General features: G+C 37.0%; 6 protein-coding genes and 2 pseudogenes across 7 annotated transcripts in view; 3 read left to right on the top strand and 5 right to left on the bottom strand.

The window, feature by feature from the left end:
- Positions 1-7,593: 7,593 nt before the first annotated feature.
- Positions 7,594-23,594, bottom strand: LOC146145133 (choline O-acetyltransferase-like). Of its 2 annotated transcripts, none has more exons than XM_083390789.1 (16): positions 23,455-23,594; positions 23,014-23,226; positions 22,443-22,561; positions 21,256-21,309; positions 20,215-20,395; positions 18,466-18,643; positions 16,881-17,025; positions 15,815-15,937; positions 15,433-15,531; positions 14,542-14,697; positions 11,901-12,051; positions 11,365-11,475; positions 10,758-10,847; positions 10,426-10,648; positions 10,098-10,295; positions 7,594-8,412 (listed from the first exon to the last, which is right to left on the bottom strand). In XM_083390789.1, exons 1-16 carry the CDS (start codon positions 23,545-23,547, stop codon positions 8,207-8,209), a joined length of 2,340 nt encoding a protein of 779 aa, XP_083246915.1. In that variant the 5' UTR covers positions 23,548-23,594; the 3' UTR covers positions 7,594-8,206. The 2 variants fall into 2 exon arrangements, with proteins under 2 accessions (XP_083246915.1, XP_083246916.1); XM_083390790.1 differs by having other exon boundaries at positions 8,292-8,412; positions 10,068-10,295.
- A 4,856-nt stretch (positions 23,595-28,450) lies between these two features.
- LOC146145132 (putative vesicular acetylcholine transporter-B) lies at positions 28,451-30,343 on the bottom strand. Its single transcript, XM_083390487.1, has 2 exons — positions 30,099-30,343; positions 28,451-30,002 (listed from the first exon to the last, which is right to left on the bottom strand). The coding sequence occupies exons 1-2, from the start codon at positions 30,335-30,337 to the stop codon at positions 28,451-28,453; spliced, it is 1,791 nt and encodes a 596-aa protein (XP_083246613.1). The 5' UTR covers positions 30,338-30,343.
- Positions 30,344-44,460: 14,117 nt separating this feature from the next.
- On the bottom strand, positions 44,461-76,245 carry LOC146145130 (splicing factor 3B subunit 1-like). The gene is made up of 22 exons (XM_083390386.1): positions 75,930-76,245; positions 70,299-70,400; positions 69,255-69,434; positions 66,350-66,465; positions 63,471-64,128; positions 61,851-62,061; positions 60,149-60,339; positions 57,954-58,061; positions 56,529-56,731; positions 56,312-56,423; positions 55,380-55,502; positions 55,081-55,196; positions 54,657-54,810; positions 53,226-53,384; positions 52,988-53,080; positions 52,559-52,729; positions 50,599-50,818; positions 49,335-49,522; positions 47,359-47,604; positions 46,387-46,623; positions 46,000-46,095; positions 44,461-45,263 (listed from the first exon to the last, which is right to left on the bottom strand). The coding sequence occupies exons 1-22, from the start codon at positions 76,158-76,160 to the stop codon at positions 45,129-45,131; spliced, it is 4,050 nt and encodes a 1,349-aa protein (XP_083246512.1). The 5' UTR covers positions 76,161-76,245; the 3' UTR covers positions 44,461-45,128.
- On the top strand, positions 55,910-56,022 carry LOC146145131 (U2 spliceosomal RNA; annotated as a pseudogene).
- A 6,156-nt stretch (positions 76,246-82,401) lies between the features above and the next one.
- LOC146145129 (zinc finger BED domain-containing protein 5-like) lies at positions 82,402-83,148 on the bottom strand. The gene has a single exon (XM_083390196.1). It carries the CDS (start codon positions 82,891-82,893, stop codon positions 82,402-82,404), a length of 492 nt encoding a protein of 163 aa, XP_083246322.1. The 5' UTR covers positions 82,894-83,148.
- A 13,051-nt stretch (positions 83,149-96,199) lies between these two features.
- LOC146145128 (chymotrypsinogen 2-like) lies at positions 96,200-108,341 on the top strand. The gene is made up of 10 exons (XM_083389564.1): positions 96,200-96,309; positions 100,217-100,377; positions 102,024-102,184; positions 102,561-102,661; positions 104,297-104,436; positions 104,723-104,844; positions 105,039-105,233; positions 105,595-105,695; positions 105,960-106,078; positions 107,855-108,341. The coding sequence occupies exons 1-10, from the start codon at positions 96,234-96,236 to the stop codon at positions 108,104-108,106; spliced, it is 1,428 nt and encodes a 475-aa protein (XP_083245690.1). The 5' UTR covers positions 96,200-96,233; the 3' UTR covers positions 108,107-108,341.
- A 9,770-nt stretch (positions 108,342-118,111) lies between these two features.
- The window catches only part of LOC146145126 (urokinase-type plasminogen activator-like), a 29,800-nt gene continuing 3,732 nt past the window's right edge, over positions 118,112-144,179 (top strand). The window contains exons 1-8 of the mRNA XM_083390035.1: positions 118,112-118,207; positions 120,244-120,422; positions 125,099-125,265; positions 125,750-125,850; positions 126,213-126,352; positions 126,511-126,626; positions 128,240-128,431; positions 139,456-139,556. Coding sequence (XP_083246161.1) covers positions 118,129-118,207; positions 120,244-120,422; positions 125,099-125,265; positions 125,750-125,850; positions 126,213-126,352; positions 126,511-126,626; positions 128,240-128,431; positions 139,456-139,556 — 1,075 coding nt within the window. The 5' untranslated portion in view covers positions 118,112-118,128. The remainder of the gene's footprint in view (positions 118,208-120,243; positions 120,423-125,098; positions 125,266-125,749; positions 125,851-126,212; positions 126,353-126,510; positions 126,627-128,239; positions 128,432-139,455; positions 139,557-144,179) is intronic.
- On the bottom strand, positions 140,304-143,670 carry LOC146145127 (uncharacterized; annotated as a pseudogene).

The following is a 144,179-nucleotide window of genomic DNA, read 5'->3' as shown; positions in this document are numbered from 1 at the left end:
ATATTTAAGCTGTTTACAAGATGTCACCTACTTCTATACATTGGCTTTGCTATTCATTCAGCTACAACCTCCAGCAGTTAGCTCCAAACTTTTGCTATCAGCTATTAGGGAGAAAAAAAAAATACTTTTCGCAAACTTACATTGAAAATGACAAAAATATCTATTTCAAACAGGGCTGCGGAGTCGGTTAAAAATAACCCTAGTCTGACTCCGGTTAAATGTGGCATTTCTTCGAGTCCTGAGTCCACCCCTGACTAAACAGCCTGTATTCTGCCAATTTGCGTAACCAAAATAACATGGATATTCAGCTATCCACTTATAGGGGTGTCGTATAATTCATTCACTCATAATACATGGTTGGAAAATATTCCACCACATGCTATTGCACCTTTACAATTTTCAGTTGGCGGTCATATTAGTTTACTGCGCATGTCAGACTCGGGACTCGGTCTGTCGAGTCCCGAGTCTGACTCCAGCAAAACAAACCAACTCCGCAGTCCTGATTTTAAACCTGTACAATATGCTACCTAGTTTTGTGTGGATTTTTTTATTTACTCTAAATTAAGCCACTAAACTTATAATTCTATAATTTATTTCCTGAATTTTATTCACAATAAGTAATAACTCAACAACTCTTTTGACGACAAAGTAAAAATTTATAAATATTTTATTCATATAAAACAAAACGTTTACTTTGAAATATAATAAATCAGTGCAAAGAGATAATTTAATAAAAGTATAAAAAAACATTTGTAATATATTGGTCGATAAATTGTGTTCTTACAGACGTTGTTGACCGGGTACTACACAAAAGAATACAATAATGAAGTGGCCTCTGGAATCTGGTGTCAAAATTTGAAGGAATTTATTGTGTTTTACTCTTTAAATAATCTGCTCATTCTGTGACCAGAACTTTTTAAGTGGAGGTTCCCAATCAGTTTTCCAACCTGTATAATACAAAAATAGTGTAACATACTAAATTAAAAAAAAGATTTTAAATAAATAAATACTTAAAATCTGCCAGCAAGTCACAAACAAAACATTGGTAAAATTACTCGGAAGTTTTGTATAACTAGACCAGGGCTTCCCAAACTGGGGGTTGCTCATGGAGTTAAATTTTATACAAAGTGCTACATTCATAAAATTGTTATTTTTTCTGTTTGGTATGTTAATAGAAAATTATGTAATGCACAGTACTTAATTTCAATAAATGCATGCCAAAGTAGACAGACCTCGAGAAATGTTATGCTTTAAACTGTTAAACCTAGTGGGTAAAAAAGTTTAATATAATAAAAGCGGTCACAGCCTGAAAACTTTGGGTAGCCCTAAACTAGATAAACTTCACCCATGGACAGATAGCAGTTTAAAGTTTTGAAGTAAAATAAATACTCCAAACTGGTTTGCATTACACTATGATCTCATTGTCGCAATAATCTTACCAGAGTTTTATTGTATCTTTGAGGAATCACTGACTATTTTTTTGTACTGTTGATATGTCTTTAAGCAATGTCCAACATAATCCCAGAATGGCTGAATCACAGTTATGGACGAATATGTGTTGTTATTATAGTTTTACTAGTAAATATGAGCAAGTTCTAAAAAAATAAACCAAGTGGATAAGTTTAACATTATAATAACTTACTCCAATGCTGAGCAATCAAATATAATAGCACTTTTTTATATGGAAGTGCACAAGCAAAAAAAATCAAATTAAAGTTTTTTTACTAAAATTTGACCTCCAGCCGTCTCCTGAAGCCCACATTATCACTAGCACAAACACTAGCAATATGCTTGTTTACCAATAATTAACCATTTGACAACGATTTTAGAAACACAGTTCAAATCATACATAATTAATCAGGCTGATTGTAACTGACATTCGGAAACCTAATATTTTGAATGATGAAGGTTCAAACGGTTATTTGCAGAAGCAGAAGCAAAATACAAAAAATAATAAATTGTCATCAACCTTAAACAAAATAATGCCTTGCCTTTAGTCAAGGAATAATAAATAAGAGTTGCATACTTAAAAAAACGGTATCAATAACATCAATACAAAAAGTGCATTTCTGTATTGGTAAAAAATAATACTGGGTGATCTCTAGTGGTAATGTTGTGTTTTTGCTGCCTATAATTATTTACTGAATTCAGCGACATCTGGTAACTACTGATTTCAAATGTAACTACCTTACAAATACTAATTCCTTGCTTCACCCGCTCAAACAGCACACCACCAATAATATTTGCTAGTTAAATATTACACACAGCAAACTGAGGTGCAAAAACTTTTCGTTTGAACGATGTTTTCTAAGAATTTGGTATTAATTTTCAGTTTGTGGTATCAATTTTAGTGTGTCTTAATTTGTAACCATGGAACAAGTATATAGAAGACTATTTAGAGCAGCAGTACAGCATAAATTTAATTTGCGCACTGAACACTGGCATACTAAAGAAAAATTACCGTATGGAAAGTATTCTTTGGGATAAGGATATATTTGCGTAATGAACATTTCCTAATGAGCAATGGCTATTACCATTTACCAAGCACAGCAAATTTGTTGATTTAAATTAAATTGGTATACAACCAAATATTATTCCAACTTACTTAATGTAAGAAAAGCTGGCAAATTACTAATGTTTAAGCTTAATTACCACCAAGGGGCAGACAAAATTTGCACTTTAAAAAATTGTTCGCAAGCTGCATAGCACTACTGCGCCCCACCGCTAAATTTGGGATCTTAAACAGTAGTATAGGAATAGATACATTTGTATTCCAATAGTAATGTAAGGCAGTGGTTCGCAAACTTTTTTGCTACGCCTTCGAAAAAGAATTTTGAATTGCGGCACACTCATCAAATTTGGAATTCTACAATTTTTTACTAAAATTTGTGCACTAAAGCCAATTCATTTATGGGTTTGGTTTACCAAAAGTTGCTTTTTCTGTAATAGGCTCTGTACAGTGTACAATGCAAAATACCTATATCATTTACATTAAGAAGCTAACAATTAACACCGCCATACAGTTAAGTTTGATGAGTTCGACACCTTGAGATTTACAACAAACTAAGTGGTATTAATTTAATTTATAAGGCAATTCCTCACATAAATCTTAACACCTAGAAGTGGAAACCAAGGCGCTCCATCGATTTGGTACGTAGAAAGTAATGCAAAAAACGGTCGACAAATACCGCATACCGCAAAGCACATTATTTGGGTTACGGTGCTGGTTTGAGTTTGGGTTGGATAAGCATTATTATTAATAATAAAATAATGATGTGGGTTGCGTTATGCGGCATTTGTACACCGTTTTTTGCGTTACTTTCTACGTACCAAATGTAAAGAGACATAGCTCAAATCGCGTACATTTTAACAGTGTAGCGTTTGCGCTCCATATTGTTACCGGCTTGAAACCCCGGCCAACCAAATGAAGCAGGCTGGCCGGTTGTGACGTCGTCACACCAGCCTCTGTGAATTCATCAAATTGACAGTTTATTGCCTGATCGTGTTTTCGTCGTTTGTCCTCTTTTTCGATGCGTCGCCGAACCGCATTGTCACGATATTTAATTACCGCCAGCTGGAATGCTGTATAAAAGGGATTTCATTTTATACCAAAAATAACAGTCTTGCATACTGTTCATTGTGGAGTCCAGATCGCGTGCGTTACACGGAGGTAATTATTGTATGTATGTATCGTAAGTATCTGTGTAAGTACTGATGGTCGTTTGTTTAATTGCAATAAATATTCTATCATTGTGCTTAAACCCACAACAGTAATAAACCTTTGAAAAATGTACAGTAGGGTCCTTAGAAAGTGTCACGCAAGTTGTGATAACCTTGCCTGTCCTACCAAATCAATTCTAGGGGTCATTAAACAACAAATTACGCCGAAAGCGTACATTTTTATAACAGGCTTAAATGGAAAAGATGATGTTTTTCTTATTGTGAATCAGACCGTGACAGCTGTCGAAAGTAGAATGCATTGCTTAAAGGCAAAAGAAAAAAGGCAAAAGTGAGAGTTTGTCCTCATGGTTATAATCTCTTTGGCCCCGCCAATGTAATTCATTCGGCCCGCCTCCTCTTTGACAAACTAGATACGAGTCCATTTCAAATACTTTTTCACTATTTTAACTACGTAAGTGCAAAAAATTTTCCCGCTTCGCGCGAATTATCTTTCTGCGTCTGGCTTGTTTACGTTTTGATGCGGTCTTTTGAACTAGATCAGCGCTTCGTTAATGGGAAACTTATTCAAAAACATTGGACATATATTTTTTTAACATTTTGTATTTTCGGCAATGTAATAAAAACTTGCAGGAAATTTATAAGAAATGCCGTTATATATCTAAAAAAAATCGCGCTCGCTTCGCTCGCCACCTGTGCCCTCAATTAACCTCTAACTATTCAAATTATCGCGTTTACATAAACAAGCACAATTAAAATTAAAGCGTGTCCAATATGTTCAAACCGTAACTTTAGCTTGTTATACATAGCACATTTTAGCCAAATTTTGATACCATTCTAGACCAGGGTTTCCCAAGCTTTTTTGAACCACGGACCACTATTTGTGAATCTGTTTTTTCGCGGACCGCAATACAAACAAAAATTATATAACACCAAATTTTATTTATTTACAAAACTGGCAACATCAATGGGACGGTTGCGATTGCTTTTTTTGCATAAATCATCAGTACTCGGAGTTATATGTGAAAGGCAAACTCGTAAGTCAGAATCCACGGAAAGTCTGGACCTGTATTTTGTCTTCATGTTGAAAAAAAAGAGCTGAAAAATGCTGTCTCACACATAAAGGTCGTGGCAAAAGGCAATACAATTTTAGTTGCCTTTTGCGATAGCAATGGGTATTCCTCGACAACACCCAACCAGAAGGATACAATAGCTATCTGATTGAAACTAAGCAATAAAGTTCGATCAGGTGATAATTCGGTTTCTTCTTTTTCACGTCCTAACAGATCAGTCATTGTAACAACAAAGGGTTTAAAATCCAGTCAAAATTCTCATATGTCTCTTTTAAAAAGTACTTCTTGAAATGTGCAGAAAGCAATTCCAAATGTTGTGTAACGTCAGAGAAAATGAACTCTTTATTAATGTAGGGGTTTATTGGTAATGTTGTCACACAGAACAGGAAACATATTCCACGACATTATCATTTATCCTTGTTTTCCATATGTTGAGTTTCTTTATGAATGCCGTTATTTGTTTTGAGTCTTCCCTGAAGTGACAAGTTCAATGGTTAAAAACGTCTGCCGTTTCCCAAGCCAAGTTAGCATTGCGCTTGAAGGAAACTAAAAGCTCCTCTCGCAGTTAAAATACGCGTTCTAAATTTTTCCTCTGGACAGCCATCGAACCTCTGTATGGAGCAAAAGGCTTGAGTTTTCTGAATCTAGTTCATGGCAAAGTTTCGAAAACATTCGACACTGCAGTGGGCGGGCTTTGATGGAGTTTACAACTTTGACACATAAAGACAATATTTCAGACAATGATTGTCCCAAATGTTTCGCAACAAGCGCTTCACGATGAATCGCACAGTGAGTTTGTATAATGTTTGGTAAAGTTAAGTTACTGAACTTAACAACTAATTTAATGGCAGAGTAATTACCTACACAATTGAATTATCCTATAACTTCACTTCGTTTGTTATCTCTGCCTTACAACAAACTTTTTACTTCACTAACTTGGTCCGCGGACCACAGTTTGGGAAACCCTGTTCTAGACTATATTTTTTTCGTTATTTTAATTGTGCCAATTTTAAAATGTGTTTTTCATTTACTCCGGTTTATGTATCATACACTATAATTGGGGGGTCGCGAAAGTTACCGAAAACTTAAAAGGGTCTTATTTAAATTGGGTCGCTTATTTCAAAGATTGGAGACCACTGGATTAAGGTAACGTGTCTGCAAGCAGTTTTGAAAGTCCTGATACACTTTTTGAAATTTCAGTGCTGGCTATACATGTGATTGCCTAATTTTGTCACTGGGTACGGCTTAACTGGCCAAGTTAGTTTATTGTTGATCTTTTTGTACAATGGTTAAGGCTTTAAACTGATTATTATAGTCTGTAAAAGTAACAAAAAATGTAATCTTAAAAATGGCATGTCCCAAAAGAAGGGAAGTACCAGAAAAAATATTTTAATTTTAGATTTACATATTTTATTGAGAATGGTCTTTAAGTTCTTCAGGGTGTCTCGAGCGTCGAAACATTTTTAAACAGTACCATGAAACAGGCTCCTTTAAAAACTGGCGTTTTTTAGTCAAAACTGTCCAGTCTAAAATGAAAAAAATAGACCAACCTGGAATGTTTTGACAACAACTCGTTGCCAAAAGCAAGGGAACCCGTCGCATTGATTAAACCTGATGTAACTTGTTACTTTCCTTTTTCTAATAGATGAGAACTATTTTATATAATGGGGGTAAATCTGATATTCATCTTTGTTAAAGGGGTAAAGCATACAAAAAAAGGTTAAGAACCCCTGGACTAGACGGTGCAAACTTACTATCCGGTTACATTGTCTGGTTTCAGCACATTTTCGGTTTACAGATTTAGCTGGTTACAGGTCCTGTTGGACAAAAAAAGATTTATTGCCATCGTTTTTTTGCAACAAATTTAAACTACTGACGTTAAATAAAATACAATCTCTTAAACCAATTTTAAATATTACCCATAAAACTGCAAATTTCCATCCTATGGGGGAATTTACCAGGCTCTAGAACATCTGGTCATACACAGTTAAACTATACAAAAACACCATAAACTGTTAATAGAACAGTTTCTCATGCATACCAAATGCTTATCAGAATAGATTTTTGTATCAAAACTTCTAAATTGTTATTAAAATAGAACAGATAATTAGATTTGTAACCCTCTTTGCTGTAGATATAGAGGGAGTTATCTCTATATCTCTCTTTGCTGTAGATATAGAGGGAGTATCCCAATGCATACCTACAGTATATTCTTGCATTTTTTTTGTTTGTTTTCCGTTTATTATACGAGCGTTCGGCGTCATTCATCCGGATGAAGGCGACTTGCAAAGATTGTCGAAGCGTTGGTCAAGAATTACAATTACTAGGGGTGATGTTTTTTGATTTATATTACTATGCCTCGTAGCAACAGTTAAAACTAAAGAAATATAATTACACATCTGGGACAAATCCAGGTGGGAAGGGGTCATGTACATTCGCATTTTTTATATTTTACTTACATATACGAAGAAAACTTTTGCGCATTTCGTGAATCTTATATGCCTTTGTAATATGTTCTATAATTAGGGGTGAATGGACTGCACAGTTGTGGTAAGGGCGAAACTGAAAAAATTTAGGAAACACCGATTTGCAACCAATAAACGTCCTAATGAGTTTAGTTTATTTGTTCACTTTGACCAGTTGCCAGGAGCGCCGACTTGGAAAGCCCAACCGCGACCAGTCAACTTTTGGGGTAATTATTTGTTTAACTTTTTTGGACAGATATCAATAGTCATGTGAATATCTTAAGTTTAACTTTCTTTCTGTATGTGTTGTTAATAGAATTCCTTCAATTAAAAAGAAAAACGGTTTTGCATTTGATTTGACTGTTAAAAATCCCGGTATAGTCCGTGTTTTATTGTTTGCCATTCGAACTGCACGACATGTTTCATACAAGACCAGACGTTCAGCATGCACATTGCACACTAATACATATTAAAGGAATACAAAAATAGGTAAATGAAATAGCGATATAAACAAATATATAGATATATGCACATGTCACTCTTATGGTAAACAGTTCCCATTGCACTTTGATATACGTAAAATTTATGAATTATAAGTTGACTTAAACAAATATGCCTTGTTTTACGTAATAAACACTTCAGAGAAGAACAGAAACATCGACAAAAATAAAACTGAGGTATCGACAGCATAATAAAGTAAAACTATATCACAGTTCGCAAGCAACAGCAGGGACGGCATTTTAAAAGCAAATATATGTCACCAAGCACGAAAACAAAAAAAATATTGACATTAACAGGTGGAGAAACAGAAGCATCCTTGTAACAAAATACTTACAGTTTACCTTGACGAAACCGGTATCACACATGACGAGCTTTCTTGATAACAAAAATTTACTTTACAGAATCTTAGTTGTTTTTACGTAGCTGTCAAACGAAGTTAATTCAGTGCAGCAGTTATTTTCATTTAATAATAACATAACACCGATGAAATTACAATAACACTACCTGTCTTTGTTGCGTGAGCATTTCTATTAACTCCGCAGAAACCTGAGGTTCGCCTATCGCAACTTGATGTCCATGTTCACCCGGGTATCGAACCAGCGACCTGTTGATAGCCAAGTCGCTGAAACGCCGGTTCAGCTTAAATCGATTGGTCCTCGGCAGTCGGTTGCAGAACGGGCCAGGAATGCGATCGACTAAACAGAATTGTCATTTACTTGATTGCGACTTCCGCAAACATTTTAGGCTTATTTCAAGGGTTTAAATCAGGTTGAGACTGTAACACCCTTTTTTATTGAATCTATTATGCTTAACGTGCGTAACAGGATATTTAGCATTTAGAAAAGTCTACGCCAGAAGGCTTTTTGTCACTTGCGCTTCAGCAAAAGGTTTAAATTCTCTGCGGTGCACCTGCAAAAATATATATTCCTAAAAGTGCGGTAAACCCCAGGCACCGTTTATGGATATATGGACCAAAACGGCAAAATTGTCAAGTTTAGAAAATGTCATAATTTGACGTTTTACCTCCCCCTGAAAAGTCTCAAATCGATCAAATGCGCGGGACTTGCTTACCCCTCGCAATTCATGACCAGGTATAATAAAAGCTATACTAAATGGCATTTTTAAATTAAATTCGAAAATGCATTCTGCACCTTACCGCTTAAAAAAATGTCGTTGTAAGACCTAAAATGCCTATCATTTTACACAGACGTTTTATAGATTTTAAGCGTGTGGATACCCGATAGTCAGAAAGTTATCTTAAGAGGACCACACCAGGTACCGTATCTTGGTAAATGTTAGAACAAGCAGTGGCCTATCTTAGATAAACTGAGATAGCTTATCTTAAAGAAATTTAGTATAAAATGTTGTTTAGTAGATTTTTTGGCTCACAAATATAAGTTTGTTGTTGCAAATGCAAAAATTGTGGAGATATTTAAACACCCTGTTTCTATGCTATTATATATATATAATAACCCACGGGTAGGTCGATGATAGGCCAATGGTATTTCCTGCATTGTTTTTAAGCTCATGTCAGTCAATTTAAACAAAACAGTAAGACGTTAACGACATAAGAAGGATTTTATTTTGTTGTACCGTAACGGTGAAAATGACCGAGATTTGTGTATACTGTTTCTATGATAACCGATAGAAAGTCGAACAAATGATATTTCCTGCATTTTTTTTTTAAGCTGGTATCAATGACTTAAACAAATTGAATAGTTATTAGGTCTGTTACTTGTTCCACACGCAATTTCCATTTGTGAGCTTTGATTTAAAAATATTCGTTACATAGTTTTACCAATTACGATGCGCTCATGTATTTTTTACCAGATCCCCAAATAGTTGGTAAGCATGATATTCGAAATTGTACCACGAGTTAATTGTATTTGACACATTTCCTTTTGTGTAGAAACCATCTCCTTCGTATACTGTTAGTTTCCCATATTAAAGGTGAGTTTTAGACAGCATTTTTGGGAAAAAAAGCAAGTGAAACGTTCAGATGTCGCTGGGGACACCTCTGGCATTGTTTCGGGGCACACCAGATGCCATATATTGTTCCAGAAAACTAATCTTTTTAGTGATGAAAAATTCAATCCTGTTTTCTTGGCAAAGCGATCAGAAGACAAAGTTTCTTCTGGTCATTTATTTTCTGACAACACTTGAAATCACTAAATATAGTAATCTGTTAAAAAAATTTAACCGTTCATAAATCCAATTCTAAAAACGCTCCTGAAATATTAGGCTATACTAGTAAACCGTGTAGAGTCGCGCTATAGTTTTCATAGCAGCCCCATATTAATTCTGGGTAGATCAATTAAAAAATCAACAAAATATATTCCTTTACACAAACCTTCTGGTAAGCGCGAGAACTAAATCTCACTTGTTATTTTGCGAGGCAGGAGTTGAGAGGAAGTGACGCTACGTTGTTCAGCAAAGTACTTCCGGAGAGTCGAGGACCGAACGACGTCATCATTTTGTTCCGTGACAGATTTTTCCCGCATGTGGTCGCCCTCGATCGAAAACGAACGTATGTTGATTGACTGATGAAGCGAGAGTTTGCGCGGCATGGATAAGTGCTCTAGGCGAAGGAATTTAGACTTTGATTGGTGCTCGCTACTCACAGTTTGTTTATGGTCGCAATTGCCATTTAGGAAATGTATTTAGTACATCAAAATAGAAAACATTTGTTTGATTAAGAAATCTCTTACCCAAACTCGAAGACCTCCGTCGGTTCCAGCGCTGACAAATATCTTTCATCACCTGCAAGGATTCGCGCAAAGTTGTCGCAAACTTTTCCGAGGAGGTGCTCGAACAACTTCGGAAGGACGACAAACAGAATGTGATGGAGTCGTCATGCGGATTGTAAGACACCCCGTATCCGTCGGGGACTACGGCGCCGTAGCACATAAACGAATCTGTCTTGGTCGGAATCTAATTTGGAAAACGGTTAGCACTTTATTCTGTTTAGTCAAGAGCACTTTTTAAAACAACCGACCAATATCATAAAGTGTTATGTCAAACTAGTTTAGGTTTAGCCTACCTGGCTTGTTGACATTTGGAAGTAATTACAAAGTGCATAGGACGGGTCTTTAAAGATGTCTGGCTCTTGTAACTTCATGTCTTCCGCCATCTGTTTCAAAATACACTGTGTTTTAACTTGTTAACAGAGACTGTTTGCTGATAAATTAATGCCAAAAACGACGTTTGAAAGAATTTCTTAAAAAGTACCTCTTGTGCAGGAAAACAAAGTTTTATTTAGAATTGGCTTATGATAAACAACTATTAAAATGACTTTTGAGTCTAAACCATTAAGCTATACTGTTAAAAACTTAAACTTTACTTTAATTTAGGTAAAAGTACGATACCATACAGAATGGTTCGTAATAAAAATAATGCCATATTTGGGGACCTATTGTATATTTTATTTGTTAATTTTTTCTATGACTCGTTCACAATTACGTCCAAATAAAGTAGGATTAAGTTAATTAAAATCACCCAAGGTATATCATCTTAACCTTCATTTAAACTATATACTATACATTCAAACGGTGGCGGAGAACGCAATAAGAATATACATTGTGACTTAAACTAAAGTAAACGAAAAGTGAATTCAGAAATTAAACATTTAAGAATGTGAAAAGAAATACCTTTTTAAGGCCAAGCAAATGACAATCGATCCCATGTCCAGTAATGGCTGCGATCGTGATGTCGGTTTGCGCCTTTACCGCCCGACGTAACAAGAGCATCTTTTTTGCATCCTGCAAATCAAAGCGAACCCTAAAATGTCACGTAGAAAACATAAGGCCTCATGGCGACTATGTGAAATTATATATCATATAAGTAACATTAAAAACTCCTAATAATTACTGTGGCATGGTTATGTTATGCACTTGTTAAAGTATGGTTTAATTCTTCAACTAACTTGGTGGAGTACGAACTTCTAATGTCCATGAAAATATGTATCTATTGTTGAATAAATAGGCTGAAGTGTTATGTCGGTACATTTAGGATATTGTTATATTATGTTTGTCAAAAGTACGAATTACTAAACCACAACCGACAAATTTGGATCGCTTCATACCGGGTTTAGATCACCCTTCTACGGCCTTTAAATGATTACGTCAAACATTTTTTAATAAGGTCTTCTATCTTAAATAAAAATGCAATATACAGACGGACTTACAACTTTTATTTTTCCTCCCTCGTCTGGTTCAGTTAGACTTTTAGCGAAATCCAGTGCTTGCAATGTGGCTGCACGAATGTTGTCCACCCTACCTTTGCGAAATCGTCGAGTGGAAGCGCTCTCGTATGTTGACACCAAGCGTTGGTAAAGCCTAAAAAGAAAATATTTTGAACAAACCATATTTTCGACTCAAAAGATGCTTGCTATATCAGCAGTTAAAAGAAGACTTTCCGTGGGAATGTTATACGTTATTAACCCAGGGTTTCTCAACCGTGCTCCCCCCAAAGTTAAATTTGTGTTTTTTTTAATTCGAATCCAAATTGCTATTGAATTCAAATCTGCCGTTTATTTAGGGTAAGGGGAACCGATAAAGTTTGTTCATTTTATTGCGGAAAGTTATGCCTTGTCGTACATACGCGATTGGCAAGACGGCGAAACAGTTATATTGTGCAGCTTCGTGTAGCCTTATTAACGTGGCGTTAGTGTTTTTTCGGGAGAAATAACTTTTCGATAACTGTCGCCTGATTATTAAGTGTCCATCAAATGTTGTTGGGCGAGCAAATGTGCAATGCCATGTGCGGAGATTTCGCCTTTTTTAAAGGGCGTTAGATTCGTTACTCTAGATTTGAAACTTAATTGTTTTAGAATACCTTTTGATTCTACTTTGCCTACTCGCCATTCAAATCTTTTTTGTTATAAATAGTTTAATTTATTTCGCGGCAAAGTGCAAACCTTCGTTATGACGAATCTCACTTGCTTGTTAAGTTTAAAAAAATATTTCTCTTTTACGACTGCAATGAAGCTGACGTTTCATAACAAAAGTTATGGCTCCATTTTCAGAAAAAGTTTTGCAATGACGAACTAACTTATTTAAAGTAAAAGACTCCTAATTTAAAGTAAAATGACTCCATGATTTGTTGAATTAATAAAAAGTAAGTGTTTTAATTCGTTAGACTTCGTCTAACTCAAATGGCTGTATTGGTTATTAACGTGGAGTAGTAAAACAAGTGAAAACACACTAAAAGGTTGAGAACCACTGCGTTAACCTATAGGCAAAAAAATCTTGGCCAACCCTGTTAATTACTAACAAATGTTAACATAGCCTATGTAAGTTTTAGCAAGTAGGACTAGGGCTGTGTTCAAGTACAAAAATTCAAGTAAAGCATAAATTACAAGTAATTCAAGTAAATGTTGTAAACTACTATAAGATTTAAAGCTTCTCATCACTTTGAATGAAAATAGTCTTCCTTTCTAAGCTTTTTTAAAAGTGATTTATTCAAAAATAGTAAGTTATACGAAGATTACTCCAGTAAGTAACACGTACGTACGTACGTACGTGATGTTTTTTAACGTACAGTAATAAATTACTTACTTAGTGGAACCCACCACTAAATGACACTACGTATGAAACAATCAAAATGGAAAAAAAAAAGAAAAAGTTGATGACATAACCTTTAGGTTTTTAAATTGTTAGAAAAGCAAAAAAGTTTTTTTTCGTTATAATGACTGATGTTGTAAACCGTCAAACCCAGCAGTTTCCAAACTTTTCTAAAAATTTTGCCTTGTGGACCCTTTGGAATTATTTGAATATTTCGCGGCCCTATACAAATTCAAGGGTCAGTTGACCCATGTTTCTTAGTACACTAGTGCAGTCACGATTTTTTCTAATGTAACAACTTTCTAACTATTGCGAACGATTCGCTGATAGCAGGTAGTACAGCATAGTTCTTTATGATATCACGAGAAACATCAAAACACGCTATATAATCGAAAAATAAAGCATAACTAAGACTAATAATGATGACAGATAATGTTTAAAAACATTCGCTAAAGCCTATGTGGAAAAACCTAAAAAATAATTCTCTTGCGGACCCTCCGAAACTGCCGTACGGACCCCATTTGGTCCGTAGACCCCAGTTTGGGAACCGCTGGTCTAACCTAACTCTATTAGGTCCATATTCGTCTATTGTTTCTTCACAAGACAGCCACTTATGAAGTGAAGACATAGCTTCTGCTACATGTCTGCCACAAAACCTTGCTAGGTGTGCCGCAAGTTTATCTGATTATTTTACCCTTGCACTTTCAGAAGTTACTATAAATAGTCAGTAACCGGAATTTAGACCATATGCACAAAATAAATGTCTTAAATTATACAATCGAAATTTCTAAATTAAAATAAAATGTTTTTAAACGAACTCGCGCAAATTATAGAAAAAGGCTTTGCCAGAACAAAAACGTTGAGAACCACTGTCGTAGATTATCTGCGATAAGAAGTGTTAACCGAGGCAAATCGCCAAGTATTTCAAGAGGCTTCAGATGTTTACGGAAGATCGTAAAACTGCAAAAACTTCGTTTGGTCGTCTGTTTTACTGTAGGGTGTCAGCAGGCAACTGAAAAATGAACTAAAAAAATGTGGACCACTTTGTGTGTTTTGTTAGTGGGGAATGGACAGGGTTTGAGTTTGTAACGTACGGAGCAAAAAGAAAAAACAAACTTGTAGAGAACCACTGGGCTAGTTCATTAGCCAGTAAGTTCAAAAACATATAAGAAATTAATTTCAACCGTTTATCCTATTGCAGGACGTCCAGGCCAGTATAGCATGGCCTGATAAATAAATATATTTATAAATGATTTTTCTTACTTGTAGTATGTGAGTTGCAGTGCCACCTGGACGAAAGCGTCTGGGCTTATGTTTTGCCGTTTGATAAAGCTTTTTCCATAATCACTGAAGCGCAATATTTCAAGGTCTAGGTTGTCGGCAGTGTCCTGCATTCGAGATTGCGCAACACTTATGTACCTGAAACGTTTTTACGTAGTTCAATGTGTGAAAAATTGCATAACGCAACATACCGGTACTTATAACGTTTTTCTTTTGAGTAACTTTTAAATGATAGCCTATTTTAATTATAATAATAATTATTTGTAGACCTAACAAAAGCACAATTTTGTAAAAATATATCCCAATTGTTTAATTTTCTTTAAATATTAATTAAATTTATTGAATAATTTATTGTTATTTAACAATATAATATTTACGTTTCATAAAGTTTCGTCAATTTACGTAGAAATGACGCAATATTCTCTATTTTCTAAAAGTGCAGGGATGTCCAAAACTATTGGTTCCGAGCCGATACCCGATGCCAAGTGATAGTGTCGGCATACTTTTCTAATACGATGGAATCGGTGCCGAACCAATAAAAAATTAATGTAAATATTTCAGCCTCGATTTGAAATCAAAGGTAGCTTTTACACCTTGAAGGTAAATTTATCAAGTCAAATTAGGTTAACATATAAAGATAACTAAATTTCGTAACCCTTAAGATAGTTTTAGCCAAATAAACTGGAAAGTGACGACCTTTTAACATTACAATTTTTACTTTTTTGCTTGTTTGAGTAAAGTAATGAGGTCAGTTGGCATCGCATCGGATTGCGACACTTTTTGTCCAAAATATGTGTATCAGAATGAAATGTCAAGTACGGACATCCCTAAGTTTAACTATTTTTTAAACAAAGGAGCGCAACTGTATCTAACTTTTTAATGGAGTCGCAGAGTTTCCACTTGAGATGTCTCGGCGTAGACAGCTTCTTAATTGAATTTGATCTGTACAGGCCCTTACTATCTTGTATAGACCTTAAACAAAAAATTGTATGGTTAAACGAGGAATTTCTTAATGCGCATTTATATGTTTTGCACTCATGGTCGAAATGAAGTTTTTAGGAAGACACCTGTAAACTGAAAGTTCTTACGAAACGAAACAGTATTTAAACATAATAGAAAACTTTTGCCATTAAGTAATTTAGCAGCGCCACAGAAACATTTAAATAAGGGATTTGTAAAGGCCACACACAAGTTTTAGCTGTTTTGCCATTTAAACAACTCATTTTTTCAGAAAGGTTTTTCATACGTAACTTACACGTATTTGATAAGATGTTCTATCAGAGCAGTCACAGCAATTCCTTCTGATGCAGAATGCTCATATGACAAACCGATGTTGCCGTCCGCGCTTATTATTATCTGAATGGTTTTGTCGTACCACCTTTTGAGAAATTTAATTTAATTATTTCAAAATTGTTGTCCATACCACTAAAAATACAAATGACCTTCTATTTTCTGAAAATAGTTTGATAATCTTGATGTAAAGTCACTGAATGGTTATAAATGTTTGACACCACAGCTTTTTCTTCGTAATACTATAACACAATTAGTGGCGTTAATGAGTGGTGGTTGTCATACAATATCATACACAATAACAAGAGCGTATTTTAGTTGTTAGAAGCAAGGTTCCAAGACTCTAATCAGTGATTCTTGAAGTTTGTGTGGCATAATATTAGTGTGGCTCAAGAGATTTTTTAAGTGCGCGGCCACACTTTCTTGTAACTTTATAACGTAACCTTACTAATTCACAAAGGACACGGCATGCAAATAACCATGAAAGACTTACAACCGAAATATCAGTTAGTTAACTATAAATACTAAAGTTTTACTTTTTATTGTTTTTCCGTGTAATAAGAAGTTAAAAATGGATTGCAGTGTAGGCTTTGTAATTATGTGTTTTGAAACCAGTGTTCTGCGATTTTTTTTTTGTTGTGCTATACAAACCAAATGTTGAATAACCACGGTCTAAACTTCAGACTCTAGAGCAGTGGGTCTTAAACTTTTTTGAGACACGCCCCCCTTTTACAGTTTTAACAAAACTCGCGCCCACCTTGTTTCAAAATTAAAAAACATAACAGCAAATTTATTTCCAGGTTAGTTGCATTAAGGCGAAGGATGTAACTGTTTTTTGGATACCAAATGTTTAATTTGAATATAAGTAGTAGGGAAATATCACTTCGCCTTAATGTTTAGTCAGTATCATACAGAGTTTGTCAATTTCGCGCCCCCTTGTGAACCTCACACGCCCCCAAGGGGGGCGCGCCACCCAGTTTAAGAACCACTGCTCTAGAGACTCTTTGAGGTATACACTATTTAGAATCGACCTGTTACAACTGTTCCACTTTGACCCACTACCGTAGAGCATCTGTTTAGCCATTGTGACGTCATTTTTTGCGTTCACTGATCGGTCAAGACAGAGCACGAAAACACATCTTTCCACTGCATCCAATGAAAGGCGATTCACGTGATCTACAAAAATATAAAAGGAAATCCAGTCCATAAAATAAAATTAAACTCGCAGCATTAGGCCTACCACCAAACTTAACTCTAGCTCGACGAAGTAACCACCACGAAAAGTAAGACATAAGCTTGTCAGAATAGGACCTAACCCTGTGTGAATAAATCGTGAACCTGTCAGAATAAAATACAAGCGTCCTGAATAAAATCTACAGCAGTAAAAAGAGGGAGAGACTACAGGGCACAACCGTTCTAGCATCGTTGCTCTTGTTTGGGTAACGAAAAGCTTTTCTACTTTTGCAACTTCAGTTCACTTTGCGGGCGATATTTTACGCCAAGTGACGTCGCTGCGTGGTGCAAAAGATCCCTTTTGCATCACAATATCCGATTTCCTGTGTGGCAAAATGTAGACAACTATAAGAATCAATTTAGAGCAGGGGTGAAATAAGAAAGATTTTCTTACCGAAACGATAGTTTTTTTTTACTAAAACGCATGTCATTTTCAGAGGTGACGTCACAAAGTATACGTCATAACCGACACTGTTTTAACAGGTAACCTTAAGAAACCCGAGGATGTCTTTCGATGTACTGCACAAATATGCAACTGAAAACCTAGTTTAAATACATTAAAAGGAAACGGTGGATTGGCTTCGTGAAAAAAGGAAATTACTTGGTAAATAAAGAAGATATTTTACATGTGCTATGTACCAAATACAGATTTTACCGGAACTTTTAATTTTGCATCATTAAGATATTTCTTAAGAGCGCCGTTGAGAACAAACTTCTGTATTTTACATAAATCAGGATTGTGCAACATTTTATACTGATGGGCCAAATATCCGCATGAAGTTGTGATCTGGATCAGGTCATTTGCATTTTCAGCGACTATCAAATCGCATTTTCAGCGACTAATGATCAGTACTGATAGATGAGGAGACCTTGTTTGATAAAAATGCTCATCCATGTGGCTAACAAATGCCGCTGGAGCAATTTTAACTGAGAGACAACTTATCAAGCATTATTAGTGCTGTTATTCGTAGTGATTTACAAATAAAAATTGGGGAACTAAATTGGTGTTTAACATATTTTATTTTTGTGGACCATAAAATTACTCGAGTATTAAGGTCGCTCGCGGGGCACCCATTTTTTCTCTTCGAGCCACATTTTGCCCGTGGGATACAATACCCCTGTTATAAATTTTTGAGATATTTATTAGTTTTTTTCTATAACAGCATTTATTTACTTTTTAAAATATTTCTTCAATTATGTTTACTTATATTTGTTATTTAAACTCCCAGTGTTATTTATAATCCTGCATAGTTCAAGAAGCGTTATGCCATTGTTATAGTTGAAATACATGAGACACTTGTCCCAAGGTTTGAACAAAATACGTGAATCGTTTAGCCGGGAACCCTATACTACGTTATAAGTGATATAACTCCTATCGCTTACCCTTAATAAGTTCCTCCCTCGCCTCTGCCCAGTCATCCCTATTAAGCGAGGTCAGCACTCCCACTGGTGAATCATGCGACTGGCAGTTGTTCGCGTCGTGCAAAATCTTACCTAGTTGGACTTGGAAGTCTGCCTCGCTCAATCGAACGCCGTCTTCACTAATTGGAAGTACGAAAAGCTGCAGAAAACCAAATAGTCGTGTGACGCCAGTGTGTTAGGTTATAGGCTACGTCAATCTTGAAAAAACAAAAACGTGATGGCTGCTCGCAAGATAAACAAAATACAGTTTTCGGTGTTGAGATTTTATATTATTTTGTAAAGGTTAATTGTTATGTCTAAAGATCTACAAAAAAACGCCGCATTAACTTTTGTCAGTGGACGCCCACGCCGTCCACTTAGTAGCGGCAAAAACGAATTACGATCGATCGAAGGCAATTAAATATTCAATGTGGTATCTACGTGAGTCAAACTTGAAATGCTGGTTCTACGTGGCGCAACCAGTTTTGCTCACTCCCGTCAACCGAAATTGCGTCACCACTTGAAACAGCAATTGGTTTAGGATCGAACACAATTATTTTGTGGCGGAAAAGCGCAAAGTATAATTTTCGTATACCTTAAGCTTGCATAAAGTTAACAACTTTATTACTCTTAAAACTTTTTGTCTTTAAACCATTTATTTTTTTATATTTTGTGCAATGAAAAGGTTTATTTTTCATTTACCGTTAAGTATTTTGTTCCGGTCATATAACACGACATGCATGCAGCCAATATCTTGGTAAGATTTAATCTCAACTAACACAACAATATATTTGTAAAACGTGAATAAAACGTTTAAGTTTCAACAACGAGAACTGTTTAAAATAAATAAAATCTACTTGGGTCGGCATGCGATCCCCACGACAGTTTCGTGAGGCGCGCGAAATCTTTGTAAAGCAAAAATAGTTTTAGTCATGAAGTTTCACGACACAAATTTACAAATTTTGTGTTTTATAACAATTTAGCCATGTTCTATTGCGAATTAACTGCCATAATTTTCAAGCACAGCAGCTCGTTAACAGTTCTAAACGGAAAACTTTCTTTTAAAAATTTAACAACATTTAGTTTCAAAATGTCCATCCAGCTTAGAGAAAAAAGAAGTTGGACGAATGTTGCAAAGTTCAAAAATGTGCAAACCTTTTGAACATGCTGTTTTTTTGTCCAGCCACTTTAAAACGACGGACTTTTTCCCGTATTGAAAAGAAAATTTTAGTAATATTTCCATTTTTGCACCTGCGGCTCATACTACGCTCGGTTGTTTAAAATACTGTTTCAAGTGGGCCTGCTTTTGAACAACATTAGCTGCTTTTGAAACGGCGCAAATTAAAGTCCTTGTATTTTCAATGTTTTTTGAAGTTATTTTCTGTGTTAAAAACGTTCGCCACTCTATTATACTTTGTTTTTATGCATGCGGATAAAACCTATGTATGCAACAACTACACTGTAAATTAAGCCTAGTGCAGATATAAAAAATATAATTCATTACAAAACAATTTTAGTTTTGTTAGTTTTTCTTGTGCGACCCGCTCAACTATTCAAATTATTTCACGTTTCTTTCAGTAAAACTTGAATTTGACACATCTAATCTAAACGAATTTCGACGCCTTTGTCGCAAATTTATTTCGTTCTATTGCAACGTTTTCTTTTATCAAGTCATTTCCCGGAAACATTATTTTTTTGCGCGCGTCCATCCTTTATAGTCCTTGTCATCACCTGGTTGTTGCACATCACTAGTACGTGCTCGCTGTCGTCCATCGGGTCCGCTTTTACTGAGACCAACTTGTCACTTCCAACCCCTGGGAGGCGGTATGAGGAGAGAAGGCGGTAATACTGTTCCATGCAGAGGCACTGGCCCGCTAGCTGACCTCTGGCGACATCTACTGGAAGTGCTCTTCTGCGACACGGCAAATAAAATGTTTAATCGCAACCGGAAATGGTTATTTTACTAAATTAGTGTATGTGGCAATTAAAGGTGTAAAGCAAATGTTACAGGTTGTTTTCTGGTTTTCCACTAAGTGCGTAACGCAATTTGCCTCAGGCAATTATAATAGGCCTGTAACTTATAAATTTGGATGGAAGTAAAACTCAAATATATTACCCCTGTGTCAAAAACTTAGTGATTGGAGGTTAGACTTATTTATATTTAAGCGATTTGCAACACACGGATTTGGAGGCTTGTCTGGGGTGCACCATGTATATAAAACTATATTGGCAAGAAAATGTGATATTGTATCATTTGTTTTACATTCAGAGTTTAAAAATATCATCTCATATCGTGGGGGGAGTTGCAATTTCCCACAGGTTAGGTATATTTTCGCACAGGTTAACTATATTTCCATACTAACTAATCAAGAACTATTTTTAAATGCCCCATTGCTATGAAGTCGAAGTTGTAATATTTAAAACCTTATCGAAAAACACAATTTGTTTTAGCAAAACTAAAGGTGCAATTTTTGCGAAACTGTGGTATTCTGTATTAAACAAGAATATAAAACTGGCCTGTTTATTTTAAATTGAAAAGGTGAAAAATTAAATATTAATGAAATATTATGTTTATTATCCATTTAAAAAAAGTTTATCCCTGCGAAATAAAAAGCGAAACTAATTCCAAGACTCTTTACAAAATTCCGGAAATCTTATTTTTGTGTACCAATTTCTTATCTCTCAGTATAGCCCTTAAAGAGCGACTGACTTGGTCGAGTTTCAGTTTATTTTTTTGTAAATTAACATCCTACTATGTAAAACTGAACTTACGCGTCCAAGATGACTTTGAAATCAAGAATACCGGAAACCAGTTTCGACGCATATCTGAACAAATAAATATATATATATATATATATCAGTTGCAGAGACTAAAATATCTCAAAATCAGCATTAAAATGACAGCAAGGCATGGTTAAATTACACTACCCCAGGGTTCTTCAACCGATAGATTAAACCTAAGTTATAAAACTCACAAAAGGTATACAGATTAGGGAAGTATTAGTTAGTGTTGTTATGACTTAAGTCAATGACTTGCAAAAAAACTTATAAAAATTGTCATTTTAAACTTTGATTTAAATGTCATTACCAAGCTGAAATTTACTTACTTAGAATGCATAACCACTAGCCTACAACGCCGTTGGCTGCGATGAACAATTTGGATAGAACAATCAATATATTGTAATTACGTGAGAATACAACATTGTTTCTTAAAAATTATTACGATAAATGAATGAATGGAAACGTTTTTACTCCCTGGTCATAAGGCTCAAACTGATAAGAAAAGTCCTAAGAAATAAACTTGGACATAGTAAGCACACAAAAATAAGCACGTTCCTTTCAAATAAGCACATTGTTTTTTTTTTCTACGACACCGTAGTTGAAATAAGCTCAAATCGTAGAAATAAGAACGAAATACTTGTCCTCATAAAATATTTAGAAAAACTAGTTTTTGCCCCATTAATACGAACACTGACGATGAAAACAAATTAAAATTAATAATCTCACACAAGTTTTTTTTTTATAATTTCACCTTAACTTAAAAATTAAAAGTTTGTATTTACATGGTTAAACTTGACTAAGAGTATAATTTGGGGTAGGGGAAGATGGCCGATGGCCTGGTGGTCACCTGTGAAAGATCAATGAGCCAAAATTAAAAAGGTTAGCCACACCATCCTTTAAAATATAGTACTACGTATACGGCTATTAATCGGTCGACAACCACATGATAAAACCCAATAAAATAAAAATGGCTCGCGGCTTACTAAAAATTTATTAAAACACATTTGGGCCGCGACACACATTTTGTCCGCCACTGCGCTAACCCCTTAAGCTTGTGAATTGTCATGTCGAAGCTGAAGAAGCATAACCCTATTGATTACTACATATATGTGCGAAATGTCATACAATTTTAGAAATCCAAAAAATAAACCTTCAAACTTTGTACGAGGATGGCTCACCTTAACATGTTTTCTTGATCTTTAAAAGACTGTTTGGGCAGTACCATGCCTGGGTTCGAGTTGATCGGCAAGGGAACTCTTGCGTCCAAGTACATGTCATTTAGCCACCATTCGTAAGCCTGAGATACAATAATTTCGGTCAATATGGTTTTACAATTAAATAAACGCTGCCATTTATACACGCAGATTGTGTTGAGTGGTGTTGACATTTAGGCTACAGGACGCTTTACATTTACTATCGAAATCTGATGTGGTTATGTACAAACCACTGGTAAATTGCGGCCCACGATAGATTTGACTTGATCTACTTTTCTACCCCAAATTATCTATATAAGCTGGGAGTCGAGAGATGAGTGTTAGGGGTTGCGAGAAGTTGCCTCAATTTCACACAAAGTGTTAAATTTCTATAAAAAACGTTATGTTTTTAACTTTTAAATACAAATGCCAAAAGTGCAAAACGCACCTCATTTTATCAAACGTTGGGCTGCTAGAAAAGTCTAAAGCAATAAATCAAAGTGTCATATATTTGTAAAGGCTTAATATTATAATTTGATAAAGAACTGTAGGCTACCCAGTTTTCTCGTGTCTGTGCGACTTCTTGCAACCTAATCTGTATCTTTTCGCCTTCTCCGCTGTGGATAAATTTCTCGGCAACTTTTTTGGTTTGCTCGAACTGGGTCTCAGTAACGAGCGGTTTAACGCAAAGAAGGTATTTGTCTATCGTTTCTTGTAGGCTCGGTACTGGCAGTTTAGGCAAGGTCACCTCGTCCGGGGTGGGTGGTAGCTGAAACAAACAGTAAAAAGATGAAAAATCGTTTAAAGGTGAGACCCTTAAGATAACCATTTATTACAAGAACGTAACTTTAATGAAAAAATTGATGGAAATTAAGCCGGTAAATTAAATTTATTGGCGGGACGTAGTTTTCCTGGGTCTACATTTTTTCAAATCTCACATCGACAAACAAAACATTTTTTTTTCAATACATTGTAAACTATAACTTTATAATCTCACCGGATACTGCAGTTTGCTAACATTATTTTCCAAGATCCTACTGTTCTTTCGTCGCAGATTTGATACGTGCTGTTTCTTTATTGTAGCAGGCATTTTGTCGTCTTAACTGAGTTTTACTTTAGGTTTCCAAATCACCAGGCTCTGGAAAAATATTCGTGAGGTTTGATTTTTTTTATCATATGAAGGGTATAAGGCCATCTTTAACAGCGAATCATAAATTTATATATTTTTTTCATGTTTTTAGTGGCATTTGCTAACTTTATAAAACTCAAGTAATTTAGATCTCATCTGTGAATTGTAAAAATGTAAAATCAATGTCTGAATAGGACTTTTTTAAAACTTAGACCGACGAAAAAAGATTTGACCTCTATAAAGGACAGTATATACTAGCCTATATGACAATATTATTTACATTCACTGTTGTTTGTAAATATTTATTACAAAACTCCTTTACCTTTAAATGGCCTAGCCTACACTTAATCGTAGTAAAAAAGTTAAAATTATTAGTTTTTTACTTGAGTCAGGTAACAATCTACGTAAAATGTAAGCATACCAAAGCAGTGGCTAAGCTGAATAAAATCACTGTCTTAGACGAATTTTTAACTAAGCGTAAAAAGAAGCTAACAAACTCAACTGGACAATTGAAGTTTTTCGGGCTGATAATAGTGTATCTAAGCGTAATAACACATACAAGACAGTGTAAATTTAAACAAAATATTTAATCTGTTCGTTCTATCAGGCCTATTAATATAGGTTGTCTACAAACCCCTACAACTTTTCTTTACTTTCTACTATCATCAACCGTCCTAAAAATGCATAAACAGGTCACCACGCAAAAATTAAAGAAAAAAGCCAAGAACGAAAGACAAAAAGGGAGACACGAGAGGGAGATCAATTAAATTATCCGGGCTTGGAACTATTGATCGCCGAAGCAGTCGCACTGCTGCAGTAAGTCAGCGAAAATCAATTGCAAACAAGACATTTTGATTGATTAGTGACGTCATGGGATGCGTAACTTCTGCTGTCTTTACCATTAGCGAAGGTTAACCTGAAAAACTTGTTAGGAAATTAGGGCGATCGACCGAGGAATCGCTTTGCCTTACGCAATATATGACATCACAATTACGAAGAGGTTCTTTTAAGTGGTGCCAAATGTATGCCTCTGTACAGAAGCAACGTATCAAATAGTAGTTTCAATCCGTTTGGCTTGCGGTACCCGACAGAAAAGATAAATTTGTGCTACACTTACTTTTCGACAAGCGACTTAAATGTCACTTTAAAATAAATTAAAACAACAAATATTAACTGTGCACAACGTAAAGCCACAATCCTGAATTCATCGCATTCTATATCATAAACAAACCATTGCCTTTTAAACAGCAGTCGCCAAACTTTTTAAAATTAACTTCGAAACGTTTCCTTGTTATTATTTGCTATCTGCGGCCCAAGTTTAAAATGATACTAATCACATAAATCACATGTAGAAAGGGCTTCCATTCGTAGGTTGAAACAAATACCAAAGTCAACGCTGTGCGACCAGTGTGCCGCGAAACAATGCAAAGTATATGTTTTTGCATTTTTTCACGGTACATTTTATTAATCGGTATAGAATTACAACAAAAAATGTACATGGCGAGTATTTTGACGGTATGCAAGGCGAGTATTTTGACGGTATGCGATAATCCAGGCAGAACTCACGAACCTGTTCCTATAGTACTTGGTTTTCAACTTTTTAAAAACGTGTTACGTTAAACTACTGAAAGCTATCTTTTAACACAAGGTTTATCAACCTAATGGGTCGCAACCAAAATAGGGCCGCCGTTCGATTAGGTTGGGTTGTCGACCATAATAGCTCCATAGTTAGATTTATTCATATTGGTTTTTAGCAAGATTTTTTTCTAAATTTACAAAAATTGCGAAAGCAATAGGAGGATGACACATGTTTATTAAAATTGAATTTATTAATGCTGCTCTAATATTCCTGCTTGGTTCACTTTAATCTTGCAAAACGTATAGTGAAGATGATTGGGTCGCCAAAGGTTCACTGTTTTATTTACACTTAAAATCTCGGTCGCCGGAAAAAAATTGAGAAACACTGTTTAACATAATAATAAAAAGGTATAACCTAGAACAAAGCCTGCATAGTTATATACCATGAAATCCTGCTTTTAAGTATAATTCAATTACTTTAACCCTTGAACCACTTAGAAAAATAATTTGGAAGCAGTTATAACAAAGGATGTATAAAAATTAAGTTTTGTTGAATGCCTTTATTGTACCCTAAATAAATTCTTTGCGGACCGATGACATAAAAATGCCATGAACAGATGTATGGAAATACGATAAATAAAATAATTCTTCAAGGTATTGAGCCAAAGCAGTTATGTAAGATTTGCGTCGACCTAATTTTCAACATCAATACTGCCTAACCAATGATTGAAGTGCAGAAAATAAATTAAACAATCCATTCTTGCTTTACCGGACTGTTATTAATGCTCGAAAAACGAAGCTATTTAACTAATTTTGCTGAGTCACCAGTTAGCTTGGCGTTGCGGGTAATTGAATTTGTCGCTATGCAGAAAATATATAAACATAAAAACGAATTAAACCTTTGTTATCAAAACTTTTTTGTGGTGAATAAATAAATAAAACTGTAAGTGTAAAGCATAGTCTTCCGTCGCCTTCTATCGTGTAAGGTGGGCAAATGATTTGCTCAGGCACCACCTCAAATAGCAAATCGAAATCGCAGTATAGATTTCGCAACCCAATATGTTCTATTTTGCAAAAAACACATTTTTGTCTTGGTTTTAGGTAAATATTAGCTTTAAAGTAGAATTAATTGTTTGCTAGTGCTGGCTATAGTTGAGAAAGTCATTGTATTTTACCTTGAACGGCGTATCGCCGATGGGGTAATATTCAGGAGGGTAATATTTATATATTTTTGGATAATATTTATATTTAAATATTTAACACCATGAAAACGGTAATAAAAGAGCAAAGCTAGAAACTAATCTATTTTCCTGCAATAATACCGTAATAGTCAATTATATAATCTTAAAAATCAGGAGATAAGTTTGTCCTGGAAGTTTCCTAAAAGTTATTTATAGTTGATATAAGTAGCTTTTGGAGGCATAATCTTTGTGATGTAAAGGTGTGCTTCGTTTACAACTTGTAGTATAAAAAAGAAGTATTTACGTTTACATAATCGCACTAAATGTCGACATTTCCATGATCTACATCTGATGCTTGTACAAAATACTTGGTGCTATTAAATGTACTTGCCGACATAAAATTTGATCAACTACATTGTGACCTAACCGGCCAAGGGCTGAGCCGCTGAGCGACTAAACCTAAGCGATTGTCGCGTTTTGAATTTCGCAATACGTATAGAAGTGTATGACAAAAGACATACAGGTCGAGTTAAGTCAACGATGAAAAACAGGTATAGCTAAGAACGGTGTGGCCTACACGCGGCTCGCGAGCCACATGCGGCTCTTCAACCAGTTTCATGTGGCTCTTACGTTCAGGTTGTATTTGAGTTTCTATATTAGTTAGAAAAACTTTACGCGCTTTGCGCTAAACTTGTTTAACTTTTCAATATATTCTTAGTAAGTTTTGAGAAATCCTGGTAGACTAAATGCTGTATTGATCGTTGCATATTTCCGAAGGAGACCTAATTTATCACGACACGTTTTTACTATTTTCCCTAAATAAAATAACGGTTTCCACAATCACACAAATCCTATTGGAATTTTAAAAATTTCTATTCTACGCACGATTTTTTTAAAGGATTGTTAAGGGTTAAAACATAATAAAAGGCAAAAAGAGATTCGCGCGGGGAAAAACAACCTTTCTTGTAAAACTGTGAATTATTTGGGGGACTTGGTCTCGTTAAAAATACGCCTTTCAGGACGCTTCACTTTACTTTAACCAAGTCGAGTCGAAGAACTGATCAACATACTTAGTGTTGTCATCTTATGTTTATTGCATAAATCACTAGACTTAGCAACCACTTTGCATGATCATCAACGATAGCATTTGTATTGTACGGCACCGCACATCGTCTCATCCCCTGATCCCGTCCACTTAATCCGATTTTAAAGTCGCCCTTTTGCGGACACGCCAACATACGCCAAAGCCGAAAGCCACGCGTGACATTTTACCTTAATAATTAATGCACAGATATCGCTTTCGGATCGATTTAGGTATCACTTCTGTGTTGCGTGTAAGTTACGTCAATGGTCCTGTGACCCTTTGCGTTGGGCTCAAACACGCTGGCTACGATAAGTAAAATAAAGATAAGTAATTATATTTTGAGCTAGAGCTAGACCCTTCGACAAATGACGTCACTAATAGGGTCTTAAACAAGTTCCGAAGCCTGAGAGCGTTTTGGGAAAAGGGATAAGTTTGACTATGAAATGTATTATCTGTTAACTGCTTATTAAACACAATTATTCTGTCTATAACTTTTTTCATTTCTTATCTGTTTTTCATTCCAATATTGACCTTTAGTCGGACTTTTAATGCTACAATGCATTTAATGACGATATTCGGTCATAGTAAAAAAACAACAACATAATAATAAATTTACCGTTGAACAAACACTTATTTGAATTCACTTTTTTGTATATGTTGTATTTTAGCAAATTTCAATATAACTATATGTTTTCACTTACGTTATAGATAGCACGGTATATATATACACAACTTTTGTTTTTAGGCCATTTTAGCACACACATATTGGGCGTCCAAATGTTAGGAAACCATATACTTGAATAGTTAGAGACGATATGAGTTACACACTTGTTAAGCGAGCAACAAAAGCATTGGCTAACACTGTTTATAAGAATGCAAAACGTATAAGGATTCACATTAATTGTAAATTGTTACGAAAAAATGGACTATGATGGAAGCATTATCTTTAGCAGCAGATAAGACATTAATAATAAACTATGCAAACAAAAATAGCAAACCATCAGCCATCAAATTAAAGTGTTTACTCCTTTCCCACATTAAATTTTTTATCATTTTCAAATATCGGGTTTCGGACTTCGATTCCTGACTTGGCCAGGTCTTGAAAATCGCCTTTAGACAAGGACGTCTGTGACGTAGGGCGAAATGACGTCAGATCACCGTTGGCTGCAATTCCGTCTGTGTTCCCGGAAAGTACAGTTGTGCTGTAGGTCCCGTTTGTCACTACTTCGGCCACAACTTTGCTGTGTTTGCGAGGCCGAGGACGGGGTCTAGCCGTGCCTATATTTCTTGCCATTTCATCAATATCTCGTGACGTTGCACGACTTGCGTTGCTTTTAGGTACTGGAGTAAACTCCTGGTCCTCGTCACTGGTCGAGTAAGTTTTAGATATAGGCCGTTGTACGACGTAGGTAGGGTCGTTTATAGGGTCGACTGGGGCGTTATCTGGATCCAGGAGATTCACGCGCTCTCCTCTATCCGGTTTCCAGTCGTACACCTCCCGAAGGAAGAGCAGGAGAGGAGCGAACATCATGTTGACAATTCCTATTCCGACGTTCATCTTTAAGTAACCAAGAACGTGAACAGCCTGTCCGGCCAAAACCGGGCCCAGGGCATACGCTATAGAATAAGACATGTCGGCAATTGCGTATACACTACCATAAACGCTAGTGTGACGGACGTCCACTAGAAATGCTAGAGTCGGAAGCAGTGCAGTATCGATAAGCGCGATACCAAAACACAATATAGCAAGGGGAAGTATTAGAATTCCATACGTATGACAGGTTGGTACTGCGGCCGTGGCTACGCCAATGCACACCAAACCAATAGCTCCATAAAGCCACTGGTATCTAAAGTATTTGGTAGAAAGGCGAACAGTTATAAAAACTCCCAATACATGAGGAAAGAAGGCTGGGAGCCAAACGAGTCCGACTTGCCATTTATTGGCTCCCATTGTAACCTCCATCCACTTGGCGATAGTAGGCTCTAGGAAGGCTAGAGGAAAATTGGCCACCATCAATGACACAGCAATCACCGCTATGTACGGATCAATAAGCAGTTTCCACATCGGAGTTCCAACAGGAAGGTTACCATCCTTTGCTTTTTCCTCGTCCTCCGCCGGAATCTGGACCAAAAGGAGTAGCATGGCGTCGATAAGACAAACAAATGCCAGGATGAGAAACGGCCACTCTCTTCCGGCAAATTCACAGAGAACTCCCCCAAATGGAGGAGCTACCAAACTCCCGAAGGATATAAAAGCAAGAGCAATTCCAAGGGCTTTTGATCTTTCTACTTCGTCTTGAAATCTATCAGCGATTAAGCCAAAGCAAGCTGTGTCCGCCAAAGCTGAGCCGACGCCCTGCAGGCTCCTCGCGAAAAATAGGAGCCCGAAAGTAGTAGCGCACGCAAATAGAGCTGTTGAAATAAACATTACAGTAAGGCCCATGGTTAATGGGGTGACGTATCCCACCCTATCGATAAAGCTCCCCGTAAAGATGTTCGCCATTAGTTGTACTATTGCCTTGGACGCAAACAGGATCCCAATGAGGACATCTTCGTTAGATTCCTCGTGAGGTGGAGGTGCCAATGTGAAGGAACGCCGAATTCGGACCAATAAAGTTCCATTGTCCGAAAGATCGTGTTTCGCAGCGTCAAAGTTCTCGGCCTCGATGCCGGACCCCGACTGCGTGGAAAAGGACGCAAGCGTTGGCGTCATGTTCATAAAATTATTTTTCGTGATTGTAGTTGTTGCTGCGGGTTCTTTTTTGAAGTATTCGGTTATAATTGGCACAATCACCATGTACAGCATGTTATCGAGCAGCAGTGCAACGCACACAATAACCATAATCAGTTTTCTCTGAGACTTGCTGTCGCTTATTTTGTTCCTCAGTGGGGCACAAAGGTCGCGCATTTTATTCACGCACATGTACGTGATTCCATGTAATGCAGGAAAAACGCTGTTCCGCATCGTGTCCATATTTTAGCCGCTACTTCGGCGTGTCTGTTCTCCAGTTGACGAAAACGAATTCTTTTTGAGGAATGCTTGCTTCCGCGAATATCGGCGTACCAACCGGTTTACCTGCAAAAGGCAAAAACACAAGAGTTCTACTATACCATTTCGATGAAAGTTTTATATTACTCTAAAATTATAATAAAAAATAACTGTTGTGTTAATGCCTTTTGCAGTAAATATAGAATTTACCCTCAGTCGCGTAAAAACAGCTTAACGCGCAAATCAAAGCGAGACTACGTATTTTGAACAACAACCGCGTTCAGGGTACATCTAACAGAATCAACTTATAAAAAAGTCACGACAAAGTTTATGCTATTTGTCGTTTTTTTTATTTCATCCAATGCCGTAAAAGTAAAGGGTATACCTGACCCCGTGTGTTTTCAAAATAGGTAACATAAATGTAATGTAAAGACGATACCAAGTGTTTTTTTAGACTATTTATAAATCAAGTCAACAAGGAAAATGGGTAAGTATTCTAGTTGGGTTTTACTGTCACTAAAAAACGATTAATCTCTAAAATAAATCTTTTTTTAAATCCTAACAAATTCGAATGATTTGATAAAGTCCGGCTGTAAGAAGCAGTTTATAACGAATATTGCCTCATTTGTCCCATTTACTTGCACTTGAAACCTTTAGATATGAGTAACACTGATTCAAAATTAAACCCTTTTTCAATTTGTTTTTAAACACATGGCCCTAATCGAAATTTTAAACATTTTTTTCAATATTTCGTCCAATGTAAAACACATCTTGCACAAAACATTCTTTTGCCAAAATAATTGGATTTAGAGGCATATATCGAAGGACGTTTATTCCAGAATAATATAATCTTTACCTAATACACAAACTACTTACAGGGTAGAGCAAACAAGAAATTAATTCAAATTAATAAAATGTTGAACTTCAGTTAAAAACGTTTGGCCTAAATCAGTGCCGGGGTTGAGCTCTACTACGATTTAATATTATAATTTCAAAGAGTTTAATTATTTGATGTGGTTTGTGTTGTTCAGTGGTTTAGATGAAAGCTCCGCATGATAAATTAAGTAATGTCATGTCACAACATTTATTGTGTTACTAATAAGAGAGTTACTAATTATTAATTTAGTACAAATTTAATATTTGGAAGGCCAGCCAAATGCGCGTGGCCATTGAAAAAGTAAGGAATGATAAGCAAAGGTCAAGGACAACTGTTCAGATTTAGAGCAAAGTTTAACGTAAAAACGTTAAAAATGCCCTATATAATCGTTAACTTTATGTTTTGCTGTTACTTGATTTAAATCCACATAGATTACAAATGATAGGAAATGTGAAAACATTTTAAGGTGGCTGTTCAATGCCCTTTGAGGTCAGCAATGGTAAACGTAAAACAAAACACCTAACTTATAATGTTTAAAATACGTTTTAGACCTAACAATATAGCCTATGATTTTCTTAACGAATAGGTAATGTTTCGTAGCATAGTGCCTCGTTACCTGCACACTGAACGAAAATGAGTATGGGGTTTTAAGATGCAATAAATGTGGTAAAATATGTTGCTTAAGACCTTAGTGACTAAATATTACAAGTTTGAAAAATACAAGTTTATGATGAGTGCTGGTAACATTTTAAGTAAAGTTATCACTTACACACAACAACCTGACTTTATACATTTCTCTTACATGTAAGAAAAATCGATTCGCGTTGATTTTCCAACCACCGGAGCAGATGCTTTCGGTTTCCTTTGTTATCTTGCAACTGTCCAACGACGCTGTTTTCGAGATTTTTTGGGGCACTTCAGTTGTGCAATATGCTTTACAACAATTTAATCCTGACTGCTGCCGTTGGGACGTTTTCTGTAACAAACATTAAAACATTGTTGGGTGTTCTATATCAACAAATGTTAAAATTATTTTCCTTAGTCCACAGTATCGTAATACTTTACTAACTATTCATATTGTCAACTGTGAACTATTTTTATATAAGGCCTAAAACGTGCGCTACTTTTGTAAATTGTGAGGTTCACCAACTTTCGCAGTCGGTCATATATAACTTATAAATTATGACGAACGGTGATGTAAAATTATTATTTATTTTAAAGTGATGAGAATGAAATCTCGGATGTTTCGTTAATGACAAACAAAAGGCAAAAACTTTAATGGACGGAAATTATTAAGTAAACTAATTTTGTCATCAGTTGTACGATCGCTTAAAACAAAATTAGAAAAATGTAATTTGCGGAAGTATGTGTACCCTTTAAATCTTAATTTTTGTTTTATATTCCAGGAGTTCTTTATATGAACGTTTTAACCAATGGCCGTAAATTTACAATTGTGCAGAACATCGTGATTTCTTTTCATTTAGTCCTACATGTTTTTGGCGCTTTACCGAAATATTTTTAGCTATATTAAAAACGTCGAGATTGCTATACTAATTATTTTTACTATCAACGCCATTTATTATATCGTCAAGCAATCATACAGTTCCAGTGTCTGACAAATAACTCAGTTGTTTATGTGAAACACTCGTAGTAACTTGACAAGGAAGCCCTTCGCAATCTTTCGATTAAGCGCGTCAACGATAATGTTGTGACATCTAGAAGAGACCACTTATTAATTTTTTAATACGACGACTACAGGATTTGTTTGGTTTCGGCTGATGCTAATACGAGATACAAGAATTGAATGGACGCTTTGGTGAAAGCAGCCTAATCAGTAAAACATTTTTGATGCGTTTTTTTATTTTGGAAAGACGTGAATTATTCTTGCGAAGTTTAGATAATTTGAAAATTTCCTATTTATTAAAACTTCATGTAAACTGAGATTTAAGCAGGAAAACTGCTTTCAGTAAAACCCATTAACACAAATATAGTTAAACTAGGCAAATATAACTTGCGACGCAGACACTGCCAGCAAAGCATTAAGCAAAAATGCTATAACCGTCATGTACACCATATGATAAACAATCAAGAAATGACAGAAAAAAACTGTCAAAATGTCAACAACGTAATCGCTTACATATTTCAAATAGATGGCTGCATCAGAGTATTTAGCGTCAAACAATTTAATTTCAAAATAAAAACAAAGTCAAAAGTCAAAATTAAATTTAAAAAACATATAACAGGTGCAAAATAAAAAACATAGCCCCTAGAATCTTCCTGTTGGATAAGATTTTTCTTTTTCCAAATTAACATACACCCAATTAACTCTTTACCGAACATTGGCATAAGTTGCCTTGTAGAAAATAGCTCAAAGGAACTTCAAGCTCCTTTTTAGACGGTGTCGATTCTGCCACTGGAATGCCCTAGCCTATAAAGCAACCGTAAAGAAGTGGGTGATCGAAGCAAACCGAATCCCACGGCGATGCGGCGAGAAAAAAACGTGCGCCATTTTTTTCTTTTTTAACCAACTGCTTGTTGGAGGACAACCCTGTCGGGTAGAACCGAAAATGGACATTATACTGGCGGATCGTGGGTCATCGGTCTACGTTTATACGACAGGTCTGGTGCGCTGACAAGGCTACATTTGGTGTAATGCACATTGCCCTTTTATTGAGTATGTAGCGACTAACCAGCTTACATTGACGATAAACGCGTAAAGAAAAGCAGCGTCACAATCAAATGATATAAATCCAATACTTGCCGTATATCGTTTTGTACTTCGCCTTGTTTCCAAACAAAGATTGCTCAATGGTAACAAAATAATATTCAATATGCAAACAGCACCAAAGATCAACTAACCTTTTAAAAATACGTCCTCATTGTTAATTCGTTGCTATGTTTTATTGCTAATGTGCTTTTTATTGTATGTTACCTGTTCCATTACTTATCGTCGGTTACAATGGGTGATATTTATAATACAGCAGCCTACTGGTAAGTGTCACTAACTTTATATGTTATTAAACCGACAGGCCAGGGTTGTTATGTCATACCGAACATGTCATTCAGCAAAAAATAGTGGCATTGTTAACATTTTTTTAGGTATTTTGTAAATTAAAAACAAGGTAAATAAATATTTTTATCTTTGTGACGCTGGTATCACAAATCAACAATTAAGATTTAGGACGGGTGCATAATAGTGCACAACCAATAAATAATGTTGTACTGTATTTTGACGGCAGCGTGTTGGATTAAATTGGTTGAATGGTAAAAATAGTATAAAAAGAACTTGTTGATTATGAAGCTGTTTTATTGTTCCCCCAAATTGAAATTTTTTGCCAATTTTTACTACGTAAATCCAAACTTTTTGCTTTCCCCGCGAATCTCAACTGTGTTTCTAGTATGCCTATTTTTTAAAATGATTTTACCCCAAAGGCGTCCTGCGTTCTATTGCACCCTCGAAACTATAAGTTTTGGCCCTTAAACGTTAAAAGGTGCTTTGCGCGAATCAATAAGATCTATATAATGTATAGCTTCTGTATTAAAAGCAACACCACCACAACCTTAAATTTAACTAACTAAACTAATTGTGTGGTTTCCTTAAGGTTACTTCTTTATGACGTCATGTTAAGATCTAACTTTATGACGTCACTATTTTACGTTACTTGTGAGGTCACGTTTTGACGTAACTTTTGTGCGTTTTGACGTAACTTATTCTGTCGCTTCACGTGTAAAAAAACATCAAACAAAAAAATTGATCGCCTGCGTATACTGTATTTCATTTAAAAAAACTCTTAACTATAGGAGACGTGACAAATTCAATACACCGTAAACAATTGCAAATTTGTCAGTAAGAAAGTAATCGGGAAACACAGGAATTCCAGTGTAAGCTAAAAAGATGCACAATAAATTTAATTTATTTGATCGTTATTTAGGTGTCGGGTAAGCCAAAAACTAAAGTTTGTAAATACAGTCTAAATTAATCTGTCTTAAGAAACGCTGTCATCATGAAGTGGGAGTCATTTACATAAAGACTATTTCATTCTCGATGCTCAATTTAGTTAAAACATCACGCGCAAGTGTAGTGCTACAAGCCAAACGGCCCCAAATGCAAAATATCCTAATTGGACAGGCGCTAAATCTATTTTCCAATAATTAAAAGCAAGCTGCCTACGAGGAGACAAGGGCAGCAAAACTTTCGATCGAGCACCAATAAAAATGACAATCCAGGCAAGCCGTATGGGTGAAGCGCTGATTGACGGCCAACGGTGAATCCCCGATATTTGGACGGAAACTTCGATCTGCGTGAAGTGCGGCGCGTAATTGAATTGGGCAGCAGCATTTCTGTCAGTCTAATTGGTCTTATCGAACTGCTGCAGGGTCAACGCATTTAGTTCAAAACGCTACGAGGTGTGCAAGCAGCCCAGACACTTGCGCCGCTCATTTTCCTAATTGCCACCGCGATTAATTTAATTAGGAAAATTGTATCGTGATGTTACAGAGAAAAACTCGTTTGGTTTGTGGAAAAATCGTTTGGGGGTTTCGAGTTTTCCAAAACATTGCTCGTGCACAAGATCTATAAGAGACAATTGAAATAATATTATGTGAATGCTTTCGACATAATAACAAAGAATCCATCCTGGTGATGCCGGTATCATCATTATCACTTAGTTTGGACTTATTTTATTGCATCTAAATAAAAATAACTTTACGACAATTCGTCTTTTCAAAGTATTCACAGCAACCTCCAAGTGCCACAAAACAAAAACTATCGGACCTACTCTGGTCTATTAAATATTGATGAAATTAATAACAACAACGATGCGCGAGTAAAGCCAACACCAGATGAAACAGGAAAAAATCGGCCATACAAAAAGTTAGGAATCAACAAGGTTCATATGCAGCGTATAATCCGCGCCAAATTAAAACAGGATTTGCGAGTCGATTGGCGACGTACCTGCAGGGCATCTGGTGTCGGCTCCTCCCTGCTCCCAACTAGTTGATACATAATTAAATTTTGAGCCCCTGTGGACTTGGTACATCGTTTCCCGATGTTCGTGTTATCGCCACGCTGCCGTTGGGATTGAGTAGGTGCCGCCACAATTTATGGGTTTCTTGAACTAAAATCTGGATCCGCCTCTGCTGACCAGTAAGGTGTTTTAGGCAACCAAAAAAATATATCGTTAAACAAAGAAAAATTAAAAATATTTATTGCACAAAACAAAACTGCTGAGATTCATTAAGTTGCAATTCAGTTTAAATTTGATCAAATTTAATTAATTTTTATCAAAGTTTTCAACTGACGACAAATTTGGTATGGGTTTTCGTGTGATGTTTTATACGTATTTTATCTTCGTTAAGACAACATGCCGCGCACCAGAAAAAATAATTCTGTGAGATGGCCCCTAAGTTAAATTCCTTATCCTTTTTTATTTTTTATTTATTTTAGGGCACGGAGAAGGTTTTTAATAGCCAACTAAAAATAACTTTATACCAAGTTTAGTTATAAACCGATTTTAACTTTTATATCTTTACCTGTCACTGGGCCAAGCGTAATGAAGCATGCAATGTCATGGAAAGCAATAGCAACCAAATCAATACGAGAAACTGTTTTTCTTATTTAGTTCTCTTCAATTTGCAGAAAAAGTTAATAATAAACTGAAATTTAAAGGTTGTCATGGTGCACCCAACAACCTACACTATAGTCAAATAGATTAAAAGCCTCAGCTTTGGTTGTTAAAACCAGGTCTATTTCAGTCTCGCGAGGAATTGTGGCTTAAAGTTTTTTTTTAACTTTTGTGGTAAGCCAATAAGTTTCGTGCACCTGTTTTTCAGTCAGGACCGCAGTTGTTGGTTTAGTCATATTTTCGAGCAAAGAAATAGGGAAAATTATACAAATATCCCAAAATGCCTCCTTTTTAAAAGTCCGTGAAATCATTTTTGTGTAAGTTCATAATTTCCGCTCCCAAACCTCGTGAACGCTAAGTGGCTCTAAAGTTCAGAAAAATGTTTGTTGCAATCGTCGACAAACGTCAATCAGTAGTATTGAGGCTCCATTTTGTTTCCCGTTAGTCAAACTCGGAGATTTTTATTTCGATCGACTTCTCGTTTCATTTTTACCACAGTTAAAAAAAAACTTCCGAAGGACGTCTAACTAAACAGCCGAACTACTGGCACTAAATTAACTTTAAAATACAGCAGTGGGGTCGTCGTATAATTGGATTTCTATCCCCTGCGGACCGCTGTACAGTGTCATGTCGACGCCTAGTAATAAAACACGTTCTATTCAAATGCCTTCATACTTACCAAATCCGAAGCAAATTTTTGACAAATGACTTTTATAAGGAATGATTGTACTAGAATTTTGAAACACTCGTATAAAGCGATCATCTTAGCCGGTGGTTCTCAACCTTTTCATGGGAACACGCAGAAGACCCACAATACAATAATATTTATAGAGCGAATACGTGTGTTTTTGGTCAAATACCAAATTTCCCTATGATTTCCCCACCTACAAATTCCCCTGTTTAGAACCAATGCCCCAAACGCATTAAAAATTAAAGCAGTAACAGAAAAGGAAAAATTTAACAGTTTGTTTTGTTGTGTGCTACATTTTACGGTGATGGCAATTTGTACAAAACATACTTCTTATTGTATCATTTGGTTAATGCGTAATCATTTATTGAAGCGTGTTTTGGTTTACCAATTCTTTTAAAATGGCGCATTTAAACATCGATTGGGCGTTTATTCTTTAAACAGTCCATAAATAATAATCCAACAAAAACCATTTGCTGGGTGCTTAAGGTTGCGAGAAATAAATCGCAACACGTCGGCGGTGCTTTCGAAATCGTAAAAGCTGCAACAGATGCGAGACGTGGTGCTAACGAAATGCTTCCCCTATCCGCTTTTTGACAAAATCGATTGCACCAGAGGCGCCACGACATGATTCCGGCATTAAGCTGTCTTGTTACGTCACAAAAGCTCGTGACGTATTGCTCACTAGAGAAGGTCGAGGTCTCGCTTTGGAGAGTTCAAACTTTAATCGGTAAACTGCAGGACGACGTGTACCGAAAATCTGCGAAGATCAGTTAGACCTATTTCAAACTCAAAAAAAGTTGATAAAACTGTTGTTATAAAAAATTCGTGCATAAATATAAAACTTAAGTTAAATCCGAAGACGCCATTTTGAAAAACAATAACATTTAGTTGTATTTTTTAAATTAGCTTCATTTAAAAAAAGGACTTAAAGCGTTAACACATAATGGATACTCGCATATTACTCGATATTATTGAATAGAATAATATTTCCTAAATTGTCATTCTATCTAGGCGCAACAGGCATAAAAGAAACAGAAAAAACTGAAAAGAATTATTAAAAACAGTAGATAACAAGTTTAGGCGTTTATGTATAGATACTAGAACAGGGTTTCTACCTTACATTTTACCCTTTTAACAAAGATGAATATCAGATTTACCCCCAATATATAAAATGGTTCTATTTTTTTAAAAAAACGAGTAGCAAATTATATCAGTATAGCGCTAACGCATACGGTCTCCATACTGTATTACGCCCTTAAAGTTGCACGACATGGCGATACACATTCGGTAAATGGAATTTTAACATAATACTAGAATAAGTTTGCCAAAGCCACGTATTATAAGCCAATACACAACATTTAAGAGTGAAGAAAATATGAATTCCTCTGTAAAAGCCGCCACTAACAAACTAATCCGCAAATTTACCGATTAGGCCAGTGGTTCTCAACCGCCGGTCCGCGTCAACTTTCCTGCCGGCCGCCAAATATATTACAATCTTAAATCTTAACTACAAAATGCAAGATGCTGAAGGCTTGTCCATCAAATTTAGAACTTCGCCAGCTTCGTAATTTGCAACATTGTGACGTAACATAGAGTTAATGGTCTACTTTGGACTTTATCGTACGACACAATGCAACTGTTGTGCCGAATTGTTTAAAAGTAGGCTACAGATCGTTTAAGTCTTAAATTTTAGGACCAGTTGAATGTAAATAACTTTAATAGAACCACGTATAACACGTATGATATCAAAGAGACAACAGCAAATTGCTCATTGAATTTAAGTTTCCTTTCTTTGCTTTTAAGTTAATTTGTTTTAAAATTTTACCGGTCCGTAAGATAAAAAAGGTTGAGAACCACTGGATTAGGCTACGTCTTATATATCACACTGTATTTTTTTTACGGTCACGCAAAAGATGCGTCAGTGTCAGGCAAACCCCTAACATGTTTAAAATAAAAAAATGTGTTAAAAAACACGTAAAAATCCATTATTTAGGCTTTTGCTTAAATCACAATCAAATTGTTCTCGGGATTTGTTGTACGATATCCGTGTACGTTTCCTGGTGGCTAATCAAAGTATGTTTAGGATAGCCTACGACCTGTGTGGTACCATGTGTCGACTTGCGTGATATCTAGGGCCATTTTTATTTTAACCTAAAAAAAAAAATTTTTAACTTTCTTATTATCAAATTTTAACTTTATTTTAACCTAACGAAATTGCTTGTTTGTAGAGGCCACAGTTCTTCCTTGAATTGATACCAGTTACCCAAACATAATATTACGTCGATTTCAGACCCAAGCGTAATATTATGTCGAAAAGTCAAGGGATTTTATGGATTATAAAAAGTGCGTCGTGTTTTTTGGGCGATAGATTTAGGTAGCTTGTGTTATTTTGTCCTTGTTGAAAGGGCACTTTGCTTCGATTTTCTCCACATGGTAAATTCTAATAAACAGCAAATTAAACAGGGATGAAGTAGTGTAACCCCCTTCAAGCGGCTATAAAGAAATCACTACAGAAAAGTGTTTCAACTTATTTATTGTAATACAGCATCATGTAATTTTTAACATTTTCAGGCTTGAAATTTCTGTCTTTTCTCAATAGCTTTTTCAGCATAGAAAATGAGCGTTCAACTGTAGCTGATGTTGGCTGAGCTTTTTGCAGTAACGCATAAGTGGCTGGTGGAATGCTCGAGTTTGAACAGCACATTATTGTTTCCACATCTGAATTGGCTAACCGTTGCTCGATGTAATCTCGAATTGAACAGGGATCCTCGTGAAACTGCATGTTTTTTAATACCTTGAATGCTTCTTCCATGCTGCAGTCACTAGCTTCCAAGAGTTCGACGTTGTTTGTAAGCGACTGATAGTTTGAAAGAAGGACAAGGTCTGATGCCAGCTGATTTTCGTTTATAGCTTCCATTGCCCTGGTGACCAAAATTCCACCGCTTGCCCAGTTGTTTACAATGGCACGAACAGCAGGAAGGTGCTCACTGTAGTAAAAAGCAGCTCTAAGCCAGGTTGCCCATCTCATAACCACAGGTAACGGAGGCGGCGGTAAGCCGGCATCACGAAAATCTTTGGACCGGTCTTTGTTTTTAACTGTTGCCGCCTTTACTGTTGCTTCGACTGCGTCTATGTTTTTGAAGTACGCACGCACTCGCATTGCGCAGTTGTGCAGTAAGTGTGCTAAGCAAGTGACGTGAAGTAGATAGGGATAAAATTCTTTGAGTGTCCTGCCGGTAAGAATCATGTATCTCGCAGCATCCGTCAAAAGCAAAGCAAAATGTTCACGCTTACTACCGAGTTGTCGTAAGACATCGTCCACAGTGTGAATAATGCTTCTGCTGTTAATGCTACCATCACGAGCAAGACAATCAAACAGGAAGGTTTGAGTAGGAGTTTTTAGACTTCCTACAAGCACGTTGATGTACTTTTGCCCAGCCACATCCGCCTCATCTACGACCATGAACATTTTTTTATCACATACTAAATCACGGATTTCATTTTCTTTTTGCCTTGCTAGCGTGACAACGCTAGCTCGAGCAGCAGTCTCAGAAGGCAAATTCTTTCCTGCAGTGGTAAACAAGGATTTTAAAGCTGGATGATTAAGCTTATGTAGAGGAATGTCAGCGGATAAAAATGCAGAAACTACCATGTCAGTAAATTTTTTCGTTGGGGCTTGTTCAATAAAAGTTTGCCTTGATTGCGATGCTTGTTTTTGCTCCAATCCAGCTTGATGGCGTTTACTATTCCTGTGGCTTTCAACAAAATGATTTTTATCGAACTTCACTAAGACCTCGCAAAAATTGCACCTTAAATCACCTCCGGGAGTGCATTAAATTCATCAGGAAAATCTCTACAGATCTGTCTAACTTTTGCTGAAGACGATTTAGCTTGCTTAGGCATTTTTGTATTACACAATGTTAGTAGGCTATTTCTAAAATCCAAACTGTTAATCTTCGAAAAGACCACGTTTATGAAGAGGAATTGTTTTATAAGAATTATTTAAATACGTAACAATGAATAAACAATGGACAATTTGCGATAAAATTACTGCTGATCCTAGTGGGCATTGTGCCATATTCCTGCTTTTATTGGTTAATATGGTTTAATTGTGTCGCAGTTCCCGATTTACAATGCTTCCACGACGATTTTTAGAAAAAATTACTCCCAAGAAACACAAAAACTTTGTCACACATTTTAACTTTATTACAAAATTTTAACTTTATTGCAAATTTTAACTTTATTTTAACCTATAAACTTCTTAGAAACAGTCCCCTAGGTGCTGAAAACAACTTTATTCTTTGTTTCGTGGACAGACGAGTTCCTTAAAAAATTTTAACTTTATTGACTTTTGCGGGCCCTAGTGATATCCAAGCTAACACTTAATGCCGGTACCAAAAGGCGTATAACGTAAGAAAAATACTTATCGTGTTTAAAATGAAAGCGTGCCCAGGGTTGCCAGTTAGGATTTTTAAAGCCAAATTTGAAAATTTTGGCTTTTTAGAACCTCTTAGGGATTTTATTTTTTCAAAAAAAAATCCAAATGAAATTTGGCTTTTTTAGGCTTTTTTTTTTCTTTTTTTTTTTTAAATGCCATGAGTGTTATGTTAAGAAGATATCAAACTAACGCAAAAAGAGAAAACATTTCCGAAAAAATTACAAAAAGAGAAAAATGGCCAAGAAAAATTTACAAAAAGAGAAAAAAAATTGTCAAGAGAAATTTACAAAAAAAGAAAAAAATTAAGATAATTTGCCACAAAAAGAGAAATTCAATAAATATGCTGTTGCTACCAGGCATAGTATATTTAAAACAGGTTCCTCTGGTAATATGTATTATTTTCTCCCAGCGTTTCGGCTTACTATCCGGCAAGCCTTCGTCAGGGACTGACACACAAAGCCAACAAGACACAAAGTAAAATCACAATAAGAAAAAAGGAGATAAATTATTGTGATTTTACTTTGTGTCTTGTTGGCTTTGTGTGTCAGTCCCTGACGAAGGCTTGCTGGATTGTAAGCCGAAACGTTGGTAGAAAATAATATATATTACCAGAGGAACCTGTTTTAAATTGAGAAATTCAAGGTAACAGCATGACCATTCATTGCATTTTTTATTTATAAGAAAAACATAGGCTTGTCAGAGTTTGTAGTAGATTTGGCTGTTTTTGGCCTTTTTTAGAGTAATTTTGGCTTTTTTATTTTTTCTAACTGGCAACCCTGAGCGTGCCTGTAAAAATAAACAAATAATACCGAAGCAGCCTATTATAATTGTTACGCAACTATTCTGTTGTTTCGTAACAATACGATCTTCAAAATACAGGTCGTGTGAATTGTGCACAGTTGTTCTAAACCCCGTACAACACTGTGGGACAGTGGGTGTTAATTATGTCAAATATAGAAATAGATATATTTTTATTGCTCTTGATAAATATTATCTACTGTTTTATAGATTTAGCTACATTTAGCATTAGAATAATGCTAGTTGTAAGCTAAAAATAGGGCAATTATTCTTCTTCTGAATGAAATACGATTCGATCAAATTAGTTGTTCTGCGAGAAGTGGTACGCGTGGCAGTACAGAGCGTCCAAGTGGTACGAGGTCGCAAAACGGTTGGGGACCCCTGCTGTAAAGTAACTATGTTACGTGACATTATTACGTAAATTTACGAAGTCATCTCTGAAAAAAATGTCATGCTTTCCCCGAAACCAATTTTTTAGATCCGCCCTTGGGAACCACTGATCTAATTCAACAACACTATAAATAGGCCTTGTATGCACAGCGCTTTTGAAAGACAAAAATTCTACACCCGGTAAAAAAATCTCAACACTTTTGACTTAACTTATTATTACCGGTACACTACTTTATTTCAATGCGACTTTCGAGCTGAAAAATCGCTCGATTTCTCGATTTGATAAAATCGATTTAGTCTAAAGCAGGGGTTCCCAACCTTTTTTGCTGCTCGTACCCCTTTGTCAGGTCAAAGCATTCTTTGTACCCCCCAAAAATTGCCATACAGCATTCACACTGTTGTCCGCGCTTTCGTATTTTAACGCTGTAAATGTGAGTGCCGAATCCATTCCAAATTTTAAAATGTTCCTTTGGCCTGCACAACTAATAATGGTACACGGGTCGCAACAAGCAAAACAAAAACTTCGGGAGCCACACACTGAAGTTGATATTGTCATTGGAACGTTCGTACAAGGTTCTCGAGCGATATGGTGCGCAAATATGCAACTAAACCCCAGTATAATCGCGCAAAGCGTTTTCTTTTATTTGGTTTAAATTGGCAAACCTTTTTAATTTTTAAACGTGGCGCATTAGATTCATATAAGAGATTCGCACATTGGTCTCAATTGTAGTCGTAACAGAAATTGGCCAAAATTGGGTGTTTTTGCCCGGCACAGACTACGCGTACTATGGCGTGGCAAAAAATCTCCAGACATATTAATCCACTCTATGCTACTATATATTAAACTACTGAATTTGAAATGCGCCGTAGTCGGAAACCTGACATTATAAAAATGTGTCATTGCTGCGCATACTGTGTCAGTAAAGTAGTGTCACATAAGCTAAGTTCCATTGGTGTAGTAAAGTGTTGGTAAAACTGAATTATACAGCAACGGGATATACAAGCCAACACAAATAATGCGGCTTTATGTTGGTGGTGTAGCTGTTTTAAAGTTGCGTAGCAAACCGTACAGCAGCGTAAAATTCGCCTGTTTGTTTGTTGAGACTGCACTTTTGTTGATAAACCTGACTATTCAAAGCCGATTCAGCGAATGGCTGCAAGTGTACCACCTGTTGGCACTTATCTTTGCTCAATAATTTAACGCAAAACACTCAAGAGTATGTACATTTTTTTTATTGACCATCAAACTTCAAAATAAAAAGCGGCAAAATTACGACGGTCTTTAATAATTTGGAAATTTGCGAATTAGAAAACAACTAGTTTTCTACTAAGACCGAAAAATAGTAAAAAAGGCAACCTGTTAAATTTAATGTCACGCCAAAAAAATTTCGACAGTTAATTTATTTGTGAGACTATTATAACAAGCAACTTTTTTTTCTAACAAAATACCCCCCCAAAAAAATGAAACCACTTTATATTGTACATAAATACATATTAATTGGCCGAACATTTGGTTGGGTAGCACAATGGTCGACCAGTTCTGAAATAATTTTATTCAAACTGAACGTTTAGGCAATGATTATGCAAATAAATTCATTAGATTTGTTTTGATTTCCCACCTTCATAAACAAAGCGTAGACAAAAAAGATTATTTACAGTAAGGGTATGTAGAAAATATTAGTTGTCAGTGTTGCTTTCATAACTGGGGACTTTTTCTTTCAAATACAAGCCTTCGTGTCAAACTTGATTTGATATAAAATGAATTTTATTTAGTACAAATGAATAATATAATCCAGAATAATTTCATTTTTGACTTAACACAAAAGAACTATTTTTCTTTTTTATGAATGGTGACTTCGTTCTTCCATTTTCTCCGAAAATCGAACAATATTTTACAGTATATAGTCGAGTTCGTAGCGCACGTACTGATTCTTGTCGTCGTTGTAAATACGAGGGTAGGAGGGAATGAGACTGTCTTGAGCGCCAATGTAAACGCCGTTATAGATCTTCCAGTACACGTCCCGTACCTATTAGAAAGAATAAAGTATCACAGTCACTTTGCGTTGTGGTTTCACATTCACTTTAGAAGGTCGTGTGTGTTTGAAAGTCGGATAATATCGGCCAGGAACCTATACCCGAAGTTATCGATACTCGTCGTCCAATACCAGTTGAAATTCATGGAGAAAATTCAGCCTTTATGTGCGATCAAATATATAAAAAAAAATAGTAGTTCAAAAGTAACTAAACGTAAAAACGATAAAGCAAAGTTTGGCCTTTGGATTATTGCATTTAAGTATATTTAATTATTTATAAGTTAAATCTCGGTTTGTTTATTTGTTTTAAAGCTGTTGTTGTCTTTTAAGGACAAATTCGGGTCTGCTCACGATGTATCTAAAAGCTACTTGGGTTTAGACTTTAAATCATTGTTTTATTTATAAATAAAAGTAAGTTCATTTGCACGATGTTTTCAAGTTATTTTTTTCTGGCTAAAATTAGATTGTACTACAAAATACTAACGCACGATGAAACAAACTTTTAAAATAATAGAATAAGTAATATTATTAAAAAACATTTAATATACACGATCTCTTTGCGTCTAAGAACCTGTATTAATGTGTACTTCTTATAATATAGAGCGTTTTGTTACATCCTAATGTTGTTCTATTTTCAATGTTTAAATGAAGTCTAGGCCTATTTCAAACAATTTTTGGTTACTTAAAAGACGAAAAACTAAAGCATAATGCAAAAGCAAGTGGTACTCACTTTTCTGGCGGGATGGAAGAGACCTTGTAGGCAGTACTGAAGCAATCTCGTGGGTCCGAGAGAGACTCGAAAGCCATCAATCGCGGACATCACGGCCTATAAAACAGAAAAAAGAATTAAAATCTGACAAATGTTCTTCATTTTTTAATAAATCTTTACCGATATGGAGAAATACAAAACTAAATTTACGGGGTTACGAGCGGCATGACATAAATTAAAAAATAAACTGGTGTACAAAACGAAAGCAAGTACGCCAAAACCTATGCGCGATGAATATGTTACATTGGAAATGCGAAAACAACGAAATAATAAAGAACAACAATACAAGCGCCGTCAAAATTATAAGAATATGATGGTTAATCAGGCGACAAAAATCCAAGAAATTACCTGGATGACATGGGGCGACGTCTCAAACACGTTGGGCCAGACGTAGTTGAGAAGATGATTTAAAGCATCCTCGCAGCCGAAACCAAACACGCCCAGGGCCATGTGACCAATGGCGGCAGAGGCGATCTGGCGATGGACAAGGTCGCGTTCCATCAAGGCGTCCTCAAAGAGCGGTACGACGGCATAGATGTAATCCTTGCCCATCTCGCCGATGTACTCAAATAGAAAGGACATCGCCTGCGCCAACAAAGAAAACCAAGGTCTAACTCCGGATTCCAAACAATTCACAAAACAAACATTTGTCATTACGTGGTCATGAAAATTTATTGAAACAATTTAGGTTCATCATGCCGAAAATTTGTACTTTTAATCATACAACGTTTAATTCAGGCAACAATGCTTTGTTCACTAATGGAATTCATAACATACATATGATAACGCCGAGAAAAAACAAATTGTTGTAATATAGAGTAAGAGTGTAAGACTTATTGTTGGACGTAGTAGGAATATCAAAGCTCTATACGGGAAACCTCCAACCATTATGCCCCAAAACTTATTATTGCCTTACTAATTAAACTTATCTAACTAGACCAATATTTTACAATTTTACATGGCTAAAATCAAAACATCGGTTATGGCATCATTATTAACATGAGAGCAATTTTTATGTTATGATACTATTTCATTATATTAAAATTAACGGTACGATTCAGCTAAACTTATTGTTAAACACAAGGTAGGAGAAACAAACGTTTTGATAATATTTTTTGATAACGATGTAACAACCGTTTATGACATTGTATATCCAAATAAATTTGATTTTTTCCGAGATAATACTGGAATCTCTTATGGTCTCATATATTTCACACTGATTCTAACTTGCCCAGAAACATCTACAGATAAAATATATATATATATATATTTTTTTTTTTGGGGGGGGCCTTGTTCAAACAAATACAAAACGTGACTTGCCTTGAGCACGCCATTTTGCACGTTTAACTCGGGAACTCGATACTCGTTCATGAGAGCGGGCAGCACGGTAAACGGTGAGCAGGTCTCAGCAACGATGGCGATAGCGACTGTGGTACAGACGCGATTCTGGCGCTCCTGCACCTTAAGGTTGTTGAGCAGGGTGGCGAGCACGTCGTGGGGACCAATTGCTTTTGCGATGTAGCCGAAGGTGTTAACAGTGGCCCGACGGATCGACTTCTTGTGAGCCTGTCATCAGTTAAAGATTAGTATCATATGTTAGCCCAATAGGATTTTATATATATGCATTTCTTACACCAACTCGAACAATGATTAGAGCTAACAATTGATCGCGTACTTTTTGTAAAAAACTTTATTCGAATAGGGAAAACACGTGGCGATTGATATTCGACTCATTATGTTAACCTCGTTGGTTTACGGATGTTTTTCCATTCAATAGCCTGTACTCAAGTTACTCTTGTCGCACACCACGATTTTTGTCCGTAGGATCATTTAGCAAGTTTGTCAATGGTAAATACGTTTTCTCACTGTCTAGAAAATAAACATAAATACACAACATGTACAAAAACTGTGATCTAGCCTTCGGAATCAACGACACAGGCTTACGTATCATAGCACACCGGGATACACTAACTGAATTAGTCAATCAATTAGCGATGTTCAAAGTAGAATCCCAAGGTATTCTAGAATAATAGGTTTCGAATATCGAATAACGAATCCAGAATAGCGAATCCTAGTATATTTTTATTAGATTATTCAACCTCGATTTTGTTTGGGAAAGGGATTAATCTTAATCTACCCTACAGGGTCCAGAATCACAGCAATAAATTGCCCAAACAATTTTCTAACATGTGTACATTATAATAAAAAAATCTCATATGTTTAACATTCTTAACAACTGTCATTTGAAGCAGTTCTGTAAACTGTAATATGTCAACTGTCCAGGTTGTTGCCAAAACTTATATTTTTGCCAATAGTGAGTAGAATGGAACACTCACAGAAGTCTTAAGCAATTCGGTCCTGTTTTTCAAGCATTGTTGGGTCTTAGGGCGTATTTTTTTTACTAACGTGATCTGTTATGCAGTCAAATAATGTACTGCCAAGAATACAAAGTTACTATTGACTTAACGAATTCTTGACAATTACACTGCGCATAACTGCATAACCTCGTTGAATATTGGCCTGAAGTTGACCTTAAGTAACCCTATAGCGCATTTTGTGGACGGCCAGCACGTTTTACAACGTAATGTTACTTTTGCAACTTCACGCAGGGAAAATTTAGGGAAATTGCGAACTCCACACCAGACATTACACGTTAGCCGCTCGCCCAATAACGCTTGATTGACACTTAATTATTAGACGAACGAGACGCGGTAATTGGTCGCCTGAAAAAACGCTGACACTGCACTACCAGGTGACATTTAAAGCAAGCACTGTTAATTGGTCGCCGCAGCGACAGGCCAACTTACCACACGCGTTTGTGCAATTAGGCGCAACAATCCGCGGTAAAACATTAAATTATATCGGTTCCAATTACCCGAAATAAACGGCAGAATTGGATTCCAATCCAAGGATCCGATATTCTACTTTGAACTTCCCTAGCTATAACACTATTTTCCTTCAATAAACAGAATGCAAGTAGTTTATTGACTTGCTTCCCTCTGAGCATGCGTAACTTTGGTAAGAGCGATAGTCCCGGTATGTCCGAGTCGTGAGTTCGAATCTTACTAAAAGTTGAGATTGCATTGCCTTGCTTGCATCAAAATCCTTAGTTTATTGACTGATTCGGTTAGTATATTGAAGGCTTCCGGTGTAGTTAGTAATAATTACGTCTATTATTTCGCCTAATGTTGCGAGGTTGTGAAAAAACATAAAACCCAAATTTAAAAAAGAGCACCAGTATAACCCGGTTATCGGGCTGGCTATTTAAGCTTCCAGTGAACAAAAGCCAATTCTACCTTAAGTAACTCGAGTAGCTCGAAGCAGATTCGCATCCACTCCCTGGCGCTAACGTACTCCGCTCCCCGATCGGCAATCCTCCCAACCAGATCGATACAATTTTCCTGGACCTTCTCGTGCCTATTTTTTAGGATCGGGGTCAGGCGAGGCAGAAGGTCCTTGATCGGGGGAGTCATTTTGTGCATCCCTGGCAAAAAAAAACAATAACAAAAAGATAATAATAAAACTAAAATTATGGGTTAAACAGTATATTAAACCTTTGAAAAAAGATCAGTATTGTAATTTTAAGAAACCAGACCAAACACAACAGTTAATAAAAAGCACGAGCGCGCGAGAACGGTAAACATGATTATTAGGATAATTATTTTTTAAAGATGAGAAATTTTAACCCAAAAATATTTTCAAAATTTTGCTTACTATAATACATTGGTTTCAACAACGCACGTTTTGCCAAGTTAGGAAATAATCGCCTTAATGATTAATTATAATAATTAATAGAAAAGTGTTTTTTTTTGCGGGCGAAAAGATTTACGACACAAGACAAAAAACGAAATTTTTGCCGTTTGCGTAAATCTATAACGTCTTTGCAAAAGACCATTTAAACGTAAACGTGAGTAACACCAATGTCCTACTCGACATAAAAAAAAAACAATATAAACGTAGCGAAAGAGTTTTACACTTTATTCGAACTATTTACGTGGTTTCAGTGCAGTCATTTAGTTGTGGAGGAAATAACGCTACTTCTTTTATGTACCCAATGCGTCCAGTCTCCTTCTTGCAAATGCTTTGCCAAATTAAACCAGATAAACATTTTTTTCGCGCTTAGCGGAACTTCTGTAATTTCGTAGCATAGTTGCATACCAGTTTGTTAAATAACGCGGTTCTTACATTTACTTAAACTATACCACGTTTTTTTTTCATAAGTTAAGACCTTACTCGTTGATTTTTGGAGGTGCGCTTCTCAAGCTTTTTAATAAATATATTTCTTTTTTTGCCCACAAAAACAGTAATTTGACAGTAGATATTAATGATTACTATTAAACCAATATGGTTCGCATTCGACATGTATATAAATTGGTGGTATAAGCTAGTGAAAGGCGAAGTGAATTCAACTAGAATAGGTTAATTTAAAAGTTTTTTAATAATTGCCTGTTCGGCTAAACGTAATGTATTGTGTATACCGTGGATAGAAAGCTGACTTTTATTAAATCTACAAAAATCGGAAAATATCAAACATGATAACACAACATATGTCTCCCTCACCTATGACGTTGACTATTGACTTGAGCGCGCCAAGGATCGAACCCAGCACTTCGGGATATTCCTCGCCCAGATACTCGTAAAGCACGACTCCCAGATGACCCATTAGCTTCTCTTCCTGGCAGGCCAACATCACAACCGAGATACGCGAGATTAGATCTGCAGCTTGTTGGCGCACTTTGGCCGACTTGTTGTTGAGGCGCCAGAGGACAGTACCGCATATCTAAAAAAAAACGCACAGTTTACCTTAATTTGAATGCTACGATTTTATTGTTAAGTTTTCTTTTCAATGGCCATCTCTGTCAAGGAAATATCAACATGTTTGTTCTCCGAATGGAGCAGTAACTTGTACTGTTAACTACTAAATGCTGTAATTTTTGAAGGTTCTGTTTGGTAAGATTGGTATAAACAAGTAAGCATACCACATAGTGATTAAAACAGTTTTAAGGTTGGTTCACACCAGACGCGTCTGGCTAAAACGGAAAACGTGGGTGTCCAGAGGGTAAACAACGCTTTAGATTGCGGAAAGTTAAAATATTTCAACTTGTACGCTTTCGTGTAGAAGCGAGAAAATTTACGTGTGGATTTGTAAACTGGACGACGCTAGTGGTTTGTGCCAGACGCTAACGCCATAAGCAAAACACGTTTGGTGTAAACCAGTGTTTCACAACCTTTTTTACACTAGTGCCCCCTTGGGCTCAATATTATTTCATATCGCCCCCTCATCTTGATCCTCATCAAGTATTATATTAATCGTTGTCCAACACCATATTGTCTTTACTTTTGTTTCGATAAGCTGTCAGTCATATTTTAGGTTGTCTAACATACATTTACTATGGGAATTTATAGATACATTATTTCACCAGGTAATGTCATTACCAGGAAAATTTGAACTTTCTGCACAAAGAAAGCAACCCTTTCTAGTCGCCAACCAAACTCAGAAGGGTCTCCGTTGGCCGCTTTTTTCATCCATCCTACTAATGAAAAGTTTAATAAAGCTACTTTGACAAAACGCGTTGTTTTAAGCCCGGGCGCACCTGGCGAGCGAAGCGAGCGCGATTTTTTGGGGGTATACCGGCATTTCTTTTAAATTTCCTGCTAGTTTTTATTATTACATTGCCAAAAAAAATGTTAAAAAATATATATTTAATACGTGTTCCGTTTTCCGTGACGCACTTGGTAGCCTTCCACTGCGCAACGGTAAAGAAGCGCTGATCTAGTCCAGAAACAGCTTTAAAATGTGTAAACAAACTGGACGAAGAAAGATGATTCGCGCGAAGCGCGAAAATTTTTCGACCGTACTAAAGGTAAAATAGTCAAAAAGTATTTGAAATGAACTCATGTCTAGTTGTCAAAGGGGCGCGGCTGGCCGAATCCGGCGGCGAACCCTGCTTTAAATATACAAACATTTTACCGCGTATAAAACGGTAAAACGCAACAACTTAACATAAGAAAGCCAATTATAACGTAACAATGGTCGGGAAACTACTACAAGTTCGCAGTACAGAAGTTGCCATAAAGTTAAAAGTTACCTACAATGCTGTTTGTTACTATTTTTATGAGAACCTTTTACAAAATTTTGCCATCAGGACTTTCATGTAACGCCCCCTTATGTGCGTTCAGCGCCCCCAAAATTAGAAAAAGACCCAGAGCGCCCCCTTGTAACTCTCTAACGCCCACAAGGGGGCGGTACCGCCCACGTTGGGAACCTCTGGTGTAAACCATCCTTCAGCTAGACTGTTTTTTTGCAATCTTAAAGTGGTTATGTATTCACGATCGTCGATCAAGAATATTATTTTATTTTCAAGCTCTTTGTGGTATTTAAGTTAGAAATATATAGTTGTCTTTTTAGGACGATGACTGCAAAAAAAAATTGGTTCTACATTTTTATTGGATTAATATACTTTTTAATAAGACTTTAGGACAATACTCCAATGCACTAGTGGTGTATTTGTCTCCATACCTGCGGCAAGTAGGCCTTCACCCTGCGATCCAGCGTGTTCACAACGGTTCCGAAGCCGTTCAGCATTACCACGTCTTCTGTGGTTTGTTCTTGAAATGCGTAAAGAATGCCGTCGATCAGCTGCTCTTCCAGTCGGTGGTCGATCTCGGCTGCACCCTGATTGGCTAGGATCTGTAGCAAACAAACCAAGACAGGTTGTTTGCGGCATTTCTTGTTGTGGTTTAAAAATCTTTGATACGAATGTTAATAATGTGTGTTACAGAGCTTTTTACTCCCATCAACCAATTTAAAAACTGCTACGCTTTAATAAGATTGCAATACGTTACGAAACACCTACTTCCATGTTTATTTCTTGTGATGTTGTTTGGTTTAAGAGTAGTGCTTCTATGGAGCAAATACAAAATGCATAATAGGAAAATCAACACATACCTTGTCAATAGTTTCCATGACCATTTTTCTGTACTGTTCGTTTTCGTCTTTGAGGTCGTCCACAACGCGCTGAACAATCTCTGCGGCCCCAACCTGAAGTACAACATGGTACTGAGAGTCGGCCATATTTGTCTTTTTTTTGATTTTAAAATTGAATAACTTTTTAAAAACAATATAAAAAAAACATTACTTTGTATCGGGTCAGATCTGTAAAAATGGGTCTTACTATATAGCTCACCTTGTTAGCAATCTCAACGGTAGTGTCGACCAGTTGGCGATAGTTACGTCTGTCTAGCGCCATCCGGTGGTTCCAGAAGTGTTTAAAGAAGGGAGGAAGGATCTCGGCTTTAATGTAAGGAGATTCCACACCATCTGTGGCGCAACATTGCTTCACCACCTGTAAACAAAAGAGATAGTAAAAGTTTAGGAAATTGATTGTCTAACAGTTAACTATTGTGGGCCCTGTGTGTCTTTCATTTATTTTGTGGAGCGAAATGCAAAATCGCATTAATAAAATTCATTTAAATCGCAAATTTAATTATTTAAAACAACCCAATATATTGTATAAAAAACAACAGTAACAGACATAAATGTACTGTTTAGTTAGTTATCAAGAGCTTTATTTGTCACCATAAAAACTGTGAAGCCACATAATATACACATAGGTAAACTGGTATTTATAAAAGGCTACGCGGCAACTGACATACTTATTGTTTCAAGTAAAAATTTACATCAGGCCATCAGAGTTATAAAAAAAAAAAAACTGGGCGCAACCCTCATAGTTAAAATTTTATAACTACGGTCTTACTTGCCTTCAATTATTTTGACTCTAATAAATATTAATGTTAAGTAAAGTATTTATTGCCCATAACCATGACTGAGCAATGATCATCAACAAGAACGTATACACGGCTACACGCGCAATAAACATATGTACTTGTTTTCTGCGGCGCTTCGCACCCCTCGTATTTTAGATATAATGTAATTGTGAACTAATAAATAAGTAATCTTAAGAAACCCGAGTACAACAAAGCCTTCTGTTGGTACAAATTCAATAGTCTTGCTAAATTTCGTCGTTGCGACTTGGTATCTTTGTTTGGTACGATGGAAAGCTATATTTAAAGTTCCCGCGATATAAAATGGTAAATTAGAATTTGTCACTACCAGTAACTGACGCCGCGTATTTGCTCCACACAATTTAACCAAAAAAGAAATAGTAAAAGCGACAAGAAATTGATCATCAGAACAGTTAACTAGTGTGGGCTTTGTAAATCTTATTTAATTCGTTGTGCTAAATGCACAAGAGGTGTGTGTGTGTATTTTATTTTGTGCTGCTCCTTGCGCCCCTCGTGTGTTTAGACACGACGTCATCAAACTATTTGTGTCGTAAACGTGTCGTAGCAACTAAGTAATTTTAAGAAACCAGAGTACAACAATGCCTTCCGGTAAAACAAATTAGATGCTATCTTAGTTAGGTATGATTGAATAGTTTCATAGATACAAAGCGTCAAATGAGAACATGTCACTACGTCGCGTAATTGCTCCACATAATATTAACCAAAAAACAATAAATAGTACATGTTGACGTCCAATTAGCCCAAAAAACACAAGCCTTTGTCACGCAATATTAAGACCGTGGGTGTGACATTTTTGTTTACTGATGAGTTACCTTTAAGACTATCTTTTTCATTTCTTCGTCAGGGGACTGAAATTCACGGATGAGAATGAGCATGACTTCCCTGGTGTAGTAGTTGGCATATTCGGCGTCCATAAGCGGGATAAGGTAGCCGATTGCTTTTAGAAAAGCGGCCAGTCCTTTGCCCCTGCGAAAAGAAACATATCAACAACTGTCACAAAACGCCTTTGGGGTTGAGGAAAAGTGTAGTTTAAAGAAATTAGAGGACGGATTATAAAAATGAAGCGGTGTAAGGTTCGCAATATACATTTTAAGTAGGTAAGTATGATGGTCTCTTTATCGTTCTATTAGCTTTAGGCCCCAATTAGATGGGATTCAAAAACAAAACACTAAAACAATACGCCAAATAATTTACTTAGACGGATAACAAAGTCAGACAAAACATTGCCTTTTTTACCTGTGTGTCCTTATTCCTTTCCAGAGGGGTTTGAGAACGCTGTCAAAAGACTCAATTCCGTATGGGGTAGCCGCCTCAGCCAGCGCGGCTAAGGCGAGGGCGGTGATCGTTCGTACCTAAAAATTACAAAAGTTTACCGAATTCAAAGTGATGTGCATTTCATATCATATCATATTTGTTTCTGTGTTAGGCGAAAGTAAAAAGAAAAAAATAGCAAAAGCAAATAAATTGCGCATAGCAAGTTGTACATTCGGGTAGCAAACTAGTTCTATGTGGTGTCAATTATGAGACCAGTTTACCTTCTGTTGTTCGTCCTCTAGACCGGCTTCAATGGTTTCCACGAGGTTTTTAAGATGCGGCAAGATGGCACACCCCATCAGGATGGCGATCTGCTGAGTGATCTTAATTCCTGTGTGGCGAGCCTGAAAATACGTCAAAAATCTCAAAATCAAATGACTTTAATATAAGGAATTCAGTACTTAAGGAGCAATAAAAAAATAAAGACAAAGCAGCAATAAATTTTTTGTCTTTACCGTTCAGACATGAAACTAAAAATAGTGTCGTTTACCAAGCAAAGGGTTTACAGGCATAAGAGCCAGATTAAAAATTAATATAATCGCCGGGCAATCGAAGTTGACAAAGTAGTAACTTCAAAAAATATATTAAAGCCATAAAACGATTTTGGAGCATAATGGTTGGAGGTTGTAGTAAGACGTAATAAGTATATCAAAGCCCATACAGAAGTAGGTATCATTTTGTAATACAAAGAGCAAGCGAATCGCTTGCGTCCTAGGTATTAAACTGAGAAGAACAGATACTCCACTGGCGAATCGCTTCTCGGCTCTTTAGAGCTAAGATCAAGTGGAGTATCTGTTCTTCTCAGTTTAATACCTGGGACGTAAGCGATTCGCTTGCTCTTTGTATTACAAAATGATACCTACTTCTGTATAAAACGATTAATTTTTCATACTTAGTTCAGATGGGAAAAACTATCTTTCAGGGGCATAAGCAAAAACAAAAGCTTGTTTTGCGTGCACCAACGTATAAAAACTACACATCAAGACTTAGGAGCGTAAAAAACACCTGCTGGTAAGGTAAATCGTTAAGAAAAATACACAGAACTGCTTCGGGTCAGGGTTCATACATGGGGTTGGCACACAATAGAAAAATAGTATATATTTAAAGCAACACTCTGATAGCCTTTATATTTGGGGCGTATACAACGAGGTACCTGCCACGATTTCTTGCTCCTGCAGACAGCCTTAAGAAAGGGTAGGAGAGATGGTATGCCGAGGGCTGAAGCCACCACTGCGAAAGCGCGGGCGGTTGTATTACGCACATACCTAAAAAGCACGAGGCCAAAGTAAGATTTTCTTTTTCCTAACAATTTCCAATACATAATAGGCATTTTTACAATGAACAATTTTACCCCACAACCGAAAACCTACTCGTCCATGTTGTCGATGTCAGGTCGCATCACCGAGATCATGGTGGCCAAACCGGCCGCCTTGGCTAGGTTTGAAATAATCTCACGTCCTTCGACCCGCGCGTAGTAGTCCTCGTCTATAAGGAGGGGCTCAATCACCACCAAGATCTTATGGACGTAAGGACGCACGAGGTCGTCCAACTTGTACAGGATGCGATCGATGACCTTATGTGAATGTTTGTTTATTATTATAACTAAAGAAGACACTATGATATTGGGTCAGGTTGGACATGCTGTGGGGTGGCCTACTGTCATTCTATGTCGTGGTTATGAATATGTTAAAATCTTTAGAGACTTTTATGAAAATGGTAAAACTACAAAACAAACAAGTTAACGGCAAAACTACAAAACAAAAATGGTAAACTACAAAACAAACAAGAGTTATTTTTTAATGTGGCTTCAAACGAAAGGGATAAAATATTAAATTTTACATAGAGGAGTAGGTAGTGCTGAAAGTTTAAAACTTTTTATTTAATTTGATTTGCAATACTTTTAAGGAAAACTAACTTCTCTAAAACGAAAATTTATACTTACATTACAGATTACTGGGGACGTTTAAAGATTATTAGTGGATCCTTAAGATTCAAATCCAAATTGGATTCGTATTTATTGTGCCGTTTATATCGCGTAATTACAACTATTTAATTCATTCGTTTAAATGCGGATGGTTGGGCAAAATTGTTGATACACGAGTAGAGTTTTGATAGAGGCCTGTTACTGTGGCGACACATTAATTGCTCTTGCTTTAAATTTACCCTTGTAGTGCGACGTTAGCTTTTTAGGGCACCAATTTCAACAATCTTCCCCTTACCATTGGGGGTAAATATAGTGTTATTGGGCGAGCGACTAACGTACAATGCCAAGTGCAGAGTTTGCAATTCCCTAAAATGTATTCAGTCGCAAAAGTAACATTAAATCGTACAACGTGCTGGTCCTGGACAAAATGCGCTACGGGTTACTTAGACCAACTGTAGGCCATTATTCAGTGAGGTTACGAACAGCGTAAATGCTAATATTGGTTACGCTTTACTGGCAGTTAGTAACTTTGTTTTCTTTGCGGCACAATATTTACTCCATAACAACTTGGGCAAAATGTTAAGTTTTGGACCAGGTATTTGTATACCTAGTGCTAGCCAGCACACACTGTCAGAACAAAACGCCATATAAACATATTATACACGATTAATTATTTTCAAGAAAATTGATCACAATACTAAGAATAGTCTATAGATAATAATTTTTCTAAAGTCAAATCTTTTAAATATTTGGCCAAAACATTTTTTATATTAGCTCACTACCATTTAAAGTTGCAACTCACGAAAGGCAAATTTAAAACAAGAAGATCTTTTGAACCGAACCTGTCAAAATAAATAAATGCCTAGCATACCTTAACAAGTAGATGGCGCTCCTGGTCTTCTAGTGTGGGCGACATGAGAAGTGGAAGAATTTGATTGAACAGTGAGCCAGCTCCAAATTCACGAGCTTTGTCTGTGATCTGTGAGACATAATCATTTAAATACTTGTATAATAATCAAATAAATTACAAGAAGGTAAAGTTTGTAGCTAAATTGGATATTTAAAGTACCGGATTTTGGTACAATTCTTAAGGACTCTGGTTCATGTGTTTATCCAAAACTCGCAAAAACTTAAATGGTATATTGCAGTGCCGAATTTTTTTTTTGTGTTTTTAAACGAATAAACAGTGTTTAAAATAAAAACAAAAATATATATGATTGTGCAACATTGATAGTTAAAAAGGCTTTCATTCATGGCATATGTGAAATACTCCTTTGTTAAAAAAGTTTAACTATAAATATCGCCTCTAAACATTGTAATATTACCAGGTAATTTTTTTTTTTTGAGCCTGTATGAACCATACTGCTAAGCCAATACAATTAATAAGTATCACAACCAGGGTTTTTTTTAAGGTTTGGTTTGGGTGACCGCTAAGTAGTTTTAAGAGACCGCAAGTGTTTCATTTAAATACCAAAAGGTTGCAAGTCAAAAATTTGGGAAACAAACACCTTAAAAAAACACATTCACAACTATAGCAAAAAGTGCAATTAATAAATATTATAAAACCAGTATTATTCAGGGTTGTTCCTCAGCAAAAAATTACACTCGCCAGGCGGGCGAGCGCCCAACAATCAGCACTCGGACGAAAAAAACACTCTAATTTGTTGGCACGCCGTCTGCAAACTTCTCCGTCCTAGCAGGTAATTCCGTCGTTAACCGGTCTTATAGTTTTTATATGTAAACATTAGTTTTTTTATAAATAAAAGTCTGGCCGTTTATTGCTATGGATGGATGAACAAAGTAATGACCCTAAAGCAGTTTACGCTTAAAACAATGTTTTTTAGTCGAAATATTTTTTTTTACAATCTTTAGTGAAAAAATAATACTGACAATTTAGTAGCCACGGCCTGCCTGTTTTCCATTTTTCTAAAAATCATTTTCTGTGCTTGAAGGACGTTTCACCGCAGGTTGCTTCGCGCCACAAACAAAACGCCACATTTCGCCTAACGCTATAGTTACTGATTGAACAGCAAATAATGACTAAATAACTGTAAATTTACAACTAAACCATTCATTCGCAAAGTTAACAACCATATGCACCAGCGGTTCTGTGCTGCGTGACGCCCTATAGTGGGTCGTTTCAATTTTCCAAGGGCTTCTGCAATGGTTTCGATTCGTAAGTGAACTAAAAATAATTGCGATATATATAATACAGACAAATAAATTTTAAGGTTTGGCTTGGTTGACCGACGTCCGACATGAACTTTAAGAGATCGCAACAACAGACTTATGTAGACTAATTGCTAATTCTCGGCTATAGTTGCGCAAGTAGGCGATATTTTGAAATATCGTAGTGTTCTGTGGGCCGTTTCGGTCCCTCAAAACATCTTAAAAAACACTGCTTACAAATATTATTAGAACTTATTGTTACCAAAAACTCCAGCGATTTTTAATAATTTTCTTACACAAACAATTCAATAAAAACAGTGAAGTAAAATTTTTATCGCTGGGTACATCGCAAGCCCAATAAACTTTTTCAAAGGCGCCAACGACAGGGTAAAACATTCAAAAATTAACAACGTTTAATAAGTTAAACAATAAACCTCTATAACTATTTACCACTACATGTCTTTTGATTGTTTACCGGTAAACGATTTTTTAAAACAGGACAAAAAGTCTTTATTACGAGCTTCGAACATCACTTTGATTAACCTTATTATTTGTGTAGTGTTAAATGTATTTGCGCCTTAGTGTTTAAGGAAATAACTTGCGCTAAGTAATATTTCGCTTAGTAGTGGTGTTTAACACAGGTTGTCCTACACCAACTAATAAAATTTTTCGCCGAATTTGCACGCGCATTGGCGAGAGGGCGAGTGCTTAATCCCAACCCTGATTATTCTTACCTAATCAAATCGAGGGTCCTACAAGCTATTGCAGGAGGTAAGATATAATCCATACGTTTTATAAATATGCAAAGACCTTTTCTTTATATGCAACGACCAAGCCTAAAACCTTTTTTAGAAATGTGGATGACCAACCAAACAATCAGCTTAAATTCAAACCAACCTGTCTCAAAGCACTTTTTCGCATTGGAGGAGTTCCGTTCTTTATCTTAAGGAGAAGTTTCATAATTTTCCTCTCTTTTTGTTCTTCGGGAGAAAGGGTATCTTCATCCACTTCCACCAGCAGCTTGTCGAAGTATTGGATGTCGTCTGGTTTTAAGAAGGGAAGATTTCCAGTGGGCTGATCAGTGATACCTGGACAAAATAGATTATTGTCTGAGGTTCACAAAGTGCATTATTCCTTTCAAAACAACCAGATGAAACAAAACATTTGGCTTTATAAGCAACACAGTAAACCAAGAAAGGCAATGGCTGAAATTAAATAAATTCCCACTCATAAGAATGATGTCTCAAGTTTTGTTCACCTACGAAAAGTTCAATGAAAATAATTGTCTTGTCAAAGCTTGTTATACATACGCTTGATAATTGGGTCGCCGCAAAAAAGGTTGAGAAACACTGTACTTCTTATATAGGGCAGGGGCGTGCAACCTGCGGGCCAAATGCGGCACGCGCAACCAAAATGTGTGGCCCGTGGCGTGCTTTGGTTTTTGGCCCGCACCACAAAACATTTAGGTATAACTGTTAAAATACTGAAACTTTCTGACTGTTCCTAAGTCTAGGTCACCTTATATACCATGAATAGCGATTTACATTAAATAACCGTCATTTTAAGCGTAAAGCAAATTATAATTCTTCCACGATTAAAATCGCTTTAAACAATATCCTTTTGTTGTGCTTTTGTTTTTACTTAAACCAACCATGGAACAATCACTGTAGTAGCTGGTAACAGTTAGTTTCTATAAGCCGAAACGTTGGTTAAAGAAATATATGCCAGAAGAACCTTTTTATTTATAGTTAGTTTCTAGTTTGTTCATAATATTCAGTCAAAAGTTCTATCAAAATTCGATGGTTGACGGAAGCAGAATGCGAACGCACAAATTCAAAAGTAATGTGACCTCTTAACAAAACAGAACTTCAAAATGTGTTTTGGGCTCTGTTGCAGAAAGTGTACAAGTTGTGTGAAAGTTGAACATGTGGTTTACACTGAACGCTGCAATTTTTTGTTGTTTTTGAAATACTTCTGAATAGCTACTTATGGTCCATATAACAATAGTATAATAAAAAAATATAATAAAACAATGGATCTTTTTCGCTCTTTCAAAATTTAATTGTTTTTCAATCAATTTTAATGTTCATGTTAGTTGTAAAAAAAACAAGAAACAAATTTATTTCTGCGCAGTTAAAAAGTTGTTTTTTTTACCGCAAACCTCTCCATACAAATAAGTTTTCACAGCTGAGAAAATTTGTCGCTTTAAGGATGGCATTGTTCGGTTCAATGTACATGTGTGAACATTGTTTTGCCGAACTAAGGTTTATGAAATCTGACTGACTTATGTACACCTGGAGAATGACTTTGGGTTGCCAAAACCTCAATTCAAGAGAACCTGGATAGGGTGGATGGGAAAGCAAGCTAGCTTCAAAGCTCTCATTAAAGCGATTTTAAAAACTTTTCCGTTGATTCGCAATAAACTTTCGTGATATAGTCACTAAAGGTAGTCGACGAGATATATGCAAGTGGCCGTGGTCTAATCCGAATACACATATTTGGCCCGGCAGTATGAAAGGTTGCACACCCCTGATATAGGGCATGAAAAAATTGTAAAAAAAACTGTGAACAAAATACAATAAATCTTTAAAAAAATTACCTTTCATTGAGCGATCTTCCACCTGAATATGAAATCCAGTAGTGCTAGCCATTGGAGTGGGGGTGGCTGTAATTTTACGTGCTGGCGTTCTAATCGGCATGTAGCCAGTAGGGGGTGGCAGCACTTTGTACCCCTCTGGAAACATAGTATCTAGTTCTTCATCAGTAAGAGGACGATTTCTCTCATCAATTTCACGTTCCCATCTCCAAGCCTTAATAAAACAAACAAAACGACTAGATTGAATTTCAACGATGGAAGTAGTTTTCCAAAAAACAGGTATGCAAAATATATGCTCCTAAAAACATCTAATTATGAAAAGTAGGTCAATTGAGGGTAACCATCACATATATTAAATATACGTATCTAACCATATATATATAACCAACAGTAAATGAAGGGACCTGACAAGGAATAAGGATGATATTTTTATGAATAACATTACAACTTGACATTATGAAATAAGTAACCTTTAGAAAACAAAAGCACAGTCAACCTCATAGATAGACAATTGACCCTGCAGTTGTATGGGTTCAAATAAACCATGTGTAAAATTGATGCAATTTGGAATATAGTATGCTTGTCTGGTTAGAGAGTAGAGAGGTGTTGACTCAATATGATAACCATGTTGCAATGATAAAGTTATGGATTTGCACAAAAAGGAATAAAAAGGCAAAAATATATTGAGCTTGAAGATAAAGTTTGCGATGCATGGTGCTAGTCTGTAAACCATGGACGCCCAGTTTGGGGTTCATGGAGTGCTCCAAGAACATCTAGTGGAAACGTTTGAACTTATTTGCTCAGCCACCTAAATTAATTATATATCTAACTGTAAAATAATGTATATTTGGGTTGTTGCAAATGGATTTGGACAATATTTTTGCATATATTATGACAAAATTAGACAATCTAATATTAAGAATTATTTCCGATTACCAGCGCGAGAGGTTCTTACCCTTTTTACCAATTTCATACATTCATTTGCAATTAAAAACTGCACTGTATTTTTGCATGTAGTCGGCCAATTTGTGTATAGTTTCAATATGCCGCTTATAAAAACCAGCCTATGCCAAAACTTTTTTTATTAAACTATTATCTCTTTGGAGCATAATGGTTGGAGGTTGTAGTAAGACGTAATAAGAATATCAAAACCCATACAGAAGTAAGTAGTATCTCTTTCCTTATATACAAACGCTCCCCAATAATTTTCACAGCTCCCAAAAATTTTAAATGGTTGGTCACAGTCCATTTATTCCCTAAATATATTTCAGTTTCCCAATTCACTATTTTCACAAAGTTCACCAAATATTTATATTATCTGTTGAATATGTATGGCTTAATGTAGTACGGCTTGTTTTAGTAGCGCACTGCTTTTACCAATCTAACAATAAGTAAATTACTTAAGTACCATTTGTAGGATGTTTGTTGTTAAGTGGTTGGGGGAACAAAAAAGTAATTAAATAAAGTTTGCATAAATAAAATACATATTTGATATCTTTAGAAAATTAAGCACCGTCTCAAATACTTTCTCAAATAGTGAACGTCCATCATTTTTGATTACATTTGGTGAATTCTCTAAATGTATGGCGAGTTTTGAAGATTATCATTTAAAAATGTTTTTACCTGAAGCTGTTCTGGAGTCATTGACATCAATTGATTTGGACTCGGCGTTGCCATTCCCATTGCCTTGCTACCCATTGGAGTTACACCAGATGGTGTGTACATGGAAGGAGTTCCAGCTGGTGTTGCCATTGCAGACTTCGGTGTAAATGAAGTTGGGGTTGCACCGGGAGTAAAAACTGGTGTTGCTCCTGATGGAGTCTGATTTCCTGGGGTTGCTGCTGCAGGTGTAAGATCCCACCTAGATTTACGTTTACTCGCCCCACCTGGGGTGTCTCGAATGCTATCTTCAGCTCGATCCACCCTGCCTGGAGTTTCGGCCCACCCCATTGATCGACCAGGGGTTTCCCTTTCTGTTTTAGGGGTTTCATCCCAGCGATTCTTTCGCATACTTGGGGTCCCACCCGGGGTTGCTCCCCCAACAGCTGGGGTTCCTCTACCAGGAGTAACAGCTCCAGGAGTAGCATGGCCTGGGGTTTCAGCCCAGACTCTGACACTTTGTCCTGGGGTGACAGCTCCACTAGGGGTCTCACTGCCCTTCATTCTACCTGGGGTTTCATCCCACCTGTTAAGTGCAGGGGTATGTGAGGGTGTGTCACTCTGGTCCCATGTCATGCGCTTTTTTGGAGCTGAGCTTTGTGATGTTGGAGTTTCATCCCACCTGCAACAAATGTGGTATTTACAATATACAAGATCAGATGTGGCAAAGCAAGGAGGCTTTTTACTCTGCTTTATGTAGCTCAAACATTAATGTCCTTTTTTAATTTTTTGGATGTACAATTTCACAATGTTGATTTAATTTGCTTAAGATACCGATTATAAATAGTCAGGTTTGACTTTGGAATTTAGGCATTGACAAACTGCCAGACAACCTCGGCCAGTTTCGACATTAAACCGCAGAGAAATACTAAGGTATAGTCAACTTTATATTACTAGATTTTCTGTTTATGTGAAGTAATAACATGAAAATCCCTAAAAAAATTTGCAAGCTTATCCAGCCTGCCTGCCAAATTAATAAAAAAGCAATGGTCGACACCTTAAAACGGTTTATGCACCCCAAAAGCTTTGACAGCTTGGGTAGCCTTTATTTTTAACATATCTCGTAGTGTGAAAAACAATCTATTAAAATACAAAAATACAAACTCAATGTTGTTAGTGTGCAAGATTCAATCTAGCTCAACAAAGGTAACTTGTGTGTGAGTGAGAAAGAAAAATAATGATATTTATTTCTGTCATGTGCAAGCTGTGGCTCTTTGAGGTACAGAGTAAAAATGTGGCTTGTGGTCTTTCGACTGTCTAGCCACCCCTGTACTAGATTAAATACAATTGTCCATGTTAAATAGGGTATTTATCAAGTTTAATACTATGTCACCTTCATTTTGGTGTGCCAAAATTGCAACTAAGCCCACTGAGATTGTCACTAGGGATATTTAAACTAGAATCCTGTATTTTAGAACCATAGAATAAATTTGAGTCTTATAAGACATTGTTGCGTTTTAGTTTAACTAACTACAAATGCTATGGGTTATTTAGGAAGTTAAATAATATGCTTTAAAGAATACAAAGTTTTACTGGCGGTAATAGTTACCATTACTTGACAATTATGCTGATTGCTGAGGTATAACTTCGACCAGGAATATTGGTCTTAAGTAGACCCTGAGTTAGCCATAGAATAATATGCATGTTAAACAATGGAATGCAACTTTTGCAACTTAACGTCTTTAAGGAAATGGCAAAATCTCTAAATATTTTCACACGATTGACACTTAATGATAAGGTAAAGGTTGCCTGCAAGTAATTACACTACATGACTGAATTAAACACAACCGTTCTTATAAATGTTTGCTACAGCTACAGGCCTTAAAAAACATATATTCTACTTTTGAGTTTTTATATGCCTAGTTGTCACCAAGGTTGTGGAGTTCTAAGATGGGAGAAAACACTTTTGATAAGAAATCGGAGGAAATGTTTTTAAAATGGTTTTGGAGCAAGTCAAGGATAGTAACATCATCCTGTAACAGTTGAAGTGGAGTTGTGCATTTGGGGAGTCAGGACTTTACACTTATTTTCTAGACAAGAGTTGACTTTGGGAGTATGATCTCTGATCGGTGTTTTTACACACTGAGAAAGTAAGTTATTATTGCAATAGCGTACAAGCTTTGCCCCAACTTTATGTGATGAATCAAAATGTAATAAGTCGCCAGGCAGAGGACTCTTAATTACTACACCAGTGGTTCTCAAACTGGGGTCCGCGAGACAATTTTCTGGGACAACGAAGCATCTAACAAAAAATCAAAATGACGCTCCTGAAGAAGAAATTTTCTGTGCAATAAAAATTTCAGGCAACTTACTTTTCCAATCCAATTTGATTAGTTTTTTCATTCAAGTTATTGCACACTTTAATTTGAATTGTCCATTGTGACGTCATAGTGATGCGTTGTGCTGATGAGAATTATGTTTTCACAGCTTGCTGCACTGCCACTGTGGGCTGTACGGTCACGATTTTAAAACTGTTTGTGATTGCTTCGCTCAAATAAAGTGATTCGTTAGAGGTTAACATAGCCGAGCTGATAGCAAGAAGCAAGTGCACCCGTCCCATTAATACCATTAACAAACAAGATGTTATTTTGTGTATATTTTTAAAGGACCGTGAGCAATTAAAAAAATTGCTAGGGGACCGTTGCGTAATTTTTTGAAAAAAGTTTGAGAACCACTGCACTACACGCTATAACTCTATGTTCAAATATAGTGCTACAAATAAATATATATCTCATTAAAAAATTATATAAAACGTTCAATCATATAGAAAGGCTTAATGGTGTTGGTGACCAAGCAGAGTTTCAGCAGTAGATAATAAGAAACTAGTTTGTCAACATACACACCTTCGTTTTTTAGCAGCCTGTTGTGCTTCAACTTTGTTTTGTGCTGGCAGGCGCTCTCCAGACTTTAATTTGTCTGTGATTTTGGTCCGTAACTCACGTTCTTCTTTGGTTAAGTTCTGCAAAGTTGATAAAGTTAAGAATTTATACCTATTAATGATGAATGTAAAACTTTCATATTTTCAGAGCAGAACAAAAACACAGGAATTTTGCAATTAAATCAAATAAATTGCTTTAACCACATAAGAACATGTGAAACATTATATCATAAAATATTGCATTATTTTACTGAAGAAAGCATTGACTATTCAAAAGCTAGGACGTGTTAATCTAAGGCGCTATTTATCGTGTCATAAAATAACTAAAAGATAACAAGAACTTTAAGATTTGGCTTTGGCAAATCAATATTAGATGATTGTTACTGAACACGCAACACTGGCCTTGGGCAAAACGCAAAAAAAGTGCCCATATTAGTTTATCCAAGCTACGTACGGACAAAAAAGTGCCCAAATTAGTTTTATTCGAGCTACATACAGACAAAAAAGTGTCCAAATTAGTTTTATCCAAGCTACGTACGGACAAAAAAGTGCCCAAATTAGTTTTATCCGAGCTACGTACGTACAAAAAAGCGCCCAAATTAGTTTTATCCGAGCTACGTATAGACAAAAAAGTGTCCAATTTAGTTTTATCCGAGCTACATACAGACAGAAAAAGTGCCGAAGTTAGTTTTATACGAGCTACGTACGGAACAAAAAGTGACCAAATCAGTTTTATTTAAGCTACGTACGGACAGAAAAGTGCCCAAATTAGTTTTATCTGAGCTACGTACGAACAGAAAAGTGCCCAAATTTGTTTTATTTGAGCTACCTACAAACAATAAACTGCCCAAATTTATTTTATTTGAGCTAAGTACGACTAAAAAAGTGCCAAAATTATTTTATTTGAGCTATGCACAGACAAAAAAGTGCCTAAATCAGTTTTATCCGAGCTACGTACGGAACAAAAAAAGTGCCCAAATTAGTTTTATTTGAGCTATTAGTTTGCTTTGAGATAGACAAAGTGGTTCTTATTGTGGAAGGCGCTTACCCCCAAATAGAGGCCGGCAAATTCTCAGGGCGTCGCAAGTTCTGCTATAAATATTTTGTGCAGTAATTTTATGGTCACATGTTACGCCTCGTGTGATTTCTGCCTATATTCGGTGTCTTATGCTTTACTTTAAAGTTACATGCATGTGTAGTTTCAGCGGATCTGTCAGAAATTAGTGCAGTTTTATGCAAAAATGTCTACAACAATTAGGGCATCCTAAGGCAGGAGATTCTGACTTTTAGACCTTGAGGTAGCGACAATTTGCACTAATTGGATCTTTAGGTAAACTTCCGGCAGATATAAATAAAAAATATTAGCTGAAAACTCACAAAAAACTATGAGATAGATTTAATAATACTTGACCCACCCGAACCCGAACAATAACCAGTTCCCTAACTCAAATAATGTGTGTTAATCTAATAATTATTTAAATGCTGGGAAAAAGCCCAAACTCGGTTGGGCATAAGATAATTTTCTAGTCCAGGTTATATATAGGATTGTTACGTCAAACATTGATGTATTCAGAGGGAAAGTGTTTATATTATTACTAAATCAATGCACGTTATTTGGGTTAGGGTGCTTGTTAGCGTTTGGGCTCGGCTGGCAGGTATTATTAACTTTAATCTTCTCAAGCAGATTTGTTAAGTCAAATTACTAGATTGTCCCAAGACTTCAAAGTCTAAAAGTCATTTTTTCATCTTTTGGATGCCCTAATTGCTGTATACCTTTGCTTAGAACTGCACTAATTCCTGACGGATCGGGTGGTAGTTTAGTAACTGTAAAATTTGTTTCGTGATTTTGTGATTGGCAAGTTTTTGAACTACTAATTTTGATTAGTTCTCGGTGTCTCTAATAGACTCATATTTAAATCTTTTACGACGGATTCGGGCTTAGTTTGTCTGAACAAGGTAGTGCAGTTGACTGGAATCTAAGTTTTGCATAGAGGTTAGACAACAGGCCATGGTTCTCAGTAACTGGAATTTTTTTGCGATATGCGCGAATCTTTCGCTTTACAACTTTATTTTATTCCTAATTTGGAGATATTTTTAGCTCAAGGCATCTGTGTTTTGCACTGTATGTTTTGTGTTATATGAAAGTACTTGCTTTATATAAAAAAACTCGCGTCGTTATTAGCTTTAAACTTTTTTAAACAAAACTATTACAATTACCTGCGATATACTTTTATTTGCAAAAAAGAACTTTTCATGCTGTTTTTAATGCTTAAAAGGTTAGGACTTTCCGAAGATAAAACTTTCAGGCTCATTTTTTTGGTAAAACAGTGTACAATGCAAATTACAATATACCCCGAAAAAACAAAGTTGCGTGTTGTGTTAACTAAAGGAGTAGGTTAAATTTATGTTAATACGAACAGGAAAGATGTGAAGGCCAAATTTGTTTCTAATTAAAGTTATCATTTTAAAAAATGTGTAACCCTGTTTAAAAGTTGAAAATTTTGGGCACTTTGCGTACTTATTTTTGGCTTGTGCGCAAAATTTTAGGCACCTGCGCACATGGTACAAAATTAGCGTGAACACTGCCCTATCCCAACTCATCTAATGAAAGAAATAAATAAAAGTTTCTTGCTGTTAAAACCACTGCAACATGCGCAATATTTTGCAAACTATAAATTTTTCGTGGTTAAACACAGCTCAAGAAGACCTTTAGGCCTTGGCCTAAAGCGCTATAAAATTAATCCGAGGTAGGTCGGCATTACAATGTCTGTAGAATTTTTCTGATGCCTAAACACAAAGTCCATACCTTATATTTCAACGTAAGAAAAATCCTAACCCAATTTAAATGAAAAATTGCAGCAGTAAAATACCTGAAATTTCATGATATCCCGATATTGAGCTAGGCCTGGGTCTGGAGTCTTGCCCCCATCTGCAAAAGGATCAAGTCTGTCTGGTGATATTGCTCTGTTAAGTCTTTGCTGACGATATTGGTCCTCACGGTGCATGATGGGCTGACTCCTGGTCTCAGCAAAAGGGTCAATGTCTTGACCCTAAAAAATGTTACATTTTAAAGGTTGACAAAGTATAACAAACTAGATGAAATACCTGGCGTTACATATGTTTAGTAGTGTATTTTTGAGCTAATACAATGCCACCCTAATCTTCAATAAAAAAAATCCAGAAAAGGGCTTAGAAATGGGATTCTACTGGAGACGTAAGTAATCACCTGTGCAAAAAACACAACATTTTGCTGGATTAAACAAAATGTAAGAAGCCATAAATCTGTGGCCTCCTAATCACTATTACATATTTTTCTATGCCCGTGTAGTTAGGTTTGCGAAAGTCTGCTTTATAAATAATGATTTGAAAAGCCAAGATAAAATTTAGTAGGATAATTTACAGTTTAACACTATTATGCCTTAAAGAAAGTTGCAAAAGTAACATTTCATCGTAAAACGGGCTGGCTTTGGATAAAACGTGCTACATATTCAGCGGGTTACCCCAGTGTAATTGTAAGGATTGATTATTTAGGCAGTACTGGCAGTGGTCACTTTTAAAGAAATGTACTCTTTTGTAGCACAACATGAAACTCCAAACTGCATAATTTGTTGTATAACATACAGTCATACACACAACAAAGTTTTTTTTAGAAGGCCTGAGTTGCTAAAGAGAAATCACAATTAATAAAAAAAATATCTAGGAATTATTATTCTGCTTCTTTATTCTAGATTTAAAATCTAATATTACAGAATACGCTGGGATTCTTCTTTAAACATTTGTAAGTATTTAAACAGTGCAGAGATTGTTTTTCTACTTGCTGTAAAGTCAACTGCATATGAACTTAATAAATTAATCAAAGTAGTAAAATATTGAGAATACAATGTCTGGTAAAAAAACAAGCAAATATATTATACCTGAGGAATATCATTGAGCAGTGCCACAGGAGCTGTGTAGTTTTGCCTTTTACCAAGAAGAGCCGCTGGGTCTGTTACAGCAACATCATCCTCATCTTCTTCCTAAAAACAAATAAAAAATTACACTTTATCCAAGTTACATTAGATAAAGCCTTCAATTATATAGCTATTCCAGGACAATTGGTCTTGTATTTGGAATAAGAATATCCAATAAAAGTATGTTATTTTCAAATTTTGGGGCAATTTCTTAAATTTAACTGAATTCCAATTTTGAATGCCGCTCCTCACAACTATGTTTCTCATTGAGCTCAAGCCACTCATAGTGTCAGGTGGATCAGTCAGGCACTATATTGTCACCAAATGTACATGTGAGGCAGTCAGATAAAATATACAGAATAATATGTGGAAAAACTTAAACTGATTAGATTGTTTTGAGCTCTATACAATGTTCCTGCATAGGTAAAAAAATGCAATATTGGTTGCGATGCGCCTATAAATTTTATTTACTCTTTTTGCAATATATGTTAAACTCAAATAAATTGATTTTTAAGCTTGTTATGCAATATACAAAAGGCTTATAAGTAGGGATGTTCATAGAATATCGATTCCTTGGATTCAAATCCAGATGGGATTTGAATTTAATTCTGCCGTTTATTTCGGGTAATTGGAACCGATATAATTTATTGTTTTACCGACGAATGTTGCGCCTAATTGTACGTACATACAAAATTTTTCTGAAAATTTTTTTATCTAAGATCCATTTTACAAAATACTTTGTGAGTGTTTCAACACATATTTTGAAATCACATATATTTTTGAAAAGCGGAAATATGTAATCACATTACACACTACAATTGGCAGAAATTAATTTTGTTGTGCCATTTTGAAAAAAGTTAAGGTAGTGTGTTTAGCGAGAAAAAGCTAGTGTAAGGCATACAGATTGTTTATTATTTTTTGAAAAGTACACAATTTAATCATACAATTGTTATGTGTTAGCAGTTTTACTTTGATTTGGCAAGGACTTCTATATCCTATTTTGAGTTGAATTTCCCATTCCTGGTAAATGTACAGGTAGAACATTCGCATCGGCATATTAAGTATGTACCAGGGCCAGGCTATGCTTCTCCCACCTAAGGCCTAAAGTATATTTTTGGTTGTTTAATTACACAAACGCAAAAAAAATGTTTGACCTTTAGCCAGGTTTTGCTAGGTTTATGTGTCTTTGTTTTCAACAAATCTATCCCAAAGCTAGGTGGCATGTTATACTGTGACAATTTCGATTAAATTTTATTATAAATATCATTATTTTCAAGAAATATAAATTGGAAATTTATCCTAATTTATCGAAAGACTATTTTTTTCGTGCTTTTCAATCTGGTTTTAAGCTGCACAAGTTTGCCTGAAAACAGCCTATCTATATCAGTTTTAGAGTAAGAAAAGCAGACATGTGCACCCCAAGACCCAAAGTTGTACCTTCCCTTATGTATTTGTCAATGACTTAATGTTACAAAAATTTTTGCCCATTTCGGCCGATTTGTTGTCAAATGTTCTTATAATAATAGCCTTCTTTATCACCATTATGGCGAGGTTCATACATTCTTTAGGCGAACACATAATTTAAGTTTAGGGGCGCGACCAAATACCGAAGAATTTATGCCAAAAATGCTTGTTGATTCTGCCAGCCTGGTGCAGTATCAGCGTTTTTTTTGGGCGACCAATTACACATCTCGCGATAACCTTTGTATAATAATTAAGTGTCAATCAAGCGTTATTGCGCAAGCGACTAATGTGTTATGCCAGGTTCGTAGTTTGCAATTTCCCTAAATGCGTTAAGTTGCAACAGTAATATTACCTTGTAAAACATGCTGGCTGTCAACAATAAGCGCTATAGGGTTACTTTAAAGGTCAACTTTAGGCCAATATTCAGCAAGGTTATGCAGTTATGCACAGTGCAATTGTCAAGTATTTGTTATGTCAATAGTAACTTTGTATTCTTTGCAGTACATTATTTGACTGCATAACAGATGATGTTAGTTGAAAAAGAAGCACTAAGACCCAATTGTACTATAATATTGGCATTTGGCATAATATAAAGTTTTTAACAATCTGGACATGTATTACAGTTTACACAACTGCTTCAAGTAGGGTATAGATTAATCCCTCCCTCAAAGAAAATCGACGTTAAAAAATTTAATAAAAATATACTAGGAATCGGTATTCTGGATTTAAACCTATTATTCTAGAATACCTTGGGATTCTATTTTGAACATCCCTACTTATAAGGTATAGATTAGAGATCGACTTTTAGACTGATGCCAATACCCGATTTTTTACAATTTAGCCAACTGATACCGTTTTTTTTCTATACCTGGGAAATCTTCAAAACTTAAATAATTGAAAATAATATTCAAATACCGTTTTACATTATATACCTCTATTGATTTATAAACTACTATTTTGCATATTAACTTAGCGTGATGCTGAAACACAACATTTTTTTATCAAAAAATGGGTAAGTTGTTTGTTGTTAGGGATGTTCAAAGTAGAATCCCAAGGTATTCTAGAATAATAGGTTTCGAATCTAGATTAACGAATCCAGAACAGCGAATCCCTGTATATTTTTATTAAATTATTTAACTTCGATTTTGTTTGGGAAGGGATTAATCTTAATCTACCCTACAGGGCCCACAATCACAGCAATAAATCGCCCAAACAATTTTCTAACCTGTGTACATTATAATAAAAAAATTCTCTCATATGTTTAACATTCTTAACAACTGTCATTTGAAGCAGTTGTGTAAACTGTAATATGTCAACTGTCCAGGTTGTTGCCAAAACTTATATTTTTGCCAATAGTGAGTACAATGCAACACTGCACACAAAAGTCTTAAGCAATTCGGTCCTGTTTTTTCAAGCATTGTTGGGTCTTAGGGCTTATTTTTTTACTAACGTGATCTGTTATGCAGTCAAATAATGTACTGCAAAGAACACAAAGTTACTATTGACTTAACGAATTCTTGACAATTACACTGCGCATAAAGCATAACCTCGCTGAATATTGGCCTGAAGTTGACCTTAAGTAACCGTATAGCGCATTTTGTGGACGGCCAGCTCGTTTTACAACGTAATGTTACAGGGTTGTTCCTAAGCAAAAATTTACACTCTCCAGTTTGGCGAGCGGCTATCAATCAGCACTCGCCCAGACGAAATAACACTCGCCAAATTTGTTGCCACGCCGTCTGCAAATTTCCGTCCTAGCTTGGTCATTTCGTTATCGTTAATCTGTCTTTTTCTATACGTAAACACCAGATTGAAAACTTAAGATTTTGCGCGGGAGAGACAATTTTGCAGCTTGAAATTGCGCGGCTGTAATAAAGTTATGTAAAAGTTGATCGTCTGAAAATTGAGTATTATATTGAAAACCGTTATCGCGACGAAAGTTTGGCGCGTTTGAGCGATTTTTCGCGGCTGACCGCATTTAACGTTGAGTTTACATAAAATGCGCGGCTATGACCGCGGCCGAGCGGGTACTTTCCAACCTAGCGTAAACATTAGTTTTTATAAAAGTCTGGTTGTTTAGTTTTATGCATGGATGAACAAATGAATGACCCATAAAGCAGTTTACGCTTAAAACAATGTTTTTTAGTTGAAATATTTTCAACAATGTTTTTTGGTCGAAATATTTTCTACCATCTTTAGTGAAAAAAATAACACTGACAATTCCTCGCGCTCTCTTTTTTTCGTATTCTGTTTTTTCTGTGCTTGCATGACGTTTCACCGCAGGTTGCTTCGCGCCACAAACAAAACGCCACATTTCGCCTAACACTATAGTTGCTGGTTCAAAAGCAAAAAGGACAAAATCATTGTAAATTTATAACTAAAGCATATTTAAAATATCGTAGTGTTCAGTGGTCCGACATTTAAAAAAACAGTGCTTACAAATATTATTATAAGACATTTGCTTCGAACATATTGTTACCCAAAACTGCAGCAATTGCTTATAATTTTCTTCAATAAATACAGAGAAGTAATTTTTTATCGCTGGGTACGCCCAATAAACTTTTCCAAAGGCAAAGAGTCTTTATTACGAGCTTCGAAAGTGACTTCGATTAACCTTATTATTTGTGTAGTGCTGAATGTATTTGCGCCTTACTGTTTAAGGAAATAACTGTTGCTAAGAAATATTTCGCTTAGTAGTGGTGCTTTGTTGTACAGGAAAAATTATACCATATATATGTATACAATTATCGGCCAAAGTATCGGCCTACATTTGCCGATACCGATATATCGGCAAAAGCCAAATATTGGCCGGTATTATCGGCAAACCGATATATCTGTCTATCTCTAGTATAATTATATAGATGGTATTTCAATGAGAAAATTGTGGTTTATTCTGCTTAGCAAATGACATTCTCGCGGTGGAAGCAGCAATAAACAAATTAGAAGTAAAGCTACCTGAAACCCCTCATCCTAACGAATTCTGACTTGATCTCAAGACGAAATTGGCGGCAATGGTGGGGCCTAAACCTTGGTTCATGTTAATGCCCTGGAGTTACACCACGTTTGGCTCATCCACCCAACCCCAGCTCACCCCCACAGCTGTGGTTAAAATGCAACTCATTTCAAAGAGGTGCAAAATTTTTTATATAACTTAAAATGGTATATGATGTGAAAAAGAAAGGGTCGTCAAGCGAGACATTTAGATTTGAAGAGCCATATGATCAAAAACAGTTGTAGAAATGCGTGAGAAAGCAATTAGGTTTATAAATTTATTTTATAGCCAACAAAAAAAATCCCCTTCACAACTCTTTTCATGTTGTCAGAATTTTTTTTACTCTAGGTCTTTTTTATACTTTAGGCGGAAAATGTAAGTTGAAAATTTAGGCTCCCCTCTTTTATATTCATTTTCATCATTATTGTATTTCAGATCATGTTCTGCCAAAGAATGTCACATTCTCATTCGCCTTAGACAGACAAGCATTTAACTTTGATTGGGATAACTGCAAAATGTTATCACACTATTACAAAAGTTGGTTCATTAAATCATTTCAAATTAATATGTCATACCACTATCAACAACCAGGATTTGTGGTTGTCAGTTATTAACTCGTCGCTGTAGCTTATAAATGCAGCGTGGTTCAACGGTGCATTTTTGCCCAGAATGATCTCACCGGGGTTCTTTTTTATTGAATTTCTCAAGAAAAAACTCTGGCGCATACTTTAAAATTGGGCAGCTTTTATAGCGATCACTGCTAAAATTTGCTGAGCTTCAATAAAGTTACTTCTAAAATTTGTGCGGTTGGAAATAAATTATAAAGATACTATCTAACAGAAAAGCTTTAGTTGTTTTGCATTTGTTGACACTAGTTTGCGAACAAATGAAACTGTGACTTTTTAAAAAAAGCACGGTACAGACTTGGCCGAGATTCAACCGTCTGTATCGGTTCTTAGTAAGTGGATTTGAACTAAATACCTATTATTAGAGTTGGCTGATGTCTGCTTTGCTTTACTAATGGTGCGTTGAAGGACAAACTCTTTTAAACTGATCAGCTTTTTTAGTGCTTATAAATATTACAAAAAAATCTAAAAATATTATACATATGTAAAAAAATTGTTTAAATTCCCTCTAACCTGTTCATTTGGAGCAATTGATGTCACATAGCCCGCAAACTTGCTTTTGGTACCTCCATAGATCTCCTGATCGTAAAATCCACCTTTTCCTAATTTCACCCTTTCTGTTCCATCCTCCTCCTGTGAGGGTTGATCTCCTGATTCCTCATCCATGAGATCACTCTCAGCAAGAGCAGCCTTCTTTTTCTGAATCGCTTCAATTTCAGACACAAAATCCTCTCTTGTTGCCATGGTTATGTTGCCTCACAGGTCAAGGCCCAATAATTCCAACTTTAAATCTGATTATAAGATTTTGGTTCCCACTAGTTGATGTGAGTATATCACTGGACAAAAGACAACAGTACATAAAATTAACAAAAATGACAGATAAAAAAAAGAACAATTATGTAAACCTCTTCAATACACATTTGAAAACAATAAAACAAAGATATCTTAGAATCAAACTTTAGTTTTTACATTTTTTTCTGACTTGAGCAATAAATCATTTTGCACATTTAAAAGTTATGTAGCTGTTAAAAAATCCCAAATAGGTGACGCAATTCAAAGAATTCCAGTATCCATAGCGATTGTGTTTAGGTTGAGTCAGGGTTAGTAATATTCAAGTAAACACCTGGTGTTTTGGATTATTTTCACAGTTTAACCCATAATTCACAAAACTGTGATACAATATCATCAGTGCAGAACTACATGTTTCATCTTTATGTACATTCATATAAGTATTTATTGGTTACAAGCCAACCACTATATATTAAAAAATATTTTATTTTATCATATATTAAAAATATATATATAATTTTTTTTTTAAATATTTTTCACAATATTAAGAAAGATTTTGCTTTACCTAATTACCTCTAAATCAGTGCTTTTCAACCTGTGAGATGGTACGCATTTGTGTGGATAAAAATTGTAATGTAGACGACAAACGTTGTACGGATGAAAATGGTGTATTTTTATTTTTTATTATGTGTAATTCAGTAATCAAATAAGCTGGTGCGCCAACTTATCCATTACAGGTAATATAGTCTGGTACTTAGGCACATGGTTTTAATATACAAACACTTTTATTGTTATTTCACAAATAACACTAAGGGTTGCAAACTTATACTGTGCTTGTTTCGTGCGGATGAAAATTTTTCCGAAATTAAAAAGTGCGGATGGAAATTTTTAAGGTTGAAAAGCACTGCTCTAAATTATTAAGGTATTTAGCACAGGACATTGCGCCATATAACCGTAATTTATTTAAAAAAAAGTTAAGGAACCACCAATTACAGCAACAATTTCCTTGTTTTTGTGTCTATTTTGCTGTTATTTTATACTAGTATGCGGACTATTAGAAGGGGGATAAATTGTTTAAACGTACAACTTTATTTAAATTGTACTTCTGTCTTCTTTTAGTCTTATGGAGTGATGAAAATCTAGTTGGCCTACTTCAAATAAACAACGCACTTGTTAATATATTTTTAAACGCAGTGACACCAATCAACGAACTACAATTTTGTTATATTTATTTAAACACGATAAACAATACAATAGAGCTAATCTACCTACATCAGATGGGTTTTGACAACTTTATCGTTCGATTTACGATTTTTGTCTTTACAAATAATTTGTGAAAGATAATACATCACCCCTCCATGGTCTTATTGTTTAATTTGTCATTTAGTATTTTTACTTTTTTGTTTCACTACTGGTTAGCAAATTGCTAAAAATATTAACTAATATAAACCTAAAGCTAAATTCATTTCCTCAAGTAAATTAGTTATAAGAAAGTAAATGCTTATATTGCAAACCTGACGTAATTATGTTCAACTAAAACGTTTTATGAACGACATGCGCGTTTTATTGTTACGGTATCCCTGGTGTTTACGATTTTTTAATTACTTTTATTTTACTGCAAAGGGCATATTTCCTCCTTTTGCCCTCCCCCCCCAAAAAAAAATATTCGAAATAAAAAGAAACTAATATATAAAAAATCATTCGCTGTGTTAGGATGTTTTTTACAGTTCATGCTATTGTAGGGTTGCCATGTCAGTTGGTCAATGTGTTTTCGCACTTAATACGTGAATACTTCTGTGTTATTTGCAAATACTGCGTCGTTGCAGATTGATTTGTTATACGCACGCATTCTGCGTCTAAGTAATGCTTGTCGTGTAGAGGGCATGATTTATCCCCGACTAAGAGCTTTTGTGTTTACGGTACGTTTTATGAAGTATAGTACGGTAGCCTATTTGCAAATGTGACAGAATTATTGTCTATGTCTGAGCAACGCTAACTCGCACCAAAGTGTTAAGTGCTTAATGACTTATTCCGCATTTTTCTTTGTGCGGAAAAAGTAAATATTGAATTGTTGTTTTCTGTGGTTAAAAAGATTAAGTATTTTTGCGGTATTGTGAGAGTGATTTTGTCAAAGTTCTGTGAAAGAATATAAGCTACCGTAAAGTCAGTTTTGTTTTGTTTTCACACAATGCCGTCCTTTGGAAGATGGTTTTTGACGGGAATTTGAAATTCATAACCAAAATTGTTCCCGATTTCGTTCCCGACTTTGTTGCGCGGTGGGGTTGGTCCAACAAATATTTTCGCAAAATGTTGTTAGAACACACGTTTCCCTGCCTGTTGGCTGCGACAGTTCGGTCTCAACTATGTGAGAAGGACCGTGTGCGGTTTACTAGAACTAATGCAATTTTTATTAAGTTGAAACGCCGATCGCGAGATCTGTTGCATTTTTTTTAAACATGCAGCGAGTTTGGTCGTTGCTATAGCTGTTATGTGAAACCCAACGTGTTATGGTCGATGCCTGCGTTGGTATATATCTTTTCAGAATAAAATAATAAACATACAGCGAGTTTGGTCTTTGCAATAGCTGTTATGTGAAATCCAACGTGTTATGGTCGATGCCTGCGCTGGTATATTTTTATAAGAAAATAAATAAAAGCACGAGTTTGGTCGTTTGCCATAGCTGTACAAAACCAACGGGAATGGTAGTTGCCTCCGTTCAAATAATACAAGTTACGAGTGGTTGCAGCCCTAAGCTTGTTCGAAAACGTGACAATTGTAAATATGTAAATGTGTTAAAGAATAGAGAAAATGCCCATCAGGTTCTTTTGCAGGCCAAAAACGGTTCAACATAAAGATTGATCACCTATCTGAAGGAGCGTGATAAATAGCTTTGCAATAGAAACCTTGGAACAAAAAAAATATATATAATATAAATAAAAATGTAAAACTAAAAAATCTATATGCTGGATAACTGTACTATAAATTGTCTGTTTGTTTCGGGCATGTCGCTGGTTCTGTGTGTCCATGATATAATCGCAAAAAGACATTTTTGTTTACAAATATAGAAGTGACTTCAGATTTCAGCACGGCAGCCATTCTAATAAAGTGGTGGTTATGGATGCGTCTAATTTGGATGCATTTAAGATGAGAGCAGAAGTTCATCAAGAGTCCAATTCTTATTGAAACCTCGTGTCCACTTCACTGGCTACAATCGGATCCAGCTTAAACAACTTTAAACTTTCTTTTCATCTCTTTTTAGTCTACCGAATTGCTTGGTTTTCTTATAAAAAACGACTCTAGGAAATGGGTCACCTAAAACCTATAAAGAATCAAAATAGCGATGGAAATTATTATCGATGTGGTCAAAATGTTCTCTACTAAAAATGCATATTAAGTTTATTTCGTTCGTATTCCTTACATTTTGCTAAAGATAATGTTAAAAGCGTACAGATATAAATGTTTAAAAAAAGGGCAAAGGGAGTTTAAAGTTTAATAACAACGTTTAAACTTGGTAATTTCGATTTGACTTTTTCTTGTGCGTAATTAACTTTGTGTTAAGTTCTAAATTCTTTTAAATAATTAATATATTTTATAGTTGAAGTTTAGAAAATTCTGATTCATATATACAATAATTTTAGTTATTGGATGTGTAAGAACACACGAGAAGTAGCATGCTTCGCTAAAATCGTTATGAATTTTTCACGTGAAAAGCATAGTGTTTCCGTTTTATCTGTAAAATTTATATAGACCATTTTTTGACACATACATTTTTGTTATTTTGTTTTAATTGCTTGTGTATTTTCAGAAGCCATCGTTCACTTTGCAATGCGAAAGCTTCAATGGACGAGTTCGCAAAGCGCTAAAACTAACTGCAACTGAGATAGACGCCAAATTCAACAGGGTTGCAGCTTGAATGAAACATTTCTCGACTTTACTCGTGCAGAGTAATTTGTCTTTCAAACTTTTTTAGAACTCTGATATCTTGCTATGGCATTATACCTCTTAGCTGCAACGGAGATTGTCAGCTGAGAACACTCGTTCAACCCCAATATACGATTTACAGCAATTAGCTGAGCGTCGTTCAACAGGCGTGCGCTGGATGACGTCATTTCGTCCCTGGAGGAGCGCGTTGCGACCAACCTTATCTACAGCTCACTGAGCTACCAGTTCGTTGTTCGAATTTACAGACGCCGATCTCTTCCACGAGAACGCGACAGGAATACTTGGAAAACTTTAAAGTTCCTAACTTATCCGGATGAAGCAACGACTGTCATTGTTTTCGTCCTTGACGAGCTGCTAAGAATGGTGACATTTTCGTTTCACTACAATTTCGCATATTACTGCGGCATGCCTATTATACATCAATGCTTTGTGGGAAAGTCTTCAATGGCGACCCCGAAGTTTCAGAAACGACATTTCTGAAACAAGCATGGCAGAAGAGTCGCAAAACGCAGTGGCAATAAAACTACCCACGTTTTGGACTGCTCCAGCACGAGTTTGGTTTCGACAAGCTGAGGCACAGTTTGCAATTAAAGGCGTTAAAGACGATCAAGCCAAGTACTACTATGTTGTTTCGGTGTTGGACCAGCACACTGCAACTCGTTTGTTAGACCTTCTTGATCGGCCACCGCACGTGAACAAGTACCAATCGATTAAACGTCGGAAATTTTAGTCTAAGGTGTTCGCAAAGAGCCAGCAGCGCCTTGCTTGACATGGCTCCTTTAGGCCAGTGTTTCTTAAAGTGGTGAATGGTTCACCCCAGGGTGAATAAAATTTTTGCAGGGGTGAACCAACTAAAAGGGGTGAATAAGGGTGAACGAAAGTTCAGGAGCATCCTATAGTCACTAGTAAACAACTTTCTGAAGTAAATCGACTACTGAACTGTTGTTTTTTGGTGTTTTTTGCTTGTTGTAATAGTTAAGTTGGTTTGCACTGAGTGTATAAGTTAGGCCTACCATATATCTTCTTTTAGGAGGATTTGTCCCCTTTTCTTATGAAAACTGAATGTTCCTCCGAGGACGCTCAAAAATGTCCAAATGTCCTCTTTTTTCGCATTTCGAGTTAGTTGCTAATACTTTTGGCAAGACTTTAAGGCGAGGTGTTGCATTTATTTCCAAAAAATACTTAAGCCATGAAAGATGCTGAATTGCTGGTTTAAAAAAGGTTTCTAGGGGAGCTCCAAGCAATTCGTAGGGGGGAGGCGAGCTCTAAGTTAATATTTAAATTTTTGCTATGATTCTAATGGTATCGTTTTCGTTTTGGTTGTACACCACTCCTACAGCGCTGTACAACTCTGTTGTTTTTTTTAATTTGCGAATCTTCTGTTATCTAATTTTGTTTACTTTGTTGAGCACAAAGTCTCTTTGAGTGCCATTGCATGTTTTCATATCATCGAAGGTATAACGGCCCTATTTAATTATAATTTTCCTAACTTATAGATAAACGATAAAAGTCATCCCCCATTCGATCTATTTTTTATCCATTATTTTATATAATTGGATAACAGGCTAGCAACAGGGGGACGAAATGTTTTGCGAAAAGCCTCTTCAAACAATTAAATCCATTTTTTTTTCGCGGTTCGCGCGGCCGACAACAAACTTCACTATTTTCAAGTTGTCTCAGTATTATTTAATTAAAAATTCCGAATTGCTTTTCGTAGGGGTGCAAGTCAGTTTTATCATACCATGAGACAAGGGTGAATGAAATCTGGAGATAGATGCTAGGGGTGAACGAAATTAAAAAGTTTAAGAAGCACTGCTCTATAGGCGATAGAATTCCATCAGCGTTAATGGACGAAATGCTTGCATTACTTGGTGACCACACACCGTGTTTTCTTTTTTCGGGAAATTGTTTTTGAGGCACATGCCTGCGAAGGTGCGTACGGGCTTAGCAGGGAAAGATTTTGAAACAAACCGCGATTTAGCGCAGCAAGTCGATGCCTTATTTCTAGCAGCCCGAGAGAATACCTCACAAGTTTCAATTTCCAAAATACAACGTCAAACGCCTTGATGAAGACTGAAGCCACTAAGCCAGTGTTTCTCAAACTTTTTCCGATGGCGTACCACTTCTTCATTCACTACTACCTTGCGTACCACCTGGCCCCTGAATAAATTACTATACTCAAATGTACCAGTATTTATTAGTTATTACCGTTATTACTATAACGCAATACGAGTTAACAGCAAGAAAACACATTTTAATGTGATAGGTGCAACTGTTTCTTTTGCACAAGCTTGTCTATCCGGGGCACAACATTAGTCACAGCACATCGAAAATCGTGTTTAGGCTCAGTTAGACGATTCCGGCTCTTCGACTTAATGGCCATTAAGGCCGAGAACCCTTGCCCACACTCCCATGTCGAGGGGAAAACTAATAGCTGAGGAACAGCATTTCGAGCCAATGTTGGGTAAGTGGAACTCATGGATAACCAGAAATCTATAGAAGAGCATTCCTTCTGCTTTGCTTTTGCTGTTTCGTCAACCTGAATATCAATAATCTCTTCTTGTTCTCCTGTTCGTACGGGTAGAACAACTGGATTGATGCAGAATGGATTGACAGCGTAGGTGCAATTTTCAAAATCTGGAAAATAATGCACCAATTCCGTTTTGAGCAACTTAAGGTGGTCAGCAATTTCTTGAGATAATTTGTCACTGGGGTCAACTGAAAGAGTGCTAACCTGTTTAAACATTCCGTACTGTTTATTTTCCACGTTTTTAGTCCATATATCAAGTTTGCAAATAAATGCTTTCAGTTTTGTAATAAAAACTGTTATACTGCTGTTCGGTCCTTGGAACGAAAGATTTACAAAGTTTAGGGCCTAGAAAATGTCCGACATGTAGGCCAGCTGTAAGATAAACTCTTCGTTCTCTAAATCATATTTAAAGTCGTGTTTTTTCTCATTGAAAAAGGTCAGTAATTCATGCCCAAGTTCAAAGACCCTCATTGTCACATTCCCGCGGGAAAGCCAGCGAACCTATGTGTGAAAGAGAGGACACTTAGGATGAGAACCGACATCTTCACAGAGCCCTGCAAATAGCCGAGTATTTAGAGCTGATGTTTTTATAAAATTCACAATCTTAATGATTTTGTTCAAGCATGACATTAAATCAGAAGGAAGCACTTTGGCGCAAATTGCAAATCTATTGATAAAACATTGGACAAAGGTAGCTTTTGGTGATACATCTTTCATATATGCTTGAAATCCTGACTTTCTTCTAAGCATTGCTGGAGCACCATCCGTCGTGCATCCAACTAACATTTTCCAATCCAGGTCATTCTCCTTGAAAAAATTGTCCAAAACGTTGAATACATCTTTCCCTTTTGTTGTAGTAGCCAGCTCCTGACTCAACATTAACTCCGGTTTTACCGTGTCATTTTGGATAAAGCGGACATAAACTAGCAGTTGGCTACACTTTGGAGACATTCTTGACTAGGATTTTTGCTGCTGGTAAAACCAGGGACTCAGCGATTGTATGAGCTTTCATACTCTGAGCTACCAGAAGAGACACTTCATATGACGATTTTACTATCCGTACTTTCTTTTGATGAAACTGGCCTGTCTTGTCTAGGCGTTGTCTTTTCGTGTTCTCCCCAAGTCGCTGAAAATAACTCTGATCTCGGTTCTTTTTTTCTGCATGATTTGAGTCAAGGTGGCGTTTTAACAAACTTGGCTTTATGGCCGCATTAGAAAGGGTTTTCATGCAAACCACACACTGTGGCAAACACTCTCTTTGTTAGGATGAACTATGACGCAATAATGCCAACGTGAAATTGTTCTACAGTTAACTTATTGTTATATTGTCGTGTATTTATAGTAGTTTTAGCTACTGCAAAGAATGGCAAATTGTAGATTAAATACAATAAAATAACGCCAAAATCTTCGCGTACCACTTAAAAAGCTCTCGCACCACAGTTTGAGAACCACTGCACTAAGCGAACCAAGTACATTTTGTTTTTATCATCGACGGTTTAAAGACAAAGCCCACCGATGCATCCCGCCTTGTTCATTCTCCCAGAGAAACTGGCAAGCCGACCTTGTTTCGCTGCTACAATGGCCGGCCAAGCTACTAGCAGCCTTTTCTTTGTTTGGGATCGCTTACCTGGTCGTAATTTTTAAGTAGATACTGGCGCTGAAATTGACGTTTTGCCTCCCACAGGACCTGAGCGTCGCGCGAATCCTTCCGACAAAACTCTTGTCGCTGCTAATGGCACCAAAATTCGAACGTACGGTTCTCGTTCGATATCAATGGCTTTTCCTTCAGGCAGATTTAAATGGAAGTTTGTTTTGGCTTGGCGCCGATTTTCTGAGGGTCCATGCCCTACTTGTGGATCTCAAGCGCCAACGCCTAATCAACGCTGAAACGTTCTGCAGCACTCCAATTAGAAGGGCGCCGCAATTAGCGCCTCGCCTCAATGTAATCGCTTCGGGCACATCAGTTTACACACGATTTTTTGCTGAATTTCCAGGGATTGCAACGCCACACTTTTCGCAAGCACTACCTAAGTATGGTGTACAACACTTTATTCCTACCAATGGACCACTAGTACACTCTCGCGCTCGCCGACTGCCTCCCAAGAAACTTGCCCTCGCCAAAAGGAGTTTCACAATATGCTTCAAATAGGCATAATTCGACGTTCGTCTAGCCCTTGGTCATCGCCGTTACATATAGTTTCAAAGTCTTCAGGTGGGTGGAGACTGTAGCGACTTTTTAGTTATGTTGAGAAACTTATTGGTGGTATCCTATATTCGTTTAATAAGTAACAAAACCTAAAGTCGCTAAGTGAGTTCTATCCGGGTAATTATAAATTCTATTCTGTCCTTAGGAATAATCAAACAACACAAATGTATCTCTTTAGTATATATTGGGTTAAGTGTAAAAGATGAGCGTTAATAACTATCATAAACAAGAATTAGCATTAATATCGGCATTACACAAATCTACTTACAATATTATTGTCAAATCATAACATGTTACTGCAATAACCACGAATCAAAAACTGGCATATTAGAACCGAATCGTTCTCAAATATATAGCACAAAATGCAATACAATTTAGCAAAGTCATCACGCTAACAATTCTACTTCTGGCCAAGTTGGTAATTTAGAAACACAAAAAAGTCCATCAGTCGTTCAAAGACCTGCAGACTAGGCCAGCAGGTATTTGCTAAAATAAACAGTACGCTGGACTTGGCGCCCACTTATCTCGCCCGAGTGGCCATCGCTTCGGGCAGCGAATGTCGCTCGCACGCACAGGCTACATTAACATTGTATGCTCTAAATGACCGAAATAAAGTCGTGGTAATGTACACCTGAAAAAGATAGAAAGAAACAGACAATAACTACATTAATTTCGAAATACAAAAACACTTAAGAATTATCGCCGTCTTAAAACCTATTTAACAATTCGTAATAACTCCTAATGATAGTGGAACTTTGAGATTATATGCTTGTGACAATTAACAAGTTTAGGTGTTTACTGTGTTGATACACACGTAACAGAGACCATGCGGAGACTTTCGTCGACTAAACGATGCTACAAGACCTGATCGCTATGCCATTCCTCACATTCAGGATTTTTCGGCGAGATTAGCAGGTTGCTGGATATTTTCAAAAATTTACCTGGTTTGAGGATACCACCAATTTCCCGTAGCACCAGAAGACGTGCCTAAAACTGCAGTCATCACGCCGTTTGGGCTTTTCGAATTTCTTCGAATGACTTTTGGATTAAATAATGCAGCGCAAGCGTTCCAACATCTAATGGACACCGTCTGTCAGCCATTGGACTTTGTATTTGTTTACTTCTGGACGATATTTTAGTTTTAAGCAAGTCGCCCGCTGAACATATACATCATTTAAAGAAGCTTTTCAAACAACTTACCAATAATGGCCTTGTCATAAATTTAGGCAAGTGTCAATTTGGTTTGCAACAACTTGATTTTCTTGGTCATCGGATCGACATGAACGGCGCAAGGCCACGCCCTAGCAAGGTGGAAGCAATTCAACATTTTCCGCGGCCCACATCAATCAAAGGACTCAGGAATTTGCCGGTATGATTAATTTCTAGTTTCGTTTTATTCCTGAAGCCGCACGTATTATGTCGCCAATATACGACGCACTCGCGGGAAAACCCGTAAAACTAACCTGGAATGACCGTTTGTGTTTGGCTTTCACGAAAGCTAAAAGCGCCCTTGCCAGTGCAACATTATTGCATCACCCTTTACCCGAGGCACCCACCACAGTAACAACCGACGCTTCGCAGCATTCATTCAGCGCAGTTCTTCAGCAGATGGTGCGTGGCAGCCTTTGGCATTTTTCAGCAAGCGACTGCGAACTCCCGGGCAAAGGAACAGTGCGTTTGACAGGGAATTACTGGCATTTCATCTGTCAATACACCACTTTCGTTACTTTTTAGAGGGTCGGGTATTTACAGCTTACACAGACCACACGCCGCTTACAGTTGCTTTCTCTAAGGTTTCAGCTCCGTGGTCTGCGCGTCAGCAACGCCGTTTAACCGCAATCTCTGAGTTTACAACAGATGTTCGTCACTTCGAAGGCAAGCAGAACCACGTCGCAGACGCGCTCTCCCGCGGTTCCATCAGTACGTTACTACTCGACATGGACTACACCGCACTCGCGCGTTCACAGCAGGCTTACCGCACCGCAATTTCGGGTCTCAAACTGGATAACCAGTCCGGAACAACGATGCTGTGCGACGTATCAACCGGATCTCCGCGCCCTATTGTTCCGAAGTCGTGGCAACGAAAGGTTTTCGACGTAGTTCACGGACTTTCGCATCCTTCGGTTCGGGCTACACGCAAACTAATCGCATCAAAGTTTGTATGGCACGGTCTGCACCGTCAAGTTGGTTTATGGGCTAAACAATGCGTCGACTGTCAAATAGACAAGGTCCACCAACACGTCCGCATGCCTTTGGTGAATTACCCGCTTTGCAAAGCTCGGTTTGCTCATGTCAATATCGACATTGTCGGCCCCTTACCACCGTTCACAAGGGAACAAGTATCTATTGACCATGGTCGATCGTTTCACTAGATGGCCGGAAGCCGTTCTAAAGCCGGATGCGACCACCATCACGTGTGCACGAGCTTTGGCCTTTCACTGGGTTGCTCGATTCGGAGTTCCCACCGACATCTCGTCAGACTGAGGTTCGCAGTTCACATCAGAATTGCGAATTATTTTCAACGAACTACTGGGCATCCGGCTTCACCGTACTTGTTCATTTCATCCACAAGCCGATGGATTGGTGGAACGGTTTCATCGCCACATGAAAAGCGCTCTCATGTCAATTGGATAGACGAGCTCCCATGGGTGTTGCTTGGCATCCGGACTACCCCAAAGGAAGACCTTCAAGCATCTTCAGCAGAGCTGGTGTATGGTTCGCCTATCGCCGTTCCAGGTGATTTGGCAGGAACCAGGCAAACAACGCCATCGCCTGCTGATGTTTTACCAGTGGTGAGATGCACAGCTCGTCAACTCACACCAACACCGATGTCTCGTCACGTTTTGTCCGAGTGGACATCCCGGGATCGTTAACCTCCAGCGACTACGTTTTTATTCGCAGAGACGGTTATCGTCCCCTGTCAACCCCTCCATACGGTGGTCCATACAAGGTTATCAAAAAAGGCGCCAAAGGGTTTACCCTCGACATGGGTGGCCGGCACAAACTGGTGAGCATCGACCGGTTAAAGCCAGCACATCTGGATCTTTCACAGCCAGTGCTGGTGGCTTATCCTCCACGTAGAGGGCGGCCAACAAAACCTTCACCTCTACCCGATCCGCCACCGCCTTGGGATCTCCAGCAGCCGATGCCAGTCCTTCAGCCACCGGAGCCGGTACCGCCACCCTCGGACGAACAGATATTACGCACGCGCGCTCGCAGTTATTTTCGCTTTCCGTCGTCGTGATTTTGTATTCGCCGTTCTTTACGCAATATTTGTCCGTTTCTGGATGGGGTTATGTAGCGGAACTCTACGTCGCACACTTTATTATTGCACCGAACCGGATATATTGCCTTTTTCTTTTCGTTCTCTTTCTTTGCATTGCATTGTGTAATTGTCTGCCCTTTTTCGCTAAACACGAGCTGGAAGCAACACAGAAAGCGTCTCGCTTCAAGTTCCTTTTTAGGACTCACCAGAGTAACTTACGGGCTGACTAGTGTACCTTAACTAAAAACTAGGCCCACACATAACTTCTTCTCAGCTATCGACTTTTGCTGAATGGCATCTGCTATATGCAAACTTGTTTAGCCGATCTATAGTTTGAAACTGGTTGTTCGTTCACAAACTAATACAATTCTATTCACCAGAACGTCTTGTGACGGCTCGCGAGTTAGAACGCACCTTGAAGTTGGAATCAGAACGGAAGTGTCAATTAGAACGCTCTTCTGTTGAATAAACCATTATAAGTTCAACAACTCGTGCCCCACACTATGATGGGTAAATTGTGGTAAAGCGCTACTTTGCTTTGATGCGTACCCCTTCACAAGAAGATGTATGTATTGTTGAAATTTGTAGGTATTATTGTTTGTACAGGGGAACAAACAATAAGACCTACAAAGCAACAATACATAAATCAGAATAACCTATAATACCATAGCATTAAGACCAACGAAATAATAAAGCAAAAAACGAAGTAATAACCACGTTAGAATAAGATGCAAAATTGTTTTAACATGTCGGAATAAGTCCAAACTTTATTGAATTAAGTGTAAAGAATAAGTCCAAACTTTATTGAACTAAGTGTAAAGAATAAGTCCAAACTTTATTGAATTAAGTGTAAATGAACAAAATGCCGCCTAAAACTGTATGGAGTGGGTATATGGGACACCTGTCTTGCATCGGTCATGTTGGTATCGACGCTTGGGTGCCCTAGTTTGAACGGCACCGTTGGGGCGCCGTTGTTTTGGGACCGGATTGATTCTCCCTGTTTTAAGATATCGTCGGGTAATGGCTGGTTAGGTTTTATCTCGACGGGTTTATACGCCTTATTCTGATTTAAACGTTATTAAAACTTGTATTGGTCCTATTTTGGTCTTATTCCGAACTGTGGTTTTCACGATGCTGATGTTTTTCTAATTTCGGCCGTAGGTTAACACTGGAGTCCATGAGAAGCTAGAACGGCCAGGAGTTTGCTTTCTAGGCTGCGACAAAAGTTTGGTCGAAAATTGTATTTTACACAGTTGAATTTGGGTAACAGAGTACCCCTATAGCTTAGGAGGGCGATGGCCTTGTGGGTGCGAGCCACAATGAAAAATATTTATTTTGACACCGGTAAATCAGTAGTTAGGCCTACAGGTACTTATTCTTTATAATAAATTTACCAACTCCACAAGTGAGCAGTATAAGCAACTGCTAGTTTTCACATAAATTGCCATCACTTACGCTTACTTTATACCAGGGTTGCGGAGTCGGTTAAAAAAACACCCGAGTCCGACTCCGGCCAAATGTGAGATTTCGTCGAGTCCCGATTCCAGCTCTGACTCTACAGCCTGTATTTTACCCATTTACGCAACTAAATTAAGGTGGATTTTCTGCAATCCACTCATATTGGTGTCATAATTGATCCACCCGCATTAAATGGTTTAAAATATTTCACCATTTGCTATTGCACTTTTACAACTTACATTTTTCCACCTTAACAGTTTTAAAATTTGATACTGCGTATGCGCACGTCGGACTCGGGAATCGGGTAGGTTTACATGGTCTTACTCGAGTCCCGAGTCCGACTCCGGCAAAACAAACCGACTCCGTCGAGTCCCGAGTCCGACTCCGCAGCCCTGCTTTATACCAGATGGCGTGGTTTAAACGCTCAACAAAAAACAGAAAATTCCGGACAATTCACGAAACACAAGCAGCAATATGCTGACAGTTTAATAAATACACACAGGCTGGCGTAATGACGTCACAACCCGCCAGACTGTTTTAATTGAATGACCGGGGCTTAAACCTGGTCATAAGGAATGAGTCGCTACATACACTCCCCCTCTCTTTAAGAAAAGGTCCGGAGAAATTTCATCTTGGTCTTCTTCCTCCAGGATGTCAAATATTGTTTATTGGATAGAAATGCCCTTCTTGCTGATCGGCTCTTTGCAGCAGAAGTCAGGAGATGTGGCGGACCCCTTAGATCAGTGGTTCTCAACCTTTTTGTATCCGTGGCCCCTTTTGGACGCTTCAAACTAGTTGCGGACCCCTTGCATTTTTCTGGTGCAATATCTGCGTTTAGTTCTTTATAATAATTCAGTATATGTGCCTAGTGCAACTTATGCCGAGCAAAGTAACAAACAATACCAAACTACTTTAAGACACGTTTATTTTAATGTGACTTCTGCTGCTGCTGCATCTCCAAAGCAAGTCTTGAAATGCGTGGTTGTGTTTTTGATAATGTTAGACACATATCATCTTCGACGTCTAGTTTGTTTCGAGATTTGATATGAATAAGCGTCGAAAAGCCAGCTTCGGACAGATACCTATAAGCAAACGGGACGATTACCCACAAAGCTGCTGTTGAGATATTAGGATAGGAACGAAGCATGGTGCACCAAAATTGAGAAAGCGATTTTTGCATAAACATTTCACGACAAGACGAATCGTTTCTTAAATCCAGTAGTTCATCTTGAATTTCTTCAGGGACAGCTGATATGTCAAACATCGCAGAAAATGGGTTACGCTGAAAGACTTGAGTTCCCCGTACCAGATCGGGAAAATACTTCTCAAACTCTTTTACAAGCGATTCCAAATGTTCACGAATACATAATTTTATCTGAGAAGGCAGACCAGCAGGTTCAAATACTGAAAGGTTTTCAAACATTGCAAAGTTGCCACTATTCCTTTTCCGAGTGCAATTCTTTATCTTTTCAAGAAAGCCACACAACACATCTTTAAATTGCAAAATATTGGTATCAGGCCCTTAAAGCCTTAAGTTGAACTTGTTAAACTGTTCAAAAATGTCATCCAAATAAGCAAGACCAAATAGCCATGTTTCGTCACTAAATTAATTGACAAAGGTTTCTTGTTTTTCCATTTCTAAAAATAGTTTGATTTCGGCTCTAAGTTCAAATAAGCGGGCAACAACATTTCCTGCAGAAAGCCACCGAACTGCTGTATAAAACAGAAAAGTTTCATGATCAGAGTTCATATCTTTGCAAAGCTGTTTAAATAGACGGGAACTGGTGGCACTTTTTTTACAGAGTTGACTATTTTTACAATTGAATTCAGTACATTCTTCCGAAGATAAATGGGAAGCGTCTTGCTGGCCAGAGCATATCTATGTATCATACAATGCACTCCTTTGACATTTGGAGATTTTTCTTTCACCTTCATTTGGGAACCAGATTTCGATACAAGCATTGCAGGTGCTCCATCAGTACATACGCCACACAGTTTTTTCCAGTCAAGCTCTTCAAATTAAAAAAAAATTGTGATACTGTCCACTACATCTTGAGACTTGGTGGTTGTTTTCAAAACAGAGCAGTACAAAAATTCCTCCTTAACTTCTTCTCCACATATGTAAAGCTGAGAGCTTGATGATAGTTTTATTTCATCTGTTACCTGTTGTTTGACATCGGATGACATGAGTAAAATTCGTCTGCTCGCAGTGTCGTTCGATAAAGAAACTTGCTGAATTTTGTTTGCACTTGTTTCTCCCAAAACTAACTTTACCATTTTCAAAGCACATTTGCTTTACAAGTGTTTCCCCGATAGTGTGAGGCTTGTTGTGCTTGGCAATTAGTAATGCCACTTCATACGATGATACTATATTTGCACTACATTGTTGATAAAAAAATACTAGAATCAAGTTTTTGGCGCTTAAGACTGCTCTTGTCTCTGAAAAAAGGACAGGTATTTTCCTTATGTTCATTATGCTTAAGTTCTGAGTGACGCTTAAGCTTTGATGGCTTCATTGATTCGTTGCTGAGATAGTGTAACATAGGACAGTGCTTCTTCAACTTTTTTAGTTTTGTTTACCCCGAGCATCGATCTCGACATTTCATTCACCCTTGTGTCCCTTGTCTAATGATATGGCAAAACTATCTAGTCCAGGGTTTCCCAAACTGTGGTCGCCACGGACCACTAGTGATATGACAAGAAATTGAAAAGTTACATATATATGTTGTACAGTAGAGGTCGACAACCTACGGCCCGCGAATGTAATTTATCCTTTGATAAACTAGACACGAATCCATTTCTAATACTTTTTGACTATTTTAACTATGTAAGTGCGAAAAATTTCCGGCTTTGCGTTAACGATCTTTATACACATTAGGTTTGTTTACGTTATGATGCAACTAGATTAGCGCTTCTTGCGCTGTGGAAGACTGACTGCCAAGTGCCAAAGTGCGTCGCGTACAAACGGAAAACGTGTTAAAAAATATTGATCATACATTTTTAATTTTTATTTTTGAAATGTAATAAAAACTTGCAAGAAATTTGAAAGAAATTCCGGTATACCCCTAAAAATATTCGCGCTCGCTTCGCTCGCCAGGTGCGCCCGGACTTAAATACAATACGTTAAGAAACACTGAAATAGATTAACCATTACGGTAATCGCGTTTTCTCGCAGTGGTTTTACTACACTTTTCAATATGAATAACGACGTGTGGACTCGAATTTTAAACCACATGGTTAATGGTCATGCCTCATATTTTTAACTATTTTAATCTTACGAAAGTGCAAATAATATTCGCGCTTTGCGACAACCTTCTTCCATTTTGAAGTGCATTTTCCTTTTGACAGAGTTCTCTTAATAGGGCCATGCGCTTGAAAACTATCGAAGTGCAAACTGTTCGTAGAATGGAACTCACTGAAACAAAGCTTCGCCAACTTAATCTTTTTCTGGTGTATTCCGTATTATATAATAAACATTACCAAAAAGGGTGCCAGACATATGTTTATCTTTTATTTTGTGTGTGCGCAACGCGTCACGTTTTTCTGGCAATTAAAAGGTTTGCCAATTTAAAACAAACGCAATTTTTTTCGCGATTCCCGTGTTGCGACTTTTTTAGTATAAACTGAACATTTCTATTTCATTGCACGAAACATTTTGTTTCGACCCTAATTCTGATTGTTTTAAAACCATACGTTTTTATAACAAAATTGTTAGCGATAATTTATTACGGCCCGCCGAGAACTTGCTCAATTTGGTTTGGCCCGCAACTAGCAAAAGGTTGCCGACCCCTCCGTTGAAAGGTTAATGATATGTCGCGCGCGCGCCCGTGAAGAATCGAGCGCACTTTAGCGCCCAACCGCTTCTTTTATTAGGCGACGATTATAAACTTGCTGAAGCTGCATGTTATGGCCCAGGGTTGGGCAAGGTTTTCGGACCACGGGCCAAAAACTTTTTTATCTTGGACACGCGGGCGGGCCATGAGTAAAGTAAGGATACTTCTGGCGTAGCTCATCAGTAAACAGAGTTTTCCTCTTTGGCATTATAATTTATAGCTTTTTTGCTGTAAACATTGCGTTATCGTGTTTTAAAATATGTGACGAGGGACGACATACAATAACGGCAATATTGCAAAAGCATTATCGATTGTCGCAAAAAAGTTCAAGTCCCCCTGTTGCTGGCTTGTTATCATATATAAAAAATAGATAAAAATACTTCGAACGGTGGATGAATTTTATCGTTTATCTATAAGTTATCGAAATTGGAATTAAATATGGTCGTTATACCTTCGATGATATGAAAACATGCAATGGCACTCAAGGAGACTTTGTGCTAAAATAGTTGACAAACGTATAAAACACAAGATTCGCGCGGAGCGGGAAAATTTTTTGCGGTTTTAGTATTGGCAAAAAAGAGTTTGTACAGCGCTGTAGGAGTGGTGTACAACCCAACCGAAACCATAGAATCATTGCATAAAATTTAACTTAGAGGTCGCGTCCCCATAGGAATTGCTTGGCGACCACGGTTAAGAACCGCTGTTATAGGCTAACTAGACAAGATTCTGTAAGAAATAAGCACATAGCCTACCATACAGTAACACCTTGATGGTATGGGATAGGCTAGGCCTACAAAACTCATAACCTTGCTTTATCAATGGGCCTTGTTAGATGTGAGGTTCTGTTGCCATTTCCTGGCGCAATATTTGCAATAACAATTAAGAAGGTAAGGCTGGTGGGTCAATTTGTTGGAAAACCTTTTTTAAACCAGCAATTCAGCATGTTTCACGGCTACAGTATTTTTTTGGAAATAAATACAACGTTTCGCCTAAAAGTCTTGTTAAAAGTATACGTCACAGGGTTTCGTTACGTAAAATATGTTTGACGTAGTTAGCCGTTGGGTATTTAGTTGTTACGCAAAATCGGGGCAATGCGTGATATATCGCGCTTATTCCAAAATGATGCATATTATTGTTACAAGTAAAAACCCTTTTTAACCTGGTCAACGCTGGGTTTTTCGTCTAGTCTTTATAAATATAAAAAAACTAAAAAAAATCACTCTCACAAGTGCTTTACGCCTATTCTTATTTTACAAAAATGCAACAACTGAGATCCAAATGAGGTATGCCAAGCATGACGCTTACAATTTTTCAAATATTAATCAGCTGTATTTTTGTTTCCAACCTTGTTATTTTTATTTTAACGATTTGGTTGTGTTTTGGTTACCAGTGAATTTTACTGAGATTAATTATATTTTAAAACGTAGCTATATCGTTGTAAACTAGAATGGGCTCGTTTCATAACTGCAAAATTATTACTTGTTTACTATTGAATCGATGTTGGCCATCCGAATTGGAAGTGATAAAAAATTGACGCATGAAAATCAAAAGGTTGGCGAAACCTTAGTACGAAAGTTGATGTCAAAACCATAGAAGTTTATTTAGGTCTGGGCGAGATAGTAGTTTTAAGTACAAACAAACATTAATGTAAACTTGTAAAGTAACAAACCATGTGCTGTAGTAAAGCATGTATATGTCCTTAGTAAATTGTACGTCCTTTGTTTGAGCAATGAAAATAACATAAAATAAGTGCTTTGTGCGCTGAGTCACCTTATACGACGCTTTCGATAAATTCTTATTCATTATTTACCTCTGGCCTAGCACACGTATACTTATACAATTTTTAACCTTAAAAAGGTTTGTTGAAACGTATAATTACAATTAATATACAACTTCGAAAAATATTTCGTTTGAAAAGATTACTGTGAAGCTATCTGTTTACGGTGGATGAAAGCTTTATTTACAAAATTTGACGAGAATCGTGAGAGTGTATACACTAGATTGTTTTGCAGCTGAAAACTTTCTTAGGTTTGCAAGCGACACTGTAAGAGGAAAAGAAGTACTTTGTTTGGGTCCTACCCGGGAAAGGAGCGGAAATGCGTGGCCAACGGCGAATTACTTCCGTTGGATCGCCAATAAACGCAAAGAACTGACAGCTTCAGCTACGCCAGGCCTCTAGATAGTGACGTTGTGTGCTGGAAGTGCGCAAAGTGCTCCCAAATGCGTTTTATAGCGTAAAATAGAGTACTTGTAAATCGGGTCTAGGCATTGAGCAATGTTAATTGCTATCAACAATTGTTTCGCGAAGTTTAAATTATTTTTCATCGTAACTTATGTTTTATTTTATGGAGTTTGGTCAGCTTATATTTGACAGTCGATTGGACATTGCAAATATTTGTCTTTAAGACAATTTGGGAATTTTCTTTAGCTATTCTATTTCATAATTTTGTTTAGATATAGTCGTTGTTAATTGTACTTGTATATATTTAACACGATCACAACTCGATTTAAATATATGTAGGCCTATTATATAAAATAATCGCCTACATTTTGCAGCATTTAACGGTTCGGTGGTATCAGTGTTTATTAGTGTTTAACGCTTGACTCAACAAACTATTAAGGTATTTTACAAATAAACACCTAATTTAAAACAAACTAACAACATTTATGCTGTTCCTTCTAAATATCGCACAAACTTGCCTGTAGAGTACAATACATCAAATACGGTACAGTTCGCTAATGCATTCATATATTTTGAACAGGAACTTTTAGTATTTAAAAACGAAAAGTTGTCATGAAGATACTTTGTAATGGATTTGTTTTTCTTCTATTTGTTTTCTCTGCTAAAATGTCTGCTGCGGAAAATATAAGTTAGTAACTGCAACTTTGAATATGAATTTTTAAAGCTAACAAAAGCCTCAGTTTTACTAACAATATTATTTGCTTTGACACAATAACTCGAAAATTAACAAACATATTTCTATGCTCAACATTTCGACATCAATATGCTTATATTCGTCTTTCATGGATAAAGGACACGTTTGCTTGCTTCAGTCAGACATTAGCTTTAAAAATGTCGAGTCTTCAGTAAAATAGCAAGTTAAATAAAAAATCTTAAATTTTTTTTCGAAACGACCGCATTTCAATTTTTAGAACAAAGTGCCTTTAAAGTTCAATTTAAAATTCCGGACAACCCATTTTACAAACACAACATTTTTTACTATCATTTATCATTTTACTGAAATGTTTTTGGATTATACTTTCCTAAACGGTAACCCGGGATACAATTTATAGTTGGAAAAACATTTTTAAATAGAAACGTACGTCATGCATTGTGTGGACGTAAATTTTTAACGCTTTCCAATAAGTTGTGGCCAACGATTTGTGTTTGTAACAATTAGGCTCGTAGAAATGTTCTTTAACGGGTGATGGTTATAAACCGATTTTGTAACACCATGTCTTCAAATTTCTATTGCACCACAAACAAAAACCTGGATCCGCCCCTTGTTGCTATTTTGTTTGATTTTTTTCTAAAAGGGCACGACTACAACACGATGGTCAATTTTTGTGTATTGCGCCCAAAAGTAGTACACATCATGTCAGTAATTATTACAGTAATCGCAGTGCCGGTATATGCCGGGGCATGAAAGCCTAAATACTAGAAACAAATTAGTTCCTCAGTCGTCAACCTATTGCAACATCGTTAGTTTTTAGCTTCAGGTTTAGTCATGCTACAGTTGCTAATGACCCCTTTGCTCGATACTATTCCTGTCTTGAATGTCGCATAATCGTTTGTATGCAAGGAATCCTATAAGTTAAAGTCATGATGCAACCTTGTGGCGTCATCCATGCAAATTTTTATGCCCTCCAACTTAAGCGGCGATTTCAAGTTGGACTAAAAAGTATTGATTAAAAATAGTATAACTGCACATCAGCGCTTTTCCAAATCGTTCTTTCAAGTAAATGTCTATATGGTATATTATGTTGCGAAACTTCCTGCGCAGCTCAAACACATGTTGTCCGCGTCGGGCTTTAATGTTTAGTACACGATGCAAGTATTCTGACGAAAAACTTAAAAATATATTTAAATAAGCAAAGACATTTATTGAGATTTTACTCTGCAAATCTAACGAGAATAAGACCGCTACTTATGGTTGATAGGTTATAGATCTCTTAACATTTCTTTACTATAGGGCCAAGCAACTTTCGTGACTATATAGCAGTGATTCTCAACCGCGGCTCTCAGAGCCGCATGCGGCTCTCAACTGTACATTTTGCGGCTCTCTAACCGAGTGAAAAATTAGTTAGAAGTAGCAGAATTGCAACAAAGTAAGTAAGAGAAATGAAGAATTAATGAATTGTATCAGCAAGGATCCCGAGTACGAAGTACTAATGTTACCGGGTACTTCCATCCGGCTCTTTAAAATAATTTTGTGATTTGTTACGTCACAATATATTTAGTCCTGATCGACAAGCTATGGCAAACAGTGTTAATTAGTTAGCCTGGCTAGCGTAATGTATATTTGATGTTTTCTTGTTGCTTTCTTAATATTTTTTAATTATATGCCTATAGGGTTGGCATTTACTTGCAAAAAGTTACTATTTTGTTTAGCTTTTGTCATCGTATTAACTGCCGTAAGAACACAAATAACAATGCTAGCAAACCGTTTCGAGAAGCAACTAACTAAGAGTTAACGCAATACTCAAAAACCAGTCAAGGAGCAAAAACTGTCTAAAAGTAGTAAAACTATACATTAATCATTAATGTATAGTAGACGTAATATTAACTACACCGTTTGTGACGTAACAGTGTGACTATTGAAGGCGTGGCATGCTTGTGATCGACTGTTGTAGTATTGCTCATAAATGCCCAAAAAATTAAAACATGGCCCCTCAGGCCCCATCTATGGCCTGGAGAAGGGCTTAACTAACTAAAGACTTACAAACTGGAAAAAATTATGATCTTAACTTTGTTGAAATTAAATATGAATTGATTAAAGAACAATGCAATATCAAGGTAATGATTGATTGTTTGAGCGTTAATCAGAGCCGCTAAAAATGGTACACGCTCATTGCTCATGCGACTTTTGAAGCCGCGGTTGAAAACCACTGGCCTAATTTGTTATTATTACCTGTAGGCGTTTATTTCGTTCTTGTTGTTGTTGTTGTTGTTGTTTTTTACGACTAACTGTTCGTATTCCGTCACCATGCGCCGAAAGTGGCGTGATCAGGGTTGCCAGCGCTAGGTTTTTTCACCTAGATCAGTGGTCAGCAAACTTTTTTTTGCCGCGGCCCAAAGTACTCTTTTCAGAGCTATTGAAGGCCTACTACATAAAACCACTACGAAAACAGGGGCGGATCCAAGATAATTATTTTGAGTTTGGAACACTAAAATGACGTCACAAAGTGACGTCATAAAACAATTGTTCTAAGAAACACCTGTTGTTTTCAAACAAACTCGCGCGCAAATAGGAAGCTAAAATCGAGTTAAATGTGCTTGGGAAAACAAATTGGGTTTATTTGTTTAAATTGGCAAAACTTTATTTAAAAGGATAAACGCACATGGCACATCGAGGGATTCAAATATTGCTCAAAATAACGGCATTTATAGCTTAACTTAACACAAATTGGACTGTAAAGTTATGAGTCACACGACGCAAGAAACCAGAGAATATCACCTTTGTGCTGAATAGATTTAAGTTAAACTGATGAAAGTACAAAAATTTGGGTTTACATAGTTAAAGTTGGCAAAAAATATAGTTTGACAGGCAGTATCATAGCCACATTTGGCACGCGGGCATGAACCACGCTGATACACTATAATTCTTAGCCACATCCACTTTTAAATAAAGTGCAATGAGTGTACGGCTATACTACATGATAACACTAAACTATTCAAAAATGGCTCGCGGCCCACTAGAAATGTTATTTTGCCTTATGCTTATCTGTCATTAAAGATACTTCAAACTGCGTTAATAATTTTTTTACTAGTCAAAACGAGTTTCACAAGACAACTGAGAACGCTGAGTTAAACGATTTAAATAAGCATGAAGTATGTAGGCCTATTCCAGTTTTTTTCTGCAAAATCATGGTTTCTCTGAAATGTAACCTAGATTTTTCTATAAATTTTCGCTGGCAACCGTGGGCGTGATATCTGCTGCATCAAAGCAGGGTATGTGGCGAGATAAACACGTGTGGTGCGACTGAGAAACCTCGTCGAAGTATCCTAAAACTTAAAATTATTAAACCCTTTTGTCGGTCGTCACGTAAACGTTAACAACGATTGCCCAAAATTACGGTTACGAATAATCGTCACAGTACCGGCAAAAACGACCTTGTTTCTATTTTTTCGTAAAGTAATTTCCTAATTTTTTTTTTACCTTTTGAAACTAAGGAAAATTTTATCACTGGGTTGTGATTTTTGCCACTTTAATGCGGTGACCCCACTACCAAACCTTTACTATAATTTTAATTTAGGAATAATTGCAATTGCATAACGCGCAATTTCGAATCACATTAGATTTTAGATTTAAATCACTAACCGAGATGTCGACCATAACGTATAAGTTTCTTTAACAAACAACTTGTCGATTGCACTGATTTTTACTTGATAGTTTGCAGTTCTTTTCACAATTAACTATCGCTATTTTTGCCACAGACAGTATTCCAATTAATAGGAGTAGTACTAATTGTTTATTGGTATGCCATAAACACCAAGTAGTTACTACTTAAAATATGTCTGTATTACATTTACAAATATACTTTTTTTTATTGCAGGAGTAGACGTGCCAAGCGGCGGTTTGCCTAAATATTCCCTCATAGAATGGAAGGGGGTAGTCAATTTTCTAAGCCGACCAACTTTACTGTTTATCAAGGCAAATAATAGTGGAGTAGTGCATACGTTGTTAAGATTGCACATGCAAGGAAAATTAAGCCGTGTAAGTGTTCTGACACCGCAAAGTGTGGTGCTTTAAGTAGAAGGTCCTACTTTACCTCAGTGCTACTCAAAGTTGTTTATGTTGTAGCACAAAAATGTATTGGCGGCACACTTTCAATAACACAGTAACTCCAAACCTATACTGAAGTAAGTTATATACCTATATTTATATTATCATTTTCCAATTAAAGGTTTGCATGTAAGTCGCGCCAACAAATTCCATTAAATCAAAATGCAAACCTATTTTTGAATAAAAGGTTTATTAATTTAACCAAAATAACTATTTTTTTTCGCGCTTTGCGCTATTAACCTTTAGTACCATATTTGTGCACGAATTTGCGCGTGAATCACAAGTGTTTTTAAGACTAGTTGTTTATGGTGTATCTCTGTTAGGTCATGTCTTTTAAAGACTTTTACGGGTGCAAGACTGAGGCGACAACATGTATACTTTTAATCACGGTGGTCAATTAGCCTAAAAAACAATTACCCTGTAAAGTGCAGAATGTATTTATTCTATGATGAAGCCCTTCTGAAGTTGTATACTGACCAACTCTTACGGTACACATTATATAGTACACTATATAGGTGCCCAGAAAGGCTTATCCAAATTTGTCGGTCTAATGAGGATTAACGTGCAACCGAGGCCAGGTTAGAAAAACAATTACATTGCGGTAATGTTCGAATTCACCGGGACTGTCGCTCTGCTTACTAAGCTGCCCGGAATCAGTGAAGCTGGTAGAGAAACGACCTACCGCCGTTACTTGCTGCACCCTGTACGTACATACAACCTCGTGTGAAGAAAACAGCTCGTATTAAACAACTAAAATGTTTATATACACAATTTGCATATTCTGCGACCCACCACTTTAGTTGTCGTTCTAATCAACGATAACGGTACACGTTAGAAAAACAAGTTTTGACCGGCGTACAACGAGCAGATTTTGGCTCAAGAAGATTTTTAGCCGTGAAAAAAATGGCTTCAAATAATATAACGTTTGGTAAAAATCTGCAAGCCCATTGCGTGAAACCAAGTTCTGTTATTGGTCTACTTGTTTAATGTATATTTAATAAAGTTCGTTCTTTCCGTCGTTTCGTATCGCAGGGTGGGCAATGGTGATGCATTAATTTTTATACGGTGGAGACAGTTGCTCGCTTACAGCCTGTAAGTTTTAGAACCAGTGTACTTAGGCTAACTACTTTAACCGGCCGATGGAGTAACTGTGCTTGAAAGAACTTTTTTATGGAATATCAAAATATCAATGGGATTATTCAAACCAAACCCGGATTTTTGTTTGCAGGTAAAGAATGCAAATTCTTCAAAAATAGAGAAAAGGCATTCAGTACATTGCATACATTAGTAAAAAGCTTAAAACTATATAAAAAAATTAGAGCATGGCTATGAAAAAATTATAGAAAAGTGTTGTATCGAAGCGCTTTAAAGTTTATCTTTTATCTCTTTGAAGTCAAATATTAAAAGTGACGAAATATTATTTTAAAGCGTTATTGTCGAATAAGGTGTTAATAAAGTCAGTAGCAACAAATAAACAGGTTATTTTATGAGACGAATAGCGCAAAAACGTGTTTAGACGATTCAGTGATGGAGATTTTGTTATTGTGTTTTTTTAATTTGTTATGTTTAACTTTCAGTTCGTAAAGATGTCAAAACGAAATCGTTTTTACTGCAAACTTGAAGACGGCACCACAAAAAAAGTTCTCATTCAACCCGGTGGTCGATTCAACATTCTAATTCTTGTAATGCGCAGTCTGTTTAACATTTACGTCAACGGAAAGCTTAAAATGACCTCGAGGTACATATTTCTTAGTACTTACCAATGTTGGCACAACTATCCTGGAAACAAGTTATCATGTCCGAGTGTAAACGAATAGAATTATTTCACGTTTAAAACACAAGTTGAGCTTGTTAACTGAGGATTGAATCCATATAAAATTTTAACTGGAGGTGACTCGGTAATTCGAATCGTCATGGCACGTTTCACGCATGCAGCTCTAGATTACTTTAATATATTATCAAAATGATTAATACATAATTTTAGATTAATACCATTTAAATAACGATTTACATATTTAAATTAATCGATCATTAAATTTTGTGGTTTTGTTGTTTAAATTTCACCTGTACTATCATATTCAGCTAAATTAAATATATATATATAAACTATCAAGGATACCGACTGAGAGAGCAACGATCGACGACATTTTTCAAATCAACACTGTTCAAGCAGACCTAGAGCAAAGTGTACGTTTGCTGAATGACGAAATGCTAGGTTAGTCAAACTATGTAGCGTTTAAACCTATAGTTGTAAGTGCTATTTAATGAAAACTTTAAATACATAGTTCAAAATAATAAACAGACATGCAAAACAATGGGAGGCAAAAACATTGGCGGGGTCAATACATACTATAAAACTGGTTAGATTAAACTTAAGAGCTTCGTTTCCTGAGGCTTGGAGAAGCAATTAACTGATTCCCAGACTTTCTCTCTTCCCACACCTTTCAAACGATTAATTAAAGATGATTAAATGGCCAATGTGTTTAAGTTATTGCTTTACGCTAATCTTTGCCATGTGTTTCAAACTGTTTTGGTGGAATTCAGCCCAAGGGCGACGTGTGCAACATAAGGCTTTTGAAAAAGTAACCAAAAGAAATGCATATTCGTGCCTGAAATGAATGTGTTTTTTGCGTTTAAATGTAAACATAAAAACAAGAGTTTAACGGTTGTATTAAAATTACATTTACAACCGCGTTGATTTTAACCAGAGATTTCTAAAAGGGGAGGGGTTTTCCCAATTAAGGTAAATTTTGTAGTTTCAAAAGATAAAGAATTTGGTATTTTCGTAAGAGGGGTTGAATTTAGGAACAATTTGTGCATATGCCTATTTGGGAGCAAGTTATGAGCATATAATATTTTTTTATTGAAATATCATTTTTTTTTATTGAAATATCATTTAAGCTGGTTACAAACCTGGTAAATATATAGCGCCTAATAAGAGGTTATATTATTTTTGATTGGAATACTTGCAGGTGTTGTTTTACTGATTGGGGAATTGTTGAGTAGTTGTTAAAGGGGGGCCAAGTATTAAAAGGGTTGAGAACTACTGTCTTAGACCTTTTTTTAAGATGCTATTTCTGTCAAATCATCTTTTTTAAAATCGCAATTACATCGAACAACGTGTCACGTCTTCTCCTGTGTAAAAAGTTTTCTCGAATAACTTAATTAGTTTGCGATATGACATTGCTTTGTGAAGTCATGTTTAACATTGTCCCGGGGGGATCAGTTTGTCAAGAATCTATAGCTAAGTACATTAAACATAAACCTGAGTAACACACAATCCAACAGGCTACCCAGTTGTATATTTAACTGTCACTTGTAAAAAATTCACTGGCTCACGATAACCTTATACACATGTATATAAGCCTGTATAGCCTAATTGAAGGGACACCAAACTATTTCAAAAACGAATTACTGTAAGAATTAAGAATCCTTTTCCACAGGGATGAAATGCGAACATTTGATGTCGTTTAAGGAAAGGCAAAACGTTTAAAATTTAATATTTTGTCTATAGTTTATGTAACCAAGTTTTGTAATTTGAATTCAGCATTGCACCTTTAATGTTGTGTTCAAATTTAGTAAAACAAGTTAAAAACGCAAAAAGATTCAACAAACTTACAAAGTGTCATGTTGAAAATCAGTTTATAACATAAGTAAAATAGGATTCGACAGTTTTTTACATTGATGTAATTCGCATTGGTAAAATATATTGTTTGTGTGAAGGGTCGTGGCTTCAGTTCCACACCTTGTTTTTCTCGTAGGCCATCATTTTAACTTACTATAGTTTCGCAAGGCTAACAACGAAATTCGTTGTTGTAATATGCTTGCTAACATTGTATGTTAAATCTAGCAAGCCAGTTGGACGAACCGAACTGCGGATCAACTACAGCCAATTCAATTGGAGTTCCGAACTTTTGCAGTAATGTCAACCCTTTGGAACAACGTATCGTGGGAGGGGTTAACGCAAATCCCGGGTCCAACCCATGGCAGGCAAGAAGTTGCTCTTAAAGAAACTGCATGTTATTTAAAACGAGAGTTAAGAGATTTTCATAAATCGTTAGAAACGAAAGGGCAGGACGAGCCCTCTATAGGATTTAGGCAGCACTTTTATCGTTGCCCCGTTATTAATAAAACGTGTCCGCTACTATTTACCTAATACCGTTCCATACAAAATCCGTGTCAAAAGCGCTATCGGTCAAACTAGATGCTAAAGCAGATGTTTTTTTTTTTATATGTGAGAGTGTTTTTTATTGACAAAAACTGTATATTTTTGCAGGTCGCATTACGTTTTAAGCGCGAGCATGCTTCGGCAGGCCAGATGCATTTGTGCGGCGGATCACTCATTGCCAGATGCTGGGTTCTTACGGCTGGGCACTGCGTTGTCAATACTGCTCGAACGTAAGTTTGTCGAACCTATATCAACTAATAAAGTCCTATTGCTGAAAATTTTTTATGACTTAAAGTAATGCTTTCTGTCCTCATCAACTGACACTATGTCATATTTTTGTTGCTTATTGAATATAAACGATTGAGCGCGAAGGAAGATCGTAGTGTATGCGGTATTTAACTACGAATACAAACATTAAATGCAGGGCCCTGGATAAAAGAGTCATCAGGGTTGGTGATTACAATAATCGAGATGGAGGCGCCCACAGTCGATTTTCTGGTGCCGAGAATTCACAGGACATCGACATTGAAGAAGTTTACAAACATGAAAAATTTCGACTTTCCCCAAGTCCCCGAGAGGACATTGCGCTCATCAAGCTGCGCACATGTGTCGATTATGGGTGAATATTGCTATAGTACAAGTATAGGAGTATTGTTAATTTATGTATGAAAGAATTCCAATCGCTTTTCGTGTAAGAAAACAATCGTGTAAGAAAAATAAAAACTTACGTATTTTTGCTAAAAAAATGTGGTGAAATCTGTTAGCTAATGGTTTTGTTTTAAAACTTGACCATCAATCGGAGTATATTCACTATTTGTTTCGTGTTTGTCTAAAATAAGACTGCATATTTTTTTTCAATGACTTGTATATTAACAAGCTTACATTAAAGTTGTCGGAATGTTTCTCCAAAAAAGTTAGCAAAACCCTTTTATTCTAAATATGCGTAAGGATATGTTATCAAGTTGGTGTTTAATTTTTAGGAGATTTATTCAGCCAATCTGCCTTCCGCGCTCAAAATACCAGTTCAACGTAAATACAGAGTGTGGAATATCGGGTTGGGGAGCTCTGAATTACACCGACGGTAAATCACTGATATCATTTTGTTAATACTTTTCTAAATTCGGATTTTCAAATCCTGATATAAACGCTGAGCATTAAAACATTATTTCCTTGTTCTGGTTTAATTTTTTGAGGCATAAACTTTAGTTTTAGACACAAGTAAAATATGTTTTGCCAAGAACCGAAAAAATTTAAAAGCTCATTTCTCTGTGATTCTACTTTATATGTACCAATTAAATTTCTATTGCTCATGAATGAATACACTAAAACAAAACATTGTTTTTAGCTCCAAGCCAGTTTCCGGCCTGCCTACAGTCTGCCCTGGTTAATATTTATGCTGATAACACATGTGTAAAGCAACTGGGTAAAGTGAAGTTTTTGGCTAAAAGGATGCTTTGTGCCGCGGTAAGTGCAACATGGTCTATACCAGGTTTGAAAGACTTCTGTTTCCCTTCGATGCGCTACACTAACAGCGCACCTTTTCTAATTTAGTTTAAAGTATGGTATTTTTGGCATATTTTCGAGTTCGACCAACCGTATATAAGTATTAAGTATAAATATGTATGTAGCTGTAATAGTAAAGGTATTGTAATTGGTTAATTTCGTTTTAGATTTCAATAAATCCTAATAAAACCCACTCCAAACTAAAAAATATTAGACGATTAAGTACTCGGCGTTGTCCAGGTTGAATATAGTATTTATCAGTTTAATTCTAAATTGTAAACGACTACTGGCGCTATACCGGGGCTGTAGATCAATTACAACTACAAAAGTGAGATAATTTGCGAAATCTACCTGAACGTTTTGCTAGCCTCGTATCAATGAGTATAATAACGGCAATTATTTTTTGACCAGAAAGATCAAATTTTGACCTATAAAAAGTAATACTCAAATTTTAACCATTTAGAAATTTGAAATTCAAAGAACGCATTGTTGCACGAAATAGTACATTAATACCTTTGTTGTCGTCAGTCACTTGTTTTTAGTGTTTTATCGTGTGTTAGCAGCAGTTGTTCGTTTTGCATGTTATTGAAGCAAATTCTTCATCCCGGTACCAACTGCGCTAAACTTAATTCTCGTTGGATAATAAAAATTGTTGTCTTTTTAAACTGCAGCAGTAAACGCGATATTTTGCAAACTATACCTAAACTTTCCGCGGGTAAACAAAACGTAAAAAGTCATTAAACTTTGACCAAAATCAATTATTTTCTCTATGTTTGTTGAATACGATATTCGTGTAAGTTTCCTGATGACTTTGGATTCAAACTATATTAAGGATACGATTTGTACGGTAGAAGTATCGTTCGACTTGTGTAATACTTAAGTGCATAGTCCTGGTACCAAACAAATCCAACACAAGAAAGTAGCCTATCCGTTTAAAAGCAAAACTTTCCTACTGTTAAAACCGCTGCAATAAACGCGATATTTTGCGAACTCTGCCTATAATTTTTGGCGTGGTTAAACTTACTGTAAAAAGCAATTCGTGCGACAAATATTGGTCCGTCTCTCGCTCATTAATATAGTTTTCTATATATGAGAGTAAATGGCATTCTTTCTATTTAGGGCAGTGGTTCCTAAACATTTTTGACTCGCGGCACACTAAAAAAATCTTAACTATTTCGCGGCACACTTTTAACAGAACAAAAAAAGAGTAATTTTACAATCGCCCTTAATACACGACAAACTATATATGTCTCAAAATTAATAATTCGTAGTTAAAAGTGCGTATTTAAGTCTAAAATGCTTGTGTGTATGCCTATTGCTAATACAACTAGCCTACTCTCTTTTCCGAAATTACAAAAAATTTCGCGGCACACTTGACAATCTCTCGAGGCACACTAGTGTGTCGCGGTACATAGTGTGGAAATCACTTATTTAGGGCTTGGGACGGAGCCCTCTTGCGTACGTTGCTCCGTCTATCTTTCTGCGACGTGCGAACATACCTACCTACCGCCGCACAAATCGATAAATACATTTACATTTTTTTTCTAAATAAATAAATAGTACAAAACTCGGTGTCTGTATTACCCAATGCCGTTTTGACTTGGTTTATTTTAGACCATAGAATCATGACAACGCCGAATAAAATATACTACCCATCCCATATTTTGTTTGGCAATTTCTTACAATTATAGGCTAAATTTGAGCGACTTTAATCAATGTATTTTGGTCGACATGCAGACCCCGACTACCGATACTTGCCAAGGTGACAGCGGGGGCCCTCTGGTGTGCTCCGAGAACAATCGCAACTTTCTTTGGGGAATCACCAGCTGGGGTGAGGGATGTGGAAACGTCAAGAAGCCTGGCGTCTACGTTCGTGTGTCAAACTATTTGCGCTGGATGTACCTCCACATGAAAGTAACTCCAGCCTTCCAACCAAATCCAATGGACAACAAACGTTTACCAGACACGATTTGTCACAGAGATAACTAACGAACAAAATTTAGGTTACCAAAATCGCCTTACGTTTGTTGACGTTGTCTATACATAAAACTAAATGCAGTCGATATATGTACTTCTGAATTTCTTAAAACATTTTAGGTGCGTTATTTCGCTAGTGGAACATGTACAATGCTTTGATGAATAGCAATATAACAGTTGTGTGATCGTGACTTATTATAGTTTTTACTTCAAACAAATATAATTGGATAGTCTACCAAGCAGAATACCCAATCGTGTGTTACCTCGGTAAAGTTCATATATCGTTTGGAACTTAAAAGGGTAAATCAAAAAATGTAAATTTGCTCGTATTTGAAATGTTGCATCAGTCGCAAAAACGAGCGTACAATACATGTTTTATATCGGAAAACCTCTAAATAACGGCTTCATAACCACCGGTCGGCGATAAATTTAACTTGTATAGTTGGCAAAACTATGTTTATTGCCATTTTAATTGATAAACATACATTTACTAACGTACGCATCGTTATGCAGTTACTTCGTATAACCGCTAAGAGGTTTAGCGGCGATTAACTGAAAGTCCGATACAACAGACTACAAAGTTCTGCGGGATTTTTTTACAGCGTCAGAATGTCTTAAACCAGTGGTTCCTAACCTTTTCTAAAAAATTGCGTGGCGACCCCCTGACAACGTTTTAGATCAGGGGTGTGCAACCTTTCATACTGCCGCGCCAAATATGTTTATTCGGATTAGACCACGGGCCACTCGCATATCTCGTCGTCTACATGTTAGTGCAGTGGTCGGCAAGCTTTTTGTTGCGGCCCAGAGCAGTCTTTTCACAACTGCTTAGGCCCACTACGTAAAACCACTACGAAAATAGTAGTGGCGGATTCAGGGGGATATTTGGTTTTAAGGTGAAATATTCTACGGCGCTTAATGGCCAAAACACTGCCATGCTATAATATAAAACATTATATAAAAAAATAATATACGCGCGAAGCGCGAAAAATTTGCGTTTACATAAAGTTAAAGTTGGCATAAAATATAGTTTTACAGGCTCACAAGACCACATTTGGCACGTGGGTCTTTCCAAGCTGAACCAATTTAAAACATTATATGCCACACCAATTGTTAAAATAAAGTGCAATGAATTTACGGCTATCATGCAGCCAACAACTACGGTACATGATAACACCAAGCTATTCAAAACTAACTCGCGGTCCACAGTTGGCCTTACCACTGTGTTATAGTCACTACCACAAACGAATTGCTCACACACGTACGTTGAACCGAACAAAGCCACCTTAAAAGCGACAAATTTTCGCAGCTGTGGAAACTTATTTAGATCGAGATGTTCGCGGTAAAAAACTGCTTTTTAGCTGCGCATAGAGAAATTTGTTTCTTTTTTTACAACTCACATGAACATTGAAATTGAATATAAAACAATTACATTTCAAATGAGCGAAAAAGATCAAACGGACATTTTTAATATGCTTTCTTCACATGGCCATAAGTAGCTATTCGAAAGCATTTCAAGAACAAAAAAATTGCAGCGCTCAGTGCAACACTTTCACACAAAGTTGTACACTTTCCGCAACAGCATCCAAAACACATTTTGTAGTTTTGCACATTCTATTCTAATCCTAATAAACTAAAATTTTACATGCAAAATAAGGCGACCTAGACTCGGGAACGGTCAGGAAGTTTCAATATTTTAACAGTTACCTGAATGTTTAGTGGTGCAAGCCATTTTGGGGTCCGCGGGCCGCATTATTTTGGGTCCGCGGGCCGCATTTGGCCCTTAGCAGCCATTCGTTGCAGGATGATATGGGGCTGGCTCCTGTCAGGTGAACTATACCGCGCGTCTTGAGCAGTTCGGGAATTCTTCCAAACGAAATGTCGGGGCATTGTCTGACACAATGGTGTGAGGATAGCCAAAATGGGAAAAACCCCTACCAGGAGATCCATCGTGGTCTTCGCTGACACCAACTGTGTAAAATGTATACAAGGGCACTTGGAGTAAGCATCAATTATAACTAACCAATTGTATCGCATTAAATTGATTGCATGGTCCACCTGTAAGTGAGTCCATGGTTTTTCGGGATGGATAGCCACCTTTGAAGGAGCGTTTTGGTGCTCGGCATAGGTGCGACATTTCCTGCACAGGTCGACTATATCTTTATCCATGCTTGGCCAATAGATGTTCGGGCTAACTGCTTTATACGCTGCTTGCCGAACTGACCTCCGTGTAGTAGGGCCAGGACGCTTGTGCGGAGACTTGTTAAGCCGTATAATAGGCATCCGTGTGAGGTGCTTAGGGAGCCTTCGACTTTCCGAAACTTTTCGACTGGATTGTCGATGTCCACTTTATTTTTAGCTGGCCAGCCTTCGCGAGTAAAACGCATTACTTCAGTTTATTTTAGCATTGTTGCCGATGCATACGGCTGTACTTGTAAACTGAGTGTCTCAATGGTACATACGGTATCTATGTCCTCGGCACATTCCTTCCCCTAAAAAAATTGGGTATAGTTACCAACGGGTAAACCCGGCTCAACTTTCTGATGTTCAGAAGTCCTGCGATATGGTATCTCGTACCTGAATTTACTCACAAATAGCGCCCATCGCGCTCGACGATTTGCCGCGAGTGCCGTCATAGGTTTGCCCGGTCCAATCAACGACAGCAAAGGCTTGTGGTTGGTCACCAGAATGAACTACCTGCCGAAAAGATATTGATGAAACTTCTTTAGCGCATAGATAATAGCCAATGCCTTTATCTGGATCAGGCTGTAGTTGCATTGACTATTGGTCAACGTCTTCGATGCATTGGCGATAGGCTACGATGCCAACACTAGACGCATCGCGTTCAATGCCAATTGGAAGATTTGACTTAAAATGGATGAGAACGTTGTTGGACGACAAAAGAAGCTTTAGTTCGTTGAATGCATCTTGCTCTTTCTTACCTCATTCTCAAGCAATGCCTTGTAGTCGCGAAAGTCGACGGTCAAAACTTTCCGTAAAATTGTACCAAACTAAAAAAGAACGAACGTAGCGAGGACACGTCTTGTGGAGGAGGTAGGCTACCTCAATGACGTAATTGACTTTACGCCCTTTTTGAATTCCTTCTCTGGAGAGGACGTGGCCCAAATATTCCACTTTTGTTTGGGCAAATTGACACTTCTCAAATAGACAACGTAGTCCTTTTTCGTTCAATCGCTTCATCAAGCGTTGAAGATTTTGCAAATGATCTTACTTTGAAATTTTTACTTTGAAAACCGCTTACAAGGATATCTTCGGATACACAGCAACCCCTGGAAGGTCGCTAGTAAGGCTTTCCATGATTTCCCTAAAATAACCGGGAGCAAAGAAGAGATTCCGAAGGGGGGAACATTCTGCAGCAATACACCACGGTGTTTACTCAGTGCCAGTCTCTTGCGACTTTAGCGGCACAGCTTAATCTGGTTGTAAGCGTCCGCCAGATCACTTTGTAAATCCATGACCTTCTCCTAGTTTGTGCAGTAAATCTTCTGTAAGAGGTAATGGTTGACGATTACTTTCAAGTTGCGGATTTACCGTGACGGAATAATCACCACACACTCGTATACGTGTAATACCTTTACCAGGAAGTGTCGATTTACGGAATGGTACTACGGGGTTCCCCAGTTGTTGAACTGGGTTGACGTCCATGTCTTTTGCAATCCACTCGTCGTACGCTCGGTTAAGACTGTCAAAAGGGACAGCTTCTCGGTCTTGCATCCGGTTTAAACTTTACTGCCAATTCCAAACCTTTAAGACAACCAAGTTCGGCTTTAGATATATCCGGATACTTCTCGCAAATTTCCGGGCAGCTTCCTGGAGACGAAGATACGGTTTCGAACATACGTCGGTAGAAACTGCGTTGACGAGAAAATTTACTAAGGCGCAGAATGCAATCACCATTTCAACGTAAACCAATAGTTACTGTGCCTTAATTACAGGGACGCTAGCCAAATACCAACGCGAGAAACGCATGATGCATGGCAAAGGCAACAACGAAATACAGGGTACGAAAATTAGTACAATGGTCGAACTCAATGACAGAAAACATATTTGAACACTTTGATGTTCGTCCTTCAATGACATTTTCTGTTTCAGTATTTTAAAGTGCATCTTGTAAGATTGCTGGATGTATATACCGGCAGGGTTTCATTAAAGACAGCTATCAACGCACAACACGCCTCGTCACAATCGTAAAAATAGTTTAGAGACGTTCTACGGCTCTTGTGGTGAAAGACAAAGTGCAAACGCGCCCTAACTTAGTTAAGGATTAGCTAATCAGCAAGTAAAAGAAAATCGATCTAAAATGTTTAACACTTTACCAACACGCGAACACACTATAATCTCATGCACAAACAGACATTCTTCGGTGTTACAAGAGCAAAGAAAACTTTTTTTAAAACTTAGGTGGTCACAGAAGAAGTAATATCAACATTGGTAACAAATTTAAAACCAAGAAAAAAAACCGGCTGGAACAGGGGTTTATAAATTGGGGGCGCTTGAAGGCCTCGCAAGGGGACGCGAAGGACTAACTGAGAAAATTAACTTTTTAATATGTATTTATTATCAAGTTTTGAGAAAACGAATATCTTTTTTGAACTACTTTTAACTTAATCTATTCTCCTCAGTGATATAAATTGTTACCCCTTCTTGATATTGTTAAATGATTCTTACTATAGGCATATTAAACAGTGCTGTCAGATTGGTGGTTTCCAAGGCTGATTAGTTTTTTATGACTTTACGTTCTGACGCAGCTTTGTGGCATCATCTGTAAATAATTTTAAGGCCCCAACAAACAGAAATCATGGACCCGTCTCTGGTATGAAAACACTACTTGTATAATGCAGATCATTCTTCATTTAAAAAACAGTTTAAGCACGTGGGATTTGTAGCTTTGAAACAAAATATTCGAAAGGGGGCGAGATCGCTCAATTGTGGTAAAAAGGCGCGGCCTAACAAGTTTAAGAAACCCTGTGCTAGAATAGAGCACTTTTTAAATATAATTGAAACTAAACTTTAGAAGCACCACAATGAACAACAATATAAAGTATGAAAGGTATTCAGAATGTTCACATTTTTTAAGTAAACACAACTTCACAAACAGGCATGAATGGTAAAAAGGGGAATTGCTCACGAATTTACTCGAAAACAGCTTTTTTTTAGAAATAATTGCATTATGACGCCACGTATGACAAACATTACTTACGTCTTTCCTGAAAATCATAATACGAAATAGCGAGCGTAATAAAAAAAAGCTATTAACCGTTTTCAGAAAATCGGAAACCGCTTCTTTTAAATTGTCCGTGACGCAAAGTTGCCTATAGCTCGTGCATTTTCTTTGCACAAACAACCGGGGTATGCGACTTTCCATCCAATTCATAGGCCTATAAAAACTGTCTACCAATGCCGGAAGCAATACCGGTTTATTTACCCTTTAATGAGAGTTAGCTTGGCAACAAGTTTAAGAGAAACCTCTTGCTGCGTTTGAATTGAAAAATATTTACATTTATGGCGACCTGAATGAAGCACGCACATCGTTACAGCTGAACGAAAGTTGTGATGTAAACGACACCGGAAATGCGACATTGAGTGCGAAAAGTATTAATTGTGTAAATGAGTTTTTGTATTTCATGTGAGAACTTAGGATAGTTTTGAGTTGATAATTCTATGATAAAACTACTGTTAGATGACAAATGGTAACAGGCAGCTTCAAAAATATATGTTGTATTTGGCATCGAAGTTGGCAGAATTTCAAAAATAAATAAACTGACTTTCTTGATACACACACGTTTAAGGTATAGATTTAGATTCATTTCATAGTTTTCGGTTGGCTTGTCACGCCTGTATTTTTGATAAAACGAGAAGAGATATATATAGTTACTTTTGTCGCTCACGATAAAAAAGTTAAAACAAGGTTACTTACAAATAGTCCTAACTAATCGCCATCGTTAGTGGCTGTAATATTATTTCAATTTTTTGCACTTTATGCAACTATCGGAGATTGATTATGTGTTTCATTTGCTTTAATTCAAAAGCGGATGTTGTCTGAAGTTACGTGTCATTAGTTGGTCATGGTACAGTTTTACAAGATAGGTTGCCGGTAGTCTTTGTCAGGAAAGTTGATTGCATTTAGTAAAATGTTTATATTTTTCAAAAGCTTAAATGGTACTCTAACGTAAATTTTGTGAGTTTTTCAGACAGTTATTGCATTTTTTATAAGGTAATTATATCGTTAAAATTAACTAAATTAGGTCGTTTGGGAGTATAAAGGTACAATAATGTTTGTTGGTTGTTTAATTGTATTAGCTGTTGATTATCTATTGTTTTTAGCATAGTTTATGAAATCATTCAAGAGAAGCACCGATATCAATAGGTTTTATTAGAAAACCTACATTTTAACTTTGCTGCAAATTGTCATGTTTATGTGTATTATACTAGACGAAAACCCGGGTGAAGGACTACTGACGTTGGTGTAGCGATGAATTACCGTTGCAATATAAATTGCGAAATCTAACTGACTTTTGCGTGGTTAAACAAAAAAGTAACAATATATCATGATACCACGTTTTCCATCACTATTGCATGTTACGTTAAAACATTTAGGTGTCAATTTGCTATAGCCGACAATTCCCCCAAAATGAATATTGTAATTTACATGTAACTAAAAATTAATGTTACTAAAACGTATAACATCTTCATTTTTTAGAGGAATACCTTTTGCGAATAAACTACTTTAAAATATGTAATAAAGTGGCTTTACACCAGGGGTTACCAACCTGTGGTACGCGTACCACTAGTGGTTGCCAACCTGTGGTACGCGTACCACTAGTAGTACTTACCTGGATTTGCATACCTTGCCAGTGGGTCTCATCTGTGCGTCTTGACATTGTCCCCCCTGACATGAAATCCATTGCTTCACACATATAGCCGCCTTGTTTGTGGAGGTAGCCAAACAAACCATTTCTGGTGGCTGTAAATGACGACTTAAAAAGACTAACAATTTCCAAACACCATCAACGTACTGTTCTCAAACGCAATTAGTGGCTCTATCCGATTCATCCACTGTAAGGTCTATGAGCACATAAGCCTGTGGGTGGGTCAACAAACAAGCATTGGCGAGAGCGTGTTTGCTGCGGAAAATGCTAATTGAACTGCAGATGACAACCGCGCAGAAATATATTTTATTTGGGGAACTGAGTAGCCATCTAGTTCTATAACGACGTTTAGTCGACGATAATCGCCACAAGAGAGCCATCCTCAAGACGATTTTGGCACCATATGCAAGGGTGATGACGAACACCTTGTGGGACGCTGAATAATGCCCATACCTAACAATTTGGTGAACTAATCTTTTGCGGGATGCACTTTTTTTGGTTGCACTCTTTGTGCTCTCGAGTTTGAGTCCTGGGCTTGAGCACATTCCATCATGGCTAAACGTTTTGTAACATATTACTCATTGAGGAACTTCTATGTCATCTTTTTGCATAGATACAAAACCAAATTTAATGTATTCGTCGAGATACTGACTTTTCTTTTCGACCATTTTGAATTAATAGTGTTAACATGAATAAAAAGGATATGGCTAGCTATCTAACTACTGCGACCGAATAACAATATACTTAACCTATAGGTTATTTTACTAACACCGCAAAACTAGACCAAGAGGCAGCCTAAAAGGTGTTAAATCGCAAAACCATTTACCATGCTTCACACAATACAGTAAACGATTGGCAAAACTTACTATTGTTATGAGACTTTTGGAGTTATGAGACTAATATCGAAATACCTTTTGTAGCTTAATAATAGCTTAACACATGATGTTAAGCCTAGAAAACAAAGGATATTAAGCCTAGAAAAGCATTAAAGCAAGCGAGTCACGAAAGCAATTGATATTACAGCCAACTCAAAAATATACACAAAAATGTTCCACTGCACACAGTTTGAGAATTAAGGCATTAGATGCAATAATAATTACATGATTTAAAAACTGTCAGCAAACAACATCCATTTATTAAACCCCATATGAATTATACAAACATTTTTTAAACGAGAAAATGGGTGAGGGGCATGGCCCCTGTGACTCCCCTGGCTACGGATATTAAGAAAGAATCGTATGAACCTAAAGATTAAAAAAGTAATCGAAGATTGTCGATTGGTCGCGTCATGCAAACAAACATCAACGTCGGAATAAAAAAAGTTAAATGAAATACCAAAATAGGACTAATACCCAACAGTCGTAAAAACGTATAAATAGGCCCTAAATCGGTCGGAATAAAAGTAACCTAAACGACCAGAATCAGGCCTATGCCACATTTTGGCTTTTTTTTAAGTACATCACTAACTCCCCTAATTATTTCAGAACTAGGGCACCAAAACGGCCGGAGCCAGACTGAGTATTTGGCAATTATGTCGTTGGTCTTAATACTATGGTTTTACAGATTTTTCACCTTTTGCTTTTGTTGCTTTTTAGGTCTTATTGTGTGTTCCTGTTTGCCGTATGTTCTGTAGCTTTTCATAAAAGCAAATCGAATAAATTTAGTTATTTAAAAGATTGAAAGCAATCTTTGTGAAATCATAACCAATATATTTAAAATCCTAAACCTGTTGCAACACAAAATTCCCTGACTTAACGGGGATAATACTGACCTATGTAGCGTTTAGCCTAAGCCCCTCACCTATGACCAGGGCCGGATTAAGACCATGGGAGGCCCTAGGCTATTACTTTTGTGAGGCCCCTCCCTATTATTGATCTCAGAATTTCTCTCTAAACAACATCACATGTCATTGCTTAACGTTAGAAATATGAGTGCATTAAACTCTTCGTTCTTTTCATTTTCCACATTCATGGGTGCAAATTTTTAAATAAAATAATAACAATTTAGTTAAGGCAGTTTTGCTTTTAATTTCTTTGATCAAACAACCGTTACAATATTTGTAAAGTTTATTTATGAGGATCAATAAGAAATAGTTACAGGCTTACAGCCATCAAATAGAGTAAGACTAGGCTACAATTTGTTTAGCTTTCGTCCAAGCTAAATCATACAAAAGTTCATCAAAATTTATCTGTTTAAGTTTGTCACTCTCAATGTACAGAATGCTCAGTGCGGTCAACCTTTTCTGAGACGTTGTCGATCTCAGTTTATTTTTGGTGCTTTTGAGCCTTGACAAAAATCTCTCTCCTGAGCAGTTAGTGACCATTAATCTCAGAAACAGTCCTAATATTGCTTCCACATTAGAAAAGGCAGTGTTTATTTTTTTCCTTGTCTCCATGAGACAAAGAAATAGATTGCTCTTCTGTACCGGTAAGCCCTTAGTTTTGTGTTTGTCTCACGTACAAATGAAATTGTAGAAGCTCGTCGGTAAGTTTCGGGTCAACATCTTACGGATACGCTTCCTTTAAAAGTTCCACGCCTCGTACAATTTCTACCTTAGTTGCTTTCAGATTAACAAGAAAGAGAAACATTTGTGCAATGTCACTGTACACATTAGCTCTTCTTTTTAAATTGGGTTCGTATAGTTAACATTTAGCTAACATCACGTCGCACTTGGCAGCCTTCCACGGCGCACAGCGCTGATCTAGTTGAAAACGCAGCATCAAACTAAATAAAGCGGACGTAGAATGAACTTTCGCGCAAAGCGGAAAAAATTTTTGCAATTAAGTAGTACAATAGTCAAACAGTATGTGAAATGGACTCATAGTTTGTCAAAGAGGGATGAAAATGGACTTGTAGTTCATAACAACGTGACATAAGTAAAACTTTGTGGATGAAGATTGTTTTGTAATAGACGCTTCCCTAGTTCAACTGTATTAGTGTAGCGGTGTAGCCTATGGGTTACATGACATCGCACTTTAAACAGCATAACTGATAGAGCAAAAAGTCCCAACATGGTACACACTCATAGCCTTTTTTAGGGAAAAAAAGGGCAGCACAAACAATAAAAAAGTTAAAATTTACTCATTGTTATTACTTTGATAAAATACTTGTGTGTGTTAATTACAGCTAAATTCCTATATATTTGAAATGTATTCAGTTCATGTTGGCCTTCTGTTGGCATGTTTTCTTGCTTTTTACACCTTGGAATGTGGATCTTCCACATTATGTGAGTATAAACGTTTAAATATTAGTTCTATAACATATTAAAACTAACCAATTTATAGTCGCTCTACATTTTATTGAATATAATTTTATTGATGAATTATTTTAGCAAATTGCTTTTAATTTATTCGTACACTTCCACAGTGTATAATGCAGTGATTCTCAACCTATGTGCCGCGAAACTATTTGTAATTTTATAAATAACCTATTCGTATTACAAATCGACAAAAGTATACACCAATTTATTTAAATGCCCGTCATGGAACAATAATTCCAACCATATTTAGGTTCCTTATCTAATTTAGTAAGTCATGCATCAATTTATAGTTTAAGAATGTGCTTTGAATACTTTAAATTTATTGTACTGCCTTTATGTCCAGTCTCTTTATTATAGCATTGGTCATCATCAAATATTTAGCAAAAAGTCTTGTAATCTAAGTCTCCACCCAAAAAGGAAATTTAGGATTGCTTAATTAACTTAGGGTTGCCATACGTCAGAATTTTCTTTGACATGTCAGGGTATCTAGTGTTAAATTCTGCGTCCGAGAAAAATGACAAAATGTGCTTATATGTCCGGGATTTAACCATACAGTATAAAAAAATATCGCCAATACGAAATCGAAAACATTATTTTTTAATACCGAAATTTGTTTACACTTTTATACTGTTTAATAAATAGCTCAAATATTCACAGAGAGTAACTCGCGAGTGCAAATACTGTTCATTGTTTACAAATAATGTTAATTGTAACGTCACACACTTCCAAGTTTATGGCTCTTAATTCATTTTGTTTTTGCTTTTTTGTCTCTCCAGAAATACCGAAATGTTATCAATCATTTTCAGGAAAGGACAAATGTAAAAAAATCTTCGTTAAATAGCATCACTCTACTGTGTAAATCAGGGCTGCCCAATCTCTGGGCCGTGCAAAATTGTTTTAGGGGTGACAAATAGATTTTCAACCAATGCGTAAAGAAAAACAGACAACTAAAAGCATTTTGTTTATCACTGTAAAACGTAAGGGGTGGCGATCCTTTAAGGGAAATTAAAAGCTCGCAGACTGAAAGTTCTGAATTTAACATCCTGATTAAAGCATGCTGAGAGCTTCCTGTTGAACTGCTATCCCATAAAAAACGCTGCAGCGCTTGTTAACAATTTAGGTTCTTAATAATGGTGGGAATCCGAATTTGGAAATCTTCAAAAACCTTGAATTAATTACTAACCCAGACGCATCAGCAGCAAAGTTTCGCATAAAACTAGGATATAATTAAATAAATGACCCACTTGTGCATTTTGTAAGGATTAAATAAGGTTCGCCATCCCTGCTATATAGCCTACAAAGGCATTCACGCAGCACGCCATTGTTTGCAATTTTCTAATATAAAAATATGTGACGTTTTGACATAACTTTTTTGTCGTCATTTCTGAGTTTTTTTAAGTCCCTGGTCTGGAGTTCCAATGCAACCGCGTTAAATTTGTTAGGTATTTCGCATTTCAAAATATGGCAACCCTAAATTGAGAAATTTATAAACTGTTGGTCTCGGGAGATGCTCAAAATTTTCTCGGATTCTTAAGTTATAGTTGTTCGTAAAAAGAACAAAAAAAACTGGGAAGGGTGTCGCGACAACAAATGGGTTGGGAACCAATTTTGGGCTTGTGAGCAGTCTTTAGTTCGCACGTCACTCGGATAATACTAATTTGGCACTTTTTGGTCTGTACGTAGCTTAGATAAAACTAATTTGAGAAATTTGTTGTTCGCACGTAGCTCAGATAATATAAATTTGGGCGCTTTTGTGCAGGCACATAGCTCAAATAGAACTATTACTTTCTTTCTGCCTGCGCACTACCGTTAAAAAAGTGGGCAATTACTTAAAACTTGGCACAAATGCGCAAAAAATGTGCTTTGTAAAAACACTGGCTCACGAATCGTATTTGCAGTATTAATATCGCGTTATTGTGATTTGGCGGTCATAACCTTTGCTTTTGTTTCCTACTTAATTTATCGAATTGTTGTAAATTGCTAAATTAGTAACTGATGTTTAGATATCGACGAAATCAAGCAAAGAGGTCTGAAAAAAAACGACATTATTGAATGGAGCGGAACAGCCAACAGAATCAAACTCAAAGCTTATTTAATCATAAGGGCAGACAAGCTACTTCCAAATGGCAAGAGAAATGTATATTCTTTGCTGAGGTTGGAAGTCAAACCCTTCTACCACATGGTAAGGTTACTTGTATAACACTGTTAAACTTGAGTTTAGGTTGTTTACCCAAACGCTATATTTACCCATTAAGATACTTTACAATTTTAAGACAATCTATAGGACCGTGGATTTTACCCCTTAAAAAGTAAATTCTCTTTAAAAAAGAGCACCTGTAAAGATGACAATAAGATTAGAGAATTAACCAATAAACAAATTCAAGTATTTAGACGTTAAATGAGTAACAACGTTATTTTCAACTATAAATTAAAAAGCTTTGTTGAACGATAACAAAACGTAAATGTCTGTCGTATAAAGGAACTCAAGCCATAAGACCGAAATAAAAATGACATCAACGTGAAATATAACCCAGTTCGGAATAACTCAAAAACAGGACTAATATCTAATAGTCGTAATAACGAACATCGCTAAAACGGCCGATGTCAGACCGACGGCCCCCGATCGTTTCACACTCGCTACCTACACAGTTGTAGGCGTTATCTTGGCCATTTAGGCCTTAGTACGATAAATTTGGGACGTATTTTCTTATGTCGTGGATATTACTGTGTATTAGGCTTTATTATATGTTGTTGGTCTTAATACTATGATATTATATACGTGGTCGTATAGAGCAGGGTTTCCCAAACTGTGGTCCGCGACGACTGCACAGGTGGTCCGTGGCGATACGACAATAAATTAAAAAGTTACGCATATACGTTGTACAGCAGGGGTCGACAACCTACGGCCCGCGGGCCGGATCCCGCCTATGTAATTTATCCGACCCGCAGCCTCCTCTTTGACGAACAGACACGAGTCCATTTCTCATACTTTTTAACTATTTTAACTATGTAAGTGCGAAAAATTTTCACGCTTTGCGTTAATCATCTTTATACATCAGGTTTGTTTACGTTATGATGCTGTCAGTTGAACTAGATTAGCGTTTCTTGCGCTGTGGAAGACTGACTGCCAAGTGCGAAAGTGCGTCGCGTACAAACGGAAAACGTATTAAAAAATATTGGGCATACACTTAATTTTTATTTTTGAAATGTAAAAAAAACTTGCAAGAAATTTGAAAGAAATGACGATATAAGGATAGTCGTCATACTTACGCTTAATATTTGGGTCGCCGTGAAAAAGGTTGAGAAGCACTGCATTATGGTTATCGCAAAATGGTTTTATTACACTTTTCAACGTCACTTCTGTTTGCAGTTTAATTTGAGTTAAGGTAATATTGGCGATGCCTTTGTTGGAGAAATATATACTGTATATATCTTTTACGATTTCCTAAATGTGTTTGACCTGAATTGCTAGCTTTGCTAGAGTATTCTTCTTACAACACAAATTTCCAGCAAAAATTAAACAAACTGCAGTCCACAATTTTCCCCAACTTAAGACGACTTTGCAATGTTTACATTTTAGCAAACATTAATTTGAGAAAACCAGCAAAATCAGTAACCATATAGCAAATTCGCATACGAGAGACGATATTAACCTCTCTTTAAAGCTACCTTACGATACATACATTTCAAAGCAAAAATTGTAAAGATCGCGAAATGAAAACAAAAAACGAGAAACATCGAATGCGCATGTACAGTCATTTTAACTTTACACAACTCTGGTCATCGCCATGACCCATTTTAACGCGCGCCGCTCACTTTTGTCTCTGTCCGGTGAGGGCCGCACATATTGCGCAACCGGTGACATGTCAAACATTCTGTTGAGGTTGTTCGACGTAATGACCTTGCTTTCAACTTCAACCACCTTCGAAAGCGCCCGTAGACCATCCGCAATGCACAATACCTCCAGCTCCACGTCATCCTCAGAGTAAGAGGCGCGAAGCGTGGCCACGTTTCCTGCTTTTCGAACACCATCTGCTTCTACGCACTCCAATATCTTCGAATTGTCGGCCGCTTCCAATGATTTGAGGCTCGACGGAACGTCTTCAACCCACCGTTCGCTTGTCGCTTCCAAAGCCTCGCTGTACAACTGGGCGTCATCACAACGCCTTTCGTTTTCCGCTTCTGAAGCCTCGCTGTACAACTGCGTGCCTTCAGAACACTTTTCGTTTGACGTTTCCAAAGCATCGTCGCACAACTGACCTTCCTCAGTAGAACTCTTCCCGGTCACTTTCTCGTCAACCAAGCTTCCCAAACTGCCCTTGCCAGGCGCGGCAATTTCTTTGCTGTTCATCACATTTTTGGCGACAAGCGACGGATGCAAACCGCCTGTGTATTTCACCTTTCTGACAAATATTCCTGTGGTAGGCACCTCTTCAAACGCTTCTGCTTGCCTGTCCACTTTGACTTGTCGATCTCGCCACTTTTGTTTCGTAGTCTTCTCTTGACTATCATCGGAAGTATCCGGCCTATTTTCTTTTTTCTTGAATTAGACCAGCTTTAATAGGACTGGGCTCCGATGCTCAAGTTGAGCTATTTCAACTTCCAACCGATTCATCTCTAATCGAAACTCGTTTTCTCTTCGAGCTTCTCTGGCCCGCCATTCTTCGGCGGCTGCCTCTTCTCTGGCCCGCCTTTCTTCGGCTCGCCTTTCTTCGGCCGCTGCTTCGCGATCCAAGCGACGTTCTTCGCGTTCTGCGGCCTGCTGCACGAACTTCACCAGGTCATTACCTGTGAGTCCCATGCTCTTTCCTGCCTCGATTATCTGGTCCATTTCTACCACGTCTTGAAGAGGTCTCTAAGTCAAACCTTGTTTAATTCCCGGACGAGCCCCCAATTGTCGCAGACTAGAGCGGGACACAATCCCCAAAGTAGCTGCTAAGGATAGGAATGAATTTACTTTCTCGAGCAAGACGTTTATTGGACAGGACGACAATCAGTATACGGCAAATAACCATGTACACCAAGTGCTCGCATAAGGCTACAGCGTGTCTCTAACCAACGAGATTGCAAACTGTGCTCAAAATGCGTCCGATTCTCTCGGTATCCACCCGACGAATAACACCAAAACCACACCACGCAATAGCGAACGAAATCGACACAAAGATGTCACGCAGCGCTGAGAAAACCGAGGCTGCGAAATTCACACAATATCCTATTCCTAAGGGGAAACCGTGGCGACATGGAGCCGACCCGGACGGCAGTTCGCGCGGCCGAACGCATTAGGTCTGCACAAAGGCGCTACAATAATTAAATTTGTGACACCCCCAGAGCCTGCTTTTTCCTAATTACAGACATTTTTCGCACAAATCTTTTATGTGTATTTAAATGTTTACACGAATTGAGAAAAGTATTGCAAAAGTCTCAAGACGCTGCCTGTGCGTACCGTGTAATTCTATAATAATTTGCATTAGGTTCCATTCGTTTAGCAAATTTTTTACCGAGAACAGCAATTGCTCAATAATACTTGTTTTATAGCCTCACGTTATGACTACGGCGATTATTTTTGTTTGACTAAAAAAATACGAAATTTTGACCTTAAAAATTGAAATTTTGCCAAATTTGGACCAAAAAATAATTTATTTTGGCAAAATGTTGACCTGTTGGAAATACATTGATTAAAACAACATATTGTTGTTTGAATTAGTGCATTAGTGTCTTCGCGTCGTCAGCCACACGTTTTTGATGTATACAAAGTCGAACACAATAATTAGTTTTTTTCGGGTTAATGCAAAACACATAAAAATACTTAGTTAAATTTTTGTCATTTTAAAACGACAAACAACTATAAAAATGCCAAATTAGAAAAATGTGGTGTAAACGTTTGAAAAGCAACGTAAAAATAGTTGCAGAAAATTAACAAAGGCCAGGTTATCGAAATGGGAAAGGCGATAATTGTAAATCACAAGCCTCGGTGGTTAATTCTGCTCGCGTATACCGTATATTGCTCTAACGAAGATATAAAACAGTTAAAATGTCGTTCAATGTAACTCAAAACTATTTTGTTTGATAAAATTGATCGACACTTGAAAAAAAATGAACGACAATTTAAAAAAGTTGCCTATTTATTTATTTTTTAATTTCGAAACGATTTGTGTGCATTTTTATTCGATTCTGACTTGAAATAATTTTGAAAATTTTTTACCTAACGTATAAATTTTGACAAAATTGTGACTTTATTTGACAATTCAAAAAATAATCGCACTAGTTATGACGTATATTTGTGACGTCATCTCGTTAATTTTTTTTAAACCTTTATGCATTTTTATTTGTAAAGTATACAAAGTTATTAATAAGTATATAGGCAAAGCATTTAATTGTTAGAGTAAAAATAAGAACGGTACAAATTCAACTTTCAGATGATTCAGACACTAACAAAATCGAATTTTAGACGATAAGCGCATCCAAATAAAATGTTGGTGTTTTAATGCTTATGATTTGATGCATTGGGCATTTATATTTTTATAATAAATTTGAAGTGAAACAAGTGTTTCGTTAGTTTGTATTATATGTTATTATTCAAAAACATGTGAAAACTTGCATGTGGTTTGTTATTTACGAATATTAGAATAATTTAATGATTAAAAAATAAAGTCGCATATTGTGATATATTTAAAAGTTAAGTCATATTTCTCAATTTTTTAGGTCGTAAAATACTCTCCGTACTTATAACTGTCAAAAATATTATAGTGGATCCATTTAATTTCTTAAATGTTTGCCACTGGCTTAGTTTTGTGTTGTTATAATTTTTAATATATAGGTTCATAATAGCTCAATTTTATGAAATTTTGGTTTGTCAAGATTGTAACTATCAACGGAGTATTTACGAAAGAACCGAGACGTCGTAGAAATATTTGTAAATTGCCACCTGAAGTTCTCTCCCAAGGAAGAAGATTGAGAATCCTCATTCGCGTTCAACCGCGTCTCTTTATGATATACGTCAACAACGCGCTCAAGTTTATTCTTCCGTAGGTTTTGCGAACAGTGTCGCAATTGTTTAATTTAAAATAATTATAAATTTTTATTATAAATGTTACGAATATTTAAAGATATTTGTACTCACAATGACCCAAGAAGCAAATTTATTTGTATATTTAGCAATTTATAAGGTTTACTTTTTATAATTAAATAAAAAAAAAACATATTTCGACTTTCTTGTTATTAAATTTGTCATGTATGTTGATATTAAAGCCAAACAAAAGAGAATTATATGGTTTTCAACAATTAAAGTTAAATTTAATCAACATTTTATTTTTTTCATGCAGTGTTTTGTCGGGTGAATGTTTGTTATGACTTTACTGTACAAAAATACATGGCGAAAGATTGTGATATTGTACATTACGCTTAACAAAATGACCTGCTAAAAAGAGCTGCCAAATTAACACAGACATTTCGAAGTAGGACTATTTCACATTTTTTGCCCAAAAATCAACTGCATTTTACAATTTATAGGATAAAAAACCACCTTCCCCCGAGTTCGGAAGCAAATTTTATCGCAGTGTACCATTCACTCGAAATGAGAACTCTTCGATTACTCAAAGATCGGGACTTAGGTATTTTAATCTAGAAGCTCAAAACTTTTATCAGTGAGTTATTTAACTGAATGACTTTGCATAAAATAAACATATTTAACTAGTGTTTTGTTTCTATGTGTCTTTTTGATGAAGATGCTGAAATGTTTATTTGTTTTACCTTATCACAATAATATCTTCATAACGCCAATGTTTGCTAGAGTTTTAAAGCATTTTATTTTGTTATTTGTTATAACATAACGACCCTTCATATTTTGCAGTTTTCATTTTTTTAGCTTAAGTTCTAGTATAACTACAGCTTTTGTAAATTTGTATATCGCTGTTTGGCAAAAAAAGATGCACGCCTCCTTGACGAACTTGCGTAAAGTTTTATTCTTTTCAAGTGGAGAAAATGCAGGATCGCAACTGCGGGAGACCACAGCTCAACATTTCTGTCCCTCAAGAGTGCAACGCTCAAAAAACGAACCGCCATCAACGAATAGTTGGTGGGATAGCTGCGCAACCTGGCGCACATCCTTGGCAGGTAGATATAAGCAATAAATGTTGTCTGTATAATTATTTGTAGACTAACATATTTTTTACATTGTTGGTAACTATTTGTTAATAGCATACGGTTTTTAACTAAGACATGTTGCGTTTGTAACACCTTACTTTGAATCAATAAAAGAAACATTATTATAGGTGGCCATTCTCCGTCAAAACAACCAAGGCATCAGCGTGCACACATGCGGCGCGACATTAATAAGCAATTGCTGGGTTGTTTCTGCAGCCCACTGCGTAGGATCTTCTCTACGGTCGTAAGAACTTTTGCAATATTATTATTTACACAAAGAAAACAAATCAGTATTTTTCGCATGGTTTGAACACCATCGCTTTGCTGTAACTTCGATGATTGGAGTAATGTTAAAGATTTTTTTAAAACGGAAATCTTCTTATTTAGACAGTCGTACCTTAAATAAATCTTTGGCATAGGCCAATAATGTCTATTTTCGTCGTATAAACATCTTTTAGTGTTTTTATTTAGTTGTGTTTTTTTTTAATTAAAATAAAACTATAATGTTTAAACCGGGACATTATATTTAGCGTAAAAATTGCAGCAACTACGTTCGGGGACGTCTAATGCAACTTAACTATTTTCCAAAAACCACGGCCCGCGCATCAGACGCGCTAATGAAATGTATCCGTCCCGAGTCCATTCCTAATATACTTTAGCTATAATAAGAACAAATATAATTTCGGGATTTGCGCGACCTCTTCTGGCCTTCTGGTATGTTTCCGTTTTCAGTCTAAAAAAGGGATCGTGATACCATTCAACTATTTGCGACGATATACTTCGTCTTTTTATATGATATAACATCAAATGTATGTCGGTCCTATTTAAGTTACACCAAAAACTCGATAACCAAATTATATAATGTCGTTCATGTAGGTATTCTTTTATATAATTTTTCGAATATGGATCCCGAAGACTGCATTTTTCTTAACTATAACAAGGTTTACTATCCGTTAAGACCAAAAATATTACCACTGCAGTAAATCAGCGCATATTCTGCACAAAATGTGCGTACATTCTAAAAGAGTATACCCTCAATTTTAAGTGCATTTTTAAATGTGCACACATTCCCACGTTTTTGTCCACAGTGTCCAATAAAGTTTGCATACCGATCACAAGGAATCACAAGGTGGCTGCTACCTCTACATGATCATAATAATAGATTGTATAATCTCGACATGGAGCCTGCCAGGGCGCAAACGCTTACGCAGAGATTTCCTGCTTCGAATGAGCATAAAATTGGATTTCTTATTCAGTCACTTAGATCTTAGATTGATCCCTTGGTGACGTTAGTGAACAACAGGGAACGAATGTTTAAGATATTTTCGCATAGTTAGATTGTGTTTTTATTATATCTCAGCCCATTTTGATGAAATCGCTTCACCTCAAAGATGCCGTGCATCTTATTGCACTCTCTAAAATGAACGTTTTGGCAAATATAACCAGGTTGTATATAAATGCGTTTCTACGATTTTGCGTAAATTCATAAAATTTCGCAATGCGACTTTTGTATTTAAGTAACACCCCTCTTTTTTAACGTTACGATTTGACGTAACTTTCTATCGTAACGTTTTGTCGTAGCTTTCTGACGTCATCTCTCTAAAAAATTATGTCCCCTTAGAAAAACTGTGTTTAACCAACGTTATTAAACCGCCCCTGGGCACATGCTATGATTAAAATACCGCGCTGGTATTTAATGTTACCATGCATTATCCAAGTACTGTAGGTTTATTTTTTTCGAAACCAATATAGCGCCATTTTTAATTTAGAAAGGCCTGTTCAACTGGCTGCACAATTGTTTTGTCGTGACTGAGTTTGAGCGTGAAATATTGGTAAATCTTTGGTTGATGGTTTAAGGACATTGGATGATCTGACGGTGCGAATCGGTAACTACAACAATAACGAGATGGGCCGTGGCTGGGACAGATGGTTCGAGAACTCTCAGGATTTCGAAGTTGAGGACGCCTTTATTCATGAACAATATGCATCCGATATTACGCCGATCAACGACATCGTTCTGATCAAATTGCGAAGTTGTGTATCGTACGGGTGAGTTTTCCAGCAGTTGCTTTTATTTAGGCAAGTGCATTTTCTCTAGCTACCACGTAAAGCACTTAAACTCAGCAGCAATTACTTACATGCTAAATGTGCTCACCTCGTTAGCCTCTCATTTTTCCGCTATTTTCGCCAACAAATATTTGTTTAGAAGATATACGCAAGTATTCTATTTTTGGTTCAGAAGTTTGACTGTCTGTTAAAAGAGTTCACAATATTCTTGGTTTCGATTTTTCGTTGAAAGCTCAGATGTATTTTAAGTTGATTTATTAGTAAACTACACAATAAATAGTTTTTTTTACCCACCAAATCTCTGGTTGTGGTTTATTATTATGTTCGTGAGAGCTTGGCATTATGCGGTATAGAGCTTCCACTAAGGATCCGCGAGGAGTTGGTTACCGGTCAGTAGCAGGGTTGCCAGATTAAAATTTTGTTTAAACACAAACTGTACGTAAAAACCTTGTAAAAACTCAAAAATAATTAAATCTATTTTTATACTTAAAACACATTTACCTTCGTTGTAGCACGTTCACAACACCCATGTTTATGAACTATGTCCTATAATGTAATAATTTATTATTTTGATATTTAGGCTTTAGGAAGGGTTTTAAAAAAACGTATGTATATTAATTAGTTTTAGCCTCTATAGCAGTGATTCCAAACTGTGTGCCGCGGCACACCACTGTGCCTCGAGAAAATGTCAAGTGCGGCGCGAAACTTTTTGTAATTTCGAAAAATAGAGTATTTGTTTTACAAATATAGGCATACGGCTTGAATACGCACTAGCCACTATACCCATTACAAAAAATTCAAATTGAGACATTTACACATAGTTTTTCAGGGCGATTGTGAAAGGACTATATTGTTGTTCTGTTAAAAGTGTGTCGCGAAATATTTAAGATATTTTTAGTGTGCCGCGAGCGAAAATAGTTTGGCAACCACTGCTCTATAGTTTTAGACTATAAAAATGACCAAACAAATTAGGCCAAAAAGCCTTATGATTTTTCTGGCATCAACCACGTTAGAAAAAAGATTTTTGTTGTCAAAAAAGCCATTCTGGCAAGCCTTGTACGTATGTCTATCCTGTACTTTTCAGGTGTCGGTCTGTGGTTCGTATACTTTTTTATATTGCCATTATTTTTTTTCCGTTTTTTGTGTCGTGTACTAGGGCCTGGTCAAAAATGGAATCATACATTATTATATGTTATACGAAAGTGTGACTTCTTTTGAAAGAATGCTTTAAATATCATCCTTATTTTGACAAGCTGGTAAGAATATGGAAATGGGTAATAATGGTATACAAGTGTAATTTAAGAAAAAACAAGGCCTAAAAGTTTTATTTGAAAGAGCCGCTGGTTGGGCTAAATTAAATTGTTTGCCTATGCCGCCCGCGGTTTGTAATAAATTTACTTTCCTGAGCATTTGTTGTTTTTTAAGGCCGGTCCGCGACAAAATTTTAGTTTTAAACCGGTCCGCAGTGCAAAAAAGGTTGCCGAACCTTGAACTAAACGACCACGTTTTTCAACTTTGAAATCCGCTCTTAAATAACATAAATCGAACAGGTGGCGGTGTTTAAAATTTCGTTAGCATACACGAAACCTCAATTAGCTAGGAAATTGGGCCTAAAACTTTTTACAGTTTGACCGCGGTTTTACCCAAACAAAATTTCTCCCAAACGCTACAATTTGTCCCCCCTCCTTGTCTCTAAAAATTGGTTCTGTAAATTCCATCTTCGTCCTCGTCCGTCTGGTCTTGTAACATTGTCAAGTAGACGTTATTTTCCCTTTTGTTGATGGACGACATCCGATATGCCGTGAGCACATAGTGAAGAGCGATAGCCCTATAAAAAGATAAGCTTTGAGTAAGCCGACGAAAGGTAGCAAGCCTTGCACGTGCAGCTTGGTTGAATATAGAGATACGGGAATAAGTCGTGTTTTGCTACAACTACTGAAGTCCTTAACGCACGTGGTCCTGTACGTTATACGTTTTTCGTTGTTGCTGATCGATCTGTGCTAAAATGGTTACACAGGCGATTAACAATTTGCCAATACCAAGTCCTACAATGCAGAAGTAGGTCCGTAAGATAGGCAGTTTTATGGCAGAAAGGCGAAGCTTTTGTCATATGCTTAGAATTTAACGTTCTAGTTTACCAAGATCAGGGTGCAAATCTCTGAAACTCGAAATCAAGTAGCAATGCCGTGTCCATATTCAACGTGTCACCTAAATCGGAGACATTTTGCACAACAGACTAACGCTACAATGTTACACTATATACGTAAGCTTGTAATTCCGTAAAGATATGTGACGTTATCTCAGCCGTCTTGGAAGAAAAGGGGCATCATAAATTGGCCTTCATAAAATTACCGGAATTGTTGTTCGGGATACAAACGAACGGTCCGGTTACTGTTCGGTGTGATATCTTTGATTGAATCACCATAACTCATAAGACGGAAGGATAGCTAAGCCGCGAAAGGCGTGTGTATATTTTAACAGGTGAAGACATGACCACCGTGCTATCTGACTCCACTAAATCGAAACTAAACAAACTGTCATAGCATTTCAAAGTGCATACTGTCAGGTCGCTTATAGATTTATTGTACATTCACATAATTTAGCATATTTCGCTTTCAATAAAAGAACTTATAGCGCAGTAAAAACACGTGTTGCCAGTAAGGAGCGCATCGTTGACTGAAGTGTTTTATCCAGCAGTAGCGTGACACTATATAGCACAAGAGCGACTGCGATGGTGATTAATTAAGTCGAAATGCCGGCTGGATTTGCCAGAACGGCCACGAAAGGAAATGAGTATCGAGGTGAAATATTTAACACTTTACCAGGCGAACACGTTATAATTACAAGCACAAACAGACATGCGTCGTTCCTCTACACGTGGAACTGCAGAAGATAACTTCTTTAAGTAAGGCAGATAAAAGTTTGGCTAAGAAATACGTTCTTACGCTAAATGAGCAGTCTCTTAAGTGAGTGGTTCTTAAACTTTTTCCTCGGGGAACCCTTGTAAAATTTGGTTGATCTTGCGACGTACCGAGCGATAGTAATTAAAAAAAAATATTTTGTTTATTTGTGTATAAAACACGCACAAAGTGTAACTCCAAGTGGTCGGTCAAACTTGTTACATTGACTTTGCTAGTTAGGACAGCGGTAAATGATATCTTGCTGTACGTTTCTCTGACTTTTGCCTTGTAAAAAAGGTGATAGAACAACAGATGCTTAAACGATCTTAATGCTTGGTTTTATTTTTTTCTGAACCGCTGTTAACAATATAACAATATATTTAAAATATTTTGCCTTAATTTATCATCTCGCAAAGTAACTATTTTATCAGTTCGGTTCTATTTTTGCCTTTAAGTATTGCATGTAAGGTTCAATATAAAGCTGAAAGGGCATACTTAGCTTCATAAAAAGCTTTATGTTCAACAAGGGTTGCAAGAGTAGCAACAGGGGACGTGGCGTAATTTTGCACAATGTGTGCAAACATGTGCACACCAAAAGTTCGAGTTCGAGTTCGAGTTTGAAACTCTAACTCTAACCCTAACTAACTATAACTCTAACCTAAAAATGTGCGCACATTTTTAAGGCATTTTAAAATGTGCGAACATTGTTAAAAAAGTGCGCACATTTTTGAAGCCTTTTTAAAATATGCGCAAATTTTTTGCACATGTTCGTATTCCCTTCTCAGGAGTAGGTTATATTATTGAACGTTGCTATGTATTGCCAACCAACGTATGGCGAAAAAACTGTAAACCTGCACAGAAATCTTTTCTTGTTTGAAGAAAACAGATATTTTTATTTTCAAGTCTTTTAATTAAAAAAAAACCTTGTTTACATTTTATTTATTCACTTTTGGCGAACGCACCTAGAACAAATATACTGTAGCGGCAAGCTTGCATTCCGTCAGCGTGTTCTGATAATAATGACACAGTCATTGCCACGTGCGCGACACGCAAACACAAAAGCACAACGAAAAAGGCAATTGCTTCTTCTTCTTTCGTGTGTCAAACACGGAGCTGTTGACGAGAGCCATTCCAGAGTGTCATTATCGAGGTCTCTGAGGCCTCGTTCCCTATGGGGTGGACGGTAGGTGGTACATTCCTCCACGATGTGGTCCGCAGTTTGGTGGTGGGCGCCACATATGCAAGTCGGATTGTGGGTAAGGCGCCACTTCAGCATCGACGATCCAAAACAGCCGACTCTAGTGCGGAGGCGGTTAAGATTAAACCACTGTCGCCGTGGAAGGTCGAGGCCTTTTACTTCATATTATGTAGCGATGTAGTCTTGTTCGTGGTGCTGCTGACCACTCTTCCGTCCACCGGTTTTCTACCCTGGTGTCCTTAGACATGCCATTTCTGACGACCGGTAACATCGTCTTTGCCTGGGTCGCGAAGGAGTGCCTCGATTTTAGGCGCTGATGGAGGGTCTTCTTTGTGACAACTTTGTGCAGTAGGTGTTGTTCATTGCAGAGCGCTTTTCTACAGAGGGCTAGGGTCGCTGCCTCTCGGCGAATGTCAGGCGGTGCTATGCCGGCCAGCACGGGCAGCTGCTCGGTTGGCGTGGCACGTAGGCAGCCAGATATGACTCGCAACGCACTATTATGGGTAATCTTTGTATATGGCCGTATTTGTCTAATTCTTAATAGAGGAATCAGGTGGCACTGTATAAAGACAAATTGTATTGTATTCTCGACAAGCTTTCGCACATCCGTGCTTCATCAGGTCAAGGTATAAATGAAAAGAATTAAAATGCACGTTAAAGCACAAGCGCAAGTAAAAGGCGATAAGAATAGTGACGTCTAAGATGTCCACAGGCACTTGCTCGCAAAAGCGTGTTGCTGACGCAAAAACAATTATACCACGAGGCCTGCGCTGTAAGGTACGCTGGAGGTAGTAAAGCGTGCTATGAGGTATAGTGTGACATAAACGATTGAGCCCGACATTGATGGCATCGAACTTTTTAATTATGTTTTGTTCGACTGTGAGCCTCGCTTGGGTGCCGTTACTTACTTTTTTGATCACCGAAACTCTAAGGTCTTTTATACTGTGATCCTTGGTTGAAATGTTCGCCAACAGGTTTCTCCATATGTCCATGCCTTATGTCACTTTTATGTCCATTCATGCGCTTTCTGATAGTTTGTCCAGTTTCTCCAATGTAGATGGTTCCTGGACATTTTACGCATGTGATTGCGTAAACTGCATTGGTGGTGTCGCAAGTATAATTGCCGCCGACTTGGGTAGTGTCCACCTTCTTGGCGTGGCTACTTCGGCACCACACAGGGGCACAGTACTCAGCGGCGGATAGAACCAAAGCCTGAACAGATATACGCAGCACCTTAGTTGAAGCTCCCCATGTAGTACCGGCTAGGCTGCGTATGAGCGCGATGCGAGCGGTCCAAGGTATGTGGGAGTAGCATTATGCTGCAACAACGTGTTGTTGACTCGGATGTTTGTAGTACGCTTGGCTTCCCTGTTATTTAGATGGAACAGGGTAAAAAAATCGGTCGCTCTATGGTGATTCAATCCTGCGCAAACGAACTTTTTTATTTCATTTTTCTTATATTTTCAATTTAATCATAACTGAATTATGGCATGATAAGATTTTCACGTGGCTTCAAATCTGTAACCTGGATTATTGCATCATAAGTGGTTTTGTGAACGTTTTGATGGCAGCCAGCTACAGATAATTACAGTAGCGCTAAGACTGGTGTAAGCTTTTAGTCACCAAACAAACCACACTGATATTATAAAAGAAAAAATTCAGTTTCACCAATCACACTAAAATAAATCAATCATTTGTTTGTAATCAATTATTGTTTTACAGAACTGTGTACTACATGGTTGTCTGTGTCTTTTTCTATTTCATGCATATCAGAAAAAGTAGGCCTACATTTTTTGATGTTTGAGGCTTGGGTCGTGAGATGTTCATAAAACTCAGATTTGGGTCGCGCACAAAAAAGTTTGAGAACCACTGCTTTAGGTGAAGACCACGTAACCAAACGGTGTCATACGCAGCCGTGAGGTCGATGAACACGGCTCCGACTTTTTCACCAGCCTCAAACCCATTCTCTATATCTTGGCACAGTAGGGTAACCTGGTCTGTGGTAGATCTGCCACTGCGGAAACCCGCTTGCTCCTTGGGCAATTGTGTATCGATAATAGGATTTAGGCGCGTGTGGACAAGTCGCTCTAACATCTTGTAAGACACACACAGTAGCGATATAGGGCGATATCTCTTCGTGTCGCCTTTTGGTTTGTTTGGCTTCGGTCTTAGCATTGATGCTTCTGCTAAGGTCCTGTCTACATTAGGGCAACGATTGTTGCTGAGAAGTTGGGCGGCAATCGCATTGGCCGTGATGGGGCATTTACTTGGTTTTGCCGACATTCCAGTTAGACTGTTGACTGTTTGCCAAGCCCTACGACTAGAATGAGTAAAGTCCACTTAAGTGCACCAGAAGCGAGCACACACACTCAGTGACACACAAACCTCCTCGTTTTATTGTAAATTTAATAACATAAGACGTGATGTATACAGTAAAATAAATAACTTCATATTAAACGATTTTTCCGATGATGTTTATTGTATTGAGAAGATCAAGTAATGCATGTTATGTTTCGTGCAATTCTTTTTATTATTATATATTTTTTTAATTGAGTCCCAATTCTATAGATTACCGATTATATGGGGTAAATTTACTAAAAAAATAAGTTCATAACTGGAGGTAACTAAACCTGCAAATTTAGCCTTAAAACCTGTAAAAGTATTTTTAAACGTTCGTAATTTTTATCTACTCTGCTTATGTGGTCATGGTTATGACGTCATTAGGTACCGGATTGTGATACTTTTTGTCCACGATATTGGTTATCGAAATAAAATGTCAAGTTTTGGGCACCCCTACCCAATTGCATGTTGATAGTACCTTTCAAACGTAAGGCAACACTTCTTATTTAAATATCTATGTTTGACCATTTTTAATTTTGTTAACTTGGAAAAAAAATTTGTTAGAATCAGTTGAACATTGAATAGCGATACGTCAGCTTAGATTGTTTGTTTTTTAAATAATGACTCCTAAAAATAACTTTCGCAATCAGTGGCTCGATCGACCTCTCTGATTCACTGTATTGAAAGCGCAACCTAAACTGCAGCAGCAATATTTGCGAAATACTGTAAGCAAGATTATTAGCGAAATACTATCGATAGATAGCAATATTAAAATGCGACAGAAAAAATTAAATATAACATCAAAAGACAAAGGAAAATTGAATTATAGTAAAAATAAATTAAAAATGAACAAAAAATGAAAGGCTATCGAAATAAAAAAATTAAAAATCAATTACACTAAAGGGAAATTGAAGACGAACGTAGAAAAATGCTACAGAAACATAAAAAATATATAATGTTAGATTACAGAGAAAAAAATAATTACTGAGAATAAAAAGTAAAGGCATACAATACATTTATGCAACATCCAAAAAGTTAAAGAATCAAACAAAACTGGACAACGTTCCCAGCTTTCGTTTGCAAATTTTTCTACATTAATTTATTGCAAATTGGAAACCCTGCACCTGAATGTATTTATTTTCCTTTTCGCCAAAGACTTCGAGCAATTAATGCTTGTTTAACAGCCCTGCAAGTGACATTATCTGACGTACATGCCATAGCATTGTGATTTTACATTGAAATATTGCCTTTCGTGTTTGTAAATATACATTGCAGAATTTCTCATTGACTTTTAATTAACAAAAAATCTGGCGAGAACTGCGCGGTCCTTCTCCACGGAGACCGTTTTTCTTTTATCTGTAACCTTCTGGTAAGAATTAAGTACAAATCCTACATCTGCATGTCTGTCTGTTTTTAGGTTCGATAATAATCGGCTACCGGACAAATACCGCCTTACCATCACAAGCGGTGGAAAATGTGATCACGGAAAACATAGTGTACACCTTTTTAGCCACTCATGCGCGCACATGCACATTAAGAGCACATCAAATTCACGTGAGGTGCACATTAGATGCACATTTAGTGCACATTTGGTATTAGATGCAGATTTTGTGCACATTTTGGTATCGCAAGTGCACATTGTGCGCACAATGTGCACCTTCGAATAGGGTGTAAAACCATCGCTTGTAGTCAATATTAATCGAGCTAGGTTTTATTATTTGATCTAAAAACCATAACCTTTAAAATAAGCAAGGTTTACTTGCCACGCATAAGGAAAATAAGCAACTGTCGAACAAAAAAAATTAAACTGCATCCTTAAAATGATCGACATAACGATGGGCCTAAAAAAGCAAGTAAATTAACAATTTTTTTGTGAATTTAAGCCTAAAAGTTTCCAAACAGCATAATTATCATATTTACTTTGGGATCTATTGTCCTAGATTGTTTGGAATCGGGCCTAAATGGCCAAAATAACACATGAAACTGTAGAAAGAGGTTATCGGACGATCGGGAGCCATGGGTCTGGTATCGAACGTTTTGGTGTCTAATTTTGGGCGCCCTAGTTTGAAGGGCGCCGTTATGGTGCCGCTGTTTTGGCCTCTGATTTTCTGGCCCTGTTTGGGGTTTATTGGTGGGTAATAGGTGGGGTTAGAAAGTGGGTTAGGGTTTCAATTATTGGGGGAGTTAATGATGTACTTAGGTGTTGGGTTTGGGGTTAGGCAAAATGTTTTATAGGCCTGATTCCGGTCATTTAGGACTTATTCCGACCGGTTTATGCCTTATTCCGATTTTGACGGTATTACAGCTTTTAGGTTCTAGTCCTATGTTGGTCTTATTTCGACATTGATGTTGTTCTTATTTCGATCTTATATCTTATTTCGAGGCCACATTATCATGTAATACCGGAAACTGTCTGCGGGCCGCTCAAAACCCCATGCGGGCCGTATGTTGCCCGCCCCTGCTCAACAACAACAAAATGAAATTTATTCCAAATTATCCAGTTCATGAAATGTTCTATAACAGTGGTTCTCAACCGCCGGTCCGCGGTCCGCCAAATATATTACAATTTTAAATCTCAACTGCAAAATGCAAGATGTTGAAGGCTTGTCCTTAAATTTAGAACTCCGTAATTTGCAACATTGTGACGTAACATAGAGTTAATGGTCTACTTTGGACTTTATCGTACGTCCAAAGCTGCAAGTGTTTGTTTCAAAGTAGGCTACAACTCGTTTAAGTCTTAAATTTTAGGACCAGTTGTATGTGAAAAACTTTAATAAACCGTATAACACGTATGATATCAAAAAGACAGCAGCAAATTTCTCGTTGAATAGAAGTTTCCATTCTTTGCTTTTAAGTTGCATACTTTTGTCGTATTTGCATTTTGGGTTGATTTTGATTTGATAATTTGTTTCCAAATTTTACCGGTCCGTAAGCTTAAAAGGTTGAGAACCACTGTTCTATAAAGCAGTATGGCCAATATTGTATCGTGAGTAACATTTATCCAACTTTCAAACACGATTAGCATGCTTTGCGCTGCCTGCAAATTTTACGTGATTACGGTTTTAGTTGTAAAGATAATATAGTGCTAATCTTTTTATGCGTCAAGTATATTTCTAAGCTAACGTTTTTGCGTTCTCAACTATATTTTGCCAAACGAAAAAGAGACATTTTTTCGGTAGTTGCATAATACCTGCCATTGGTTTGAGAACAGCACCAGTGATGTCATTTGTAAGTTTTGTTTTCCCCGTCCCTGATCTAAAATCTGGATCCGCCCTGCACCATTGGCCCGTTTTATGAAACGAATTGCTTCTGGCCCGCGCTGGTGTAGATAAAGAGTCTATTAGCTTAATGATAGAGAATTGCGAATTAGTTACCTTAGTGCTTTATAAAATATTACCCACCCTAACGCTACTTAGCGTGGCAGCTATAGACGAGTTGTGGTTTCGTTTTGCAAGCTTTAAATTTGCTGGAAACCTTTAAAAACAAATTTGGTAAACTTATCCTTCACCATAATAATTTTCAACAAAACTCTTGACAAATAACACTTAAATACAAGTGCAAAAGCGTAGCTTAAAAAACAGGTTTAATTGAAATATTAAAGTTTTGTATAAATTATTTAGGAATTTTTGAATGTCAGATGGTTTAATCAGGTCAGGGTCATCAGCTGTTTAGTTTCCACTACGAGACAGGTGTTTATAAAAATAAATAGTTAATAGCATTACACGTTACTTTACAATTTTAAGATTTCGACTCGGAAACGAACGCAACTTCAAACGGAGTTAAATTGAACTCTTATATAAAACATATCCAACAGATGGCGGTGTTAAAAATGTTGTTAGCATACGCAAAAGTCGTCCAGAGGATTAAAGCTCTTTAGACTGAAAACACAAAATAACTCTTTCTGACCCCCTGGCAAGACCTTTATAGTTTTACAAGCCTCCATCTCTTCTACAAGATAGGTCGAAAACCCGTGGTTGAATTCAGGCGGTTCGCACCGGTTCTATAGAACCGTCTCTCAGAATTTGACGAGATCAGCGAACCGGTTAGCATAACTGGTTACTGTCATTTTTATTTTGGCATCTTATCTGATACACCTATTTTTGAGATCCAATCGTAGCTCATGTTTTTTTTTTAAATGTTCACACGTCATAATTATACTTTGTGTTAATTATTATGATTGTAGTAATTTTCCTTTTGTGATTGTTTGTCTGAAAATTTAATTGTTGCTTCATAAGTACAAGTCATGAGACGACTGCTACTTTTTAGTGTGTCTGTTCATACATAGCAGTGTTGGGATTCAGCCGGTTCGCATTTTGCAACATTTGCGGGAACCTGGTGTTGTATACTGTTCTTCCAACTACTTTAATTATTTTTTGGAAAATATTACTTTTTGTAAAATAATCTGCTGAAATATAGGGCTTCTGTGATAGAACCGGCTGACAAAAAATTTGAATCCCACCATTGGCTGAAACCCGTTTTATTCTGCCCTTCTAAATCTAAAGCAAGGGCCATGACCTTTGAGACTTTTCCTCCCCTTGTTCTTAAAGCACATTGAATTTTATTTGTAGACGATTCGTGCAGCCGGCATGCCTTCCAATTGGAATAAACCAGTTTTCTTCAAAAACAGAGTGTGGTGTTTCTGGATGGGGAGCAGAATACGATAATCAGCGTAATATTATATTTTGCTTGATATAGTTTATTTTTTATTTTAGTGATATAATGGTGTTCCGCGACTTCCCACACAACAAATCAACCTACATATTTAGTCATAAATGAAGATGTATGCAGAACAAATCACCGTTTTGAAGTTTTCCCGTGGTTTTAACCTTAAAAGTAGGTCAAATAATATTTAGCATGAACCTAGTGTGAGACTAAAGGTAATCAATGGAGGTAACTTTTCATGGTGAAGAGCCAAAATTCCTTACAAATTTACAAAACGGATAGTCGTTAACAGCAGTGCAAATAATAAAGCTGTCTGTAAATTATATTTCTCTTTGCCAAAACGGCAAGACCAAAATTTTATTACCGGTATTCTGTGGATGTATGATACCGCCAGGGACGCCGGAGAGGGTGGGCGCGGGGGGCAGGCGCTCCTCCTGCCCGTTGCTAAGAGGGGCAAGGGGGGGGGGGGGGGGGGGAGGGGCAAAAGTGTGTCGCATGTAATGTTTACTTAAAACATTTTATAAAAGCCTAAATAATTCTTTACCAGAATTTTATTAACTTATCCGTTAACATTGACCTTGACCTACTTCAATCACCATTAAGAAACTGATGAGGCCCGACTGTCTGCAACAATTAGTCCTAATGATCGAGAGGTCATGAAAATGTATAAAGATTGGTGGCGGTCATTTAATGTTTTTCTCGAGCCATGGAGAAATCTCGAAGTGTAGGACCAGCCAAGAACAAAATGATGTTATTAGCCTCTTATCACAACAAAAATAGACGGTTTTCTTAAACGGCGTGTCTCATCGCCAACAGCTTTCTCTGATGTAGAATTCTGCAAATCTGCAAATCTGCAAAAAAGAATATTAACGCAGTTTTTCTAAAAGAACCTAAAGCATTATCTAACCGATTTCATCTTTTTCCTGCATGAGCTATTTAAATCTATAGATTTTTACTATGTTGATACAAATACTTACCGCCGAGAAAAGGTTAGCGACTTTTTTGTTAGTGGCATTGCAACCTCTTACATCCGATAAAGGCTTATTAAGAAGAATGGGGTTAAGCCTTTAATCAAACTTTGGTGCTGGAACGAGCAATAAATGAGGTTGTAACCTCCATTAAGGAAACTGCAAATGTGACCATTGTAGCTTCAGAGAGTCCTGAGTACACTGCTCTTGGAATAGCAATATATATTGACAATTGACATATTTACCCAGGTTTTTGCAAGGTTCACCCAATTTTGCGGTTCTTCATTGCTATGGTACGCTAACTAATACAAAACTGGGGCTCATGTTATAGAGATAGCTTAAGGTTCACATTATTATTCTAGAGAAACTGTACCTGTTTCAAAGTTCAAACTAATGCTTTATTTGACTGCTGGCGAAATGGCGATTGATCGATAAAACCAAAGCTTTGGCATTTAGACACCAAAGCCTTTAACAACTGGGAACGTGGTTCTAACCAACTGTTGGAAGAGTTTATAACCAAAAAGATCATTCACATTGCATGTCGTCATCATATGCACTTTAGTGATAGAATCAGTATGAAAGCAGTTTTGTAGCAAATAAACACCTGACAAAGAAAACTGTTTGTTTAATGCTGTTTAAAGGGCCGAAAACATAAGGAAAAATACCCTTATGAAATGTTTGTTTACCAGGCTTGTGTGGCTTTGTAACAGGGTGGTGCGGTTAGTACCACACCTCGTCTTCATTGTGTTACTTTTCAGGAATCGCCTCGGCATAGCCTTTAGCTATGTAGCCTTTAACGGTATCGGTGTAAGCGCGGCGCACCGCGTCATCACGAACAAAGCGGCGCCCATGATCTCAAACGATTAAGAGCCATTACACGGTTGTTACGCAACGGCTGTTCGTTTAGGCGCCACGGCAACGGCAGCACGTAATGTCCTCCTTGTTTGAACTTTACTTCTCTCTTCATTTGGTTCAAAAAATAACAATCCTCCCATGACATCGGCATCTCGGTGCAGTTGGTGTTATGAAAGTCGGTCTTTCAGAGTCGGTCCAGCTTCTCCTGTAGCTAGTCATCAGCCACACGAGTGAAGTTAACAGATTCACCATAGATCATTATTCCGATAGGTCCTATCAATGCCCAGCCCAGTGGAACTTTAAACGCAATGGGTTACCTCGGTTTGCCCTTCCTTACGTCTTCTACGATAAAGGCTTGTGGAACATCCATTCCAATAAGCAGTAGAGCTTCACTGCAGTCAATACGTGGGAATGACAGATCCTTGATGTGTGGTAGTCTGTCCAACTCTGCTCTTCTTGGAAATCTGTTAGCCGTGATTGGCAGACAGTTTACACCAAACACTTCGGAAAGTTCCACAGTCGCAGCAGTCAAGCGAGACTACGGACAAGCTCACCATTTCACTATCTCTCCGACGACTGTCTCCATTTACCGCCTTAATCGTCATATCGCTAGGCTCTCCCTGTAATCCAAGCTTATCCGTCAGCTTCTTGTCACACAAAGTGACGCCAGAGCCAGTATCCAAAAGGGCATATGTGTTCACAGCTTTGCCATTGACCTACTGACCCGCACCGCAACCATCATCAAATTTACGACTTGGCGACTAGACGAAGCATGTGACAATCTTCTTCTCTCGCCAACACGACCGAGCATATTGTCCGTTTGGGCGCTGAACCGTTAGAAATGAGGAGGCTGTCTTCTCTCTTTTCTGGTTGGTGCAGCAAATTGTGATGAGCCGTTACAGTCTTTCACGGAACAAGCCTTTTGGTTATAACACTTAACAGCGAAATGTCCGTATCGAAAGCAGTTGTTGCACAACCTGCTGCATCGGACAACGCGCACGCGGTTACTTTACGACCGGGTTTTGAATTCTTTGCACTCTATGAGTCCATGATGCACAGCAGAGTGGCCTCATGCAAGTTATAAAAGAACATCGGCGATTGGTCCAAGACTTGAAAAAATCAACCCTTTTAAAAGTTTTTTGCTCATTTAAATTGCTCTTTTGTTTTGTAAATTGGTTGAGTTTCCACGAAGTCAACGAGATGCTGGAACAGAGGTTCACGACCAGTTTGCTTGACAAACATGTCAACCCGACGCTTCCAAGCTTCCTGCACCGTGAACGGAAGGCTGCTTGCAAAAGCAATCACCGTAGGATAGTTGTTTATTTCAGAGCGCTCAATGTCTGAAAAGGTGAGTAAACAGTCGCGCAGCGATTGCGCTAATTCGCTTAATCCAGCGACATCAATCGGACGTAAGCTGCGTTTGGATATATCGCGACGGGGGTTCAGATGAAGTTACACAGTCAACCACATACCGTTGATCCGAGGGGCTTCCCTGGACATGACAGGACGTGAAAATTACGCGATGCGGCTCCTCGACTAGCTGTTCTTGTAATGACGCAGGCGTTTTTTCAGAACCTTCCTTTACCGTCATGCACTCTGTGTTTTCTGACACCTCGTCCCAGGCTTTATTCTCCATCTTAGCTGCCTGTAGTTCATGTTGAAGTTCTAACATCTCCGCCGCGTTCTTTTGACGCTTTTGTTGGCGTTCGGCTTCTTCAGCCCCATTTCGCTCGTCCTCCACGCGACGCTTTTCGTCTTCAGCGCGGCGCCTTTCTTCTTCCGTATGCTGCTGCTCCAGCTTCTTGTCGTTGGACAGTTTGTTAAATCGCAAGACGCGCAAGTGGTATTGTCGCTTTAACCAAGACTCTACTGGTAATAGTAGAACTAGAGCGCACACTACGACCATGCGACTAGCTGGAGTGCGTGCTACGACCGCAATATAATTTGTTGTCCTTTGGACCCCCACTCGGTTTCCATCGGGGGCTTCAGGACTGGCTGTGTGCTAAGGTAAAACAACATTTGGCTGCAAGCTAATGTGACGAACCCAGGTAGAAACTCGGTCGTCGAACTCATTTTTTCTTATGCTTGCTAAATCACTAGAAAGGTTAGGATAGGGTTTGTACGCTTCTATCGTGTCTGCAAAGATCGGCTCCAGAGTAACTAACGCAACCTCAAGAGCTTCCTTGATGCGGCCATCCTTCATAAACACTCTGTGACGAGATATTGACTACTTAGTCGTTGTTGGCAGTCGGCGACCACATCAGGAATTGTCAGTCTGGACAGTTTTAAATTATCCATAGTAAGGTGTTGTACTTCTTTCAACCAGAAATGGTTATTGAGATTTAGCCAGAGCTAAACCTTCACACACAGTTTGAATTTGAAGCTTTTTGCTGAAATCAAAAAAATAAAAGATGTTGGTATAGTACACGAAGGAGGCGATTTATACACAAAAGGCAATGTATCAAATGTGATTAACTCGTCGTCAAATATTAAGCTTATCCTAGGCTTGCCATTTTTTAGAAACGTAAATCCGGGACGCATATTGAAAACTGCAAACAAATTTAATGTAGACCTAATACAAAAGAATTTAATGCAACTAATTACCTTAACGGGGTTGCAGTCGTTTTATATTTTGAAATTACTAACAAAAGAATTACTAACAAACGTTCAACTTTAGGTTGTAACAGCAATTGTTTAGACTTGCGTAATATTCAAGTAAATACCGTAATACCGACCCAAAATGAGTCATACGTTAAAAAAAATCCTTGAAAATATAAATTGCTTAACGGTGACTGGTTTGCGACGGC

This window comes from Ascidiella aspersa, chromosome 5, assembly GCF_963924565.1.
Source record: "Ascidiella aspersa chromosome 5, kaAscAspe10.2, whole genome shotgun sequence".
Taxonomy (NCBI): Eukaryota; Metazoa; Chordata; class Ascidiacea; order Phlebobranchia; family Ascidiidae; genus Ascidiella; species Ascidiella aspersa.
Note: the sequence above shows the minus strand (reverse complement) of the source record. Positions and strands in the feature narration are given on the sequence as shown.

Coding starts and splice junctions, on each gene's coding strand:
- LOC146145133 (XM_083390789.1), bottom strand. CDS start 23,547: ATGCCTGCTACAATAAAGAAACAGCACGTATCAAATCTGCGACGAAAG. Junction 18,644..20,214: donor TAGTGATGTGCAACAACCAG/GTGATGACAAGG, acceptor GGTTTTCTGCAG/CTTTTCGTACTTCCAATTAG. Junction 12,052..14,541: donor CTGCAACTCACATACTACAA/GTAAGAAAAATC, acceptor TTTTCTTTTTAG/GCTTTACCAACGCTTGGTGT.
- LOC146145132 (XM_083390487.1), bottom strand. CDS start 30,337: ATGCGCGACCTTTGTGCCCCACTGAGGAACAAAATAAGCGACAGCAAG. Junction 30,003..30,098: donor TCCACGCAGTCGGGGTCCGG/CATCGAGGCCGA, acceptor ATTGGCACCTCC/ACCTCACGAGGAATCTAACG.
- LOC146145130 (XM_083390386.1), bottom strand. CDS start 76,160: ATGGCAACAAGAGAGGATTTTGTGTCTGAAATTGAAGCGATTCAGAAA. Junction 66,466..69,254: donor GGGATATCATGAAATTTCAG/GTATTTTACTGC, acceptor TCAACTTTGCAG/AACTTAACCAAAGAAGAACG. Junction 53,081..53,225: donor CCGTTGAGATTGCTAACAAG/GTGAGCTATATA, acceptor GTTGTACTTCAG/GTTGGGGCCGCAGAGATTGT.
- LOC146145129 (XM_083390196.1), bottom strand. CDS start 82,893: ATGTTTAAACAGGTTAGCACTCTTTCAGTTGACCCCAGTGACAAATTA.
- LOC146145128 (XM_083389564.1), top strand. CDS start 96,234: ATGAAGATACTTTGTAATGGATTTGTTTTTCTTCTATTTGTTTTCTCT. Junction 102,662..104,296: donor GCTGAATGACGAAATGCTAG/GTTAGTCAAACT, acceptor TGTTAAATCTAG/CAAGCCAGTTGGACGAACCG. Junction 106,079..107,854: donor AAAGGATGCTTTGTGCCGCG/GTAAGTGCAACA, acceptor GTCGACATGCAG/ACCCCGACTACCGATACTTG.